The following is a 129,201-nucleotide window of genomic DNA, read 5'->3' on the forward strand; positions in this document are numbered from 1 at the left end:
TCACTTCTAGCCCAAAACTGGGGCAGCTGTTGGGAATCTCCATGGGTCAGCTGGCTGGAGATGAAGCGCATTCCTGTGGCCGGCGCCGGCTTCTCCAGTGAATTGAGCTCCGCTCTGATGGCAATGCGTTGGGGACCGGGGAAGGGGGCTGAGCGGGGAGTGGGTCCATGGACCTGCAAGCCCTGCTGCCCCTGTGCTCCTTGCCCAGGGGAGAGCCTGTGAGGTGGCGAGGGTCCAGGCTCATGCTCCTGGGGAGGTGAGAGGCGGCCCTGCCAGCGCTGGCCCCATGCGTGGCATTGGGGCTGGTGGGGGGAAGAAGCCCTGGACCAGCTGGGGCTTGCCCCAGTGGCCAGGCCATTTTGGCAGGTGGCCGCCCTGGCATTGGGGCTGGGCAGGGCAGGAGCAAGAAGAGATAAGGGACAGCCTATGGCCCCCCCAGAGGACAGGAAACCTCTGTCCCCGTGCTGTCTGCATCCTGTGCTGCTGCCTCTTGAGTAGCTGCTGGACTTCTTCCCCCAAGCTGGGACCCTGCCAACAGGGAGGGACACGCAAAGGGCTTTTGTGGAGCAAGAGCAAAATATTTCCTCGTGGCCAGGCAGCGGCATCCCCACAGGTCAGTGGCACGACATCGCTGTGACCCCATGGGAGAGCATGTGTGCTGCACTCACCCCATGGCCCAGGGGCTGCGAAGTGCTTGGGCCCCAGCAAGGCACAGGGCACATCCCGCTGCCCCGTGCCTTGCTGGGGACACGGTGACACCCAGTGCATGGGGGCAGAGGCACCCTGTGCCCTCACGGCTCCATGGTGCCCACTGCCTCGGGGATGGCAGGCGCTGCGTGTGGCTGAGCAGCAGTGCCTGCGCTGCTTCTAATGGTGGTGGGTTCAAGTTTGTGTAACTGGGCCCTAATAAAACTGGTTTTAAGCTGTTTCTATGGTGATGCCATAGCGGGGCTGGGGGCGGGCGTCCGTCCATCCCACGCACGGGTCCATCCCTGGCACAGGGCGCCGAGTGTCCCACACTGCCACTTTGGCCAGCTGCAGCAGTGCCCCAGCCTGGAGCCACTCAGGGCAGGGCAGAGGGGACTGGGAACAGCTTGTGTCCCCGGCTGGGAGCTGCTGGGGGCGAAGCCGCCTTCCCTGAATTGTATGGAAATGAGGGTTGGCTAAGGAGCCTCCTGCAGCCGCCTCTCGCCAGGCCTTTGCTCGCAGCCTGCAGCTCAGCTGCCTGCGTGAAGGCAGAGCAAACCCCAGTGGGGTGCCCGCTGCCAGCCCCTACCACGCCAAGCACCCCACTCCTCCGGTGAGGATCCCCATCCCGCACCCCCCACCTGCCACACCCCCTGCCCAGGGCTCTCCCTCAGGCGATGGGTGCAAGCAGGGACACTGTCCCTGGCCGCCCTGCCCCACGGACAGCGTGGGCAGCAAAGGGTGGTGCTGGCAGGCCGCCTCACGTGATGCAGGCTGGCGTTCGCCATGCCGGGCTGCCAGCTCCAGATGGGGCCATGGGCTCTGTCCTCTTTTCTTTCCTGGGTTTGCACCATAGCAATGTCCCCACTGGCTGAGCCATGACAGGCTGTGCTGGCCCTGCGGGGTCAGTCTGTCTTTGAAAGGGGAGCAGGGGGGCTCCTCCAGCCCATGGGGCCAGGATCAGCCGCTGCACCCCAGGCAGCCCCTCGCTTTGCAGCTCTTCCCTGGCCTATATGTGTGCAACGGGGAAAAGATGCGATAAGGGTGATGTTGGGCAATGCAGCATTGGCTTGGTTAGAGGCATGAACCCGAGAACTCGTCTCCTTCACCCTGGCAGCTGTGTGACAGGAAGGAAGGCACGAGGAGCCCGGGGCACGGTCCTGCACCCTGCGCTGCACCCTGTGCTCTCGCTACCAAGCACTTTACACTAGGTGCCCCCTCTCTTCTCTCACCATGCAAATGCCTTCTGCCTGCACCCAGGTTTTACAGCGCAGGCGAGGCGCTTGGCTGCTGAGCTGATGGCAGAAAAAGCGGTATTCCCCTGAAAGGGCTGTTCCCACAACGCAGCATTGCAGCTTGCAGAGCTGCCCTGGCAGGGGAGAGCCGGGCAGGGGCTGTCCTGCGGCTGCCGGCAGTGCCAGAAGGCAGAGCACACAGGCCGGCAAGGGGCTCGCCAGGTCAGGATGTGAGCGGAGAGCTTAGCGAAGAACAGAGCACCACTGCATGAAGCCAAAGAGCTTGTTTTCCCCAAGTGGAGCTGCAGTGCAGGCCGAGCTGTGTGTTGCTCGCCGTGCAACCTGCAGCACATCAATCCTTCCCGCAGCATCCCCCCGGTTCCCCCCGCCGCCATCCCTCAACTCACCCGACCTTCTGTCTTCTTCGTTTCCAGGAAGCGCAGCTGTTGGCAGCAACTGGCTGCTCCTTCCTCCCTGCCGCAGGAGGGGCCTGGACCCCTGCCAGCCCCGCTGTGGGCTTTGTGCAACGGGTTGCGCAAGGAGCCCTGCGGACGCCCTGGCCCCGCAGGTCCCAGAGCCACCCACCGCCCCGACGGCTTCGGCTCCTTCGTGCTTCAAGCTGTGTGGGGAGCGGCCGCTGGCAGAGCAGCCCCTCGCTGGTGTTTTTGGGCTTAGCATAGAGCACCATGTCCCAGCGAGAGGCAGCAGCACGGTTTGCTCCTGCCTTGCAGAGCGCCCTTCCCCGCTGCTGGCAGGCAGCGCTGGTTTTGGGGCTTCTCCAGTAAGGGAGCAGATTTAGCTGTGGGGGTGAGATCCCCCATAAGCGATGCCAGTCCGTGCACTGCGCAGGCTGGATATGGGGCTGCACTCCCAGCTGCTCCAGCTTGCTCAGGGCCGTGCACATGGCACAGGGTGCAGAGCTGCCCAAACCTGCCACTGCCTCGTGTGTGTGTGTGCCCAGCTCCAATCTCACTTGGGAGCAGGGATGTGTGTGCATCCTGAGTGCCAGCCGGCCTGGCACAGCCGCCCAAACCTGTGCAGTGCCTGGCTGCAGCATGCGCTGCAGTCCAGGCTGGCCCGGCCATGGGTGAGCAGGCAGAGCGCACTCCGAGCCTCACGCAGCTCGGACTCCTGCTCCACTGTGGATGTGCATCTGGTCCGTGGCAGCCTTGGCAGCTCTTCCACCTGCAAACCTTCCTGAGAGGAGGCGGCTGGACCAGCTTCCAGCAGAGCTGCGGGGGCTGATGGCAGCATCCCTGGAGCAGGTGCACCCTGGGGTGCTGCTTGCGGAGGGGCTGGGGCCGTCCCATCCTGCCAGACGTGCCCTGAGATTGCAGGAGTAGGCAGGGCGCCATCCCCTCCCCGGGTGGCCCTGTGCCCCTCAGCAGGGTGGCCAGGGTCGATGCTGGCAGGGGGGATCTCAAGGCATCTGGTTGGGGGGCGGGTCCCAACTACAGCCTTTTAATGAGGTTTTCCTGGAGAGAGGGTGGCCAGGACATCGGGAAATAAGGGCATGCCCAAGATACATCCCAGTGCCTCCCCATCCCACTCACAGACACCCCCAGTCCCTGTGGGACACACTGGCGGTGTTGTCCCCGGAGCCATGGGCCCGCAGCACCTCCCACCCCGTATGACTTTTCGCCTAGAGAGGGCTGGCGGGAATACAATAATATTTGTATACCTAAAAGTAGAACGATTGATCCCGCTGCTGTTTTGCAACATGTTGACGACCAGGCGGTGCAGAATTGTATAAGTGTACGTGGAGCTGGCAAGTTTGTGTTTCAATCATATGAATGCTGTTGTGCAATGCTTCCCCTCCGCAGCCCCGGAGGAAAGTGGGTGCGTGGGGGCTGCTGGTGCTTCAGCAGAGGCTGCCGTGCATGCACCGAGCCCTTCAAGTCCTTATGGTGATCCTGGTCCCCACGGCTCTGAGGGCAAGGGATGCAAGCGTTATTATCTGAGGTCTCAAGTTCAGCTTTAAAAGTCACCCACAAATGCTGCAGCAGGATCCTTGCTCATTGCCCCTCCCTGTCCAAGGTAAATCACCCAGCGCTTGCAATTTGGAGCCGATTCCTCAGCAGCAGGAAACTGTCCTGGGCTCCCAATGCCCTCGGAGGCTCTTTGCCCCCGGTGCATCGTACCCGGGTGCAGGAGGGTCCACAGGAGCCCTTGCAGAGGAAATCTGGACCCCTTCCCGGCAGCCAGCTGGCAGAGCCGGCACGCTGTGCTGAGCAGAAGGAGAGGCCGGGGTGCCGCCACCGTGTGTGTGGGAGGTGGGTGCCTTCACCCCCCTCGGCTGCTTTCGCCTCCCGGCACAGCCTGTGCTGCTGACTTCATGGAAATAAAGCACCATTATCCCAGTGCAAACAGGAGCTGGGCTCGCGCCAGGGAGCGGCCGGGGCTCACCTGGAACGGGGATGCGGCTGCAAGCGGAGCCCGAGGCAGGGCAAACATTGCAGCCAAAACCATGACGGGCTGAGGTGCTGTGGGCAGGGGACAGGCAGGCAGGGGGCATCCCTGGCCCTGTGGGGTCTGGGTAACACCAAGAGTAATAACCCCACAAGTGGGAAGGTTTGCCCTCCCACAGTGCTGCTCCCCAGCTGCCCCCTCCTTGCCCGCCATCACACTGTGCCCCCACTGGGCATCTGGAAAGGACCATGACCAGGCATGAAGCCCAAACCCCAAAAGGCTCCTGAAGGATTCAGCCCCAGTTGCATCTCACAGTTCCCATTCAAAGCACCCCGTCAGCTTTCCAGCTTGAATGTGCCTGGCTTCAGCTCGCCATTGCGATTGCCAGTACGCTGCTGGCAGCAGGGGAGCCTAGGCAACCACTCGCTCCAGTCCATCCTCCATCCTCACCAGGCTCAGCCAGAATTGCCTCACTGGCAGTGCTGGGAAAACTGGGGGGCTGATGAGGCTGTGCTGGGAGCGGGCAGGGGGCCGTGGTAGCCACAAGCCTGGTTTTTATTTTATAACCACCAGCTGGATTTGATTGGTGGTTTCTGGATGAATTAAAGTCCCCCATGGCTGGAATGGGGGGGTCTGTGGACCAGTTCCACCTCTGCATCCCTTCATCTCCACATCCCAGTGGGATGCAGGGGAGGCCAGGACACGAGCGGGGCATCTCTGTGGTGGGCTCAGCGCAGGAGCATGTGTACCAGTCCCGCCGGGATGCCATAACCCGAGCCCCCCGCCTCGCTGCTGTCAGCCCTGCGCTGGGCTCTCGGTGCTGGCTTTGCCAGGTGGAAAATTCCTCTTGTCCTTAGGGCAGCACAAAGCAAGCCGTGGCTGGGGAAGGGGGAGGGGGGCGACGCACCGCAGGGCTGCCACCCACCTCCCCGGGGCAGCAGGAGGGGCCTGGACCCCCGGCAAGGGCAGCGGGGGCCTGAGGGGAGCTGCTGATGTCTGCAGGGGGGGAGCAGGGGTCTTGGGCTGCTTGGGGCGGTGGCCCAAAGGGGTGTTCTCCTGGATCGGGGCAACAAGGCACAGAGATGCCCAGGGCCGGGAGCGGCTGTGTCCTCTCCGCGAGCACCTGGCCCCACGGGCAGTGCACCCGCAGCCCCACAGCCACGGGCCAGGTCACCGTGTCCGCCGCGGGGCACAGTTTGGGGCCAGGCACCTGCTCTGGCTGTGCCCTGTTTCCGTGCTGGGGGGTGGCGGGGCACGGCCGTTCCCCGCAGGGCGAAGGAACCGGCCCCGGGCGCCTCACCCAGGGCGAAGCCCCCAAATGTGCCGGGAGCAGAGCTTGGTGCCCGGGCCGGGGGCTCGCCGACACACGGGGACTTTGGGGATTTAATGGCACTGGTTGCTGAAACGTGGCACCCCCAGAGGAGGGGGCTTCTCGGGGGGTACCCGGCTGGGCTGGGAGCTGGGCGCGGCAGGGATGGGGGAAGGAGGAGAGGGGGCCGAGTTTGGGGTGGGGAAGCGATGCGCTTGTGGCAAGGGGGGACGTTCAGCCTGGACACGGCGGGCAGACGGGCCGGTGCGAGGGCGGGCGCTGGGCAGGAGGCGGGAGCAGCGACCGGGCTCCGGCCGAGCCCCAGGGGCCGGAGTGACCCAGGCAGAGCCGTGACGGCGGCGGGACACCGGGACAGACACCGGGACACAAACGGGCCGGCGCTGGGGCGGCGTCCGTGCCTGCCGCATCCTGCCGGCGGGGTCCCGTGCCCGGCCTCCGGCCGCCTCCCCCCGCCTCCCCCCGCCGCCGCGGGCCGGGCCTGCGCCGCGCTCCGCCGCTGCCGCCCCGGCGGCGCTCCGCGAGCCGCTGCTGCCCCCTGCCGCGCGGCGCCGCGCGCCCGGCGGGGCGGGGCGGGGCCGCGCAGCCGGGAGGGACGGAGGCGGCGGGAGCGGCGCCGCCGCGCCGCCAGGGGGCGGTACGGTGCGGCGCCGTGCGGGGGCGGGGCGGCGCCGGGGGCGGGGCGGGGCGGGGCGGGGCGGGCCGGGCCGGGCCGGGCCGCGGCGGTCGGAGGTGCCGGTGCCGCCGCCGCCATCGCCATCATCATCATCATCATCATGTACCGGGCCCTGTACAGCTTCCGCTCGGCCGAGCCCAACTCGCTGCCCTTCGCCGCCGGGGAGACGTTCCTGCTGCTGGAGCGCAGCAACCAGCACTGGTGGCTCGTCACCCGCGCCGGCTCCGGCGAGACGGGCTACGCGCCGGCCTCCTACCTCCAGCGGCTGCAGGTGGGCCGGGCCGGGCGGGCCGCGGGGCCTGGGCCCGGCAGGGAGCGGGCAGGCGGGGGAGGCGGCCGTGCCGTGCTCCGCCGGGGGCGGGGGGTCCCGGGGCTGGGCACCGCTTCCCTCCGCCCCCTCACAGGCTGGGGGGCGGCCTGCGGTGCGGGCCGCGGGGCCGCGGGGCGGGCAGCGACCGGCCCCGGCCGGGGTTTGTGCTGGGGCGGGTGGTGGAGGAGCAGCCGGGCAGCGCGGAGCGGCCCAGCGCGCCGCTTTGGCGGCTCACGGTCCCTGCTCTGGCGCTTCTGGGGGCTGCTGGCCTTGGCTGGGAGGCGTGGGGTGCGCGCTTCTGGGGGACGCGGCTGCCCCCCTGCAATGGACTTTGGCACACGGGAACCTTTTGGGACGCAGTGTTCCTGCCGGGGGTGAGAACTGGGAGTTGAAAGGGAGGCGGGAGACATCTGCTGTGGGTGCGATGCTTGGAGGGTGAGGTCTAGGGAGCACCAGCTCTGCAGGTCAGGGACAAAATGAAAGCTCAGCGGTTTCTTCTGGAGTAGGTGGGCTAGCGAAGGGTCCCCTGGGCACCGACTCGCAGGTCAGGAGCCGAGGGGCTGAAGGGCTGGCTCTGCTGCCGCAGAAGTGTGAGAGTAAGACAGAAAAATGCCTCGGTGATGCCCTGGGGAGGTGGTGAGGGGCGTCCTCCTCCCAGGAGCATGCATGATGGCTTGATAACCCTGGCATCTGCCAACTGGCAGCCCCAGTTGGTGGAAGTAAGCAGCGCTTGCGTGGCCATCTCTGTGTTGGCTGTTCAGCCGTGGGGGTTCCTGCTTGCGCAGCACCCCAGCACCGTGGGTAGCGAGGGGGTGACTGTCCTTCTCCTTCCGCCAACACGCCGCGACACCCATAGAAGGCCTGTACCGTCCTGGGGACCAGGAGGAGCCATGGCAGCTGCCTGAGCCTGCAATGGCAGTAATTACAGCCAAGTCGGTGATTCTGGTAATTATAGGAAGTCCAAGCTGGCTGCTGCCGCCCTAACTGGGCTCAGAGGAGGGAGGGCACCTTTCGGCTGCTGCAGCTGCAGGTGTGAGCCCCGTGCCCATGCAGGTGTCTTGGGAGAGAGGTTGCTTATGGCTTGTACAGTGCAGGGGGCTGTTTAGCGGAGGCTTCTGAGGGACAACATGGCTTCTGAAATTAAAATAGGCCTTTCATATAAGGCTGATTCATGGGGGTTTTATACTTCTGGGCCTCAGGGGATAGCTGTGGGAACCACACGCTGAAAACTCTTTGTATCCGTCGATGGGTAACTGCACACAAATGCACATGAATGTTACAAATGGGCCTTTTAATGTCTGGCTGAAAATGGTGACAGACCCCTTTATTTCAGTGTGCTGCTGACGCTCCTTCAGATGCCATTGAATTTCTGATTAGGAGTAACTCAGCCTGTAAGTAAGTGTGGGTGTGTGTTTTGCAGAATACTTTGGTGAGATGAGCGCTACCTGGGGAGCCTGTATGTGTGTTAGGGCAACGCTGGGTCTCTCCGCCACCTGCTTGGTTCAGGAGCTGTCCTCCCTGTGGGGCTGGGGCTCTTCTGCAGCCTGGCAGAATGGCCTGACAGGAGCGGACATCCTGTGTATCAATAAGCCCTTAAGCTATTTACAGGAGCTACTTAGTTACAGAGCACAGACCTTACTAAACTACTAGATTTTAAAACCCCATGGTGGCATAGCTCCAGGCTGCTGCTGCTCATGACTTTCCTCTCTGCAGTCCCCTGCTTCATTTGCTTGTGTGGCATGATGTCTTCTCGCCGCCGTGGGTGCGGGAGCCTTCTCCCAGGCTGCTTTCTGGAGCAGCCTTCCTACATCTCTCCACCTCGCTCATACCAGTTTCAAAATCTTCCAGGAAAAGCATTTCTTCACTGACTTTACATTCATTTCTTGGGTTATATTTTGCTACAGCCTTAAGATAGCTTGCAGCCTGCCAGGCTCACTCCTGATAGTCTGTTAGTAATGCGCTAATATTAAAGTAGCATTGCTGGTGACTTTGTGAGCACTTTCTTCTAGTTCAGATGTAACTTTCGCAAATGCCCTTAGACCTGGTAGCAGGAAACAGAAGAGCCTTCCCTGCATCTGCTCCTCTTTTTTTGGCCCTTAAGTTTCTGGCACCAGAACTTGCCTGATGATGCATGAGGCAGCAGGATCTCATTTGCTGCTCTGCAGTTGCAGTAATGCTCTGTGTCCATGACTTACTTTCTGGTTTTGCATCCTGCCAGCTCTGAATAGCTGATCTGAGGTCAAAACCTGCTTTTGTTCATGGGGAAAAGGCATCTGCTTGCTGAAGGCTTGCTTGCTTGAGACTGTTTGCTGAATATCCAGGATGAGAGTACAAACAATTTGTCACCCAGTTGTGGTTTAATAAAGGCACTGAGACTAATCAGTGATAGTGATTTGGGAGACAGTTAATGCTGCCCCAATTGCAACAGGGAAAAAACCACAGCTAATGATTAGTGTTAGCGTGCTTAGCAGGGAGAGAGAGTGGCCAACAGGAGTCACCATTGTAAAAGTAAGCCTTGGGGTTGGTTAGCAGTGCAGTCAGGTTCCAGGTGAGCAATAGGTTGCACAACAGCCGCAGCCAACAGCAGCAAATCTCCCGAAAGCCCCTCGCAGCAGGCTGCTGAGAAGGTGCTCACGGGAGGGGCTTGGGCTGCTGTTGCTGCTGCCGTCCGCTATTAGGAGCATTATCTTTCTTCCGAGCTCCTCTTGATTTTCGTTGGGGTTTTTTTGCTCAGCTTTCATAGATACAGGCAATTCATGCCTTGGCTTCTCTAGTGGAAAAAGTAATTCCCATTTATTATTTAAAGCTTATTCTTGGCTGATGTCTTTTTGTCGCAAATGCAGCAGTATTTTGTGCTGAAATCCTTGTGTCTCAGTGTTGCTATTAAAAGAGGGCTTGTTGTGGGGCGGGAGGGGAAAACCCAACCAACAAATCCTTCTTAGAAACACATAATGCCTCTAAGAAACAAGTTAGGGCCAAGCCAGGGCACCAGAAGATGCAGATGATGTGAAGTTCATTTGGGTCAATTAGGAAACGCCCAACTTCAGCTGATATTCCTGCTGATTTTGCTCTTCCGTAGTTCCCTTTTAGCTGTGTTGTGGGTTATTAAGAGTCATTTCAAGTCGAGTGTCATTCTGGCGATAGATACTGAAGCCATCAAGCAGCGGGAGGGAAGGATTGGGCCACATGCTGCTGAACGGGGGCAGCTTGTGAACCGCAAACAGAGCGAGCTGTTTGCCGAAACGCCGGCCTCGCGCACGGCTGAACCCTGGCTCTGCACGCCCACGGTGGAGATCTTGAGTGGCAACGCTGGCAGGCGCGGTGGTAGCAAGCAAAGCCGTAACAAAGTCAGGGGCTGACAGGTGCTGCTGCTGAGACAAGTGAAAATGTGTATCCAGCTCTGCGCCGGCCGGTAACAGCACGTACGATAATTGCCTCCAGCTATTGATGGAGCAAGAGACAAATGCTAATACCTAATGCCAGGCAAATACTGCTACAGTGAAGCTGTCGGCATGAGTGCTGTGGCTTCTGATTGAATGGAAAGGTGCCCGTCGGCACGAGATTGGTCTTTTGTCTCCAGCTGCGTGCTGATGCTTAAGCGATGTATGAGTGGCAGAAAAATGTGGAGGTTAAATTGGAGCTTAGGATGTCCTCTGGAGTCAGACAGTTACTGCAGAAGGCAGGCCTTTCAAAGCTTTATATGGAGCTGTAAAAGGTTCAATTTAGAAAGCTTCCTTAGGAGCAGGAGGTTCACTCAGTGCCAGGAAGGGACCAATGCCGAGTCTAGCAAATAATAAGCATCCTTCCTTTGGGTGAAATAGCCCTTATGTTGCTATCATTATGAGTGGACATGTAATTTCATAACAGGAGTCTGGAGTTATTCCAGGTTTGGCTGAAGGTTTCGGGCTGTACTACAGCAGCATGAAGAGTGCAAAGAGCTCTGCTGTCCTTGAGGATGCCAAACTATGGGTGACGCTTGGCCTGCTAGGAAGGCTTATTTGCTCTGCTCCTGGCGGGGCAGGGAGCAGGGCAGGGGCTGACACCAGTGGTCTGCTGCTGGCCGTGGGACCCACGTACGGGAGCAGCAGTCTGCTTCAGCTCTTGCCTTCACCAGGCACCATGACTGGTCTTGCCTCATCTCTTGTCTGGGCTGACCAAGGCTGTATTCCTCATCAATGGAAGTGTTAATATTACACACCGAGGAGGGGAATGTCAGCTGTAAAATCGTGTATCGGTAAATGTCAGGGGTGCAAAAATAAGTGCTAAGTTGCAGGGGGATGTTTCCTGGTAAAGTGGGAATGGTTTAGCATGCTGGCTGCTGCAAATCAGCTGCTCAGCTGTGTTTAAGCTGTTAGGAAATAGCTTTGAAATTACTATTAAGAGTGTTTTCAACATTACTTGAAATTTATTTGGAATAACAGAAAAATTGTTTGTAACGCAGGTTTAGATTCTTTGCTCAGCTCAGACCTTCTGTGGTCGGTCACGCTTTCATGTTGTACCTCTGAAAGAGCAAGAATGGGGCTGTCTGGGTGTGAAGGTGCTTATGCTGATGGCCAAAAAGCTGGGGACCGTCTGGTGAGAAAATGGACCCAGCCGAGTATAACAAGCATTTTGAGGATGCCTTGGATTGCTATTTGCCATATCTTTTTCTACAAGAATAAACAGGCATGTGATAAAAATAAAAGACTGCTTTGTGCAGCCTAGCAACAACTTAAAATTCTCCTGCAGCATGAGCAAGTGCACAGTGGCAGAGTACAGGCGGTCCCGTCCGGGCAGGTGCAGGAATGGTGTTTCACCTCCCCAGCCACAAAGAGAAGAGAAGTTTCTGTGAAGGAGCGAATTCTGAGCTCGCTCTGTTTGCAGGAAACCTCTTTGTCCTGGTTCATGTTGTAGCATTGATGTGGGTTCAGGATTGGAGCATGTTGTGCAGAGTGAGGTAGCGTAGGAGCTGCTTTCCTTGCAGACCGGGGCACGCCAGGGCTCAGAGCATGGGTCTGACAGCTCACGGCCGCTCCTTGAGCCTGCTGCCACATCCTAAGCCTGGCCCTGCTGTCCAGCCTTCCCCTGTGCTGCCTCTGTTCTTGTTGGCCCCACTCTCGTTTCGTTCGGTGCACTGGCTTGCTGCAAAACTCTTTGTTTCCAATCTGGTTGCTTTTCTGCCAGGATAGCGAACGCATTGGTTCGGCGATGGAGCAGCACGTGCTGAGGCTGGTGCCAGTGTGGGACTGCTGGGGAAGCAGCGAGCTGTGGTAGCTCAGGTACTGTCAAACCTTTCATGCTAGCGTGGCGATGGTTGCAGAGCATGGAGTTGGTTCTACAGTGTCAATCGAATGATCGGATGTTCTGATAGCAAATCCTCAGTCTTTGTAAACTGAGCTTTGGCAATTGCGCTTTACTGTAAGAGTTTCTCCCTCCATCTACATAAAATCCAGCTTCAGACTTGGTTGTCCTGACCTGTGGCAGAGTTCCTCTTGTCACTCCTGAACAGAAGGTGACAATCGTGCAGACTGTCGTACAGACCATCTCCTGCGCCGGAGCCTGCATTGTTATTTGTCATCTGCCACAGATTTGACAGAGCTTACAATGGGTGTAAGAGCTTAATCGCAATACTCGCACAGATCCTGAATAAGCGCTTAGGCTAAAAATAAAGTTTTATTTTGGAGAATAAGCAGCTGGTAGCACTTTGCAGCTGAGGCTGTGTTTCTTGACACATGCAAGAAACTGAAAGAATGAAGCATTTTTCTTTGGTCTGTCACAATAACAGAGATGCTATCACGTCAGAGCTGCTAATGCTTTGAGATGAAGTTTTATTCTTGAGACTAAATTACACAGTCGGGAATTATAACCATTTCTAATTACTGTAGCTAAAGACTTGAAATTTTAGCCAGAAGTTCTGCAGTCTTTCACAGTTCAGAATGATTAAAGCAGAAATACACTAGTGATCTTTAGCCTCTATTTTTGCTTGGCTGTGAAGACATGTTCTCCTCACTTCTACTCTGATTAAAAATAATTAGGTTTTTTGGTATCAGATAAAATTTGCCTTTGTGACCTGGCAGCCCATGTACAAGCATTGCTGGCAGTCTGTGCTTATTGCTCCTGCAGCTGTGTAATGGCTAAGCGTGGGTGGAGTGGCACTGGTGGGTGCTTAGGTGGTCCCGGTGGGTTCGCTTTGGGCTGGAAATGTTAAGCCTGTTTGAGGGTTGAACAACATGAAGGCTATCTTGGTCAGAAGTGAGCAAGCAGTAGGGAGATGTCTGAGAGCCCTGAGTCCGCTCCTGGGCGATGTGGCTGTGGCTCTATTTGCCTTGGAGGAAGGGCAAGGTGAGGGGGCAGACTGGGAAGAAGAAATGTGCTTCTTCTTTCTCATGATGCCACTCTTGTGTTTTCTTTCAGGATTTCCAGCATCCCATCAGATGAACTCTTAGTAGAAAAAAAACAGGAGGAGGGATTTGTATTGAAACCAATAAACTGGAAAGTTTATAGAAATTTTTTTTTTTTTTTGGTGATTGTTGCTCTGTGTGAATTACAGAGGGAGCAAGACGCTGAAGAGCAGGGAGGAGGAATTCATATTGCTTGTCCTTGCACAAAAATGTGCTGGTGTTAGTGATGATGGGAAAACAACGTGAAGGACTCTTCTTGCAAGAGAAGAGTAACTTCTGTGCTCGGAGCACGCTGTACACTAGGAAAGGCTTTGACAAAAGCAGATGATATCACGGTCACTGGCTGACCTAAGAAGACCCCTTGCAAGTTCTGGGGCATATTAATGCGTGTGGGGAAAGTAAAATCTGATGGTGTAAAATGGGTATCTACATCTGTCAGTGGCTGAAACATGGGAAACAGCTGAACCTCTTTGTTAAGGTCATTGTTAGGAGAGATCTGGTTCTGGAACAGAGGCAGCTTCCTTTTTTTCTTCTCTTACTTGTATAGCTCAGATGTACATAAAACCAAACAATTTTAAGAGCATCCCAGCTTCACTCCCTCATGAAGGATTTAAACTTTGCCATTTCCAGCCAGGATTATGTATTCAGCATATGAGCTGTCAGTCTGGGTGCTGGAAAAAGGATAAATTCTAGGAGGGGTTTGTAAGGAGGGCAGTACAAGCAGCCCTTGGACTGCTTGTACTTCGCAGTTGGACTTCGCAGATGCTGACATCCTACATGGTCAATGCTATAACCAAAATTTTACAAGCCACAGGTTCTAACAGAGCTCTGTGTGCAGAGATTTTTTTAAAATTAAAATGCATGTGCATTGCATTTGTTCCAGAGAGAAAACCTTAAATTGAGGCTTTCTTCTTGGCCATGACAGTAACAGTTGATTCAATCTATTTCACTAAAGTGGCGCATTTGTATGCAGACCTGCAAGGGCTGTGAGGGCTGGAAGTGTTTGCTGTTGGACCGGGATATCAGCCCTAGTTCACAGGTTCTTGCAGAACTACCCTGTCTTTTCACATCTGATCTCTTTCTAATGGCGTGCTGCCTGGTGCCTTGTCCAGGAGGATGGGGCAGGGCTGCCTGTGCTGTCGCTGACTGCACCGGATGGTGTTCGGTGATGAGTAAACGCGGTGGAAACTGCTGCAGTGCCATTGGGGAGAGGTGCGGGTCCAGCTGGTCTGGTTATACGCTGCTGCTCAGGCTTGCTGTTGCTGCCTTTGCTGAGGCTGTGCTGATGGACGCGAACCTCTGATGGGGAAGAAGGGCTGGCCTGGTGCGTGGAGATGTGATGCAAAGCTGTGTCACAAGGCCCAGGAGAAATAATTGAGCTTGCTGCTGGGGCCGTTTCTGAGTGCTCCTGCTAATGGGGTGCAAGAATCAGTTTGGTCCCTGCGCTGCGGCAGAGAGCCGGCCCTACGGGAGGACCCCAGTTGGTGCTTTCTCTGTGAGCTGGCATCTGGAGCCGCAAAATGCGTGTTGTATTTAGAGGAAAAAAGTCTCATTTGAAATGACAGTCCGTTTAGGTTCATTGGAATTTCTTTCTGTGGACCCTGACCACCCTCGTTGCCTCTGGTCTTGAGTTGCAACGGGAATTTTGGTGAGTCCTGGTCCTGCTTCTGGAGGAGCATCACTTTGCTTTCCTGGCCAGTGGCTCACAAATAAAGTTTTGACCTTTACTTGACAAGCCTAATTTGTCTTGATTTTTATCCCATGGCAAAATGTTGTTTGTTTGTTTGTTTTTTAAAAAAAGTTTTGAAGCTTGTCATGTGAGAAGTGGAACAGAGGACATGATTCATGACTGCATCTGTTTCTCTCCACTCCCCTTCACCTTTCCTGCCACAGGGGTGTTGAGCACTCTTCTGGGCAAAGCTCTGTTGACACTAGGAGAGAAACAGAGTTGTCCCAAAGACAAGAATCACTGCAGCTGGAGAGGAGCGTTAGCTTCATTTCAGCTTTTCTGTGTTTGCACCCTGCGATGCAGAGCTCGCTTGGCAGACCTGTTTGCTTCCCTTGCAAGGAAACAAAGTATTAATACTTGTGTTCTTTTAACATAATGCTTAAGCAAGAAGGGGAAGTAAAATTTTGGCAGTGTGGGCTTTTTAGAATGAGGTAGGAAGTTCATGGGTTTGTTTTTTCCTGGTTATTTGTTTGCCTGTTGAAGTTGTTTAGAAGAAGTTGTCACTCCCTCCTTGGAAGCTGCTTTCTTCTTGATGACCGAGTTGTGAAGCCCATGTCCTTCCTCCTGTCCGTCTGGTACAGCTGAAGGGGCAGCGTCACCCCGCTGTGAGCGTAACGAGCCCATTCCTTGGACTCAGACTGCCTTTTATGCTAGCGAGATGTGCTTTTGAATAGGTGTCTATCTGTGCTGTCCTGCTGATGGGGTCCCATCTACGCTGCTTCATCCTCCTTTCCTGCTCAGACTGCTGAGGCTGGGCTGGTGTGTGTGAAAGCAGTCTGTGAGACGGTGATTTTTGTGCCTGTGATCTGGAAATGCCAGCAGAGGCTGATGTTTTAGTTTGTTCAGCTACTCAAGAGGTTCAGTTTAAAAAAAAAAAAAAAAAAAAAAGTAAATCAAGCTGTTGGACTATGCATGCTAGATATTTCCAGGCTGTGGATCACTTCTTGCTAAATCATTGGTTCGAGGTTTACATTAGATCTCTTCTAAGTAATAGCTATTAATTAGTTCTTGTTTTTTCTAGTACAAGTGGGGACAGTGCCCTGTGGTATGGAAACCTGAGGGCAGGCCCCAGCTCCAAACCTTCTATTATGTTGAATAAAACCAAAGCGATGAGGGAGGAGATGAGGCAAGAGCTGCAAAAATAGATACTCGCCCACAAGGAGGAGGGAATCACCTGGAAGCTGGGATGATGTCTTGATGAAAAGGTCTTGGATTCTCATCCATGGGGTTTGTGCGTGGGGTGATACATCCACAGCTGCTAATGCTGTCGGTTTATCTCCCACTGTTCCTGCTGCCTGCTCTAGCTCCACTGCCCTCGAGCTCCTCTGCCTGTCCTGCCAGTGATGGCTCAGCCTCCAAGTTGCATCCTCTTTCTCTGGAGGTGGGAAGAAAGCCTTGATGGACCATGCAGGCGACTTTCACCCACTCGCACATGGAAGATGGAAATGATGGTGGACAGGTTTTCCGGGTCAAGGGCTCTCCGTCAGTCGAGTTCAGTGTGGTGTCTGTGTACTGTAGCAGTTGTACAGAGAACTGGCAGCTCCTGTAAAAACCAGATGGCTGCCTAAAGAGATCAAGTTGAAGCTCTCCACCAAGCAGACAAATGCAAACCTCCATGGCCTTGCAGTCTGAGGTGGTGACAATTCCTTTTTGGGTAAACTAGGTGAATTCTGTGGTTTTCCAGGCTTCTTGAAGATACCCTTTTTCCCCTCTACTCCCAAGGAAAGGATGTGTGTTTGCAGGGGGATGGAAGGGGTACCATGGTTTGAACATCGAGTGTGCTATGCCCAGGTCATAAATTGCACCTGAGTGACACTCCAGAAGGCCGGTCCATGGTCCCTTCCCCTCTGTGCCTGGGCTTGGCTGTCCCTGAGGAATATGTGGGAAGAAGCTCAAGTATCAGGGAAGCCCATGTTTTTCAGCATGTAAAAAGAATAATTGTGTGAAAACCCAGTACCTCAAGTAAGAATGATGAGCATGCAAATTCATTACCTACTTAATGCAGAAGCTTAGGGATTTCCCTGAGCCTGGCTGAATCAAAGTGTTTGTAGCTGAAGACTTTTTTCATTTGACATCAAAAAACAAGGTCCCTTGAAGTGCTGGGTTCTAAGTAATGACGTTTTTGTCCGCCCCAGAATCACCTTTGACTTAAACTCAAAAGTGCATCCCCTTTAATTTGTTTTTTGAATTGATTTCACGTGTCTGTCTTCCATTAGTTTGATGACAAGAGATAGCAGCAGCATTGAAATAATTGTGCGGTTATTATCAAGGGCCCTGTACAGTATAATTCTTTACATCAGGGATGGAAAGAAACCCCTCCAGCATCCAGTTTTGGGAAGCATCATCTTGTCTGTGGTCTTGAGCTCCCTTAGAAGCATTGCCCAGCGGTATGGGCCAGCATCTGAGACTTTTACATGCATGAACACATGTGAACTGGCTGTATTCTTCAGCTCTCATTCAGAAGCTTAAGATCTCAAAATTATATCAAGCTCTGGTCACTTTAAAAACTTTTAAACACTATTAATATATTATTAATGGCTGAGCAAAAAAGTTCTCCCAACAAAACCACTGTTGGCATTGTTTGGTCTCATGTGATTCTTCAGATGTGGAGGACCACCCACACCTCTCATAGCTGGGCCGTGGGCAGTCGCGAGCAGTGAGGAGTGATCAGTGTTGACCTGGAGGAGTTTGGGGGGGTGGTGGGGCCACCAGCTGGGTTGGGTGGAGGTGAGCTGAGTCCTGGCTGTCTCCCTTCCTATGGGATTTGCCCCACTGGAGATGGGCTGGGAAGATTTCCTGAAATACAGCAATTAGCTCTCGCTGATGCTGCTGAGCGAGGTGGATGCTGACACGGGTGAATGTGGCGTGTGAAGAGGTGGATGCAAGAAATCGATACTGTAATAAGGCATGTGAGCTGGGTGAAAGTTTTGCACATGAGAAGTGAACAGTCCAACAAATGCAGGGCTTTTTTGTTCACTGCCTCGGGAAGTGAGGAAAACAGGATTATGGCTGTTCTGCTGCCTGTAGCACAATGTCCTAAGAGGACATTCCCCTCCTGTTCCCATTTCTTCATGTTTTCTGGGGAGCCTGTGCCACTCTAAGCTGCGAAAGGAGATGGGATTAGAACTTGCAGCTAGAGCAGTAGGGTATTTTTTTCCTGCAGATAGTGTGGGACACTAATGAATTGCTTTTCTTCCGTGACTCAACTCTTACTTCCTTATGGGTGAAATGTCAGCAAATCCAGCTGAACCCTTTAATCTTTTTTTAAGTTAAAAGAGCCCACTAAACAAACCCCAGAATTTGTTCTTGAACTGTATCTGGAGAAAACAGCAAGTTAGCCTCATTCCTCTGATAAACTTAGCTAAACTTGCAATTCTCAAGGTACTTTTGTAGGTCAATGGAAACTGTCAGTCTAAGTTTTGCAGCACAGAAAAATTGTGTGCTGTCCACTCCCACTGTCTGCCAGTCAAAAAGCAACTCGGGAGGCTGCAGGGTCTTTAGTTCACAATTTTCTGCGTTGTTTTTTCTTTGGCTTGTACTCTTCCTTTATGATCACATGTGTAACAGTTGTAAGACTGCTACTGATCTCAGTGGTATCGTTGTTTATTTTTGGGCATGAGTTAGCATTAGCTTTATCATTCTCCCTGCATTTGGTGAGTGTCTGGGCGCTGACTGCTTCAGCGGAAACATCCGCTTTACCAGGAATAAATGTGCTTGCAGGAGCAGCTCTCTGCTAACAAGCACGTTGGCATACTTGAGTATTTTGTCTATGGCCAATTAGCATGATCTACCTCTTGACAGCGCAGCCTACGTGGGGTATTTCAGCCCCTCTGATACCCGCTCCCTTGCTACCCTGCACCTGCACCCTCAACAGTCTTTAAATGGCTTAGCTATAATTAGCTGGCACACAATGAATAGCATCCCCTGTTTGTTAGCAGTACTCTGAACATGTCAAAATATATAGCTACCAAAATCTGTGGTAAGGGAGCGAGGGAGATGCCTGTTTTCTTTCAGAAGGAGGTGTTCCTTCTTGCCTTAGCTTTACAATGGCCCACCTGAAAGCAAGTGAGCATTTGAGGGTTATTTTTTACTGGGAGCCCAGCTGTCATACTTCTTGTTTAAATCCCTTAATGAGTATTTTGTACCCGGGTTAAAGTCATGAAGGCTGCTGGCAGCTGGAGGGACTGAACATGCCATTCTGCTTGGGTGCAAGACTTGTTTGGGATTCCCATGTTGGGAAGTACCTGCCCAGCACAGGGGAGCTGTGTTTCCTCTGCACTGGTGGGAGCTGGTCTGTACAGCCTGAAAATCTTGGGAAGGAGGTGGTTGCGTATCCTGGGGTTTCCTAGTACTGATATTTCAAATACCTGTGCCTGTGACTCGGGGGGGGGGGGGGGGGGGCGGGCTGTGGACAGAAGAGAAATTGCTGGTGAGATCCATATTATGGCCAGATTATGCAGAAATGAGGGGTTTTTTTGGTACCTACTTTGGAGAAGCTTTGTAAGTGTGCTTGCTGTCTTGGGTCCCTGGCCTGAAACACCACTAGTGGGAGAAGTCCTCAAGGATCTTGGTCTACCTGATGTGCTTGGGAGTTGTGTGAAGGGATGATGGTAAAAGGACTGTTTTAAGTGATCCTTCCACCTTGGAATGAGCTTTGCTCCATGGGAATGTGGAGCTGCTCTCTTTGAGCAGAGGGACAACATAAACCCAGCCTTTCTGGTTGCTGTTACTCTGCAGTTGCTTGGAGCAATTCTACTCCTGGTAACAAATACTTGGGTTTTTCCATATAGAATCATAGAATCGTTTTGGTTGGAAAAGACCTTTAAGATCATCTAGTCCAACCATTAACCTACACTACCAAGTCCACACTAAACCAATCAAGGGTAGAATGCTGGTTTTCCATATGGTTATTTTATTTTGGACTAGGTCACAGATATGATCTGATCACATCACTGTGATAAGCTGCGTTTTGGGTAGGATGCACAAGTAATTTGAAGAGAAGTGCTCATTACGGAGGAAAGCACTGGGTTTTCTGTATGAGTTAATGTGGTTTCTGATCCTGCCCTGCTGGCTTTCTTTTTATTTTGGGGCGTGCAGTGGGAGCTGCATCCCTTTATGGCAGAAGAGGCAGTGTTTACTCCATGTGCAGAGTCTAGGACACAGGAAAATTATTTTCTAGCCAGACTGTTAACTGATTCTGCAGCCAGCAAGTTGCCTTTGATCCTTCCGACTGGAATCATCTTTGTTTGGGGAGAACTTTCCAAGGCCTCCCTCAGGTTTGCTTATGGTAATGCAAGGCAGGTTTTCATCTTCGCAGTGACAGCTTTGCAGGAAGGAGCACCGGCTGCGCTGGGCCTGGCAGCTGATCCCGGTGCTGCTAAAAAGATCCTGGGGATTTGTGTCTGGTTTACAGTTTTGTGCAATTTACATCTGTCCAGGAATAAAACTAGCTGATGATTTTCCTGTGTTTGCCCCGTGAGGATGGAAGCTCTTTTCCCTCATTAGTGGCTTTAATAAAGTACATATGGCTGTTCATACAGCAGATACCAGAAAGCTGCACTTGTTCTCTGCGTGGCAGGCTTGTGTCGTTCATGCCCAAGCCCACAGGTTCTGTGCCCCCTCGGGTGGTGACCTGTCCCCCCTCCTTGCCCCTTCTCCTTCAGTTCCTGGGGTGTACGCCTGTGCCTGCTGTCACATCTGCTTTCCCATGCTCAGTGGGGCTGAGACAGCAGGTTGATTTTCTTTTCCAGTCTCCCCTTTCCTGTTACGTCAATAAGAGGCGCTTTGCAATTTGTCCATCGTTTCAGGTTTGGGCAACGCGGTAATTATACCCAAAGAGCATCATAGCTGCAGTTTGCCGCCTTCTGTCCCTTGTCAGAAGGTTGGTCACAGGAGAGGGAGGATTTTGGAAGAAAAAGCTGATAATTCATAAATTCCCTTGCAAGATGAATCACGAGTTATTACCTCTTTCTCAAACATGTAACTGCATGCTGTTAAATCAGTGCCAGTCTGTGGCATGAAGGAGGAAAGTCCCTTATGTGCTCTTCTCTTGCATCTGTCTTTGCACGTCAGTTGAATTGCCAACTTACTTGCAGTTTTTCCTGCTTGACCCCTGGAGACTTTACTTGATCCTCACGTGCTGGAAATGTACTCCAGGGTGGAGGTGAATGGGAAGGGAGAGAGTTCTCTTGAACGTGGCAGAAATCAGAATTTCTTGGTTCTGCCTCTCATATGACTGTCACCTTTCCAGCGTTTTCCTACAATCTCTGCTAGAGAAATAGATTTTGGGGGAAAACTGAACCTTCCTCCTTGAATGCCAGAAGAGGAGCCAGAACTTGCACCGTTTCCTAGGCTCGTTTCTTCCTCCGGACTCTGTCCTTGCCCCTTGTCCTGGCAACGCTTGGCAAACCTGATTAACTGCAAAGAGCATTTCTGTGGCTGAGTCTTCAGCCCACATCCACGTTTTTGCCAATTCAATCAAAACAAAGATGGGCTGAGACTAGCACCTTGTAGTCTGCCCAGCACTCTGGGAAGTTAGAAATTAGTTGCATGTTTGATCATACTTAATATAGGGGCTTTCTTATGCACTTGTGTTAATTGTATGCAAGTGATCTAGGAGCTGTACTGCATCTCAGTGAGAAAAGGGCACCTGTAGCAGTTTTTTGAGCTACCAAACTGAAGACTGTGCAAAGACTGGCACAACCCCTTCTGTTGGGCTTTTTTTGCAACTTTTAATGCTACTATGTCAGAAGTCCTAGAATAACTGCTAGCACTTCACTGCAGCATCTTTCCTTCCACCTTGATATATCCTGGTTCATAATCCTGAGCTTTCATCAAAGTAGAGGCTATCTGCAGTTTTCTTTTTCAGTGTAGATCGTAGCTCTAATATATGTATGTATGTGTATAATTTATATATACATATATATGAGTAGAAACATAAGTTTCCCCTGCACATGTGCAGTGTTGATCATGTCTGATATTGACTTGGCTTGACAATTTTGTGCCAAAAGGATGCTAAAACAGGTAATCCTAAAGAGAGGGGCAGCTCTGTTGTCTGTCAGCTGTTCACCTGGGACAGGTTGAGCCAGAGAAGTCCCCTGAAGCATTGAGAGCAGTAAGAATTAAGGCAGCAGAGAACGGCAAGATATGTAAGTATGGGTTGATTGCTTTATCTTAAAAACTTCTGTCTCTGCTTTTATCCTCTTAGCATGTTTTGGCTTAAGAGACGTCTTCGGGTTATTGGAAGGTGCAGAATTGCGAGGGGAAGGAATCGGTGGCTGATTCCGATCATCGTGGCCAGTAAACAGGGTCTGAGCATGGCTGGAGAGACCCAGGAAGAAGCATTTCCACCTTGGGAAGTACAAGTGTGCAGTGGTGGGTTGCATGTGTTTTGTTTTTCCTCAACATGCCTGCCCCCTTCTCTCTGGCTCCAAAGCTGCCTGCTCCCGGGAGATAAATCGGTTGAAGTTTGGTTGCTGTGCGTCCCTCTGCTGCCTTCAGGGTCTTGTTTATTCCAAATGCCACTTGTGTCTGTACTGTCCCTCGTTAATATATCTCTCTTGCCAGGAACTCTGGCTTTTGCTTTAGCACGATTTGCACAACTTAAGCCCTTTCCCCAGCTATTCTTTCTCTCCATTTCTCATTTGTGCAGGCTGTCCGCTTGAGCGGCTGCTGTCAGCACACAGCGGAAAAAACACCGATCTGTTATAAACCCACTATAGCATATCAGCAGGAATTCCAGATCTGTTTCTGGGCTGCCTCTTTGTCAGAAGAGCTCAGCCATGTCTTTGTTTGCTCACTGGCGAGTCAGAGATGCTGCAGGTTTGTTTGGAGCTTTTCTCATCTTATTTGCTCAGCATCCAGGACAGTTGCCCACTGTTTCACTTGCATTTTTATCATGCATTTATAAGTGCCGCAAGGCAAGATATCTTCGTGCCGACAACAATAAGTTAATGCATATCTCTTAGCCAACAGCTTGGGGACTAAAAATTTCTGAACAGGGCTGCAAAAAGGGGAAGAGAAAAGAGCTAATTCCTCACAGCAATGCAAAAACCAAAACTCAGCCCATTTGTTTGAGCTGTGTCGTTCAGAAGGGGGAACCCATATGTGGTACATCACTCTGCCGCAGACAAAGGCTAGTTGATTTTTGTAAATTGCTGCAGCGATCGTTTAAATCTGGAAGGAATACAGCGTGCAGTCTGGCGGTGACTGGGGATGAATGGCATGTGACCTAAGAGGTGGCGTTCGTCTCTGATTCGAGTTAACAAAGAACCAGCCTGTGCCTGTGTACGCCAGCAGGATAAATATCCTAATTTCAGCAGTGGTCCGTGTCAGTGCAGCTGCATGAAAACTGAGCTGTGATTGGAGACAAAACTTTGTCTGTCTTTTGTTGTCGTGTTGTGAGAGCTGGAGCAATGACATGAGGATGAAAATCAGCAGCCCTGCCTGGGCACCCCTATGGCTGCAAAAGCAGCTGCTGGAATGAGGGCACCGATTCCCATACATGCAGAAGAGCAAATGCCTTTGATCACTAAAAACCGGGGAGACAGGAGGAAAAAAATGCCATGTTTTCTTGGATCAGCCCCTTGCGGAGCCAAAGAAAAGCCTGCCATACGTTAATGGGCCACTTTCATGAATGTGGGAGTCACACACGCAGGGTGGCTCAGCCTGTCTGTGCTGATGCAGCTGTCAGCCTGTTTGTCTAGAAAATGCTTTTCTGAAAGGTATGATTATTCTAGACTGTTGAGCAAGTTCTTCTGTGTGAGTGCATTTAAACAACGCTGGCACTACATGTGGAAGGACTCAAAACGAAGAGGGAGGGGGGTGACATTTTTGATAGCCCCAGGATAGCAGGGGAGGAGGTCGTGCTGCATGCGCAGCCAGGACACTGGTAGTGTTTTCTGAAATGCTTGGGTCTCTCATCAGCCTGTACGTGGGGAAGCAGAGGTGCACAACACATCCTGTGCACGTGTGCTCTTTTTGGGGAGGCTGCTCTTGGGGCAGTGACAATGAAAGCAATGTGGGCCGCGGGGGTGAATGCATTCCTGCCTGTGCACGGCCGTGCCTCGTGTTGGCCGTGCTTAGGTACTCATGAGACACCCTGGAAGGATGCTTCTTAAAAGCCTGGCTTTGGCCATGGGAAAGGCATCCTTCCCTGCCCGCCTTGGGGTGGGGGGTGTGCAGGGCACCCCAGGGCAGTGCTGAGGTCTGGCTCTGTCCCTCGTCAGGTGGGGAGCCCCCTCCTACAGATGGGGGCAGCAGGAAATTGGCAGCGGGCTCTGGGGAAACCCTTTGTTTGCTCGTGTTATTAGCAAGGAGAGAGGAAGTAATGATTTATTGATGCTTCTGTGATTCTCCTGCACTGGGCTATGAAGGAAGAAATTCTGTTTCGCGGCTGATATTCATGGCTCTAATTGAGCTGTAACTTGCTCCTGCAGGGCAGCTCGCCTGCAGGGTGCCGACGGTGCCCCCGGTTCTCTGATGTGGTGCTCCATCAGCCAGTCTAGCCCGTGATCGTCAGGGGTCACTGCTCTGCTCTTTCCCTGCCTCTTGGTGTAGCCAGGCTGGTTGTGACAGGCTGTTTATAGAGTCCGGCGTTTCTCTGCTGCAGCGTTTTATTTGATTATACCAGAAATATCTGATAGAGGGGGTGGTGGCCACTCCTTTCTGGGGAGAGATGCCATGTGAATGTGGATCAATACCTCACCAAAACAGCCCTCTCTTTTTCACAGTACGTTGGGCAGAAGGTGGTGTCCTACCGATGCCTCTTGGCCGCAGCCTGGTAGCTGTGCCACCCCACACCGACCGAGGAGACCCCTGCCCTCACCCCGTAAGGGTGGGCACACACGGCCGGCACCTTCCACCACTGTCATTGCCCTATCCCTGCCACCTTCTCTGCATTTCGTGAGCCACTGGCGTGTCTGTGCCACTGGTGAGCTGGTAGCTGGTGAACGACACAGTTAACAGCTAATGTGCTGCAGTGGTTGCTCGGGGCTCTGCCAGCCCCCGCCCGTGCAGTTACCAGCACAGCTTCAGTAAATCCAGCTGAATTCTTGGGCTTTACTTGGTACGTCTCCTCTGACAGCACGCTGTACGGCGATGCCCTTTTCATGTACTCCCCTGCTTCTGCGTGAGCCTTAGCTTAGCCCGCGATGAGCAGGGTTTCATCTCTGTATCCTGGAGCGTGGGAGGGGGCAGAGGCTGGATCGTACCGCAGGGCCCTGCAGGGGCGAGAGCAGACTTCTGAGCACCAATCTCTCCAGCCTGAGCTCAAAGGCTCTGCTTTGTTACCTTGGTGCCGGTTTGTGACCTCTCTCTTTTGCAGGCTGTAGAGCCGAGCATGGCCAGGATTGCCTGCAAGTGCGTGAGAAGGTGTGGGCGTGCGCTGCCTGGCCGTACCGCTCGGGACCCCTGCCTGCCTGCGCCCCAGCTGCGAGCATCCTCGGGAGCGGGTGCTGGATGCAGGCAGGAATCCCCTGCCAGTGCTGCAGAGGGACTGGTCTCCCTAAACTGCATGGGGAGAATGGCGAGGCATGTGCATTAACCTGAATTGCTGTGAGCAGGTCATCCCTTGAGTCCTAGGGAGAAGGAGATTGTAGGTGAGACATCAGCAAATCTGACTTTTGCCCCCCGCGCAACCCATGCTCGTTTTAACTGCAACGTGCTTTTTTGTCCATCCTCTTCAAACAAAGCCATGCCATTTTGGTTAACCCGAGGAGTGTGCAGATTCCTTCTAATCACGTGATTTATCCAGGATACTGATATCTGTTTTTTAAGTTTATGACTATAGTGCAGGGGATCCCCAATGCTGGGTGTCCTGCAAACCCTGAATGCGAGGCGGCCCCTGTGCTGAAGACCCTGCCCCCGACCAGCTCAGCTGAGCAAGGGAGAAGGAGATGACTTACAAACAGCATCAACAATGTCATAAAGTACAAGTGTCAAATTAATGCTGTTTTTTTTTATTCCAGCCCTTTTGACAAGGCCCTGTTAATAGAGGGTTGGGGAGCGGAAACAAAGGAAAGAGCACAGCAGCTAAAAGCCGGTTGTCACAACGCTGCTGCATTAGTGTGAAAATGTTGTGTTTTCTCAGAAAAGCACCCTCTCCATAACAAATGGCATCGCACAGCAAGTAGCAGCTCCAGCCTGTGGATTCCTGTGGACTGTAGACAATGTCGACAGGCTTTCTGGGAGAGGGCAGAGATGCTGAGCCGTTCAGTAGGATTCAGCGCTCTGTACTGCAATCTTCCCTGGGAAGATCAGACTGAGAAAGGTGGAAACCCATGTGGGTGAAAGCCTGGCAGGCTGAGGAGGGTGAGAGAAGGCAGCACGAATGGGTGCATCTTGTGGAGGGGGTGGCTTTGGAGGGGACAGTGGTAGATGTGGAGGGGACTACAAGCAGGGGATCGGGGAGTGCACCAGGACAGGTTTTTGGAGGCTGTAGCAGGAGCTGTGTTGAATTTTGGGGTGGGAGCTCACGTGGGAGAGGCACAAGGGCGGACAGGCTGCACAGGTGTCTCCGGCACTCGCAGGAGACAACAGCGCTGGAGACTTCTGCGCTGCTCCCCTTTCACAGAGAAAGCGTGCAGCTTGCCATAATTTTCTCTTATTTTCTCAGAAAACAAGATGCATTCTGTGAAGTAACTTGCCTTGCCTTCCAGTGCTCCTTTAAAGGTGTTCAAATGAGCTTTGCTCCATTTCCTTACTTAGATCTGTAGTTAGAGGTGGTGAAATGCTCCCTAGGCCATACGGGGCTGCTTGGAGGCTTCATCCCAAAGTTGGGTTTTGAGTGTTGTTTTGTCCTCGATCTGATACTTTAACGAATTTGGTAGATGTATTTTAACACACTTGGTTTTATTTTTAAAGTTTTCCCCAGTTGCTTTCCTCCCTCTCTCTTTCTTGGGAAAACAAACAAACAAACAAAACCGTCCTAAATTTTCTTTTTCAAAGCTGAGTATTGCAGAGGGGGCCTCTCATCCCCACCTTGTTTGGAGGTTGGGTTTGTGTTTTACCCACACCACTACCCACCCCCCCCCCCCCCCCCCCCAGTCTGCAGTTGCTGTTAATTCACATTTGGTTTAGTAATTCATCAGGATATAAATAATACATAGCATGTTATCAGAAAACTGCATGCCAGTCCTATGGAGGCAGGCACTTTCAGCCCCGGCAGGGAGGGCTTGCCTTCTGCTGCTCTGCAGCCCCCTAAGGCCAATTAATGTGCATCCTTGATGAGATTCTAGCCGCTCCTTAGCTGGATAAATGGTTGCTCTGATGCAGGGAGGGGCCAAAGCAAGTGAAGGTGAAGAGGGTTTTAGTGTTCAAACAGCTGCAATGAGCGCTGGAATCCAAGCACTCCCCTCGTCTCCTGCTCCTCCCCTGCGTGCACGGGCTGAGGCTGCCAGCGGTGGTACCTGATGGATGGTGCGGGCACCAGCGGCAGCTTACGGGAGACCTGTGGGTCTGCTGGATCCAGGGCAAAGACTCGGTAGCATGTCCTTTGCTTTCAGCCTTAGTCCTGTAAAGGTCTTTTCTGAAGGCATATCAACTGTTGATAATCAAAGCCTTGAAGAACGTCTCAAGCGTGGAAACCTGCTTTGCCTTCCTGTGCGCCTTCGCCACAGCTCTCCCAGCCTCCTGTGTAAGCCTGGGGAATGACATCTTTGGTGTTTCCTGCTTCAAGGCTGGTGTTTATTTCAGCTGCAGTAATGAGTGCTAAACTGGCTGGCAGGAGGAATAAACGTTGCTATGACAGTTTGGGTGGAGATTTGGAAAAGGCACTTCAAGTGGGAAAACAAGTATAAAACCCAACAAGAAGAAAGTGAGCAAAAATGCAAACCCAGAGCCAATGGACTCTGAAGGCCACCAGATTTTGACTAGGTCTGTAACACTCACAGCTGTGTATTTGCTCTATAGCAGGGCAGCAAGAGCAGAAAGAATTGAGCTTGGGATAAGCTGGGCTTTGCAGTGGGGTCTCAAAAGCGCCCTGCAGCGGGCTGAATGCTCAGGGTTGCTGCATGCTTCTGAAGCTCTGCCCCTGGCCTTCTTGTAGTGATCGCTGGACTTTGGTGCTTGTAACAGTGACTTTCTTTTCCAACCATAAACCTTGAATGGGCAGGCTCAGTTTGAAGCATGCCTTCAAATATGTTTCCTTTGGAAGAAGGAGGGGAAAGCGAGATGGCGCTGAGATGGGGTTCTAGCTCTGGGAGCTGTTTGTTGGCTGTTTGGCTCGTGCGGTGCCTGCTCTGTGGGTTTCACATACTGCGGTCTCTCCTGCCGTAAGCTCTGGTGCAAAAGAACCACAGCTGAAGCAGCGCAATAACGTGCGGGATGTTGTGTTTCTCAGGTGCTGGAGCAAGATGTGGTTCTCCAGTCTATTGACCGGGCCATTGAGGCTGTGCACAACGCAGCAATGAAGAATGGGGGAAAGTACAACCTGGAGCAGAGAGATGTCCTCCAGTAAGTATGATGGGCATCTGGGAGAGATGGCAGGTGTAGGGTGCTCAGTGTGTGATGCTTGTGTCTTTTCTATCCTTGGGGGTCAAGTTGGATGTCACTGATTTGAGTCCCTGTGCTGCAAAGTGCTGACGCACTCAGAGAGATTCCCAGCATTTGATCTGGTAGCCGGTGCTGCTCCTCCTGTCAACTGTGTCCAGCGAGGTGGTGCTGTGGTCTCCCCACTCTGTCCCTGTGCATGTAAAGAAGAGAAAACTCTCAGCTACACTGTAGGCTTGGAGGAGAAATCCAAAACCTCTATGGATGCATTTTTCTCCCCTCTACCAGCCAGGAATTGTAGAGGTTGTTGGCATGTGGCACAAGGTCCTTAATATGTCCTCAAATAATTGCTTGTGAGGAAAATTTTTGGTTTTCTCTGAAACCTCACACTCTGTGCTGAGGCACGCTGGTTTAATCTCAGTTGAACAGTGATTCTAAAGTGCAGGCAATTTCTGAAGCTTGCAGCGCAATATGTGACTCTTCCCCCGAGGAAGAGGCATTTTTCTCCAGTGAACTGATGAATAAATCATGGGCTCTTGCAAAGCCTCTTCCTTCCTCCCCCAGAAGTGCTTCCTTAGTTGTTAATGAAACTGGAGTTTGTGTTCAGAGTAATGTAACCCATTCTGGTATATATAGCTTAAATACAATAAATCATTTAAAAATATCATTTAAATGTTGCAGCACTGTCGTTCCCTTCCTTGAGCTTTGTTGTTCCTGATGTCGTCATTCCGTTTCAGAAAACTGATCCATCACCGGAAGGAGACTGTGTCCCGCAAAGGTCACTCTCCCACCCCACAGGGGATGGTTATGACGCAGTCCTCCAGCGATCACCATCTGGATGTGGCACGACAGCCCAATGGGGTGTGTCGGACAGGATACGAGCGACACCACAGTCTTCCAAACACCGAGTTTGAGGAGGAGGATGAAGGTCTCTATCAGGTAACAGTGGCTGGATGCTTTCTAGGTTCCTCCTTTGGTGGTATGACATCGCTTGTCCCGTTTAATAAAATGCCTTTGCAGCTGAAGTCACAAATCAAGTGTTTGTGCTGCTTACCGGGGATTACTGCAATGTAAATTGATGCCGTCTCTATGTAAGGAGTCTGGAACAGTCCCTCTGCCATTTACACTTGTGATGCTTTTTGGGATCCTTGAGGGTCCATGGTTTTATGGTGACAAGCGAGATCCACTTTATATTGTGTGACTGTCTCTTGGCAACTTTCTAAAAGAGTTGCGGGCTCCCCAGAGAGTACTTTGAAAAACAGTTTTGATGTGAGCAGCAGAACTCCCTCCTAGTGCTCAGCACTGCTTTGTTTCCCCCTTGTTAAGTCTGCACAACAAGATCTTTGGTCCTTAGGCATTTTATCTGCTGTGGCTGCCTATTTTTACTACTCAAAACTTAAAAAAAAAAAAACCAATGAAGGTCCTCCTTTGTCTGAATGTTGCTTGTCATGATGAATTAAAGGTAAATTGCAGGAAATATGATTTAGAGCAGATTTTTTTTTTTTTTATCTTGGCGGCACACAGTTCCAAGGTTACTGTGCGGCGCCAGCGAGGCTTCAAAGAAGTAGCCCAGGACGGATGCAGCAGTTGTTGGGGATGAATGATGTGGCCGATTACACTGTGTAGGTATAGCTGGATGTTAGGGCTAAAGGCGCCAAGCAAGGATGAGCATGGAGATTTTTTTTTCTCCCATAGATGAACATGTGCACTGTAGTTTTTCTTCATCTATCTGGGATAAGTGTTTGGAGGCAGTGTTTATAAGGTACTGATACACTGTCACTCCTAGCAGATGAGGCTTGTTTTACACTTGAAGAACTGCGAGTCTGCAGTGATGAAAGGTAGCTCTGGCTCATGCAGAACACGGCAATCCCTGCAAACACCATTTTTCTCCGTGGTATTCGTTTTCTTTTCTGGGTAGCCAAAGCAGCTCCATTCTCAAGCCTGTGCATTACAGGCTAAGCAAATGGAGCACCTTACGGCCCATTCTCCATGCTGATTCCCTGCCTTTTTCTGGTCTGTGGTTTGGCTGCTTGCCAAAAAGGAGCAAGACAGATTCCTTGGCTGACAAAGAACTGTTTCTGTCTGGGTGGCACTGAGGATGCAGTCGAAAAGCTTCCAGCTTTGCCCTGTGCTGAAAGGGCTCCTTGAGATTGTAACAGCTCAGTTGAGGGATTTCCTGTGTGCTTTGAAAATACAAAACAGAGGAAGCAGCATTGCTTTCTTCAGCTGGTTATGCAGCTGCCTAAGAGGAGACCCACTGAAATCTAAACTTTCTCACTAGCTCTGGAGAAGCAGAGGTCTTGGGATGTGCTTTTTACTGCTTGGGATTTTTGGGTGCATTCAATGTTTGTATCTGAAAACTTAAGCGAAATTTGAGGTCAAAATTTCCTGTTGGTGGCCTTGCTCCCAGGGCTGAACTGGCTGAAGTACTTGGCGATGGCACCTGTGCTGAGCCTCTCTTCAGCTCCTCTGTAGTTAGCATAAGGTGGGAAGCTGGGGCAGTTACACACCAGCTGCCAAGGGAGGAGGTTGGGATATCAGAGCATTTTAGTCATAGCCTGCTGCGTTTGTTCATGCTCAGTGCATTTGTGATGCTTGTCTCCAGAAGCCTTTGCTGCAGATCAGTGTGTCTGGCTTGGCAGAGTTTGCATAGAGGAGGTGGTGGGCAGGGGACTGTTGGTTTGGTTTTTTGGTGGTTTTGTTTGTTTGTTTAAAGGTTCCTACTATAATAGCATTATTCCCAGGAGTTGAAGGAGTGGTGGTGGTCTCTGCCTGTCTGGCTGGGAAGGGGATGGGAATGTTGTGGTTGTGTCAGCTCTCGACTCAAGCACCACAGGGAGCAGAGCCTCTGCTAGCAGTCCCTGCAAAATGGAAAAGGAGAGGAAGCACGTGTAAAATCCGTAGACTTGGGGAAGTTCACAGCCCCCTGGTAGAGGCCTGGGGAAAGGGAGGCTTTCAACACGTGTGCAGGTGCTTCTCTCTGGACCCTTGGTAAGGTCCCTCCTCTTCTCCCCTCTGGACAGGAGGGATCTGAGCTGCAGGGACTCCTGCATGGTCACCTTCCCCACGGCAGCTGGACAGAGGATGTTTTCTCCCCTCTCCTCCCCTTCCTTTGGGGGTTTCAGTGTTGTACACCCTCCACTTGGCCCCATGCAGCAGAGGGAGGAGATGGCCATCGGTTACCCCTTGCAACTCCTGACCGTGCGGCAGCTCACAGCTCAGGCAGGCACCAGCACAGGGAAATTAATCTGATGCTTCATGTCTAAATGAGGTTGGCAGGGCTCTGAGCTAACATTAGCTGTACATCTATTAATTTAAGCACTAGTCTGTAATAGCTGTGTTAAACTTGCGTGGTAAATTTGGAAGGGCTAATGAAGCCATGGAAATACTCTAGAATGACCCAGCCCTAGCTGTCTCCAAATAATGTCGTGCTGCTGCTCTAAGATCTGAGCCTGCCTGTCTGCTAAATCCCACTGCTTTGGTAATCGTGGCTGTGCCATGCCAAGCAGCTCCAACTCGTGCTGTTAGCTCCATTGCTCTGCAGAGAGGGCTCTGCTTTTAGCACAGCTGAGCTTTCCAGATTTGGGACCAGCCTTCCAGCCACGCAATGCAGAGACCTTTCCTGATCTGTATGGCCTCTCTCAGCTGTGCAGTCTCTTTTTGGACTAACACGGATCATTTTTGAAGCTGTATGCAAGTATCATATAGCGTTTTACCCAGAGAACAATGTGGGATGGATTGACAAGAGCAGAAGAGCTCAGGCTGGGAGTCTGCAGCAGTATCTCGTACTAATCCACCAGCTAAAGGCGCTTGTAAAGAAGCAACTTGTTATGTGACACAGTAAAAGGTTGGACGTACTAGGTGTTGGGTGGGAGACAGGGACTGAGAGATCCCTTTTTAAAAGTCTTTGTAAGCTGTGCAAACTGCTGTGTCTTCACTTGCCGTGAGCACCGTATTGTCAGCTTGTGGCATCGAGTCTTGAACGTTTGAGGTGGCTCCTGAAGGTGTCTTATTTCCAGGAATATCTTTGCTCCCTTTTCAGAGGAAGTTTCTGCCCTTCCTGGATCCAGGGAAAAAAAAGTACATTTTTGCATTCTCCTGGTTCTGAGCTATTAAAATAGAGACCTTTCAGGGGTCTGTCTCAGTTTTTCGCTGCGGGGACTGGCAGTGCCCTGTGCAGCGTTATAATAGGGCTGCTCAGCACTGACAGGTCACAGAAAAACTTCTCTTCCAGGGCTAAAGAAACCTGGAAATTAGCACCATGTGATGGTCTGGATGTGACTGTGGTAGGTAGATTCCAGCTGGCTTCAACCTGGGCTACCTGAGACATTCAGGCCATCACCTCCTTTCCCTCCCCATGCTGTCCTGTGTGGTTTTGCTGCAGGCAGCAATTGCAGCATCCCATAAAAACAGAGGTGCGTTTCAGGCAGCAGGCTCTGAACTGCAGAAGTCCGAAGAGACCTCTAAGAAGTCTCCTGGCCCTGAGCCTCTGGGATGTGAAGATTAGAGGATTGACACAATGTGCTCCCACCTAGCTTGGCCGCTGTGTTCAGCGGCGTCTTACTGATCAGAGGTTAAACCTGAGGTTACGCTGCACTGGCGTCGTTCTGGGTGAAAACGATGTCGGTGATCACGGTGTCTGGATCTGGCAGGAAAACATGAGTGCAGGAATCTGGGTCTGTAGCTCATATGCTGCTGGCTCAGTGTTCCTAGTGGAGGAGACTTACAGGAGACATCCCAGATGTTGGGAGTTAATGCAGCTCCCTGGCAAAAGGTTTTCCCAGCGGATCTTGCTGTAGGTAGCGTAGGATTGCACAGAGGGTCTAGCCCTATTTTCTTCCTCCCTGCATAAGCAGAAATAGCTCTGAAAGCATGGAAAAGGCATTTGCATGTCTCCAGTCCTTGGCTTTGTCTTTCTGCAAGGGTATTTGTAGCTGATGTAATGAATCTCTCCAGAAGAGTGTCTAAATATGCGCTCTGTTTGCAGCCTCTGTGGAGCTATTGAGAGTAATGTGGAGTCACGGTGAGTGTGTGGGATCGCATTTGGAATAAAGGAGGAGTAAATGCTTGACAGGTCTACACGACATGTGTGCTGTGTGCTGCTGAACACAGCAATTAAACAAGGGCTGCTTTGCCTGTCACAGGGAGGGGATGAAGCAGGCTTGAGTCCTGCTTTGTTCTTCTAGGAAGCTGCCTATTAATATCTGTCCTCCTGAGAAAACTTCCCCGAATGATGAGAGAGATGTAAAGACAAATCTACACATGCACGCGAGAAAGAAGGTTTCATAACGGAGAATGTCTTTATTGTCAACCTCCTTTGATTGCTCTGAAATCTTTCCTTATAGATCCCACCACAGCCCCGGCGTGCTGCTCCTATCACCCCCCCACCTCCAGAGAAACGCAAGAACGCGCAGATTGCTGCTCCCGTTAAAAGTAAGGACAAACCACTGTCTAGTTCTCAGGCACAAAATGGACACTGGGCAGTATAAGTCACGGTGCCTGGATGCTTTTGTTTTGTGCTTAAAGGGCATCCATATATATCCTAAATTCCTATAGGTTTTATATCCTTTTTTATATATCTCTAGCTCTCCTAAATTCCTATGGGTTTTAATGCTAATGATCATGAGCTAGAGGCCAGTGCTCCTTCATGTCCTCTCTGATCCGGGAGGGTCTGGGCAGCCTGGCGCCTACGGATGGATGCCAGGTACAGCATCCTCCTGATCCTCCAGTGTCTGTGGCCTCCTGGGAGCAAACTCTCTGCCTGCTCGTGTGGCTGATCTGGCCAGCACACAACCTTGGTGATTCAAGATCCTTGTGGGTGTTTCATTCCCACAGGCACCATGGCCGTCTCCCAGCAAGGCAGAGGGAGTTTTCCCTGGCAGTGCAGAATGCGGTGGCTCACCAGGGGGAGCTCACTGGTAGCACTTTTAGGACAGGCCTAAGTCTGCTTTTGTCTCCCAGTCTGTCAGGTGCTTTCTTTGTACAGTGCTCAGATGGGATTTCCATGAAATCAGTGGCTGGTGTCTGTAAGGAGTAGAAACAATACCAGGGGCACGGCCGCGTATGTGCTGCCCACAGGCCAGGGGAGTTGCTGGTTGTGAGCACTTCAGAGCAGAGCAGGGCCACCGGGCCAAGGCAGGAGCTTCTCCATCTTCAGCGCGGTTGGGCTGGCAGAGGCAGCGGCCATCCTGCTGAGTTGCTGTCAGCTTGCCCAAGTACTCTCCTGTGCTGTGACAGTCACACCATTGGTGACACACACCCCATCTCGAGCCCACTCATCTCACCTTGTGAGGACCAGGGCAGAGCTGTTGACTTGCAGGTAGTTAATTGAAACTTGGGGCTGGCACCAGCTTGCTTAATGGTACTTAGTGGTATTGAGCCATTTTTCACTGCAGTAGCAGGACTTTGCAAAGGTCAGTTTCCTTCAACTCCTATGATTTTGTGAGTGCTGCTCTGTTAGGAGGAGAAGGAAAAAAGAGGGATGCTGAACACCTGTGGGAGGGAGGGGCCTTGTTTTTCTGCCTATGTTGTGCTTGCCTTGGGATGGAGTGGTGAATGGAGTCGTGTAGGGCTCCCAGGACCAATGGGGCAGGAGGGGTTGGAGTTGCCTGCAGAGGTGTTTCACATGTCTGCCCCACTGGTCCTTCCTTTAGTGTGGGGGAAACTGCCTTCCCTGAGAGCTGGGCTCCCCGTGGGGTGCGCTCCTTCTCTTCTAGCACCAACATCAGCTGCTCTTGTGAAGCTCTAGATGAAGGTAGCCCAGTTTGCCCAAGTAACTTGTCATAGTCAGGGAAGGGCTCAGATACATTTCTGCCCCCTAGAAATGAATAAATAAGGTTTACAAAAAATATATATTAGACCTGGTTAAAGGAGAGAAAAATCTTAACACTTCTTTGCTTGTAGTGAATTTGTTTCCTTAGAAGTTGGGCAGCTACCACTGCTAGAGCTAGTCAAAACTAGAGGCAGGGGGAAAAATACAGTAGAGCAGATAACATGGAAGCTTGTGAAAGCGGTGGATGCTAGCAGGGCTGCAAGGTTCATGATCAAATGTTGGAGAGTGCTGAAAAGGAGAGACTAGAGGTGTTGTCAGCCAAATCTTTCCTTCACTGTCAGTGCTAACCATGGTGTGCAGTCAGTGAGGTTCATGCAAGAGGGAGGCGCGGGCTGGCGTGTGAAGCCTTCAGTGTCTTGCAATTCTCAGGCACCGTCATTCAAAAGTGAGGGCTTCGCTCCTGAATGCAGAAAAAGGCCCTCGCTAACCCAGGGGGAAAAGACTTTTCTGTCCCTTAGTCCTGTCACTCCCTTCCCCTGCATAAAACACTAAGCCCTTTGAAGGGTATTCATCTCAATAGAGTAGTTTTCCCCTTTCTAAAGAGGTGATTGTGCGGGAATGCTCCAGAGAGAACTGGTACAATTTTGCTTTGAGATTAGTGAGGCAGGAAGAGGAGTTAAACAGCTCTGGTCGCATGCACAATGAGCCTTTTAATGGACTGCACTGTAGCAATTTGGTTTTTTTCTTTTTCCCTTTGATGCTGTTGCTAAGGCACTTTTAATTGTTCCCTTTCAGACACTATTGAAATTATTCCTGGGTCAGCCTCTAGCACCTCTTCTATAAGCACGACATCCCTGGATACCTTGTACAGTGCTTCTTCTGCGTCAGAGGCTGCTCTCCCGACGGCCACCTCCAGTCCTGCCAACACCCCACCTCCTGTCCCAAGCCGGAGCGTCCACACCACCATAACGCGTAATTTGGACGCCGGCTCTGTGGCCCACTCCCGCTACGGGACTTCCCCAAAGGATGGGGCCAGCAAATCTCCCCAAACCAAGAGGGCTGCCCCGGCACCGCCAGCTGAAGGGGGGACCCAGAGGTCCCACACTGTGGATGGGGAGAAGACTTCTCAGGTGAAGAAAGCTGCCCCGGCCCCCCCTGCAAGCCTGGATGCCTTCAACTCCCTCTGCCTGGAGGATAAGAAGGCGGCTGTGGTGGAGCCGGTGTCACCAGAACCCAGTGGTCTGGTGGCATCGGTGCCCAAGACGATAGGTGCCGAACTGATTGAGCTGGTGCGCAGGAACACCCACCTCAGCTACGAGCTGTCCCGTGTGGCCATCGGTGTGGTCATCGGCCACATCCAGACCTCCATTCCAGCAACCAGCAGCATCATGGAGCAGATTCTCATCTCCGTGGTGGAGAGTAAGGTAACGCATGTGGGGCTGGGCTGGGGGGCTGCTGCAAACCACCTCCTAGCATTGGGCAGGTGGTGTTATGAGTCAATGAGCTCCCCTAATGTTTGGGATGAGAAGTGCAGTGAGATCCTACTGCAAAGGGGAGAGATGCTAGATGGGGTAACTGTCTAGCCAAGGGAACCAGGGGTTTAAATCAGATCTGAGTACTGGTAGCAGGAAAGTAGAAAACAGGTGAGTTTATTCCCCAAGTGAGCTGCAGATGTATGGCATTACCTTGAGTTTGGAGCTGGGGGTGAGAGGCAAAACCAGCTGAGAGGGCCCTTGGTGCTGGGAAGCACTGGTAGGCTGTGGTGGAGGGGGTGGGTGTCTCAGATGAGACTGCGGTTTGGGGAGAGGGTGATGAGATGGGCGGCAGTGAATTGAACCACAGGAGCACATCAGGTGGGAGGTGACAACCTTCCAGGTCCCAAGGACAGCACTGGCGACAAAGAAGTGGTGGGAATGGATTCAGTGAGACTTGAGGCACTGAGAAAGCTCTGACATGAGTTGTTGACCACTGATTGTGAAGGCTCATGGAGAACCATTGTGGCTGCATAGAACCAGAGAAAGAAATGAATAGTGACTTTTTAAAGAGGTATTTTCCATTATGAATGCAACAATAGAAGCTGAGGAAAACAGAGCCTTTGCAGTAAGTGCTTCTTTATAGAAACTTCTTGTAAAATAATGCCTTGTATAAACTTGTTTTCTTCTACAGTGCTGCAGGTCCTCTGTGTAGATTCAGCATGCTTATGCATACTGTGAATCTGCATGGATTCTTGTCTCTTTTGATGATGGAGCACCCAAAACTATATGTCTGGCCTGGTCTTTCATCAAAGCGATGAAAACTAGTTTTCCATAGATGTGAACCTCTCTGTTATTCATAACACATGCCTCAGCCCTGCTTTTTTTAAAAAAAAAATGGAAGAGTGGTTTTTCAGCCACTGGAGGAAGAGCATTATCTTGAGCTTGTTCTAAATAAACCTTATGCCAAAATGATTGTATATTCCTCCTTCCTCTGCTGCAGATATGCAAGGAGGGAAATAAAAGGGTGCTTCTTGCAGCAGTCATTGAAATGGTGAAGTGCACCTGGGCAGCCCTCCACTTTAGTTAGAGGGATAATAAATTTCAGCTCCCATTTGCTGAATACAGCCCCGAGGAGTTCGTTCCATATAAACATCTAAGATTGGAGTTCCATTGCTAATGGCAAGATTATAATGAACTGTTGAGAGGCATTTGAATATGGAAAACTAATGGCATTCGAATTTTAGATCAAATCATAATCTGGTTAACTGCACTGAATAGAAGGTCGTATAAGCAGTCATCAAGCCTCAGTTTGTGGCCATAACCCAATAGTTAATTGCTTCCTACTTCAGTAACAATACCATGTCAATGTGTGATCTAGATTCAGCAAAAAAATTTAGCTGTTTCAGGCAAGTATTCTGGCTCTGACTTGCAGTAAGAAGTGCAGTTTTCTGTTATTTGGACCTTGGATGAGATTTGAATACTATTTTTATCTTTGCCTGTTCTCAGGATACAATAAGCCCAATTCCACAGAAGTCATTTAGTGCCAGGTTTCTGCAGAGGGGATTTGAAAACCTCAATTTCATGGCCATTGCTGCAGACCAGCCTGAAAAAGATGGGAAGAAATTCTGATGCTGGTGCAGGGGCGAGTATGGGTCTACCCATAACTGATACAGTATCTGTCATCTAGGACATCCACAGGACTTAAAAATGCCTGGTACAGTATGGAGACACAGAAGACAGTCCTGCTGCATCTCGTAATACTTCATCATTACCTGTCTGAGCAGTACCGCTTTCGGAAGGAGAGCCTGGGTGGACTTGCACAGTGCTCAGGTGTAAATGTTGTGGTTGTGGCATTCTTCCTGAATGTCCCATACAGATGATGTAGGGCTGCTGATATGTACCTGGTCCCAGATGAAGTTGTTCACCTGGTGTAGAAGAACAGCTCTAACAGTTGAAAGGGCAGTCACCTGTAGTTGTAGGGTGGCTGTACTGCCATAGCTTCACTGGCGTAGTTTAATGGTACAAATTGTTATTGTGTTGACTTTGTGTTATTCATTATACTGAATCGTTCCATGATCTCAGGGGTTTCTGTGTAGAATTGTTGCTGAGTCGTCAGTTCTAGGTCAAGGGCTTTTTTTCTTTAATTTGTAATGAAATCCCTCTACACCCCAGTCCATGCACATACATGGTCAATTCTTCTCTTGCATATTTTTCAAGGTTTTTCGTCCACCCCCTAAAACAGAGTGAGAGATCAGCTTTGATTTAAAGCTTTGTTCTGCTCATAGTAGGTATCATACCTGCTTCAACCTTTTGTATCACATTCTTTAATTACTCATATCCTTTCTATTCCTATTCCAGTCTTAATTTGAAGTCAGATCACCAGTTTACAAAATCAATTCCAGAATCCATTACCTCGCTTCTATCCCCAGTGCCTTCTGAAGATTGAATCGCGGTGGCACTTCCCTCCTATTTACCTTGCTGCTCCTCCAGCATGGAGTCTGCCAAGGCACGTTTTCAAGGGAACAAAAGACCCTTCTCCTGGGACAGCATCATGCTCCTGCTTTTAGAGAGGTAACATAAGGCTACACTGGGGGAACAGCAAAGACAAGGAGGATGCTGAGGTGCTCACACCTTAGGAAAGATGCTTCAGAGGTGCCATACGACTTGGGGAAGCCTGGTCTGCAGGAGAAAACCTGCCGAGTTGGCTTTCCCATGTCAGGATTTGGCCTGGCCTTGGAAATGGCCAGTCTTCTTGTCCTTGAACCAATTCCTGATGAGTGGCATGGTGACTGGGCAAGGTGTGCAAAGGGAAATGAAACCTCTTCTCAAAGGCATTGCTGCAGCAACCATCTAAACTGGAGCTGGCTTTCATGGGGACTCGTTTGACATTTGGACGCAACTAAAGATAATATAGATGCTACCTGGTTTTCAAGCATCTAAAGAATCAGTTGGATTAGTATGTATTGGTGATATGTGATTGTCTTCAGCTCTGTTGAATTATCTCCCGTCTGAGAGGAGGGGGTAGCACCGAAAACATCTTGTCTAGGGAGGTTGATTTGAGGGTTTATTAAACTGAGTGTGAGGCAAGAAAAATTGCCTCATACACAAGCTAGCTACACCTTGAGAGAGAGCACTTAGAAATCGCTTATCTGCTTTTTATTAAATTAGCATTGCTGTGTTCCACTTGTGACTTAGACCCATCTCTATTGCCTTAAATTTAAGCTTGAAAACTGCTGGCCAAGTCTGTAATTCAGTTCAGTCTTACAGATCAGCCTAGGCTGCTGGATGGGGTCAAACAGCTCTTGGATGTGTTGGAGATCGAGGAACAAGTTAGGAAGCTGGTGTGAGAGGTGACTTATTTCTGGTGGGGGTTTCCCTTGTAGTGCTGGGCTGTAACCTGCTCCCAGCTGCCCATCACCAGTGCCTGGTGGCCACCTGTTGTCCCCAACGAGCCCTGACAAATCTCGTAGCTAACGTGGCCAAGCTCCCTCTGCTTCCCCTGAATCCATGTGGGCTGCCTCTCTTGAGCGGGTCCCATTCATTCATTGATTCAGCTTTGCTTAAAGGAGAATTGCTTTGACAAGACACAAATGCTGCTGTGGGGCTTGGCTTTTCCCTTTGGGAGCTTTGTCCCTCTGCTCACCTGAGACAATGGGAAGGTCAACAGGGTGAGTGCTTTCAAGGCTGACTCCTTTGGCTGGGCTGTTGGTTTGCCTATGTAGGTCTTCTTAGTGAAATACTGTAACAAAAGTGAATCTGGAGGGTGGGAGGAATGCATTAATGCTTAGGCAGTCCTTTGCTTGCTAATTGCTTGAGGAACCTTTATGAAGGTCTGTGCCAAAGTTTTCACACACAGCCATCCCAGTGCAGCTGTAGATGGGCCACACTCATCCAGGGAGAGCCGCTGCTGGGTACGTCTGCAGAGCAAATGTGCATTGGGCTGCAGATGGCCGGGACACCTGAAAAGCAAAGGGTGCAGAGACCTTGACTGAAGCATAGCTAATGTGGTGGCTGAAAGCCAAGTGCTCCTCTCTCCCTGTGACACCCCACACGTCAGTGCACAGCAGGCATTGCCTCCCTGCAGAGCTGGCCTGCCCCACGGCAGGGCTGTGTCCCTGGGGTGCCCAGCCAGGAGCAGACCTGCTGCTGCCAAAAGAGTGCATGTGAAAGGCCTGCCCTGGAGAGCTTGGCTCAGCTGAAGTCGGGTGTCTCTCTTGCACCATGTTTCATCTGGTTTAGTGGCTGCTGAGGAGCCCGACAGTCTGCGTGTGTCGAGAGCAGTGTTAGCTGCCTGGTTTCTATAGGTGGTGCTGTAGTGGGAATAGTTTGCTGCCCAGAGAAGGGGGGAATTCCCAGAGCAGTCCTCCCGAAATGTGTGTAAAAAGCTGCTATATGGTTTACCCGAGGCAGATCTGGGCTCATCTGGAGGGAAACTGCTGGTAGGTGTGTGTACCCACAGCACTGGTGATCCACCATGCTTGCCGACATGATGGTGGGGAGGGAGATACAGGAGGAATTGCTCGGTAGGACAGCATCCGGGTTTTCATGGCAGACATGGCCACCTCTGAGCAGTGTGGGTGCGATGAGGTTCTCAAAATGGTTTTGGGCTGCTCAGGAGGAATGAAATCCCTGCAGCAGTTTGCTCTTCTGGGCTGGGAAGAGGGAACATGAAACAGCAAGATAATGCAAAGTGGCATTGTTAGAAATACTGAAGCATCCTCCTGCTTATGGGCTCTTCAGCATATTCCTGGAAGTGACCATACGATGAGGCTGCGGGGTGAAGTAGCTGCCAAGATGTTTAATAAGCAGAGACCTGACCCTGGTGGTGGGAGGGCTGAGAATGGTGCTGAGAGTGCATTGAGATGGTGTGTGGTGTAGTTACACCGGTCGGATTGAAGAGCTTGTTAATGGATTGATCTCATCCAAGCCCATTAGGAGCTTGATGCTCGGTGGAGTTGTAAGTGCTGCAGATGAAGGATTGGAGGAAGCAGATTAGTGATAAGAGGCTGAATAGAGTGATCATTAAAACGAATACTCGTTAAAATGCTCATTCAAAAAGACATCCCAGCGGTGGACTGAGGTAGGGCCAGCCCTGCACTGCTCTGGTGAGGAGGATGTAAGATACATAAATGGAGAACCCTGTCCCAAGTAGCTGGGACATGTGAGGACAGCCAGGCAATGCTGCAGTGTTGTAGGTCCTGCTAAAGAGAGGAGGAGATGGCGAGACCACGCCAGTCTCTTCACTAATGTGATAAATCACTATCAGTGGGAGATTCTCCTGTGTTTGTGCTCAGCTCCTGAAAGCTGCCATCCTCTCTCACAGCTGGTTACCTGGTTTTCTGCTTGGCCATCAACAACTTCCCAAAATTTTAAGAGTGTACAGAGGCTTGTGGTAAACCAGCATGCTCCTTCCTTTGTTACCTGCCTGACAAAGATTATGTAATGAGCAGCAGCAAGAAGAATACTTTTCTATTACATAGTGAAGCACTGAATTGAAGTCCTAATTAGTTCACACCCCAAACACCCCGAAGCAAATTACTAACAATTCTGTCTCTCATAAAGCAGATGAGACGTTACTGTTAAACCTGCAGTGTTTTTCCCAGAAAGGGCTGGAGGGTTGAGGATGTGCAGGGAGGGTGCTTCTGCCCTTGGCAGCCTTGCATGCTGGTGTTGTGGGTGTGCGACTGTGTGCATCACCACTGACACAAAACGTGGGCTTGTGTCTCCGTACAAAATGGTTCTGCTCTGCTTGTAATGTGAAGGTCTGCTTACAGGCTCACTGTCCCCGGCCACACAGCTGGCCTGTTGGAAGGCCACGACGGAACTAGGTCTTCTCTAGGATTCCAGGAGGAGAAGACACTGTGCAGTCGCAGGATGTCCTGGCTGGTAGCGGTAAAGGCCTTTTCACACTGAGCGATCGTGACTTGTCACTGCGCGCTGCAGGACAGCTTCATCCAAAAATCGTTAAGGGCTTGGTCTCTGTGCGGGGGGGGTTCCTTGTTGTTTGAATTTCTCAACTCCGTTGTCTTCCATCTTGCATCTCCTGCTGCTTGTTGTCACTGCTGCCAAACCCTTGTGTATATAATTTAAGTTCTTCTGCAAATTAGTCCTTACCTCTCTTAATGGTGCCTGGGCTCATCACCCGTAATCAGCCTGGTTCCATGTGCTGGTCCTTCCTCTTGCCCTGATCTCAGGAAACCAGGTAGTTTATATGATATACTTAGGTCCTAGAGGGTTATCCTAAATTGCAGACCACAGCAGCTGTTGGGGCAGGTTAACTGTCTGACTACTCCCCTCTCCTCCTCAAAGGAGAGGAAAAGTGTAGGAAAGACAACTGAAGAGTGAAGCCTTCATGGCAAGGGTTACGTATGAAGTGGAAGTGGTGGGGATGCAGATGACAGCAATTTGAGAAAGGAGTATGTGCAGTAAGATTTGCTGAGTTAGTCTGCATCATAGCTACAAGCTTCAGAGCTGCTGTGAATGGTGATTGAGCTCAGCTGTTTGGAAGAAAGCAGAACCAAAGCAGCCCAAGATGAATTGGTTCCCGTCCTTGCTGCAGAAGGTGGCAGACGTAGTATTGAGCAGTTGGCACATAGAGTACCATGCAAGCATTTGCTCCCGAGTCAAGGATTAAAGGGAGATCTGTCCCTTTCAGGCTGGAGGGAGGGGGCAGTGAAGGGAACTTCTCCTTCCTGGATGCAGTTGTGCAGTGTGGGGGCTTTGTGTCCCGGGACACATCTGTTTTACTGGGGGTGAGCCTGGAGCTGTGCTCAGCTGCTGCCTGGCAGCAGTCCTGGCCCATGCCAGCCTGGTTTGGCTTTCCCCATTCTCAGGATGTTTTTCAGGGTTTACAGCCCTCTGAAGGGCTTCTGAACACTTGCCTGATGCCTGCACCCAGAAGGAAACCAGTGTTTTACTTGTTTTCTGGGGAGGTAATAGAGTACCTTCGGGTTCACTGAAGTTGGGTTGCCCCATGCTTTTGGCACACTGAACTGCTTCTATGAAAGACGTGGCGTGTTTGGGTGCCCTGTAGGAAGGACAAATGAGGGTTTAGCTGGCACTGAGCGTAGTACTCTGGCCAAGCATTCTGGGTTTTCCTTTAAGTGTGTTGAAATGTGCAGAGGGCTGTGGTCATCTGAGTTGGCTTCTTGCCTTAAGTTCGTCTCTTATAGGAAATGGGCATTCCCCTTACTGCAGCATTTGCCCTCCCTAGGGCTGGCAGGCAGCTGGTGGTATTCTGCAAACACCCTCTGGTTTGCTGTGAAGCGAAGTGGGGAAGTTTGTAGTGTGCAGGTGTACTAAGAGATTACAATTACGAGATCCAGGAGAGACTTGGGTACAAATTCCCACAGCTTCAGGAACATTGGTTTGCCTGGATTAGCCTTAGGTTACTAAAAGGAGTAAGAAAAAAAGGGGTTGTAGCTTTGAGTGAGGTGTCTTGGGTTCTTCAACATCCTCAGAAGGCAGCTAATGCTCCAGCAGGATTGTGGCAGCTTGGATTTAAAGACTTTCTGATCATGCATCAGTTCTGGCACCTATTTTGATTCATTCACTGCATTAGCTGTGCAAGGAAAGGAGGTGGGTAGAGGCCCCAAAAGTATGAGAGCTGAAATAACATGTGTCTTAAACTTGCTGTCTTCTTGCTGTCAGCTCTTGACTGAATGAGGTCAACTGCCAGTCCCGAGACAAAGATTAGAGGAAACAGGCACCCAAACAACAGCTAGCTGTCAGGATCCCACTAACCAGTGGTTTTGCTATCGTGCAGAATCTGAGTGCGGGGCTGCCCTCGGGACAGATCTGCCACGACGAGCAGCGGCTGGAGGTGATCTTTGCAGATCTGGCCAGGCACAAGGACGATGCTCAGCAGCGCAGCTGGGCACTCTATGAGGATGAGAACGTCATCTGCTGCTACCTGGAAGAGCTGCTTCGCATCCTGGTGAGTAAATTTCTTTCTCAGGCAGAGCAGACAGTCCCAGTGAAGTTCCTTTTTTCTGACTTCCTTCGCCCCTGTGTTGCCATTGGATCTGCTATTTTGGAGGGCATAGGTTTCTTGTGCATCCCTTACCGTCGATGTGAAGCCCTGCCCTCCTGTGTGGGGTCTGCAGTGCTCTTGAACTGCCTTCCGCTCCACCTTACAAAGCTGTTCTGGAAAGAGTTATAGAACTGTTCTTCATAGTAGCTGTGGTATTTACCTATCACAGAAGCATATAAACCCTCACGTCCAAAACTAAAAACGGTTGTCCCACAGCAAACCTAGAAACTTGCTGTGAGTGTTGTTGCACTCTTAGGCCCATATAAAATGTCTTCCATTTAAAACGTCCTCTGTGGGTGGGAAGTACCTGCAGGGTGAGGCCTATTAAATGCGAAGAAAACAATTTGGTTGTGTTGAAAGTGAGCTTCAAAGCTATTTTTGTGAGCAAGTATAAAGTATCTCATCACATATGTGCATATAGGAGAGGTACCTCCCCATAGTGAGTAGCAGTGGGAAATACTGCTGCAATGCTGTCACTAGCACATACAATCCCATACATGTACAGGGAGCGTGGTATGGGAGCTGCCGCTCAACATATGGCCTGTCGCCTCGCTGTGGGCCTGCAGGACAAGGCAGAGGGGGATTTTGTGCAACCATTTCCTCATAGTTTAGGGGTGGGAGGAGATGTACAATACTTCTCAGGGTGGGAATGGCGCTGGAGCTGCTGTGTGCAACTGTATGATGCACTTGTCAAGCTGCTGCTCAGGTCATGGGTTTTTTAGATGTTTCCAGCCCAAGACATGCTATACGGCAGAGACATTTCTCAAGAATTCACTTTGATGCAGAATCTGCAGGGTAGCAGTTCTTGAGCTGTCTTTGTGCTCTTCCTTTAGTTTCTTTGTGAGATGGTTGGGCTGGGGCTACTGAGATGGGAAAGCAGCTGGCCTCCCTCACGGTCCCTGCAGCAGGCACTTTGCTGATTTGATGTGCCACTGGGCTGACCTGTTCATTCCTGCTTCCAGACAGATGCAGACCCAGAAGTTTGCAAGAAAATGTGCAAGAAGAATGAGTTTGAATCCGTCCTGTCCCTTGTGGCATATTATCAGATGGTAAGGATTCAGAATGCATCAAATCTCTCTTCTTTTTGAGGTTTCCATGAAGATGTAAAAGAGCAGGGGTGCTATGATGAATATATGTAAGACTGCTGGATAGGGCAGTTCTGTGAACTAGATACAGTTACAGCACATCCCTTTTGCATGCTGGCTAATGTCAATGTTATGCATGCAAGCTGTACGGAAGAGCAGAGGATGCTATAGACTTCGAAGCGGTAGCTAGCACTGTGAAGGGTAAAGCTGGCTGCTTTTATTAGCTCCATTGAGGGACAGAATTGGCATCGCTAATGTCTAGAGGAAGGATTTCCGAGGATGCCTTGGGAAAGCTGACAGGCTGTGACTGCTCCTCTTTGAATTGATGCATTCCTGTGCATTAGTAAATAGTTCTGCTTAGGAAAGTAGGTTGTGAGTAGAAGCCCTGGGAGTGAGGAAGGAAATCAGTATTCAGAGAAAGAAATGGAAGTTTTGCCTGTGCAGTGTTGCTTTGCCCCTCTCCTTCCTGGAACTTGCTGTTGTAGGAGTCTGTGGGGGTTGGAAACTTGTCCCCATCTTGTCCCTAAGTCCCCAGCTACAGCACATCAAGCCTTGTGGCATTTAGCTCTCATCTGGCACTTGTGTGTCTGAACCCAGAGCTCAGCATCAGGGTGCTGTAGCATATCTGAGAGCAGTGGGAAGGCAGGCTTAATAGAGCCTGCTGGCTTTCACTGCCTGCTCTTCTCTGACCAGCATATCAAGGAAGCCTGGCCAGGTGGAGAGAAGTTGGGTCTCCTGTCCTCGCTGGTCATGCCCAGTGCCAGGGCTCGGCTCACTCCTGCTCTCTGAACCCTGGGGTTGTTGGCTGAGGCTGGAGTATGAAGGTTACCCCAGCACCAGAGTTCCTGCGTGGAAGCTGCAGGTTGAGTGTCGTCTTTGCTGAAATCCCTGCATGTCCCAAAACTTTCTGGTCACACCCTCTGCTTCCAGCAGAAACCCAACAGCTTCACAGTGGAAGAGCTGTTCCCGTCCTGTTCATCAACAATCACATGCTGAAGAGGGTTTGCAAATACTGTGTTGTCAGGAAACATTCTTCAGAGCAGTGTTTGCAAAACCTCAGTGTGCTTGGAGAATCCTGACTACCCAGCAAATTAAGTCTCTGCTGGGGATGGGTATAGGTTGTATGATACATATGATTTGTGGTTTATGATATATATGATATATGGTTTATATGATTTGTATCATATTAAGTGGGGCATTTCACATCTGAGCTCTGGCTGCCACCTGCCATCTGACCACATGTGCTAACAGCCTGTAGCCAGCCCAATTGTGAAGTTATTGTAAAAGGACTCCTACGCTGTTGTTAAAAGCTAGTAGAACTACTGCGTTCACTGTCATCCTGGCAGGGTCTGTAGCTTCCCAACAGCGGGAACTTCTAGCCAGTTATGTTTCTGCCTTAGAGCAAGCCCTCATCTGGGACATCATTTGATCTAATAAATTATTTTTGCAGGAACACAGGGTGCCATTACGGCTGTTGCTGTTGAAGTGCTTTGGAGCCATGTGCAACTTGGATGCTGCAGTCATCTCAACACTTGTAAACTCTGTGCTGCCGATGGAGCTGGCCCGGGACATGCAGACTCACACACAAGGTGAGCCAGAGCTGCTGCACCCAGGTCCCCAGGGACGTGTCTTTCCATTAGATGATTTACAGCAGTGCTGGTGGCCTCTCACTGCCTGACTGCTCTACGTGCCCAGTGCTCTGGGGAGAAGGGTGTCTGTTTTTAAAGTTATTCAGGTCATTACAGCTGTAAGTGGAGAATGCACAGGAGGGAATGTTTCAGTCCAATGTGCAAGGCCTTCTAGCTCTTGAATGTGCCATTAGTGATCCGCATCACTTCTTGTAGTTGTCTTAAAGCACATTTTGAGCTGTTACGGTTTGTTTCATGATGCTGACAGGAGACACCTGCAGATCTCAAGGTCTCTGCAGCCTCTTATAGGCAGTTTTTCCTCAGCACTCTACACCAGATCTTTGCTGTGTTTGTTGCTGGTGAATGAGATGTGTGCTGGTTAAAGGAAAGGACCTTCTCTCCACCACTGTACCAATGGAGATGGTAGTGCTGTTAAAGTTGTGGTCCTGGTCCTCTGCAGGATATTGCCACAGCCCTGCTTCCCCCAGCTCTTTGCTTTCCATACCCAGGCTTTGCCCTCACGTTCCTTCTACTTCATGCTCGTGCTTCCTTTTGTAAGGATGACCTGTCCCTGCTATTAATGGGAACATCCTTCCTGCCCTTTGAGCTCCACATGCTCAAAAGCTCGGTGGTGGTGGTGTGGTCAGATTTTGCTAGTGTTGTCCCCCAGACCTCATGCTTAGCCCAGTGTCCTTTGTCTCCCAGCAGCCAGGGGCAGGTGCTGGGGAAGAACCTAAGAGCAAGGTGAACATGTAGTAATATTCCCCTGATGTGACCTTCCAAGTGCCCATGCATGCCCATGACATGCCCTGGGCAGTCACAGCTTTGCTTCCCATTTTGAAGTCAGCCTGTAGGCCACCAGTGCTGGCAGTGGCGTATGCTACATTTCCCCTTAAAAGGATATTGAAAATCCATTGTTTTGTGCTAATCATAGCCAACAATTAAAGTAGCTGTTGAGTGACCATGTGGATCAAATCCCAATATTTGGAGCCCCATATTTGGAGCCTCACTGCCCTGATTGCAGTCTGTAGCCTGTTGGTTTGCTGTGAGTGTCGTGGAACTGTGGAGAAGCTTAATTTGGTGATAAGATTTTGTAGGGATTGACAAGTCTGTGCAGAACAGGGACCGTCACGTCCATTTCATGTAAGCCAAGTAGATGTCCAAGGTGACAACCTTCGATGTGGCTAATAGATGTCCCTGTCCCCAGTATCCCACCACAGACTGTGCCAGCCCGACTGTGTGGTGGACAGGACTAACAGGGCTAATCTGGTGTCTGGAAGGGGGTGTGAGAGGTGAAAATCAAGCCTGTTGCAGAAGGCTTTGTGCTCACCTTTGCTTAGATGCCTTGAAGCGTGGGCATTTCAAAGGTGGGGAGTGCCTGAAAAATAATGTTTCAGCTCAGGGCAGGGCAAAGCACTGGTGGTGTGGAGAGGGACTGAGATCACTGCGCCTGTGTTGGCTACGCTTTCTCTTTGTGCTACTGCTGCTTATCAATTCCATGCAGTGAACTTACCACGCTGTTGGTATTTCATCTGGCTGTGCATGAGTAGCCTCTTCTCTAGGCTGAGGTTTTACTGCCCAAGAAGCAAATAATACCTGGCTATGGGACTATGACTGTGCTTCTGTGACAACATTACTCCTGATTTTGTGTTGCCAAAAAGAAACTTTATCATGCATCCATCACCAATTCATAAAGATTGTCTTCTGGTGAGCGTTTTCTGCACCGTGTTCAAACAGGCCTCAGTCTCCTGCTCCTTTCCCTGAGCTGCCTTTGTGCAGGCAGGGCGGGCTGGTCCTGAGCTTTTGCAGAGTCCCTTGTCACTCCCTGCCTGTTGCAGTGTTGTTGTCCAGGGCATTTTCCCAGGGGCTGCATTGTCTCAGCACAGCTAACTCAGCCTCTTGCTTGTGGCAGGGCATTGAGCTCTGGCTTAGGTGACTTCAGTCCACCGTTGCAGATCTCCACATAGCGTTTCTGGTTGAAGCAGGCCTATCTCCCAGCAGGTGTTAGCTCTGCTTTGGGGACCTAAAAAGCATCGCAGTAGAAGTGGGTGAAAAGCGGCTCTGCTGCATCCTCTGCAGCTCTGCAGCGTCCCTTCTCTCCCTTGCTTCGTCTCAAGGCTTTTTCCCTCCTTGCTGTAATACATAGGCAGTGCAGTTGAAGGGTGAAAAGCTGCTCTTCCTTTGCTGACAGATTGCTTTTGGTTACTGGAGCCTCCTGAATCTGCGTCCTGATCCCATGCTGCCTTCCTTGTGCTAAGCTTATGGCAGGCGCTTGCGCAAATGTCATCTGTGCAGCATCCAGTCCCCTTGGCCTTTGCAGCGGGGCTGCAGAGAAGTAACCATCCTTGACCCAAACGTGTCTGTCCTTCAGAGGTGTTTTAGGGCATTAGTAGTTCCCTCCTGCCATTCTGGTGCTTACTACTCCGTGTCCTGCCAGCAAATGGCAAGCGGTACCTTGAGTGAAAACACGACCTTGAATCCTAGAATGACTTGAGCTTATTTTAGTACTAGAAACTGGGGAATAGCAGCTGATCCATGACATACCGTGGAATAGCTAATCCCTTCTGCGGATGGCAGGGGCCAGAGCAATCGGTGCCAGCACTAAGCAACTGGGGAGCGTTGAACTGGCTGCAGCAGCTCTGTGGGATCCCTCCTGGCTTGTTACTGAAGAGCAGCCGAGGCGGAAGCCCTGTGCCTGGATGCTGGGCGCCTTTGATGAGAAGGCACTTTACCCTGGGGCTGGTGCAGGCGTGTTGGCTGCTGGCCAGTTCTTCTGCCAGATGCTTGGGTCTTATTGCTTCTGGACAGCCACTTCCCTCTGCTGCGGCTGGCCTGCACATCTATCAGTGTTAGAAGAGCTTATAATAAGCCACGGCGAGGCAGAATTAGCCAGAACAATTCCAAAGAAAACAGACGGGGATAATCCACTCTGTAATCGTGACTTTCTCCCTTGTTGCAGCTCAGTGTACATGCAAGTCAGCTGTTGGGCTCTTTTTACTTGAGTTGTAGACAGTTGTGTCTGCTCCCAGTGCCTGGATTTTGCACTGCTGTGTTTAGAGGTTGGAAGCAAGGTCTTTGAAGGCCTCTGAGAAATACCTTTCACACATAACAGCAGCTTTCTCACCAATACCTCAGCAGGCTTCAGAAATGCAGGCTCGTGAGCAAGCAGCCGCATCTCTCCTGCCCTTCACGTCCATTTGAGTGATGCTTATCAGTCTGTCGTCAGCAGAGTCCCTCTGCTTCAGGAGAGTTGCATTAATGCTATTTTCTTTCTTGCAGCCACTGGTGCTGCTCTGGAAGGAAAAAAAGCTGTGCTTTGACTGGCAATTACTCTGTTACTCAGTATGGTGAGTCCTGGATGAGTCTGGCTGCAGCTGGGACACTCCAAAAACTTGTAGAGTCCATGCTGAGTGAGTGCACTGGGTTAATCCAGATTTTCCTGAGTTCAGCTTTCTGACTGGTTTCAGTATCCTTTGATTTGGCATCCTTAGGCAAATCCAACAAGATTTGTCACCTAGTAGTGGAGTCCGCTGTCAACCAAGATGAACGGACATCAGTTCATGGCAGATGGGCCAAGGATGTGTAAAACTACCCTCCCCCCTCCCATCTCTAATTAATCTCTTCCTCCATATTTGCTACAACCACATGTTTCTCTGGCTTCTGGTTCTCAAACCATTATTTCATTGCTCCTGATGTGATGAGAGAAAATGTTTTGTTCACAAAAGCCTTACTAGGAACACAGGAACAGCAGGTCCCTATGTCTACCTACTGCAGTATCCTGCCTCTGATACCCAACTCCTGAAGCTGTGGAGGAAAGAATGAAGAAATCATGTGGTGAACAGTTTGTCAGATTCTTTTTTTGTTACAGTGAGCTTTGGCATCACTGACACCTTATAGCTGAGAGCTTCTTATATAAGTATGAATTATATTTAAGTCATTGAATATCCTCACTCTTTGTTTACCAAGAGTAAACAGCAGTTTCCAGCCTTCCTTTGCTGCCACGTGGTCTAGAGTACTCTCCTACAAACCCCAAACCTTGTTAATGCTGTAGTATCTCTGGTTAAGCCCCAAATGATTTATTTTTACTCAAAGTATTTGCTGTTTGAAAACTCGGGCATCTTGTGGAGTTCTGACAAAGTCTGCATGTTACTTGTTTATAGAGGCTTTGCTCACAGAGCTGACTGTCCAGGGGCATGAAGCTGGAATGATTCGCTAGCATTTTTCCCCCCATGCTAACAGTAAACCTGAGAGCTGCCAAGTGTTGCAAGTCCTTTGGCCAAGTCCAGGAGTATGCGGTGACAGTGAAGGCATTAGCTTGTGCAGTAAAACCAAACTGCACGATGCAGGTGCTCAGAGATGGATCAATTTGTGCATAGAGAAGTGGAGTGTCTTAAAGGGTTGGAGGGGGAACTAGAACCAGCATGTATTGTCCAGAGAAGCAGTACTGTTGTAAGAAGCATCACACATTGAAGGGACTTTCTCCTCTAATGAAAAGTAGTTTTGATCAGTTTTTTATAAATACACCCTCAGTTTCTTGTAACAGGTGCCCCCAGACTCTTTCTGGCAGATGTAGCTGAACTTTATTTAGACAGTACGTGTGGTAACCTACTTTATAAAAATAATACTCCTTTTCCTATTGTCTTTGGACTTGCTGAACTGGACAGAGGCTACATTTTATTATGACATAGATCCTATTCCATGACTTTTTTTCTTCTGAAAATATCTACTGAGGTGTATCCATTAATTAAAATTCAGGAAAGGCACTGGCTGTGGTGCTGTGGAGTATTCACATATAGCTGCTGCCAGCAAAAATTGTGTGGGACTAGCAGGCTGCGGGACAAATTAATGCCGGAGACATGTGTGGCCTGGGAGGTGGGCAGATGCACAGCCCGAGTCACGAGCAGTGATCTGGTCTCCCCGGAGACCTCTTATCCCTCCAGGCAGAGCTGAGGTAGCAAAACTAGAGCAGTACAGAGACAGTAACAAGCAGCATAACTGTCCGGGGGTGGTGTAGGTTGGAACAGGCGGTATTTCAAGGTGGCCAGATGGATGCTTTTTCTGGGTTCAGTAATTACGTAACTATGGGATGTGTCCTGGGACTCTGCAGGGGAGGCTTTTAATTATTCAGATCAAGTTTGCCCAGATCCTCGTCAGTGGAGGGAAAAAAATTGAGAATTCTTGTGATTATTTTTAAACTGCTTTGGAAACGCATGATGCAGAAGGCGTGTGGTGTGCTTAAACAGGGGGAAAAACACCCTTATAGCTCAGTAAATACAGGAATGAGGAACAGCATAATCAGTGTTAAATATCTGTATTAAATGTGTGACTTCCCAGCTGCCGCTGCAGAACAGTGTTTCACATCCTCAGAAGAACTAATGGCGGGACCTTTATCTTGCAGATCATCAAAAGATGTGCTACTCTGCACTGGTGCTGGCAATGATGTTCTCCATGGGAGAGCCCCTGCCATATCATCACTATGGTAAGAGCAGCTTATGCTTATGGCTTGGTAGGACAGCAGACATGATGGTGGGACACCTGGGGCATCCCGGCAGGTGCAGGGAAGGGACCTTTCTTGGTGGCCAAGGTGGGGACAGCTAGGAGAAAGCCCAGCATGAACAGGGCAAGAGTAGGGTCTGCTCTTTATCAACAGAACCTGGCTGCTGAAACACTGGGCGGAGATGCCAGATTTCCAGAGCGAGCAGCACAAATCTGAGTTAGAGCAGTGGGGGACAGATGCCATGCTGCAGAGAGGTGGATTTGCCCATCACTGTGACTAAGCGATGTTTCGTTTTACCTCTGCCCTGCGTGAAAGCACGCACCTCTTGCCTCGGAGACATTCTGTCTGCTGATGTGGCTGAGAGCCCAAATCACTCCATGAATGCCCACTAAAGCTGTCAGCTGCGTAATGTGGCCTCTTCTTGGTCTCCTTTCTAATGGGATGGTGCAGCCCTGTGTATTTCAAGCTCTTGGGGAAGGCGGAGATGATTAAGGGTACTGCAGTCAATAGGGAAGTGCAAATGTGCCAGACCTGCCTGTTTTATCCTTTGTCCTTTCATTCCAACCTTCAGCCAGAAAGCACTGCCTGCCTGATTCTTCCCCTGGCCATGTTGTGTTCCCCATATTTGGGACACTCTGGGCCCAGTTTTTCTTGAAATGCAGTAGAGATTGTTGTAAGCATCTCCTCAGCAGCTTTACCTTAACACCCTGGTAAACACATACAAGATTTAAGCCAGTGCAGTAGAGACTGTGGAATGAGCCTCCACACCTCCTGCTTTTCTTTCCTCGTGTAACCCTGGCAATTATTTCCTGCAGGTGGACTTATTTGCATGAGCTCCTGAGCTTTCCTAATAGCTAAATTGAAAAATGGGTTATTACTAATGATCTGGATGATTACTTTTTTTTTTAATAGATGGATTGAACCAATGGTCAAGAATACAAATCTCTTCCTACCTGAAGCCTTCATTGGCAGCAGTAGTGTTGGAACAACAGCTAGAGCAGGATTTGGTGTTTTATTTGCTCTGAAAAAATTGCCAGTGGGGAGACCAACTTGCAGTGTTCCCCTGCACTGTGGATAGTTCTCTGAGCTGCTTGACTCTAGCACAAAGACACTTCAGTGGTCTGTCTAATCCACTTGCAGGGTTGTTAATTCCCTGGAGGCTGACACTGGCACTCCACTAATGGTTTTTAAGCATAAAAGCACAGATAAGTGGCTTGCATGGTCCCTTGTTGCTCGGTTTATTTTCACTGTGCTGTAAATGCCTCTCTTTCTCCTTGCGCAGAACATCTCAACTCTCAGTTTGTGCAGTTCCTGCTGGACGTGATTGAGGATGGGCTGCCCTCAGACACCACTGACCAGCTGCCTGACTTATTTGTCAATGTCCTTCTGGCTTTCAATCTCCACATTCCAGGTTGGTTTGGTGCTGCTCTGCCTCGGCAGGATTTCAGTGGTCTGGAGCAGTGAGGACGTGAAGAATGGGGAGGGAGAATCTCACTGGAACTTCATGGTGCTGTGATAACCTCTCCAGCTCCCCTAGCCTCTGGCGATACACTGTGTTTAAATATTGTGCAAAACCCTAAAGGAAAAAACAGTGTGAGAGCCTGTGTCCAACCAACTGACCCTCTGGGACACAGCAGCTCTGTGAAGCCCAGCAGATTTTTCTCTGTAATTCCATGCTGCCTGGATCAAAGCAGTTGCTGGGCTGGACTTGCGGAACACGAGTGGGGTTAACTCGTAGGCACAGCTGATTTGGGAGAGAAAATGCTTTAGCAGGCATTTCTCAGTACCAGTCCAGAATGTAAGTCCTCTGCCTTCTGTAGGTCTTGACAAACCTTCTACTTACCCAGCTGCACCTTTTGAAGCTCATTCAGTGCCTGCATGTTGGGGCCAGGCTCTGCAACGTTGCCCTGAGCTGTGCTCTCTCCTGAGTGCCCTCGTTCTCTGTCCTCCCTCCCCTGCTGAGCTCTATGAGAACAGGCAACACAGCTGGTCCCTAGAGAAGGGCATTTGTCCTCTTGCTGCCTGTGAGTTTTGAAGCCTGTTGTTGGAAGATTGGAGTGTAGTTCCAGGTCCTGCTAAGAGAGGCCACTCCTTAACCCAAAATCTCGTGTTGCTCCAATTGTCTTTAGTTATTACTTCCTCTTGTTCTGCTTCATGGCTTTATCCTTGGCTTCGTGAAGAGAGGGGAGGATAAAGCAGCAAGGACATGACCAGTAATTTACCTGTTATTTTGAGTTGCGCTTCATTAAAATTTATGTGAAAGTTTCTAATTTCATATGAAAGTTGATTGCACAGAGACTGATTAAGTATGGTCTCTGCTGCTTTCATTCATTACCCCTTCTCACAGTTACCCATATACTTCCTGGCTGCAGTAATTAGGCAATAATGCATGACAGGCAGTGTGTTTCTGGGGGATTATTGCCCACCTGGGGTGTAGCCGAGAACAGTGACTTGTTCTCTGATGCTAAGAACACATTAAATGATGGTCAGGTCGCTTATTAGCGGATTGAATTTTTATTCCTCTGCCAGATTTATCTATTGTACAGTTCAGTGATGCAACGTTAGTTCAAAAACTCTCCTAAAAACATACTGTATTGATGCTTTTCAATGTGCAGGATCCTAAAGCACTTCGCAGCCTGTGAAATATTACAGGGTTGCCAACCCTATGCCATAGAAATAGCCACACTGTGCTGTTTGGACGTTTCTGAGCGTGCACACACATGCATAAAGTCTGCTAAGGTGAGCATATTTTAATTACAAGAAATCACCCCCAAAGCAGCTAGAGGACATTTCCTAGAAGAAGCCTTCAGCACCTCCCCTTGCACAGCCCCATGCTGAGTACTGGGAAGAACAACTTCTCCCCTCTGGCATGCTCCTGGGACCTGTTCGTCCCTTCTTCTGAGCAGGTAATAAATTCCAGCAGGGCACTGCCACTATGAAGTATGAAGATACTAGAGAGTGGAGCCCTTGGCTTCAGAGGATTGTGAGCGGAGGTAATGTTTCACAATATAAAGCTTTTGCAAGGTATTTCACACTATTTGGCTGGCTGGACTGGATCCCTCATGTGAATCAGACACACATAGAAAGCATGAAGTCCCAAGTGTTTTGTGCGTTGTTTCCAGATTTATTTCACCCTCCCTGTCCTCTGCCCACCCACTCTGTGAGGCTGAAACTTTTCATAGCCCTCATAGACTGTGGTTCCTCAAAACTCCACAGAGCAGTGATGCAAAATAGGAGCCCTCCACTATTTTTTTAATTTTTTTTTTAATTACTGTGATCTTTGGGAAACAAAGGGATGTGCTGAACAGGTTTCTTCCTTAGTTCCAGAACACAGTGTGATCATGACTACAATAAGCAAGCACTCGAATGTCAAGACTTTCACAGAAAAGCTGCTGCTGCTGCTGAACAGGGGAGGTGAGTGTTTGTGGCACTATTACCTGCCTGGCAGGGGGTGCAGCTAATGGTGACTCAGGGAGTTAAGGAGTGGGATGTGTCGGGGATGCAGGTAGCTGAGGAGCTGTCAGCTTAGGCAGAACGTGCTGCTTCCTGGTGAGTTTGTGAGGGTGACGGGCTGCATTGCTGAGGAGGGAGCTGCACAAAGAATAAAGTGATGCTGGTGGTATCTAGGAAGAGAGAAGGGGCTTCTGGGTTGGCTTTTCCATGCAAACTGGTCCCCTTGTACTTCTGGGTCAGATCAGCCCCATCTCATGGTGTGGACGGCTGCGATGTAGGCAAGCTCTTGTCTGGGAGGAAAGCTGGTCCTGGGCCACTTCTGTCCTTGGACAGACAGGGCTCCATCCATGCTGGCACACAAACCTCAGCCTGTGCTGGCAATCATCTGCCCTAGGGGACAGATCTGGAGGGAGGTCTTGCCTTCTGAAATGCTGCTTAGAGTGGAACTTCCCATTTCAGAATTGCCGACAGAGGGTTAGCTTTGTGTCTGCTCCAGGAGTAGACTGAAATCCACTGTACGTGTAGAGCTTTTGCAAAGCAGATTGCTAGAAAGCTGGAGATCTCTGCAGGAAGAGCAGTGCCAGGTATTTCTGCCTGTGCTGCATGCCACTATTATGCTTTCTAATACCTTCTGGAGCACAGGGGCTTTGCTGCCTGAGATTAATTTTGTTGATTTGCTGGTAAATAACTCATCCTGTGATGCTTGCAGCTCATCTTACTCTGGCTTTAGTTCTCTTTGGGGTTGCAAATCACTCTCTCCACACTATATCAGCTTGAGGGCAGCCGGCATCTCAGTGCTCTTCTGTCTGGCCTCCTCCCAAAGCCTTTGTTTAGCCCTTTCCCTGCCAGATTCCCTGTAGGGATCACCTTACTGTGAGGGGCTGGGGGAAGAAAGAGGGGGGCCACAGCCTAATGAAGATGCTTCTCTTTTGCCCGCCTTCCTGACAGCTGCTGGGGGGGGGGGGAACGACTGCAGTGTCCCAGAGCCCCTCTTGGGGTCTGCAGGGACATGCTTTGTAAAAGAAGAGAATGTGATGGCTCATTTAAACTTGGAGGTGTTTCTTTTCTTGCTTCTGGGATGGTACTAGCCTGGTCTCTGGTGAAAGCTTGTTTCTGGTACAGGCTCTGGTGGGCTTTTCAGAGGGGTTATTGGACCTGACTTAATAAACCAGGGAGAAAATGAGTGGTAGCTGTTGAGCAAAAAGGGGAGGCACTGAGAGGTGATGTGCTAATGAGCTCTCACCTGGGATGGTAGGTGAAACATAAACAATGATTAATGCTAATGCGTTTGGTCTCTGCTTGGTACCCTGCAGAGCTGCCATCCTGATTGCACAGCTTTGTGCAAGGCACTAAGGTCTGTTGGCACAAAAGCTAGGCACAGGCAGGGAGTGGCTGGCCGAGGCCAGGGGCAGCCTCCTCTCCGAAGCCTGTAGGGTCTAATGAAGGGATGTGTGCTGAAGATGGAGGAGGTGGGCAACAGGGAGCGTGTGACTTAGCATGGTCTCTCTGCCTCGCTCCCCCAGATGATCCAGTTTGTATCTTCAAGCATCAGCCTCAGCCGCCGCACTCAGTGCTGAAGTTTCTACAAGACATCTTTGCCAGCAAGGATACGGCCAGCATCTTCTACCACACGGACATGATGGTCCTGATAGACATCCTGGTGCGGCAGATTGCCGATCTCTCCCCAGGAGATAAGGTGCTCACAGTAACCCATAGGCACTGGGGAAGGGAGCACAGTCCCAAAGCAATGGTGTTTCTCCTAGCCCTCCGTGGGGCCCGCTGGTGCAGGCAAGAGCGGAGTCCTGGGGTGGGCATGACATTTCTGGGTGCCGAAATCAACCTTGGGGGCTGAGGAGGGAGCGGGGGGATTTATCTTGCCCAGCACACAGCAGTAGAAAGGCATGTTTGAAGAAAGGTCTGCCAGACTTCTGGTGGTTTGCACCCTTCTGTCCAGGGACTTTTGGAAACAGGGACCCTCTGCAAGTAGTAGAAGCAGGAGAGATCTTCCTGTTTTGGTATTGCAAGAGTCAGGGGATGTGCACATGTTTGAGAGTGGGTGAAGAGCAGCACTGGGTTGCTGTGGGAAAGCAGAGTTTTCCATAGCTACTAATGAGCCTTAAGGAAAAGCAGGTGCCTCTGGAGTCGCTCTCTGGCTGGTGGTGCAGCAGCAGCAGCTGTTCCTGTGCTCATGCTGTAATGGAGGCTGGCATGCTTGTTTATCTCACTTTAAATCTTTCATTGTGCTCTGTGTTTTGTCTCCCCTCCCACTTGGCAGCTGAGGATGGAGTATCTATCTCTGATGCACGCCATCATCCGCTCCACACCCTATCTGCAGCACCAGCACCGCCTCTCCGACCTGCAGGGCATCTTGCAGCGCATCCTGGGGGAGGAGGAGGAGGGCCAGCAGTGCCAGATGGACAAACTGATCATCTTGGAGATTTATAAGGAGTTCCCAGAAATCTCTCCCGGTACCAGCTAACCACCCCTTGGCTTGGACTGGAGCTTGAACCACTTGGATCGACGACGTCTCTTGTTGACACTTTCTCCCCATTCCCTTCCAGTACAGCTCATACCTTATATCCCTCCGTGCGAGGCCTAAGGTTGGGACAGCGTTCACCAGCCCTTTAGAGACACCAGTGGCAGAAAGGGCAGGGGGTGCCCCCGGGGCCTGGTGCTCGGGGGAAATCGGAGCAGGGTGGGTGCTGGTGTGTGGGTTGCCTGCAAGACTCGGGCAGGGGGTATTTAGGCAGCTGGTGTTAGCGGGAAGGGCAGAGAGCTTGCGAGGGACTTAGCAGCTGGAGTGGGGGGGGTGTTTAGCTGTGCTGGTGTCCCGAGGTCCCGAAGCGAAAGGCCTTGGCCTTAGAGTATCACTTCTTTTCCATGTGCATCTCTCCCTGCAGTGATCAAGTGGAGTCCGCTGGTGCTTGGAAGAAGCTTTTGTAACATCTGTTTTGTTTTCTGCCGCTAGTGCCAATGTGCTGCAGCCCTGCCAAGGGTAGGTAGGTCGCCCGCTGTCTAACGCCTCGTCTAGTGAGCCTTTCACTCTCTCCTGGCCCTCAGCTTTACCTCTGGGTAGCAGCCCACCTGGGGTCATAGAGGTCTTATCCCAACAGCTGCTTTTTTCAATCTGCTTTCTATAGTGACGTTTAAATCTGAATTTCTTGCACACTGTGGCAGCCTAGAAGTAATGACCGTGTGGGTGACGCTGCCCTTAGAAAGCCTTTGGCCCGGACACAGCGCAAAGATGTGTCCTGCCAAGCGAAAGCTGCCGCTTGCCACCTCTCTCACAGCGTTGCCCCAGTGCCCCGAGCCGGGGGGCTGCAGGTGGGCAGGCGTGCTCTGTTCGTGAAGCGTGTGGATTTCTTGCCTTGAGCTTCATAGTAGCTCTGCCTTGCTGCCCTCCCTCTCCACGTGGCAGCGCTCGGAGGCAGCGTGAGCCTGGTGTCCAGTAGCTGTTTGTGACTATGCACGAGTGTGGGGAGCCCTTATTTATATTTCCTCTAGGTTTCTAGCAAATGGGATTAACCTGTTTCCCTGTTACAGATAGTCACACACACTAACGTGGGTCTCTTAAATATTCGTGTGCGCAGTCTGGTCACTCCCTGTCCTCAGCTCTTCCTTTGCAGTATCCAGTGTAGGAGCTATTGGAAAGTGGAACTGGAAATACTGGGCACTGTTTTGTTTTTGTTTTTGTTTTTTTTAGTTTGAGGTGATGACACGAGCTCTGTTCTGCAGGCCTGGACTCTGGGCACTGGGGCAGTGATGCTCGGGAATGGAGGGGGTTGGGCCTGGCAGCCAAAAGGGGTGAGGACCCCCTGAAGTCATCCAAAGCTGCTTAACCACCCTCATAGAGAAACCTATTTTTCCCCTGTAAAAATGTATGAATGTCAAAAGGGATCCTGTATTTTCTTAAACACTAAGTGTAACATGCAGAGGAATAAAAATGTCTTAAACTGGATTTCTGTGAACATAGCCCTGCCTGCCCTGTCCTGTTGTGGGGGGAACAAAGGGGTGGGGGTGGCTCAGGTGCCTGCTGCCCACGAAGGCAAAGCACTGGGTGCTGACCCTCGAATGGGATCAGCGCAGCACTTTTCCCACACTCAGCTTCTTGCGTTATGTTTTCCTACCACGTTGCTGGCAGACAAGGAGTGATGGAGGGCAGCAGCCCCGGCAAGGGGCACAGTCATCACCCCCGTGGGCCTGCCTAGCATCGCTGCTCCGGATTAAGGGTTTGGCAGAGCCGGACTCAGCAGTTTGCTTCCCGCAAGGCACGTGCAGCCTCAGCTGACTCCCAGCAGAGCTGTCCAGGCAGCAAGCCCCACGGCAAGGGTCTGTATCGAGTGCTAATGAATCACGCTTTGGCTGCGGGTGTCTGTTCCCAAACCTCGGCCCCGCACATGCTGCTTTGGGGGTTGCCTTGGATGGTGGGGGGTGCTTGTGGTGGGAGGGCAGCGGGCGCTTGGTAAAGCACCAAGTCAGCAGCAGGGAAGTCTGTGTGCCAGGGGGGTGGGGGGGCCCAGCCGGGCAGTTGGGTACAGCCCTGGCCAAGAGTAGGGGTGTAAATGCCAGGCACAGGCTGTGCCCGCCCCCCGCCCCTGACATGGGGGCTTCATCAAGCACAGTTGCCAGCAGAAATGGGGCCAGGGCTGTGTCCCAGCTCTTGCCTCTTTGGCCGGTGTGTCCCAGGGGCCGGGCTTGTGGCCTTGCAGTGTGTCAAGCTGCACACCTTGGGGGGGGAATTGCAATAAGTGAGGGCTGCCAGCACTCACGGGTGCCCACCCTGTGGTGGCTCTCCTGTGCCCCCTTGCTCTGTGCAGCGTATGGTTATGCATCCCCCCTGAGCCAACCTCGGTTTGCCTCTGCGTGCTGCTTGGGCTTGTTTTCAGCTTGTTCCCCACTGCAGTGGTGGGATGTTCCTCCAGCACTTGCCCTCAGTGAAGCAGCCCAGGCTTCGCTGTGCCAGGCTGGGGCAAGTGGGCAGGACCTGTGGCTCTGCTAGCCAGGAGCAAAGCCTTTCGTGACAGCACCCTGCCTGCCACGGGGGCATGGCAGAGCCCTGGCTGGGCTGAACCTGAACAGGCAGGGCTGGCGGCTCCCATTAGCATCCCTGCGCCATTCTGTCCCTGGGGGTTGCTCACCCCATGTCCCAGCTACACAGCGAGCATCACCCTGTCTGCACCACCACCGTGCTGTCACCGCAGCCAGGGCTGGAAGAGCTGGGGGGGCAGCCTGCTGTGGGGGGTGCTGGGGGAGAGCTGCACCCGCTGCCCAGGAAAGGCCTTCGCATATCGCAGGGAATCAAACTGCAGCGTGTGAACTCATTATCCCCAAGCCTGCTCAGCGGTTCCTGCTCTGCGCACGGGTGACAGGCGCAGATAACATGTTTGCGTTGCGGTTAGCTGTAATAGACCGCTATTAGAGCAGTATATGCCTGTATCAGTGTGTTTTTATTGCGGTGCAGCAGCGAGGGGTGTTGGGGGGCTGGCACAGGGGGAGCGATGCACTGCCTGTGACCTGCTCCTCTGCTTTATTGTCTGGAATGATTCAATTACAACTATTTTGTGGCAGTAATACCCCGATGATTTTCTCCTTTTCCTCTGAGCTGTCAGCTGGGTAATTGGAACAAATAAACTTGAAAGCCTTCATAATTTTTTAAAAGCATCGTCTCTCTCCTGATTGGGTTTCTTAATGGCAAATCCCCAGTTTGAGGAGGTGCGATGTATGATCCAGCTCGTGTGAAGCTGGCACATTCCTGTCACACGCGGGTGCTGCTCTGCCCTTTATTAGATGAGGTTTCTTGGGTGAGCTGCGTGTGGGGCTGGGGCTGCTCTGCCCATTGGCGTTGGCCTAATGGTACTGGGAGGGCTCAGGTGGGTGCATGAGGGACTGGAGGGGGAGAACGTAAATCCCTGCAGGGCACGGCTGGCATGGCCACAGCCCCATCAGCACTGGCGCTGGACTGGCCAAGCTGGAGGCATTTTGTGGTGGCTGAGGAGTTAATCATAGCAGATTATCGATGTTCAGGAATCCTACAGAGTTTATAAATTAACATGCCAGCTTCTCCGGAGGCTTAGAAATCCACACCCACCAGGTGTCAGCCCTCAGCATTGTGTAAGCACCATGGGAACTCCTCTCCAGCACGTGCCGAGCTGCGCTTTAGGGCCCGCTTGGTATTTCCCGTGGTAGTCCTGAGATCTGTGCTCTGCCCGGGCACCGGGGCAAGGATGAGCCCTGCCTGCTCTGCCCACCCTGACACTGCCCAGGTGGTGACCAGGCTTCAGCTCCTGTGCAGGTGACGGTGGTGGAAGGGAGGCACCAGGTGTGGGGATGGTGCACGGTGGTTTGGGTACCCATCGGGTGCATTTGCACACCCTGCACTTGGACTCAGTGTTTGCCTAGTTTCCATGGGAGTGGGAGCTTGCTTGCAGTCAAACCCCAAATCAGCGGGCAGCATGGACTCTCCCCACCTGCTTGTTTACACTAACGATAATTGATAGGGCACCATCTGTCACCATTGGTGGAACCAAAGCTGGGTGAGAGCTGGTGGTGGTCATGGTTGGCAGTGGAGCACAGGAGCACAGGGCACTGGGCAGAGCCAAAGCGCTGGTGATGCCAGGATTCAGCGCTGCAGCAGCAGCATGTGGGATGCCATGGCCCCGTCTACAGCTGGTGCAGGGAGCACCACCACAGCAGCGGCAGCTGGACCCCCTCGAGGTCCCCAGACCTGCTGTGCCCAGGGGTCAACACATCTCCGCTGACCTCCTCCTTGCTGTGCAGATAGCCTGTGCTGTACAAAGCAGTGTGCAGCTCCAAAGCAGCAACTCAAGTTTCTGCTGAGGGACCGCAGGACCTTGCACAGCCTCATTAGGTTTCCTGTGGGGTAGGAGATGTTCAGCTCCCCAGGAACATCAGAGATGCATGTGCGGCTCCTGCAATGCTGGGTGCGAGGGCTGAGTGAGCAGAGGAGCCCCATCTCCAGTGTGAATCCATCCCGCTGTTAACACATGTGTCTTTTTGGGAGCTACACAGGGGCTGCACAAGGGGTGCCAGCAGTGCCCAGCCTGGCTGCAGTGTTGGCACAGGGGTCCCCCTGCTCCCCAGCCTACCCACCCTGAACCGCAGCCCCTCCAGCACAGCGGCACAGGGGGCTCTTGCAGCCCCCTTGGAGGCACTGTGCGTCCTGTGTACTCCCTGCCCTTCCCTACCCCATCCTAAGTTCCCCCATCTCCCAAATTTACCCTGTTTTCCTCCCCGACACAGCTCTTTCTTCCCTAGCGTGCGCCCCAGCCGCTGTGCCTCAGGCTACCCTCTTCTTCAACAGGACATGGGCGAGGATGTTCTCCCTGCCGCAGCGCACTGAACGGTAATGAGGACGTAAACCCCTGTTATTCCTAAGCCTATTACAAGCTTCAGTGGATTAGGCTGCAATATTAGTTGATCGAGATCAAACCAACAGCTAAGTTGCAAGGCTGATGCGCTAATGAATCATCCCAATGCACAGGCCCCAAACTGATTTTTCCTTTTTTCATGGATGCTGGAAGAAAAACCTGCAACTTTCTCCCCAGTGTTGATGCCTCAGCTGGTGGGTGGGGTTGGCTGAGGTCTGCACTGGGGCACGGGAGCAGGCCAGCTAAATCCGTGCCATGCACTCGGGTGCCTGTGCGTGGCGGAGCAGAGGGGCAGGGGCTGTGACGCTGCTGCAGGTGCCTGGGCACCGCCTGGGAGAGCTACCGCCCTGCGGTGTGGGGTGAGGGAAGCCCTTTCTCGTGCACACGGTAAAAAAACCATCCCTGAAGACGCCGAACTTGGCGCCGCTTGCAGATGGACACAAGCGGGCAGAGGGAGCTGTTAGGGCTACAAAGCATCGGCAGTGCCTCTTGCCAAAACGCTGGCCCTCTCCTGCCTCGCCCTTTCTGCTAGCAGCAGGGCGGCTAACCCCACAGTCTCGTTGGTGCCCTGGGGAAGCAGCCTGGCCCTGGGATGGTAGCGGTGGCACAAGGATGCTGCTTGCCACCTGGCACGCCGGCGGTGCCACAGCAGGGGTGTCGGTGGGCGTAAGCGGAGGTGTGCGCCGAGGACCGGCGTCCAGAGGCCGCGGGACCCCCGGCTGAGGCGTGGGCAAGCGTCCCCATGGCACTAGGCAGGGCTAGGGGCTGGCTGGCGTGCAGCCCTCATCACTTCCCGGTGGCCAAGCGCCAGCCTGCACCATGAGTGCCACAGCGAGGGGAGGCTGGGCCGTACCACCGGCAGCCATCACCAGAGCTGGCACCGCAGGGCTCCGCGTGCCCGGAGGGACGCCATGGAGGGGGTTCATGAGCCGGCTGGAGGAGGCGGGTTGTGCCAGCAGGCGGCTTGCCTGCTGCCGCTCCGACGTGGGCTGTCGCGCCCTGCCTGGCAGCACCTGCGCCTCACGCGATGGCTGGGCGTGCTTCCCGCAAGGGCCAGGCGCTCTGCACAACGGGGGTGGGCACACCTCGCACCAGGGCAGGTGCGCCGCACATGGCGGCGGCAACCCCACGCGGTGCGTGGCAGGGCTGATACGTCCCTCACACGGGGACGGGCACGTCCCTCACACGAGGGGACACGTCCCTCACAGGGGGACGGGCAGGTCCCTCACATGAGGGGACACGTCCCTCACACAGGGGGACAAGTCCCTCACATGGGGACGGGCACGTCCCTCACACGAGGGGGCACGTCCCTCACATGGGGACGGGCAGGTCCCTCACACGAGGGGACACGTCCCTCACACGGGGACGGGCAGGTCCCTCACACGAGGGGGCACGTCCCTCACACGAGGGGACCTGACCCTCACACGGGGACAGGTACGTCCCTCACACGAGGGGACACGTCCCTCACACGAGGGGACCTGACCCTCACACGGGGACAGGTACGTCCCTCACAAGAGGGGACCCGACCCTCACATGGGGACGGGCACGTCCCTCACACGAGGGGACACGTCCCTCACACGGGGACTGGCACATCCCTCACACGAGAGGACCTGACCCTCACACAGGGACGGGCCAGTTCCTCACGGCAGGGCACACGCCGCTCACCCGGGGCCGGGCATGTCGCTCACATGGCGCCCGTTGCCGCTCTCACCGGGGCTGCCCCTCCGCGCTGCGCGGACAGTCCGGCCGGCAGCCGCCGGCGCCCGGGGAGGCGGCACCGCCACGGCCGGGCAGGAGCGCGGGGCGGCCGGCGGGGGCCCGCCCGTCCTCAAGATGGCGGCGGCGGGGCGGGCGGGGGCGCGGGCGGGGGCGGAGCGGGGCGGGGCGGCGGGAGCCATGTTGGGGCTGCGGGAGGAGCTGCCGCCGCCGCCGCCACTCCCGGCCGCAGCGGCAGCGGCGCGGCGCGGCGCGGGGGGCGGCCATCGCCGCCGCTAGGCGGGGGCGGCGCCGAGCCCAGCCGCCGAGCGCCCGGGTCGGGCGGCGGCCGCCGAGGCACCATGGCGGCGGAGGAGCCGGTGGCCGCCCCGAGCCCCGGTCGCCGCCGCCGCTGCTGCTGCCGCCACCACCACCACCACCACCGGGGGCCGCCGCCGCTGCTGCTGCCGCTGCTGCTGCTGCTCCCTTTGTTTCCCCCCGGGCTGGGGGTCGCCGCGCCGCCGCCGCCGGGCTGGGGGCCGCCGGCCCGCGGGGGCTGCCCCGCCGCCGTGCCGTGCTGGGCGGCGGCGGTGCCCCCGGGGCTGCCCGCGGTGCCGCGCCGCCGGTCCCCGTCGCGCTGCCCGCCCCGCGCCGCCCCGCCGCGCCCGCTCCCGCTCCCCTCCCCGTCTCCGTCCCCCGGGCGGCGGGGTCGGCGCGCAGCCCCCAACCGGCACCCGCTGTTCCCCCAGTACAACTACCAGGCGGAGGTGGCGGAGAACCAGCCGGCGGGGACGGCGGTGGTGGCGGTGGCGGCCCAGGACCCCGACGGGGGCGAGGCAGGGCGGCTGGTGTACTCCATGGATGCCCTGATGAACAGCCGCTCGCGGGAGCTCTTCAGCATCGACCCGCGGGCCGGGCTCATCACCACCACGCAGGCCCTCGACCGCGAGAGCATGGAGCTGCACTACTTCCGCGTGACGGCCGCCGACCACGGGGCGCCCCGGCTCTCCGCCACCACCATGGTGGCCATCACCGTGGCCGACCGCAACGACCACGACCCCGTCTTTGAGCAGGGCGAGTACCGGGAGACCATCCGGGAGAACGTGGAGGAGGGGTACCCCATCCTGCAGCTGCGGGCCACCGACGTCGACTCCCCGCCCAACGCCAACATCCGCTACCGCTTCGTCAACGAGCGGGCCGCCCACGCCGTCTTCGAGATTGACCCCCGCTCTGGCCTCATCACCACCAGCGGGCCGGTGGACAGGGAGAAGATGGAGAAGTACTCCTTGGTGGTGGAGGCCAACGACCAGGGGAGGGAGCCGGGGCCCCGCTCCGCCACGGTCAAGGTCTACATCACGGTCCTTGACGAGAACGACAACACCCCTCAGTTCAGCGAGAAGCGCTACATCGTCCAGGTGAGGGAGGACATACGGCCCCACACCGAGATCCTGCGCGTCACCGCCACGGACCTTGACAAGGACAACAATGCGCTGGTCCACTACAACATCATCAGCGGGAACAGCCGGGGCCAGTTCTCCATTGACAGCGTCACTGGGGAGATACAGGTGGTGGCCCCGCTGGATTTTGAGGTGGAGCGGGAGTACGCCCTGAGGATCCGGGCTCAGGACGCGGGGCGCCCTCCCCTCTCTAACAACACCGGCATGGCCAGCATCCAGGTGGTGGACATCAACGACCATGCCCCCATCTTTGTCAGCACCCCTTTCCAAATCTCTGTCCTGGAGAATGCTCCCCTCGGCCACTCTGTCATCCACATCCAGGCTGTGGACGCGGACTACGGCGAGAACTCGCGCCTGGAGTACAAACTGACGGGGGTCTCGGCTGACACACCCTTCGTGGTGAACAGTGCCACAGGGTGGATCACGGTTAGTGGGCCCTTGGACCGGGAGTCAGTCGAGCACTATTTTTTTGGGGTAGAGGCTCGGGACCATGGCTCTCCATCTTTATCCGCCTCTGCCAGCGTCACCATTACTGTCATGGATGTCAATGACAACCGTCCCGAGTTCACCCAGAAGGAGTACTTCATCCGCCTGAATGAGGATGCAGCCGTGGGGACCAGCGTCCTCAGCGTCACAGCAATTGACCGGGATGTAAACAGTGCCATCACCTACCAGATCACGGGAGGTAACACGCGGAACCGCTTTTCCATCAGCACGCAAGGCGGGATGGGGCTCATCACTCTGTCTCTGCCGCTGGACTACAAGCAGGAGAGGCGCTACGTGCTCACTGTGACGGCCTCTGACCGCACCCTGCGTGACAACTGCCACGTTCACATCAACATCACCGATGCCAACACGCACCGGCCCGTGTTCCAGAGTGCCCACTACTCTGTGAGCATCAATGAGGACCGGCCTGTGGGCAGCACCGTGGTGGTGATCAGCGCCACAGATGACGACGTGGGGGAAAACGCCCGCATCACGTACTACCTAGAAGACAACGTCCCTCAGTTTCGCATCGATCCAGATTCCGGGGCCATCACGCTGCAGGCAGAACTGGACTATGAGGACCAGGTCACCTACACATTGGCTATCACTGCCAAGGACAACGGGATCCCCCAGAAAGCAGACACCACCTATGTTGAAATCATGGTGAATGATGTTAATGATAACGCCCCGCAGTTTGTCAGCCCTCATTACCAGGGCATGATCTCTGAGGACGCACCTCCCTTCACCAGTGTGCTCCAGATCTCTGCCACTGACCGGGATGCCCACACCAATGGGCGAGTGCAGTACACCTTCCAGAACGGGGAGGATGGGGATGGAGACTTCACCATAGAGCCCACCTCGGGGATCATTCGCACTGTCCGCAGGCTGGACCGTGAGAACGTTCCCGTCTACGAGCTGACTGCGTACGCTGTGGACAGGGGCATCCCTCCTCAGCGAACTCCTGTCCATATCCAGGTTACCATTCAGGATGTGAACGACAACGCCCCTGTCTTTCCTGCTGAAGAGTTTGAGGTCATGGTAAAGGAGAACAGCATTGTAGGCTCTGTCGTGGCCCAAATCACAGCTGTCGACCCAGATGAGGGACCCAATGCTCAGATCATGTACCAAATTGTGGAAGGCAACATCCCCGAGATATTCCAGATGGACATCTTTTCTGGGGAGCTCACAGCCTTGATAGACCTGGATTATGAGACAAAACCCGAGTACGTGATTGTAGTGCAGGCCACCTCTGCCCCTCTGGTCAGCAGAGCCACGGTCCACATCAAACTCATTGACCAGAATGACAACAGCCCTGTTCTCAAGAACTTCCAGATCCTGTTCAATAACTACGTGTCCAATAAGTCCAACACCTTCCCCTCAGGGGTCATAGGGAAGGTCCCAGCTTATGACCCAGATGTGTCCGACCGCCTCTTCTACACCTTTGAGCGGGGAAATGAACTGCACTTGTTGATTGTAAATCAATCGAGCGGGGAGCTGAGGCTGAGCCGTAAGCTGGACAACAACCGTCCACTTGTGGCCTCCATGCTGGTGACCGTCACAGGTAGGGTGTGAAAATCATGAAATCGTTAAACCTTTAGTGCAGTACCTTCGGGGGGCTCTGCGTGGTCCCCCCAGGGGAGCCCATTACGCATCAGAGGGCCAGGTTGGGGACTGGCAACAAGATTTGGATTGGGAGTCCCTTCCAATGGGGGAATAGTGGAGGGGCTGGGAAGGGTGGCAGTGGCAGCATGCTGCAGGGGAGCGCTCTGTAAGGGGGCTGAGGCCAGAGGTGGTCTGCAAGAACAAAGCATCGTTACTCAGCTGTGAGGATTGCTTGTAGCTGCTATCGAGATACCTTTGGAGGTGCTGCCACCAGTGAGGCTGTGATGTGCACTGTAGGGTGCTGGCCGGACAAGGAGCTGGTTCCCAGGGTGGCCAAGCTGCTGGTCCAGGGGCTGGCACGCCGCTTCCCTGCCGGGACCGAGCGCTTCCCCGGCTGTGCTCAGGAGGGAGGGATTGAACTCGGCACAGAAAGAACCCTCTTAAAAATACCCATCTGCTGGTAGCAAACGGTTCAGTCTGGATTCTGGCTGTGGCACCTACCAACACCTGCGCTTTCTGGTGCGGCTTCTAAAACCTGGTACCACCTTTCTGCAGCCAACTTACTGTTGCAGGGGACAGCTATGACACACGTTAGAGCGTGGTGCTTAAAACTCTCACATCGTGTGTGTTGCTGGAGTATCCAAATGCAGATGCTAGCAGTAGCTGCTGGGGTGGCTTTGGGGAGTGTTGGGGTCCCCTCTGGCCCAGCTGAGGGCAGGGCAGAGATGGACCTAGGGGCTTGTCTGTGAGCAAGTGGGGTTTGGAGCTGGAGCTCCCCACTGCCTGAGCTTTGCCTTCACCATCAGCCTTTCTTTGCTTGCGGATGCATGATCTGAAATGGAGGCATCCATCCATTGCTGAACTGAGAAGCAGCTCTGGGGGAGGGAGGGCAAGAGCCGTCTTTGGAGGGGCCAAGTGCTGAATTACAGAGAGTGCCTGGGGAGCCATATGTTAAATCATGATGCTCCCCTGACCCTCGGCTACCAGCTGCCCTCCCTTTTCACCTTCTCCCTCTCTCTATCTGGCTTATTCAGGGAGGGGAGTATTTCTTTCAGATGGAGCGAGAGCTTTAAGAGGAGACCTGTTCAAGGCAATCCTGCATGGCCAGCACCAGCCCGTCGGTGGATTGGGGCTCTTTGGGCATTAATCGTAACTGCAGGGCTGGCTGAGAGCGAGTGCTGGCACACACATGTCCATTGCTGGAGATGGGGGGTGGTTTTGACCTTTTCGGCTTCTGCCCAAGTGTGTTTATGCAAGCCCTGCCTCTTCACACACTTAACCCTGCACAAAGGCAGGAGACAATCACATCCCGAAGTCCTGCGTCGTCGAGCCGCCTCGCGGCGAGGGGGCCCTTGCAATTAGAGTGTCGTCATCTTCCAGCAGGAAGGGAGACTGGGAGAGGTGCGCTCGCAAAGGAGGGGAGAAGATGGAAGGGGAAGAGCTGTACTGGGGAGGGAAGTGAGACACTGGAAAACGGGCCTTTTGTTGGCTTTGATGTTAGCTGCGGAGGTGGAGGTCTGGTTTGGTTTTTTTCCTTCGTTATTGTTTGTAGCCCTCCACCCAGCTGGCAGCCCCGTCAGCCCCATGCTGTCGCTGTGTGCAGGGGGAGGGTGGGCGGGTGGGTTTGCAGAGCCGGCAGCCAGGACATTCAGACCCGGCTGCATTGTTTGCCCGGGCACAGTGCCGTGCCAGAGCATCTTCCTCCTGCAGGAAGGCAACAATAGCACCTAGGTGGGTGCCCCAAGAGTCAGCCTCCAGGGAGGGAGCGGCTTCCCTGCCTGCCTGTGAGCTTTATGGTCCCTTTTAGGGAGGCTGGATCCCCCTAAGTCACAGGGCAAGGGGCCCTTCTGCCTGCATACGAGCTGTGTGTGTTCTCAGCTCAGCCCCTTGTAGGAGGCAGGGAAGACTTGGGCCATCACAAACCAGTGCCTCTCCAGGGGGACTGACAGCTTCAAAACTGACCCCAGCTCTTCGCAGACGTGTGGGCACCTATGGCTGCTAGAAATGGCTCTTGGCTGCCGAGGGTGCAAGACAGTGGGGTGGTGGGGCTGCGTACGGCTGTGTGTGCCAGCAGCACAGTGTGAGATCAGGGCATTGTAGGAGACTGACATCGTGTTGACTTTAAACCGTTCCAGACTGGTTTCACTGGGCCAGGCTGCTGGGCTGGTAGCAAGGGTGGAGGCTCAGCCACACTGAGCTGTGTCTGCTGCGTTTCCCCTATTCCTCTTGAGCTCTTTGTACACATCTTCCCTTGGCCTGCAGACCAGGAGCTTGCGCTGGTGAGGGGATGCATTTGTCCAAGATGTCTCACCTAAAATCCTAGCCTGGCAGGGAAGACCCCCCTGGAGTGCATTTGTCCTGACTACTATGTCTGAACACATCGGAGCCATGTTTTCAAGCCCGGTAAGGGTCCCAGGGCTGACCTGGCCTTTCACAACTTGCATGCTTCTCCTCTCCTGAGGAGCCCACTGTCAGGAGCTTCCTCCCCTGTTAGGTCCATCACAGCTGGAGGTGCTGACCACAGAGTTAGGGTGGGAGACTTAGGATTTCTGTTCCTGGTTAGGGAAGGGTTTTGGAGTCTTCCTGGTTACTATATTTTAGTCCCTGTCTTTAGAGCTACCGGGAGAGTGACATTCATACTCGGTGGTGGATGAGGGGAGTCTGATTTACTTCCAAGATCTCTTAACCTGTCAAGTATCATCAAAATCTTGAGAGGTCTGCCAAAGCCCTTCAGAAGTGGTGAGGAATGTTCATCTTACCCATACCTCTCTCCTCCTTTCCTGGCTTCTCTGTCTGGAGGTGTTTTACTGCTCCTCAGCTGCAAACTTGAAAGCTACCCCTGTGTGTTGCCAGACCACCCTCTCTGTCTCTGGGGTGGCTGCTCAGGGTGTGGCAGTCAGAGTGGTGGCTTATGCTTTCTCAGACACTGGCTCTGCCGCTCAGAAGAGGACAGGTGGTGATGCACCAGAGCCTGTTTCTGAGCTCCTGGTCCCCCCAAGTGAGGGACAAGGGTGTATCCCCTCCTGGGTCAGGGTGCTGTTTGAGCTGAGCTGCTTTCTTCCCAATCCCTGGAGCTCCCTGGGAGGTTGAAGGCCAAAATGTTTGCTGTATGGGAAGGGGAACCTTTGCTAGTGACTCCAAGGTTCCTGGGGTGGGAGCATTGGCTGGAGCCCATGCCTCGTGCTGCCTGGGGATCCGGAGAGCCTCTGGCAGCGTGGGGGGACAGGAGAGATGGGCTCTTGTCCTTGCAGACCCAGGAGACCATTGGGCAGCAGTTGGCAGCCCTGCTCCCCTCAAGAGGTTTCCAGCGCAGGCCTGGAGCTCCATTCCCAGGCTGACAGCACAGCCCCTCCAGGGGAGTCTGCTGCCCATCCCGCTCTCCTGCTGGAGCTCTTCTTTCTGTAGCTTTGCTGCTTTTGAAGCTTGTAATTGTCAGTCTTGGAAGTGCAAACATGATGACCCCGTGCTGCCCAGCATGGGGGTTAGAACCCCTCCTGTCCCTTCTCCCTGCTCCTTTCCCTGTAGGCATGTTTCCAGGGTTCCTTGCTCTGCTGCATGAATATTCACCAGGCACCAGCTCTCCAGCCACGGGATTTAATCAGAAAGGCTGAGCATTTGTGATTAAAATGCCTCCCAGGGGGGTCAGTGCCTCCAGCCAGCTTTGGGCTTTCTTTTGGTAGGTTCCCCCCCATTTGCAGCGGGTCATTCTCTTAACCATCTGCTTCCCCTTGCACGGAGCCAAGGGGGGAGGCAGCCCTGGGTGTGATGCGGAGGTGGGACAGCGTGTTATGGGGGAGCTTACCAAGGAGGGCTGTGGGGCTGGGGCTGGCTCCGCATTGCTGCGGGGAACCGCAAAAGGAGTGCTTGGGCTTTCCTGCTGTGGGCTGGGCAATGTCAAAGGTGTCAGGCACCCTGCAGCCCCCCTTATTCCCCAGCCACAGCTTCCTTGCTCCTGGGAGTTGTTGCTGGCCTCCGGCCTGCCCCAGGACTCAGCATCACGTCAGCCAAGGCCTAATAACAGCCATAAATCAGGCGGATGTCTGCCTGCCTGCTGCTGGGTGCTGAGCAACCCTTGGGGAGAGCGAGAGCTGTCCCCTGGGCCTCATGGCTGCTTCTGGGCAAACCGTGAGCTGGAGAGAGGAGAGCAGGAGGCAGCTGGGCTTGAACTGAGCTCACACTTGCCTGGGCCAGAGAAGCAAACGGCGAGGAGGGGACAAAGGGAGAGGAGAGGGACACGGTGTGGTGATGGGCTGGGGCCACCCTGCCTTATTCCCACTGAGAAGGGAGCTGGTGTCAAAGCGGTGGCTTCCCAGGGTACTGCCTCACCAGGTGGTCCCTCGGGGAGGGATGCTGGACTGCCGGTGGCTCGGGGAGCATCTTATGCCAAGCACAGCTGAACTACTCTTGTGGCTTTCGCCTCATTCCTGCCTCCCCAGGGCCGGGTGCACTCTGCACCCGTGAGCCTCTTGCAGAGAGAAGGTGCCTTGGGGGATGCAAGTGATGATGCCAGTTCCTTGTGCTGAGCCCAGACAGGTCTAAATCCCCTGGCACATCCAGCCAGGTGCTGGATGGAGCTGTCTGGTAACCACTGCTCATGCTGCCCTCCATGTCAGAGCCGGCAGGGTGTTGCACAGGAGTGGTTTCTCATCTTGCTTACATATGGGGTAGGAGCAACTTGATTTCAGAGAAAAGCAACCCTGCTTCCTCCAGGAGATTAGCCCCTGGGTGGCTGTACTGGTACTGCTGCTCCCCCAGCCCCATGCGAGCCTTATCTCTAGAGCACCAGCCCCAGCGTGCAGGCTGGTGCTTGTGCAGGAATTTGCAGGGTTGCCAGAAAGCTTTCACCTTCTGAAGAGTAGAAGAGAGAGAGAGGGAAAAAAGGGAGGCATTTCAATCTTTAAATCCTCCTGCACTGCAAACTTCAAATGGGGCTGAGGGAAATCAAAAGGCTTTGCAGCACGGCAGCCGCAGGGAGAGAGGAACAGTAAAGGCAGCTGTGCATGTGAGCCTTGGACCTGGGGCATGGGCAGGGGATGGGGGGCTGGCATTTACACCCCCTGGCCCTTGGCAGGGCTGGGGCTGACAAGGGTGCCAGGAAGCCTGCTGCTCCTCCTGCCACATTGCACTGGGTTGCAGGAGATGGAGCAGTGCTGAGCAGGGTCTGGCTGAGTTTGCTAGGCTCGTTTCACGTGTGGCCTCAGCATGGTCTGGCCAGGGCTGCATGGAGGTGACAGCCTGGTCTGTTAGTCTGTCCTACATGTCCTGGTAGTGGCGCTTATTTGAGCCCGGGTTACATCTGTGCACAGGAGATGTTGCCACATAGTTATGTCCCGCTTGGAAGGGTGGGCAGGGGACACGGTGGCACGGGGCTGCACTGCGCCTTCGCACGGCTGAGGATGGGATGACCGTGAAGATTGTGGGTCCCCTCCCGGCTCTGCACAATACAAGGTGGTGTCACACCTGGGCTGAGAGAGGGATAGCGATTGCAACGTGAGCAAACGAGCAGCTCTCCTGTGTTCACGAGACGGAACTGTGGCACCTTTGGTGCAGGGTCCTGCTAATGGGATGGTCACCATTGTGCTTGGTTATAACCTGCATGGCTGCCCCTTGGGCTGTGAACAGCCAGAGCTGCTGAGGGCTCATCCTTCAGCTTTCTGGCTGCGAGGTGAAGGGGCAGAGCATGAGCAGTCCAGCACCATGGCCTGGTTTGCCCACGCCAGTGTGTACTGGGGGACGGGTGAGGGCTGGGGCAAGGCAGAAGTGGGGCTGCCCTCGGCGGTGCTGGAGGATTTTTGCTTTAGCTGCTCTTCCCCTGAAGCGAGCTCAGCCCTCCTGCCTACCTTTTCACAAGCCCATCTCCTATGACAGCATTTAAACTGGAGGCCAGTGTTGAACCTGACGCAGATGCCCAGGAGAGGATGCACAAGGCTGTCTCTGTGGAGCCGATTTACCTGCCAAGGGTCAGTGTGGCAGACAGGGAAAGCGGAACGTCCCAGAAAACCCCTTGTTCATCACTCAGGTGGCCTTGCCTGTGGGGGTGCATGGGCAGCCAAACTCACTGTCCCCAGGGGAAAGGGGTGGCTTGTGTTTGCCACTCATCAATCATATGCAAGAGATGTTGCAGCACGGCTTGGTGCCCAGGGATAGTCCTGGGAGTCACCACTGGGATGTGCTGATGTAAACGTTGTCTCGGGATAATGATGGAGAGCCAGGTTTCCAAGGAAATGCAGGGGTTTGGGGCGCTCTGGTGGATGTGGGGTGGGAGATGGAAACAGCAGGCTACAGCCATGTGCTGCTGACACCCATGGGGCATTGGGGTGCTGGCAATGGTCTGGAAGATGGATCACCCCATTTCACCAGGAGCAGTGAGGCTCTCGATGAGCCTTGTCAAGTGTTTCCAGGGCCACAGATGTAGGCACAGTCCTTGCCTTGTGATGCTGAAGGCTGGCTTTGCCTGCCTGGGGCGGAGGGCCCAGAAGAAGGGGGGACCGGGGAGAGAGGAGGTGTCCTGGAGCAGCAGGCAGCCTTCTCCCCTTCAGCAGCCAGAGCTGCTAGCAAAGGTGTCCGGGGTGGCCTAAGTGAGGGGGACCTTGGCAGGCTGCTTTGTGGGATACCTCTGCAAAGCCACTGACTAGGGTCACATAAAAAGGAGGGTTAATAACTGAAAAATAAAGCCACTACCCAAACTTCTGCCTGGGCAGAGAGGGGGAAGAGCGACAGGCCCAGCAAAGGGCCAGGCAGCTTGCATTTGGGCAGTGTAAAGTGGTGAGGCTGGGGAATGGGCTGGGGCACTTGTGCTCTGGAAGGGACCAGTGGGAGTTTTATCTGAGCAAGGTACAGAGCTCGCTGCCTGGCAGGTCCCCAGCTGGGGTAATTTACAGTCTGTGTCCCACTGGGAGGGGTGCTGTGTGCCTGCCTGTGCTTGTAGCAGGGTTTCCTGGAGGAATTAGGAACATGGTCACATCTGTCTGTCTGTCCAGCTCCCATCTTGGCCAGTATTGCCTAATTTGCAGTAGGGTATGACCTTCCAAAGTAGCGGGACTTGTTGCGTTTCTAGGAGCTGGGTAGGTGGGGTGCGGCAGGGGGCCCCAAGTCACACAGCTGCTGGGGTGGGTGCTGTGGTGGGAGCTGCGGCATTGCCTGGCCAGACTGATGCTGCACCCCTGCAGCCTGACCTGCTGGCACGTGAGTGTGCCTGACATGGGGGTGAGATGCTGCTAATGGCCAGGGTCCTGGGAGTGAGCCAGGAGCATGCTGGCATGCTCTGAGTGTGCGTGCATGCTGTTGTGTTCACGCCTGGGAGATTGCTCATGTGGTGTGGGGTCCCAAGGGGAGGGAGTTTGTTTCCAAGGAAAATAAAGATTAAAGAGAATTAAACAAACCGGAGATGGGCCGAGGGAGGAAGAGATGCGGAGCAGATGGTGAGAAGGGGGGAAGCAGGGAGACCGGCACAAAAGCCTTGGAGACCCTGGAGGAGAGATGAAGGAAACTGCAGGAGGAGAGCACAGGGAAAGGCAGCGGCGGGGATGCAGACAGGGTGCAGCAGGGAAGCGAAACACCCCAGGCCCTGGCATCGGCTCCTGTGTTTGCCCAACCTTCTGCTGGGACTTCCTTCTGCCCGAATCTCACCAGCATCTTTGCTCCTGAGAGCTCAGTTTGCTGCCAAGATCCAGGACAGGGAGGAAACCTGAGAGTTATCTCAGTGGAGAGCCTGAGGGGAGGGGAGAAAGGTACAGCCACACCAACAGCTCCCCCTCTAGCCCAGGTGGCACCGTGCTAGCCCCCGGGGCTGTGGCTCCAACCTTTCTTAGCCAAGGCCTTTTGGGGGCTGCACTGAGGTGCAGGGCTCTGCCCCAGGGTGGGAGGGGACTCTCCAAACAGCAGGCAAGGACCTGCAGTGTGTCCCTGTTCCCTCCCACAGATGGGATCCACAGCGTGACAGCCCAGTGCGTCCTGCGGGTGATCATCATCACAGAGGACATGTTGGCTAACAGCATCACGGTGCGGCTGGAGAACATGTGGCAGGAGCGCTTCCTCTCCCCGCTGCTGTCCACCTTCCTGGAAGGGGTGGCCACCGTGCTTGCAACGCCCAAGGAGGACATCTTCATCTTCAACATCCAGAACGACACGGACGTGGGCGGCACGGTGCTCAACGTCAGCTTCTCGGCCCTGGTGCCGCGGGGCGGGCGCTACTTCAGCTCAGAGGAGCTGCAGGAGCAGCTGTACATGAAGCGCATGGCGCTGACGGGTGCCTCCATGCTGGAGGTGCTGCCCTTCGATGACAACGTCTGCCTGCGGGAGCCCTGCCAGAACTATATGAAGTGCATCTCCGTCCTCAAGTTCGACAGCTCGGCCCCCTTCATTGCCTCCCCCTCCACCCTCTTTCGGCCCATCCACCCCATCACTGGCCTGCGGTGTCGCTGCCCGCAGGGCTTCACCGGGGACTACTGCGAAATGGAGATCAACCTCTGCTACTCCAACCCCTGCCTGAATGGCGGGATCTGCACCCGCAAGGAGGGGGGATACACGTGCATTTGCCGCCAGCACTATAGCGGTGAGTGCCTGGAGCTGGGGGCCATGGGGAGAACGGTGAGCAGGTCCCTTGGCATTGCTGTCACCATGGTGGGGTGCTCTTTTCAGCAGGGTGGCGGGTGGCAGAGCCCTTCTTTGCCTGCAGAGGTCCAGCTCTGCTCCCGGCTCTCTGTGTTTCCATGGTGCTGGATGCGCAGGGCTGAGGTTGCCATAGAAATCTGTCTTCTAGGGAGGTGGCATGGAGGGCTCTTGGGGACCCTGGCCACCACCTTCCAGCCTTTTTCACACAGCAGGAAGACCAGGTTGGACTGTGCCAGGCTGGGGCACAGGAGGCTGCTCGGCCCTGCCCCATGCCAGTGGGGCAATGGACTCTGGGACTGTTGGAGGTGCTGGTTTCAGCCCGTACCAGTCTTCAGCTGGTCTGGCAGAGGTGTGGAGCCCATGTGCAGTGGGTGAGCTGCTGCCCACTGAAAATGGAAGGGGAGGCTGGGCCTAGCTGCCCCACTGGGCAGATGCGATCCAGGCAGATCTGGTCCTAGCCATGGGGCGAATTCCTGGGCTTGCCAGTATCTTGTTGCCCCAAGTCCTCGACAGGCTGTGGAGACCTGTGCCCATGGGCAACCTGGCGGTGAGGGAAGGTGGACTTTGGCTCCTGGGGAGGGAGCCCCTGCTTTGCCCTCCCCACCGGGAGGAAGCGCGGCAGCAGATGGCTGCCTTGGAGCCAGTCTCCTATCAGTGGCTCCTGGTGAGATAAGCAGAGTCAGTGGTAATTAACCCCCAGCATTTGAAGCGTGAACAGCCATTAGCAGAAGGGTTAATGAGCTCATTTCCCTGTCACTTCATGCTGTCTCCTCATCCTCCTTGCGTGCCACGGAGCCAGTAATGGGAGCAGGGCCCGGGCTGTGGGACTGCAGCTGAGCAGTTCCCTGTGCTGCGGGGACAGCACGGGAAAAGGGGCTGGCCAGACCCTCTGCACTGCTCTGCTGAGCTGGCTTGTGGCATCCCTGTTAGCAGTGCCAACAAGGTGCAAGGGTGGTTGGGGTCCCTCATTTGGCTGGTTTCCACCTGGCTTTTGCTCCTACGTCAGAGCCTGCCCACAGGGTTAGGAGGCTTCTGGTGCTGTGGGTAAGACTTTCATAGCTATTGGCAGGGGAGCTCAGCAGTGCTGGGCTGTCCCCACACCCCAGAGCCAGGACTGCAATGCCTGTCCCAGGCTTGTGCAGTGGCTGTGCCCAAGGAGGCACTCTCAGCATCGCCAGGACTTCCCTGGCTTGTCCTTGCCTCTCCATCCTTAGGACCATGCCGCCCAGCTGTGACCAGTCCCCTCCTGTCCCATTCCCATGCTATTCTGGGTCCAAACTTGCCCCTTCAGATGGAGCTGGCATCCCATCCAGCCCAGGGGCTTGGGCTGCAGGGCTGGCAGTAGTAGCTGGCTTGCTGGCTACTGTGGGGAACACCTGGGTGACATCTGGGTTGTCACATCCTTTGCCTGCTCCCAGTTGCTCCACAAACTCCTGCCTCTTGGCTGCCCTGCCCCAAACCCAGGCCGAGGTCTGCACGCCCAGGGCAAGGAGCGGATGTGCGGCTGCTTGCATGCGTGCCCCCCAGCCAGGGCATGTCCCAAGCCTCCCGTCTCGCTTCCCTCAGGCGAGAACTGCGAAGTGGACAGCCGCTCAGGGCGCTGCATGCCCGGCGTGTGCCGCAACGGCGGCACCTGCACCAACGGTGTTGATGGGGGCTTTCGCTGCCAGTGCCCAGCAGGCAGCTTCGAGACGCCCTTCTGCGAGGTGTCCACACGCTCCTTCCCACCGCGATCCTTCGTCATGTTCCGGGGCCTGCGCCAGCGCTTCCACCTCACCCTCGCCCTCTCGTGAGTCCTCTCCCTCCTCCACTGGACACCGGCACCCAGGCCCCACTCTGGTGGCTCTTGTGCGCCCTGGGCCTGTCTAGGGACTCGCTGGTGCTCTGCAGACCCCTGCGTTACTGGCATTGCCTCACCACGGGGCTGCCCTGGTGCCTTTAGCCAAAGGGCTCTGCATCTGCACTAGCATCAGCTGGCATCAGCTCGTCCCTTCCTTCAGTACCTCTGCCCTTCCCTGCTGCCAGCTCTCTGCCTCCTTTGCCAGGCCCTCCCATGCCCCCAAAGCATCCGCTGGATCAAACTCCCAGCCCCTTCCTGGCTGGGTTTGCACCCAGGGCCAGGGCCAGGTCTCACCATGCCCCTGTGCCAGGATGCTGGCGCGTGCCATGGGAGAGCAGGGATCTCCGCATGCTTCTTGCACACACCCTGCCCTCCCGCTTCCTCCCTTGCCCCAGGTTCAGCACCGTGGAGCCCAGCGGCCTCCTGCTCTACAATGGGCGCCTGAACGAGAGGCACGACTTCCTGGCAGTGGAGATCATCCAGGGGCAGGTCCAGCTGAAATACTCCACAGGTAGGCTCGGCCCTGTCTGTCGCGGGATTTGTGCCATGGGAGCTGCAAGAAGGCCTGCGCTGAGCGGGGAGAGCGGGGTGCTGCCGTGGATGGAGCCCACGCTAAGGGAGACGGGGTTGAGAGAGGTGTTGGTGAGCGTCAGTGGATGGCACAGAGGACGGGTGTGTGTCTCAGGACCCTCCCTAGGCTTAGGAGTGCAAGTGCAGCAGGGGGGTTGTGAGCACAAACCAGGACAAACACTTTTGAGGTCTCCCCTGCCGTTCTGCCCCATTATGTCATCAGGAGCTTCATCTCCTGCCTTGCCGTGAGCCAGTCTGGAGAGGAGGAGCCTTTTGGGAGGGAGTTTGCTATCCTGTCGGTCTCATCCCTGCTGCCTCGTGCCATTGCTGTGCCCATCCTGCGCCCATCCTGCCTGCCCCGAGGGGTGTCAGGATCAGCTGCCAGGAGCACTGGGCCCTCGTGTTAACAACTGGGGCTTCCCTCCCATCCCGTGTCCAGTGCTCCTCCCCTCTCCCCTGCATGCAGTGCCTGGTGGCCATCCTGCTGCTGCTCTGGCTGCGCTGGTCTCCTCAGGGCAAGGCCCAGCAGCGATTGCTGGCAAGGGGCAGCCGCACGGTGCCAGGGAAGCCCGGCAGTCACCCTGGATGGAGGAGCCATCCCAGGGTGCTGGCTGCTGGTCCCAGGGCTGTGATTCCCTTGTCTTGCTTCTGCCACAAGGCCGCAGCAGGCGGGGGCTGGTGTGCTGAGCTTGTCTCTCTGAAGCCCTTCTGCATCCCTGCATGAGGCTGTTGGCAGCGTGGAGGGCTTAGTGCCTGCAGGGGGGGTGGGCGCATCCAAGGGCTGTCCAGCTTCCCTCAGCATGCTGTCATCCCTGTCTCCACAGGAGAGTCCAGCACGGTGGTGAGCCCCTACCTGCCGGGGGGTGTGAGCGATGGGCAGTGGCACACGCTGCAGCTCCACTACTACAACAAGGTACGTGCACCCTGGCTGTCCCCCCGTGGGTGTGGGTGTCTCTCCCCATGAAGCGTGAGCGAGCAGCTCTGGTTTTCCGGTTCTCCAGCTCTGCCCAATGAGGGAGGCTGTGGAGAGAAGGTAGAGGTGGTTTTCAGCCCCTGGGGATGGGTGCAGTGGAGCAGACAGCCAGGTGCAGGGGGAGATTGACCCTCAGGACCACACTTGGAGGCAGCAGAAATGTGGCCCGTGCAGTGTCCTTGCCTATGTCCATCTCTGGTGCTGTTTGCTGGGTTCGGCCGGTGATGTCCCTCCTGCTTTGCTCACGCTCCAGCAGCGCAGCGGTGCCTGGGCCATGCTCAGGCCCTTTCCTTGCTGTTGTGCGAGCCCTTGGGTGCTTGGGTCTGGGGGCATGTGTGCTGCTAACGCCCTGTGTTTGGTTTCAGCCCAAGGTCAGCGCCCTGGGGGTGGTGCAGGGCCCCTCCAAGGACAAGGTGGCCATCTTGACAGTGGATGAATGTGACGCCTCAGTGGCCCTGCAGTTTGGCAGTGAAATCGGGAACTACTCCTGTGCTGCAGAGGGTATACAGACCAGCTCGAAGAAGTGAGTTCCTCAGGGACTGTGCGGGGAGAGGAGCAGGGCACCTGGGTCCCCTGCAGAGTCAGCCCTTCACATCTGGGACAGCTGTGGTTCCAGGGGCCTGGGCTGTGTGTGCCTGTCCCTGGGAATTTCTGCTTCCCAGCCCCGTGCACTGGGGAGCCAGCTGTCTGGCCTGAGGTCGCTGTGGCTCTTAAAGCCCTGGGCTTCTGTCCTTGCAGGTCCCTGGACCTCACAGGTCCCTTGCTCCTTGGAGGGGTTCCCAACCTGCCGGAAAACTTCCCCGTCACTCACCGGGACTTTGTGGGATGCATGAGAGACCTGTACATTGACAGCAAACGCATTGACCTGGCCTCCTACATTGCCAACAACGGAACCACTGCAGGTACCGGTGCCTCTGCTCCTGCCAGCCCCTGCCCTGGGAATTGCCCCTCCTGCTCACCCAGCAGCACTGCCAGGCTGTAACAGTGGTGTGGCAGCACAGCTGGAGCTGAACAGCTTTCCATCAGGGAAGGGGGCCTCCAGATCCCCCTAAATGAGCCAGTCCCCATCCCAGCTAATGTTCTGGGAATGTCCCCTGATCCCAAGGGCAGAGCCTGCAGAGCTGGCCTGTCTGGGAGTTGCTAGGTAGCCAGTCCAGCTCCACAGTGTCTTTCTTCTGGCATAAGGAGCAGCGACAGCCTTGATCCTCATCCCTGAGCAGGCAGGGTCTGTGCTGAGAGGTTGGGTGGCTGAGCTTGCCCCTCTGGCAGCCAGGGAAAGGGCTGGGCGACAGTGGTGTCTCCCCGTGTGGGCTGGAGGGAGGTGGTGAGCGGGTCAAGGCTGATGCGGGTGACTTTGATACCTCCAGGCTGCCATGCCAAGCACACGTTCTGTGACTCCAGCCCCTGCAAGAACGGCGGCACCTGCTCTGTCAGCTGGGGGACCTACTCCTGCCTCTGTCCTGTTGGCTTCGGGGGCAAAGACTGCCGCCACCGTGAGTGAGCGGGTGCTGCTGGGCGTGGGCAGGGTGGGTGCAGGTCAGACTGTGCTGGGTTTGCTGTGGAAACAGGGTAAGAGGTCTGTGTGAGATGACCTAGCTCTGTTGTCCCTGCATCTCGAGCTCCCTGTGTAGTGCCCATCCCTTCTCACCTCCACTTTCCTTTCCAGCTATGCACCATGCCCACTATTTCCAGGGCAACAGTGTCCTGACCTGGGACTTCAAGACAGACGTGAAGATCTCGGTGCCATGGTACCTGGGGCTGGCATTTCGGACGCGGCAGCCAGATGGGGTGCTTCTGCAGGCCCATGCCGGCCAGTATACCACCCTGCTCTGCCAGGTAGGGCCACAGCCTCAGCCGCAGCACTGTGCCCCAGCCTCTGCTGCTGTCCACCCCAGGAGAGCAGGAGGACCCTGTCCTCCACATTGACTCCAGCCCAAGCAAAGGGTGGTTGCAGGGAGAGGTGTTCAGCAGGACTGGGTTTCCCTCCCCATGCTCAGAGCTCAGAGGGAGGGTAGGCTGGAGGCAGACAGAGTTGGTAAGGCCTTCACTCACTGCTGCCATTGCTGGTTCCCTCTCTGCAGCTGGCTGGGGGCCTGCTTTCCTTCATGGTGAGCAGGGGTTCCGGCCGCAGCACCAGCCTCCTCCTGGACCAGCTGCGGCTCAGCGATGGGAGATGGCACGACCTCCAGCTGGAGCTGCGGGATGTCCGCAGTGGGCGAGACTCGCGCTACGTCATCACCCTCACCCTGGACTTTGGGCTCTACCAGGTAAGTGCTGCTTGAGACCGCAGCACCAAGACAGGAACCATGGGAGATGCTTGGCATACATGGGCTGGGCTGGGCCTCTGCACCCTCAAAGAGGGCTGGGGCAGGAGAGGGACAGGGCTGGTGCAGGGCTGATGCCAGTTGCCCCATGTTACTCCCTGTCCTTCTACAGGACACGGTGGTTGTTGGAAATGAACTGCATGGCCTGAAGGTGAAACACCTACACGTGGGGGGAGTCCTGGGATCTGGCGAGGTGCAGAATGGGCTGAGGGGCTGCATACAGGTGAGTCCATTGCTCTGAGCCTTCCCTTTCCAGCAGGGTCTGCTACATGGAGGGGTGGAGCCACAGGCCTGGCAGCTGCTGCCAGCATCCATCCTGCTGGTGATGCTCTCCCTCTGAGCATTCAGGGCTCCGAGGTGCCATGGGGCAGCCATAAATCAGTGCAGCAGGGGTGATGGGGGGTGGTTGCCCCTGGGGGTTTGCGGAGGGCAGGAGGACTGGAGCCTCAAACGTGTGTCCTGGCTTCACTGTGAATTTGTCACCTGCATTGCAGGGTGTGCGACTGGGTGACAGCATCACCGGGACCGCGTTGCCCAAGCCCAGCCATGCCCTGCGGGTGGAGGCTGGCTGCAGTGTGCCAAGCCCCTGCGACTCCAGCCCCTGCCCAGCCAACAGCGTCTGCAAGGACGAGTGGCAGAGCTACTCCTGCGTCTGCCAGCCAGGTAGGGCCTGCAGCGCCCTGCCACCCCTTTGCTCTCCACGCCTGTCTGTCTCCTGCTCTCCCTCTGTGGCTCCCTCCTGGCCTGTGACTGCTCTCCTTCCCATCCCTTGGGCAAGTCCTGGGCCCAGAAATCCCCACCAGACACTCATTAGTTTTTGTGGGTGTCGTGGTTTAGCCCCAGCCAGCAACTAAGCACCACGCAGCCGCTTGCTCACTCCCCCTACCCCGATGGGATGGGGGAGAGAATCGCAGGAGTAAGAGTGATAAACACTCCTGGGTTGAGATAAGAACAGTTTAATAATTGAAATAAAATAAAGTAAAATAATAATAATAACAATATAATAATAATAGTAATAATAATATACAAAGCAAGTGATGCACAATGAAATTGCTCACCACCCGCCGACTGATAGCCAGACAGTTCCTGAGCAGCGATCGCTGCTCCCCGGCCAACCCCCCCCCCCAGTTTATATACTGAGCACGACATCATATGGTATGGAATGGCCCTTTGGTCAGTTTGGATCAACTATTCTGGCTGTGCCCCCTCCCAGTTTCTTGTGCACCTGGCAGAGCATGGGAAGCTGAAAAGTCCTTGACTAGCATAAGCACTACTTAGCAACAACTAAAAAAATCAGTGTGTTATCAACATTCTTCTACTAAATCCAAAACACAGCACTATGCCTGCTACTAGGAAGAAAATTAACTCTATCCCAGCCGAAACCAGGACAGTGGGGAACAAAATCCCTCCTGAGCCCCCTGAATCCTTGGTGCTCTGGCCCATCTCAGGGGGAAGGTGCTTGCTTTACACAGTGCTCTCTGTCCACACCTCAGGGTACTATGGAGGGGACTGCGTGGATGTCTGTCACCTCAACCCCTGCAAGAACAAGTCGGTGTGTCGCCGCAAGCCAGGCTCACCCCTGGGCTACGTGTGCGAGTGCGGAGGGAACTTTTTTGGGCAGTACTGCGAGCACAGGTGAGATGTGGAGTGCAGGGCAGGGCCACGGCCTCCGTGCCTGGCTCTGTGCTGCCCTCTCATCCTGGCTACGTGGCCAGGGACCTCTCAGTGCCACCCAGCTCCTTGGTGCTGCTGAGCAGCTGGGCTGGTGGGAGGAGAAGGCCCAGTTGGTTGTATAACAGCGGATGTATTTCTCTCCCTAGGATGGACCAGCAGTGTCCGAAGGGCTGGTGGGGGAACCCCACCTGCGGGCCCTGCAACTGTGATGTGAACAAGGGCTTTGACCCTGACTGCAACAAAACCAACGGGCAGTGCCACTGCAAGGTGAGGGGCAGCTGCCCATGGGGACATGGCCCATGGCTTGCCTGGATCCCTGCTTGTCCTTGATGCTGTTCCTTGTCCACTCCAAAGGCCTGGCAGCTGCCCAGGCCCTGCTTTGTGTGCCTACCTCTGGGCTGGATCCCTGCTCAGCCCTTCTGTGCGGCCCTCCTGCCCCAGCACAGTGATGATGGGGGCAGTGGGGGTGCTTGCAAATCAGGAGAGCCTGGCTCTTCTCTGCCTCGGCTCCAGCAGTTCCCCAGGTGCTGGCCTTGGCTGCTGTCCCGATGAGCTGTCTGATGGCCATCCCTGTCTCCCCCCAGGACTTCCACTACCACCCCAAAGGCAGCGACACCTGCCTGCCTTGCGACTGCTACCCCGTGGGCTCCACCTCACGCTCCTGCGACAAGGAGACGGGCCGGTGCCACTGCCGGCCTGGGGTCATCGGCCGCCAGTGCAATAGCTGTGACAGCCCTTTTGCCGAGGTGACACCCAGCGGCTGCGAGGGTGAGTGTGGGCACGGCGGGGAGCTCGTGCTGTGGGGCCTGGCATCAGTGGCCTTCACCTGTGACTGGCCCCTTGGGGTGCATGTCTCCACAGTGCTCTACGACGGCTGCCCCAAAAGCCTGAAGGCAGGTGTGTGGTGGCCCCAGACCAAGTTTGGCTTCTCGGCTGCAGTGCTGTGTCCCAAAGGCTCCTTGGGTGAGTGGAGGATGCAATGGGGAGGGGAGGGGGAAGCCTGGCTGTCCTGCCGGGGGCTGCAGCAGCTCTGCTCTTGTGCTGTCCCAGTCCCGTTTAGCTGGGCTTGAGGGCTGGGTGAAGGAAGTTGGAGGAGAAAATGCCACAGCCTGGGGGAGAGCAGAGGGGTCTGGCTGTGGGGCTGGGGCTGGGAACAGGCTGTACGGTCTAGGCCCATCACCCAGCCCTGGGGCTGTGCTGTTCCCTCGGCCTCAGTTCCCACCTTCTCCCTGCTGCTTTTTGGTTTCAGCGGGCTTGAGGCTGGGGTCAGGCCTGGCACAGCAGCTTGGCACCCACGGCACCCTGCTGCAGCTCTGCCAGCCCATCCTCGGTGTGAGCTGCAAGGGGAGCAGGGCACAGCGTGCCGTTAGGTGGGTGTCTCTGGTAGGAGTCACATCCCGAGATGGAGGAGGCTGTTCTCGGTGACGGCAAAGGTGCGAGCAGGGTGTCTGGGACTGTAGGGCAGCGTGAGCTCCAGGGGACAACACAAACCCTGTCCTTCTCCAGCTGTTCTCCCCAGGAGGAGGCAGGTTCGGCTCCTAACTGTTGTCGCTTCTCTCCCTGATTCTCTCGCCCTCCTTGCTCAGGCTTGAGGGGTGCAGGTAAGGTTGCTCCCGCCTCCTTCCCCCTGTGCTGTAAGGGCTGTGCCATGCAGCTTTCCCTCGCTACTTCCTGCCTGGCACCCTGCACACCCCTGCACTTTCCCTGCTGCTTCTGGAGCTGCCAAGTGTCTTCCCAACGCTTTGCCTGGCCTCACCACTCCTACACGCCGCTTCCCTGCTCCCAGCACACTAATCAGCACAAACCTGGCTGCAGCCGCATGCAGCCCCCGCCACCCACTGTCCTGAGCCTGCAGCTTTGGCTCTGGGCAGGTCTGCGCTCTGCTCCCTGTCTGGGATGGATGCTGGCTCTCCTGGGCTGGTCCCTGCTTGCTTAGGCTGGGAGGGAAAGGAGCTGGTGATGAGCAATGGGTAGTGAGGCCAGGGAGGCCATGGAGGAATGGCTGTGGGGTGGAGGAAGGGGGAGCTGTTTGAACAGAGGGCAGAAGGATGGGGGCAGGAACTGATGGGCATGCTCAGCACAAGGTCCTGTTCCCTCTGCCCGGTTGGCAGGGGGAGGCAGAGGGACCTGGAGGTCAGATACAGCCCAGATCTGCAGCTGAGCCGATCTCTGTTCTCTGCCGGGGGAAGGCCAGTAGTGTGGAGGTTTCTTTGTTCTCCCTGCTCCCAGCTGCAATGGCACTGGTCCCTGTGCTTCTGCAGCTTGGGGAAAGGTGGTTGGGGAGGACAGCTGGGAGCTAGAGATGGTGGGAGGGGGCATGCTAGTCACTGGGGCTTTTCTGAGCAGCAACTGGCGTCTGCTCCAGGCTCCATCTCCCTGCCCTGGACACGCTGCTGCCCTCTCCCAGCCACGGGCGCCTGGGTGGGCTCCTGTGCCCTGGTGCCTTCCCCAGGAGGGCCTGGTCCACAGTGCTGCCAGGTACACTGGGGTCTCCTGGGTTCCTTTTGCTCAAAGGGTGCGTGGTGATGCTCCCAGCCCCAGGACACTGCTCTCCACGCTGGCTTCAGCAGTGCTTTTGGTGGGTGTTAACAGCTGATCCCATTCATTGCTGGTATCTCCGTTGCTGTGCAGTAGTACTTGGGCCCCAGCCAGGGACTGGGGTCTTGCGCTGGGTACTGAACCCACACTGCTGGATGGGTCCTCCTCCATCCCACTCCTCCATCCCATTCAGCTGCAGGGGCTCATCTCTGGGGTGGGTTTGCCAGCCCCACAGCAGGGGTGTCGTCCTTCTGGGGTGACTTTGAGAGAGGCAGGACCTCAGCGGGCATTGCAGGCTGTCAGCCAGGGGATGCCTAGAGCTGCATGGGCTTCAGTAGTTTGGGGTCAGATGAGCCCTGAGGGGACAGACACATCCCCACCAGGAACCAAGGGCTTCTCCAGCCTGAGCCCTGCCAAGTCATTTATTCCTCTTTGCAATTCTGTGTGATGGCACCTGGTGTGATGCAGCCCAGATGCGCACACACAGGAACCCAGTTCCCGGAGGGAGGGGATGGCAGCAGCTTGCCAAGGTGATGCAGACCAAGGGTGGAATGGGTTGCACTGGTGCAAAGCAGGAGAACGGCCCTGGGGTGTTACAGGCCCTCCCCATCACTTGCTGTTGTTGCTCTTTGGGGTTAGCTGGTGCAGCAGGTCCCTGCTGGGGGGAGGCAGTGTGGGAACCATGTATCCTGTGCTGAATTTCAGATGTGCCCTTCCTCCCGGTTTTAGGTGCAGCCATCAGACACTGTGATGAGGAGAAGGGCTGGCTGGAGCCAGATCTCTTCAACTGCACTTCACCTGCCTTCAAGGAGCTCTCCATGCTGGTAATCTCCCCTCGGCTCTGCAGCCCTGACAGGGCAGGAGCCATACGAGCATGGGCTCACAGCCAGGTTTCAAAAAGCTCAGCTTTCTGTGGGCACCTAGAGTAGGAGTGGGCCTTAGCACAGTGCTTAAGCACCTTTTTCTTCCGATCTCCTGCCCCCAAACCCATCCCGTGGGAGCATTGGTCTGAACTGAAGTTCACTTCGGTTTCCTCTCATCTCTTGAGTGTCCCCATGAGAAATGACCTGTGTCCTGCCCCAGTATTTGAGAGGAAAACAAGTAATCCTGGGCAGGGCTGAACTGTTTGAATCTGGCAGGATGTCTGCCCCATGGGACACCTGTAGCCCCCAGACCCTTCAGTGGCAAATCCTTCTGAAGTATGCAGGCAAGTTTTTATTAAATGCTTGCATCCCACCAAGGCTGAACTGTAACTGAAGCCAGGAGAGTTTCCAGGGAAGTATCGCTAGATGCTTGCCCTGTCCTTTCATTTTCTTGGCTTCGGTCATGTATGATACTGGGTTAGCTGGGCTTGGCCCAGTGCAGCTCCTGATGTGTTGCTGGAGGCTGTTTGTCTGCCAGAGATGCTCCCTGTTCTAGTGACCACCACTGCGAGCGTCCCTGGCTTGTGCCATGGTTTCAGAAATCATCTCAGGGCCTGCAGCATCCCAGTTTCCCAGGGAGGAACTGCTTAATTTTTTAATCCCCTCCTTTCTCCCCACTGGCAGCTAGAGGGCTTGGAGAGGAACGAGACTGAGCTCAACACAATTGAAGCCAAGAAGCTGGCCCACCGGCTCCGGGCTGTGACAGACCGCATGGACCACTACTTTGGCAATGACGTGCACATCGCTTTCCGCCTGCTATCCCGCCTCATGGCCTTTGAGAGCCGGCAGCGTGGCTTTGGCCTGACAGCCACACAGGATGCCCACTTCAATGAGGTGAGTCCTTCCCCCAGATCAGGGTGGCTTCTGATGCTGCTTCTCTTTATCAGCCACCCTGAGTCCCTGAGGGGATCGAGGATGTTGTGAGACCACATCAGGAGCACTGGGCTCCCCAGTGCCACACAGACATTGATCCACAGGAGTGAGACCTGTCAAGGCTGCCTGCGTGGTCAGGGCTGGAGCTCAGGGTGGATGAGGAGAGGCAGAGAGCTGGGTTTGCTCAGCCTGGGGGAGGGAAGACAAAGAGAGCTCTTATTGCTGCCTGCCATTCCCTCATGGCAGGGGTGCAGGGAATATGTCTATGCAGGACGCTGACTGATGAGCATTGAGGGTGGGGGCCTGTTGTAGCAAAAAGTACCCCTCTTCCCCAAACACTTGTGCAGCAACTGGGCACAGAGCACAATGCTGCAGCCTTGGGGTGGTCAGGACGGGGCCCAAAGGCAGTGCTTCCCTCACCCCCTGCCCTCATGTCTCTCCCATGCAGAACCTTCTGCGCGCAGGCAGCTCCGTGCTGGCACCCGAGAACCGGGAGCACTGGGCCATGTTGCCACACAGTGAGCACGGCAGTGCCAGCCTCATGGAGCAGCTGCGGGACTACTCGGGCACGCTGGCCAGCAACATGAAACTTACCTACCTCAACCCCGTTGGTGTCGTCACCCCCAACATCAGTGAGTAGGAGCTGGCTGGTGGTGGGGCCTGGCTGCGGTGGTGCAGAGCCACTCCTCCATCACACCCTGTCCTGTTCTGCTCATCTCACTTCACCTCAGCGAGGATGCTGATAATGTTCTTGGTGGCTCTCAAACATTGGGAGGTGTTTGTGAGAGACATCCTGGTCCCATCCCTGCCTGGAGATGACACGCAGCCAAGAGCCAGCAGAGCCAGGAGTGTGCTGCCCGCTCCCAGTTACCTCCCAGTCTCTAGTGGGAAAGCTGCTGGCCTCAGTGGCAGGAGTAGTTTGCCCTATGGCAGAGCAAGGATCTGGGCTGGGAAGGAGCACTGTGGGTGCTGGATCTCATGTCATGCCCAAACACAGGACATATCCGCAACCAAGCCTGCCTGTGGCTCGTATGGTCCCTTTGCCAGTGACTTCAAACCTGGGGTGCCCTGGAGCATGGTTGCTCTCCAGGTGGCCATCCTAGAGCTGACTTTCACTCCCTTGGTTCTCCGCAGTGCTGAGCATCGATCGCATGGAGAACCACTCCCATATCCGCCGGCGCTACCCTCGCTACCACAGCAGCCTCTTTCGGGGCCAGCCTGCCTGGGACCCCCACACCCATGTTGTGCTGCCACTGTCGGTGCTGAGCCCCCCAAAAGCTGAAGGTGAGCATGTGAGCATCACTTGGGGAACAGCGTGGGTGGGTGTGGAAAGGAAGATGTGTCCTTGCTGAGACTTGACTCTCTGAGAGGTCCACAAGTCACCACTGAGAGCTCAGAGCTTCTGATTTCACGATATCCCAAAGGCTCCTGGTGGGCTCACAGGCTGCCTTCAGAGCAGCGTGTGTGTTCTCACCATGCTGTTGTGTGCCTCAGCTGCCCCCACGGTGGTGCCTACACCGGCTGGAGGCGAAGGGAACTACACTGTGGAGAACTCCCCGAGGCAGGTGCTGCCAGAGCCCGAGCCCGCTCTCACTGTGATCATCCTCATCATGTACCGCACCCTGGGAGGGCTGCTGCCTGCACGCTACCAGGTGGATCGCCGCAGCGTCAGGTACGTCCTCCTTCCCTTTGCCCTCCACAAGCACCAGTGGAGAGAGGCTGGCTGGACTCCGCTCTGCCCCCTCCGGCAGTTGCTGAGTCTGTCAGCAACACCTTGGGTTTGGTTCCCAGCCAGGTGGTCCTGCGGTGCTCTGCCTGTTCCCCACCTTGGCATTGCTCTGCCCCATGTTTCCTGACCCCATGGTGCTGGCTGGGCAGAGCCGTTCCTTCTGAGATGTCAGTGCAGGGCATCCAGGAAGTCCCCAGAGGGCTGCAGCTGCCAGGCACGGTGATGGCAGAGCTCTGTTGCTCCTTGCAGGCTCCCCAAGAACCCCGTGATGAACTCCCCCATCGTGAGCGTGTCTGTGTTCAGCAATCACACCTTCCTGCGGGGGCCCCTGGACACCCCTCTTGTGCTGGAATTTCACCTGCTGGAGACAGCCAACAGGAGCAAACCTCTCTGTGTCCAGTGGAACCACTCCAACCTGTGAGTCAAGCACAGCTGGACTACTCGCTTTGAGCTGCTTTCCCCAGGCACCTCCTCGTTCCCTGAGTCTCTCTGGCCATGACTGGCTGTGTGCTTGGGCAGCACTGGGATGTGGGGGTTTCTGCCCTCTCCCAGGGGGTTTGTTCCTGCTGGGAGGGCACAGCAGGGTCCCTGCAGGGCTCTGGCTCCAGTGCTCCAGCTGTAGGAGTGCAGTTGTATCTGCTGGTAGAAAAGCCTTGCTGATCACCCCCTCTTCTCTGTGGTTCCTTCCCCACACACCACACTCATCTGTCTTCTCTCCTAAGTGCGCTCTGCTTTTTGGTGGCTGCAGGACCAACCCCTCCGGCTTCTGGACAGCCAGGGACTGCGAGCTTGTGTACCGAAACACCACACACGTCCACTGCCAGTGCTCCCAGTTTGGCACCTTTGGGGTTCTAATGGACAGCTCGCACCGAGAGGTAACCTCAGCCTGCGGGGCTGTGGATGGTGTGGGGCGGGCTGTTAGCCACTGGGTCCCAGAATAAGCAGTCACAGGCAGAAAATTCCCTGTGGGACACAAGCAGAGTTTGAGACCTCAGCAGGCTTCCTGCATCTCCCCCTAACACCACTGTTTGCCTTTGGTTCTCTGCTGCTGCAGCAACTGGAAGGTGACCTGGAGACATTGGCAATTGTCACCTATTCCTTGGTGTCTCTCTCCTTGCTGGCTTTGCTGCTGACCTTCTCCTTCCTGACCTGCCTCAAAGGCCTCAAGTCCAACACACGTAGCATCCACTCCAACATATCAGTCACCCTCTTCTTCTCTGAGCTGCTCTTTCTCCTGGGCATCAACCACACCGAGAACCAGGTCTGTGGGCTTGAACAAGCACACCTTGCGGGTGGGGCCAAGGCATGGATGATGCAGTTAGAGTTGGCACAGTGGGACCATCTCTGAGTGGCTTTTGTCTCCCCAGTTTCTTTGCACTGTGATTGCCATCCTTCTCCACTGCTTCTTCCTCTCCACCTTCGCCTGGCTCTTTGTCCAGGGCCTCCACATCTACCGCATGCAGACCGAAGCCCGCAATGTCAACTTTGGGGCCATGCGTTTCTACTATGCCATTGGCTGGGGAGTGCCCGCCATCATCACTGGTAAGAGCTGCTTGTCCTACAGCTATGCCAAAAGTGCTGGTTCTCAGCAGCCTCCTGATCCCCTGGTGTTGCCTGGCTCACTTACTCAATGGGGAGAGCTGAGGGTGGGCTTGCCACGGCCAGTAGTGCCGGCAGTGAGCAGTGCTGTGGTGGTCAGCTGGGAACCACGTATCAAGGGCTGTCGTCCTGCCTCCTGGAGAGAAGTAATTCCTCAGCGCATCTCCCCATGGCTTGTTTGATGGGCACAGGACTCCTGCTGTCCCAGGGCTGGGGTCTCCTGGTTTCCCAAGCCTGCACACTTGGGTGATCTGTTACTGGCAGTGAATACCTGCTGGGCTGAGCTGTGTCAGGGATGCCTGGATAAAAGGAAATAAAGTCCCTGATGCTGGGGCTCGCAGTCCTGGCTCTTTCCCCTGTGGCAGGGAAGCCTGTGCACAGGGCAAGGAGCAGTGAGAGAGCCCCTTCATGGCCTTCAGTGCTGGGATGAGATCAACATGGCTTGGGCAAGTCCAAGGCTGCTGGGTCTGGACCTGACCTCTCCCTTCCTCCTGCAGGGCTGGCCGTTGGCCTGGATCCTGAGGGCTACGGGAACCCCGACTTCTGCTGGATTTCCATTCATGATAAGCTGGTCTGGAGCTTTGCAGGCCCCATTACTGTCGTCATTGTGGTAAAACCCTGTCCTGTTTCACCCACAGCCCTCTCCTGCCTCCCTTCTCCGCACCATGGGCACTTGCCCCTTCCTCGGCTGTGCACTGCCTGCCCCCTTCTCTGTATTCTCCTTCCTCAGTTAGAGGCCCTCTCTCTGTTCCTCCTTGCTCCAGCCAAACTTGGGGGAGGCCATGGCTTGGGCATGAAGGGGAAAGGAGGGGACGTTCGCATGGGCCTGGTGGACCTGGAGTCTGCCCACGTTCTGCGATGGGGTTGTCAGGTCAGAGCCAGCCTTTGGCACAGCTTCTAATCAGTGCCAACACTTTCAGATGAATGGGGTCATGTTCCTGCTTGTGGCCAAGATGTCCTGTTCCCCAGGCCAAAAGGAGACCAAGAAGAAATCGGTTCTGTGAGTATTAGTGGCCAAACTCCCAGCAGAGCTCCTGTGGCTCGTGGTCTCTAGTATTTTCAGTGATCATCTTCCCTCTTCCACCATCGCAGAGTGTCCATCTGTGCATCAGTGTCAGCCTTGCAGCCGCTCTTCTCTCCCACACCTGCCAGCCACATTAACCCTTCCTAAACTTTGTCCTTTCCTCTTGTTCCTACGTTCCCATCTCCACACTGTCCCACCAGCCTGTCCCACTTCACCACCTGCCCTCACAGCCACCCCTTGTGCCTCCTTAGGTTCAACATTCTGCCCTTGTTGACTCTCAGCACCTGCTTTTTCTTCTCCTACATGCTCCTTCTGAGACCTTTCCCTGCTCCATGCTGGGCCAGCCCTGGAGCTTGGCTCGGCTCTCTGTGGCTCCAAATGACCTGTGTTGTTTGGGCCCATGTGTTTGCTCTGTGTGATCCAGAAGGGAAGGCCCCGGGAGTCGGGAGGAACCAAACCGCTGCACAGAGATGAGCCCGCAGTGCTGGGTGCGGCAGGGAGGGCTGGGCAGGAGCAGGCTTCCCCCTCTGGATCACTGTCTGTGAGCACTAGCCTGTAGATTAACAACACGCACTAACCTCTTGGTGTGTGTCTGTGTGCCTGTCTGTCTGTCTCTCTCTCTCTCTCCAGCATGACGTTACGGAGCTCCTTTGTTCTGCTTCTAGTTATTAGCACTACCTGGCTTTTTGGCCTCTTGGCTGTCAACAACAGTGTCCTGGCTTTCCACTACCTCTACACTGTCCTCTGCAGCCTCCAGGTAACTGCCCGGCCTCTGCCAGGGGAGGGCACAGGTCAGCCCAGGAGAGCATCGCTGTGGTCCCCACAGCCGTCTGTGGAGAGTGGGCACCCCACACTGAGCCCCCAGCATCCCACTGGGCTCCTTGTCCCTTCCACTGTCACCGCTGTGGCAGTGAGTGGCTCCTACCAGTCCTTGCTGCTGTGCCCGTGGTGAGCGGTGGCACAGAGCAGGAGATGGCTGCAAGGTGCTTGGTTCAGAGGTGATGTCCAAGGGGCAGCAAGGACCGTCTTTGGAGGGAAGGGGCCTCCCTGCTCTCGGAGAGCAGAGGAAGAGAGTAGCCTGCAACAGAGGTGTTGGACACCCCAAATGTGACCCATGGCAGCACCCTGCAGACCTTCTGCCACCACCATGGCTGGTGTTGCTACAGGGGACCGTGCCAGCCGCTCGTTGGCTGCTACCAGCCAGGGGACACCCCACCCTTTCCTCCCTCACCCATGGCCACCATGGGGGTTAGCACTGATCAGTGTCGAGGGGCTCTTTGGTGCGTCCCTGTCCTGGTGGCCACCAGGGCCAACACGCTGGGCTCTGGAGGAGCCAGGAAGTGGCCGGGATCTGATGCTGCAGGTGAGCAGGTTGACCAGCAGCAAGGGGCCGTCTCATGGCGTCTCTCCCTGCAGGGCTTGGCTGTGCTGGTCCTGTTCTGCATGCTGAACGAGGAGGTGCGGGAGGCCTGGAAGCTGGCCTGCCTCGGCAAGAAGGGGCAGAGCGAGGAGGCCACGAGGAGCACGCAGGTGGGTGAGAGCAGGAGCAGCCCAGGGGTCTGGGGACAGGCTGCCTACCTTGGGACAGGAGCTGACGGGGACGTCCCTGCTTCCCCAGAGGGAAGGCAGATGCAGGTGGGAAGGCTATCCCCTGGGCTGCTGCCGTGCCTCTTTAACAGGGCATGTGCCTTTCTCCCCACCTTGCCAGGGCCCCAGCGCCTACAACAACACAGCGCTGTTTGAGGAGAGCGGGCTCATCCGCATCACCCTGGGGGCCTCCACCATCTCGTCAGTAAGCAGCGTGCGCTCTGCCCGCACCCACTCCAGCCAGCGGGCTTACCTCAGGTAGGGAGCAGTGCGGGGCTCCGGGGTGCCGGGAGCACCCATGCAGAGCCGAGGGCTCCTGCCACTGTCACCGCTGGGGCCTCCTGTCTTTCAGAGACAATGTGACGGCGCGTCAGGGCTCGGCCCTGGATCACAGCCTGCTGGCTCACGCCGGCCCCACGGACATCGATGTTGCCATGTTCCACCGTGATGCCGGGGGAGGTAAGGCTCAGCCCAGTGCCCGGGTTTGGGGCTGACCCAGCGCATCCTGAATTATGGCTTGAGGAAATCCTTCCTGGTGCAGGCTCTGGCTGTACGGTTACATCCTCCACCCCGTGTTCGGCTGTGACTCCCAAACACACTGTGGGTATGAAGGAGAGGCAACAGCTGTGTTGCATAGCGCAGCCTCCTCCTGGACAGACAGCAAAGGGCATAGCCAGTCTCCAAGGAGCTAGAAATGGAGGAGGCAAGGCGGGGGGCATAGGCTGTCACGGGGTCTGTGGGGACACTGGGCTCCCCAGTACAGCACAGGCACTGACCCACTGGTGGGGGGGCCACACTCGTGGCTGGGGCTGGGGCTGGGGCATGGGACAGGCAAGCAGAGGCTGAGGGAGGTGGGTTTGCTCAGCCTGGAGGAAGAGGAGGCAGAGGGGATCTTGCAGCCTTACAGGGAGGTGCAGCGAGATGGAGCCAGGCTCCTCTCACAGGCACCTGGTGAAAGGGCAGGAGGAGCAGGTACAGGCTGCTGCCAAGGGAAGGGCAGTGAGGGGTAAGGCAGGCTGTTGTCCTCATGAGGGTGGTCAGCCCTGGGGTGGTTCTGCCTTCCGGAGGCAGTCAGAGCCCAGCTGGCCCTGCCCTGGGCAGGGGTCAGAGCAGAGACCACTGGGTCCCTCCCTGCCTCTGTTATTTGGTGCTTTGGTCATTTAACTGGCACATGCTCGCAGGCATGAGTCTGTCCTTCCTCATTTGGGCTGAAAAGCCTCACCCACCTTCATTCTAAATGTCTCCCCGACACACACTGTGTCCCTCCAGACCAGGACTCGGACTCAGACAGTGACCTGTCTCTGGACGAAGAGCGCAGCCTCTCCATTCCGTCTTCAGAGAGCGAGGAGAACGTGCGCCTGCGGGGCCGCTTCCAGCGCCAGTTCAAGCGGGCAGCACACAGTGAACGCCTCCTCACTAACCCCGCCAACACCACTCCCAAAGGCAAGTCCCAGGGGCTCTGGCAGGGGACAGGGTGAGCTCAGGTCCCTGGGGGACAGGCTGTGTCTTGTGATGGCTGCAATTGCTGCTCACAGAAATACTCTCTTCCTCTTCCCCGGGGCCTGTTTTGCTGTGTCCTTCGCCAGATGTGGATGGCAATGACCTCATGTCATACTGGCCAGCTCTGGGTGAGTGCGAGGTTCACCCCTGCTCCCTGCAGAAGTGGGGCTCCGAGCGGAAGCTGGGATTTGACATCAACAAGGATGCGGCCAACAATAATCAGCCAGACCTGGCCTTGACCAGTGGGGACGAGAACTCCCTCACCCAGACCCAGCGGCAAAGAAAAGGTAATGGCCTGGACCAAGCAGGCGAGGGTAGCCTGGCCTGTCTCGGGTTGACGTGGCCTTGAGGGCTCAGCATCAGTTCCATCTTCTTGTGTCCTTGGGGAGGTATGGCTTACCTCTCCCAGCTTTCATGCTCTTTTCACTCTTACGGAAAAATTTGACTTCTCTTTCTGTCCGGTGCAGGGATTTTGAAGAACCGCCTCCAGTACCCTCCGACTCTCCAAGGCTTGCCATCTGTTGGCAGGATGACCAATGAGCTGACATGGTACAAGACCTCCACGCTGGGTCACAGGGCTGTCCCCGCCGCCTCCTACGGCAGGATCTACTCTGGAGCGGGCAGTCTGTCGCAACCAGCCAGCCGGTACTCGTCACGGGAACAGCTTGACATGCTGATGAGGAGACAGATGTCCCGGGAGCAGCTGAGCAGACACAACTCAGGAGAGTGCTTGGAAGCCGTGCCCAGCCGGCACGGGTCCAGGGAGGAGCTGGACACTATCCCCAGCAGGCATGGGTCAACCGAACACCTGGAAAGTATCCCGAGCAGACACGGGTCTAGGGAAAACTTGGATCTACTGGTTCCTAGGCCCAGTCAGAGAGATCATGGGAACACACTGCCCCGGAGGCAGGGTTCCAGAGACCACCTTGACACTTTACCCTGCAGATTTGGGTCAAGAGAACAGCTAGACTGTGGGCCAGTAAGAGAGGCCTCTAGGGAGTGGCTAAATACATTGCCAAGTAGGCAAGTGTCCAGAGACCGAATAGGCACGTTGCCAAGTCGAGATACTTCTCGAGAACAATTGAATTTGCTTTCTAGAAGACAGCCTTCAAGGGACCAGCTAGCATCGGCTAGACAAACTTCAAGGGAGCAGCTGGAATTTCTCTCCAGAAGATCTAATTCCAGAGAGCCTCTGGACACAGTGCCTAGCAGGCATCCGTCGCAGGACAACCTGGGGACACTCTCTAGGAGGCAGCTGTCTAGGGAAAGCCTAGAGCCGCTGTCAAGGAGACAGCCTTCTAGAGAGAACCTGGAGGCCGTTCCCAGCCGACATCCTTCCACTGAACAGTTAGATATCCTTTCTTCCATCCTTGCTTCTTTTAACTCCTCTGTCCTGTCCTCGGTGCAATCGTCCAGCACGCCTTCAGGCCCCCAGACCACCACCACCCCCTCTGCCGTGCAGACCTCCTCGACGCCCTCCGCAATGTGCCCCTCAACACCTCGCTCTGCCACCTCCCACAGCATTTCGGAGCTGTCGCCAGACTCAGAGTAAGTGTGCCCCTTCCTCAGCCAGGCCTTGTTCAGCTGGTCTTGTGCATCGTCCGCCTGCCTGGCCTCTTCCCGAAGGGGGTTTGGTTTGGGGGGAGAGGGCTGTGTAAGGGTGAGCCCCTGGGGTGAGAGGTGGGTGTCTCCTGGTCTTGAGTAAGTGACCAGGGAGGGAGAACCCTTGGATGCGACAGGTCCAGATGCTTGCAGTGCAGCACAAGCAGAAACATCAGTGTAGCTGAGTCTGCTCGCTCTGCCAGAAGTGATGGCCCTCACTTGTGGCCTGTGGGGGCTCAGGGAAGATGCTTTGTGCAGCCAGGCTGACCTCATGGCTGGTCCCCTTGCTCAGTGCTGGCTGTAAGTCCCAACGAGCAGATGTGTGCGAGGGCCAGGCTGGCTGGAGAGGAGGAGGGGGCCCAAGTCCTACAGGAGCCCTGCCTGCCCCAGCCACGTTTCTCCCCAGACTGTCCCAGTCTGTCACTTCTGCTCCAACTCTGCTCCCTGCTGATGCTGCTCCCATCCCTCCCTTCCTCTTCCCTGAACTCAGGGACTTGGAGGCAGTTGTTCCTGCCCTGAGACACGAGTGGGTTTCTGCCCTGTCCCCATCTGGCGTAGCTGGGAGAGGCAGCTGGAGCCCAGGGGAGATGCCACGGCTTAACGCTGTTTTTCTTTCTTTCGAGAAGGATAATGAGAAACGAGGGCCATTCCTGAGGGTCCGAAGCTGTCCACAAGAGACACAGAAGAAGCAGGGCCCTTCGCCTAGCCAGGCGCTGCCAGCTGAGGTTTGGTGTCCCCAGGGGGCAGCGGCCAGAACTGATGGTGGTCAGAGGCCCAAAACCAACCCTACCTTCCCCTGCCCTCTGGGCTGAGGGGCCGGCAGCGCGCTCCACCCGCTGCCAGGAGCCTCCAGGCTCTCGGCTGCCACCGTGCTCCACGTCGCCAGCCCGGTGTGACAGGTACAGCAGGAGCCTGCTCGGGGAAGGGTGGCTCCTCCAACCCCCCGGGGCCGAGCTCTTCCTCTGCGACCCGTTCGTATGCAGGGTGTGCGTGTGTGTGCGCGGAGGGTGGGCAGGGGCAGGGGGATGGAAACGGAGCCCAGGACGTGGGAGCAGGGGAGGGTTTTCTACCTTTTTGTATCTTTGTAATCAGAGAGAAGAGAAATTTCTATGGTTATTTTTACGGATGGTCTGTTCCCAGGACCTGGAGCATTTTTCTCACCAACAGCCCTTTGTTGGCTTCCCTGGAGGTACCGGGAACCATGATCCTGGTGGGCCAGAGGGACACTGCCAGGCAGCCCTCATGGCTTTGTCAGCACCGCTCTGTCCCATCCCCATTGCAGGGCAGCTGGCCCCACTGCCCCTCTTGCCCTCCCACCGTGCAGCTCCACACGTGTCTCGGTGCCGTCCTCCTGCCTGGCGTCCCTCAGTCCCCTGCAGCCGTGCTGGCCCTGTGCAGCCAGGCCCTCCTCTGCCCTCCCATTGGACCCACTTCGGGGCTGCCCCCGGTCCATGAGCTGGGGCTGTGTGCCAGTGAGAGCACAAACGAGTCGGGCAGCAAATTTGGCACTAGGGACCCGCTCGGGGAGGAAACAAGCTTTGCTGTTCAGTCCTGTGCTGTACCAGCATGGTCCCACTCCTGTAAGCGCTGGTTTCCTCTGCTCAGCAAATGAGCGCTATGTTTTTACCCACTGTATGTTGTGCTCTTTAACCTGCGTGTTCCAGAGCAAACCTCTGTTGCTTTGTGGGTCCAAGCAAGGAGCTGGATGACCCTAACCCTGCTCAGCAGCAGGCTGGGCCGTTCCCAGAGCCAGCGCTCGCCCTGCGGAGGATTAGCATCTGCAGGAACATGATGTGGCTCCAGTCTCAGGGTCCAGCACTGCCCACAAAAGTTGTATCTAGCTGGTTCCCTGCAGGTTCTGTGTACATAGGCACGCATCCCTGTGCTCTCTGGCTGGCACAGGACCCCAGCTCAGAGTGGCCTGGATTTTGGGAGATGGGGATAAACAGCACTTTGCTCTCTCTGGAAATTCAGGCCGCCCTGATGGTTTCCCTGCTCAGCCAGGGGCCTGGCCCTGGGCTCCCACTGGCCCTGCCATGAGGCAACACTCCTCTGTGCCTACCCCAGCCTCGGGCCAGGGGCAGCTGGCTCGGGGGGCCGGCACGCTCCCTTTCACCTGCAGAGCACAGTGCCTCTGCTCGGCTGCCCCTGTGATGCTCTCGGGGCTGCGTGACAGCACGCTCCTTACTGCCTTACTACCACGCTGCTGTAGCCTCTTACTGCAGCCCAGCCTGACGTGTTTACAGGAGAGGACTTGTGCCGCTGTCCTCCAGGCCTCTGGGGAGGCCAAGGCCTCTCAGCTACATCCCCAAGTCAGCGTAGAGGACATGGAGGGGACAGAGGGGCTGGGTGACGGGGGTGCTGTGGGAGTGGTGAGGGCTGCCTGCCCCCAGCGCAGCCCTGACAAGGCAGGCTCGCTGCTGCCCTTCTCCCAGGGATGGGGAGGGAAGGGCCTGCTGACATGTTTACATGCCGTTTGGCCAGCATTCTGCTGGCCCCATGTGCAGGGAACAGCTGGGTCCCTCCATGCTGCCCGTCTTCGCCTTTGCGAACAAACTCGTTTACATGTTTCTCTCTGGCTGCACAGCACCAGAGCCCTGGGCTGTGCCTCAGCCAGCACCGTGTTACCTGTTTGGCACCCCGGTGGGTACCCATGTCCTGTCCCTGCTGTGCTGTAGGGCCCGCTTTTCCACCAGGTTGGGCACAAGGGTGCTTTGTGTTGATGCCAAACGGAGAGCAAGTGACAAGTGCCAAAAAAGAAGAGAAAAACGGAGCTAGCGGCTGTCCCCACAGAGCTGGGCCAGTCAAGGAGCAGGAGTCAGTTTGTGGCTTGGTCCCTGATTGCAGTGCTGTGGCCTGGGCTCTGGGGAGCATCCTCCTTGGATTTGGGTTTGTTTCTTTGGGGGGTTTGGTTGTTTCTTTTTTGGGTTTTTTTTTTCCCCCTCTCCATCTCCCGATTCTGTGGGCAGGGAGCAGGGAGATGCCCGCGCACCCCCCTCCCCACCCCGGCTGTGTAAAAGTGTATCATGGAAGCGCTGGGTTTGGAAATAAAAGTCTATAAAGTGGTACTGGCCTCTCTGCTGTCTCTCCCTGCGCTTGGGATCCATGGCTGGGGCTGTGGGCGCAGTGCGTGGGCTCGAGGCGATGCTGGGAGGGGGCTTGGGTGGGAGCTCACAGCCGGCTCCTGGGCTGGAGGGGAGTTGCTGTGGCCTGGGGTGAGGTGAGCAGGTGACAGGGACTTAGGTGCTGCCAGTCCAAGTTGCTCGAACTTGGCTGCGTCCAGGCCGGTTCACTCAGAGCTGGGGTCGGCTGCAGTGGTGCCCAATGGCCCCTGGCTGCAAGGTCTGCGGCACTGTGGTGGCTGTGGTTAGCTCTGAGGCTGTGCCTGGCAGCAGCCGGCGACCTCAGCCAGCAGCCCAGGCAAGGCCAAGGGGAGAACATCCACCGTCCAAAGGCAGCATGACCTCCGTGGGGCCGATCCGGGCTGCGGGGAAGGAGAGGGAAGCAGGAGGAGGAGAGGCTGACCATGATCCCCATGCCCTCCGTCCCTCCCTTCCCTGCTGTTGGAGGGGAAAGAGCAGGTGAACAAAGGGCAGTACTGATCCATGGCACTCTGAGCAAGGGTTGCCATCGATGAGTGCGGACCCTTGGTCCCTGAGAAGCTCCCTCCTTAGCGCTGGCCTGAGCCTGACCCAGCCCAGGGCGGCCCCTGAGCACCGGGGGCTGGGCTCACCGCGGCTGCCGGGGAGTCCCGTGTTCGTGTGCCGAAAGCTGGGGTCCCATCGTGCGGCCCTTCACGAGGCTGGCCTGGGCGTGAGGGGCCGGGGAGGGCTGGTGGGGGGCTGGGGTGGCTGAGGGGGAGCCATGGGCAGAGCAGCCAGCCCAAGGTGAGGGGCGGGGGCTGGAGGCTGGGGTGCAGGAAGCAGCTGCGCAGGGTGGGGGCCAGGAGCAGCGATAAGGAGGCAGTAAATGGCACCCAGCGCTATCAGCTGCTACCAAGCAGGAGCCCTGTGATGGCCGCTGTTTCCGTGCCAGGTGAGCAGATAAATGATGGGGAGGTGGCGGCTGCGTGCGGGTGCCTGTGCCATTGGTGTACCGCTACCTGGCCACAGTGGGTCTGATGGGCATGGGGGTGGGAGATGGCGTGGAGCTGGGCATGTAACGGAGCCTGAGGGGAGCAGGCTCAACCCCACTGCTGAAAGGCCGCCGAGGGGTCCGCGTGTTGCTGCTGTGCAACCCACGTCATGCCAACCATGGGGAGAGCCAGGGTGGCCATGGGCCAGCCGGGATGGGATGAGTCTCTCTGACCCCAGAGAGCACAGTTCGGGGTGTCACCACTCGTGCCACACACCAGCCCCGTACCACCACCCAGGGCACCTGGGACCCCCTGGCACCTGCCCTGTCCAACCCATGGGTGCCTGGTTCCCACTGCTGTTTCCCTGTGGGCCCAGGCCAAGCGTGACTCAGAAATGCTCTGAAACTACTGGTGGTACCAGGTCATGGTGGGGCCCGGGAAGGTGTGATGGTTTCAGCAGGGCTCCAGTGCCCATTGGGGACCTTTGGAACACGATAACGGCTGGATCTGCGTGCTGGAGTAGAGGAGCGGGGCAGTGCACAGGGCACAGCGCACCTGTTTCCAGCAGGTAAGCAGGGGATGTGGAATGGGATGTGGAAAATACCCCAGATGCCACAGCTGGAGGCTGCGGGTTACGCTTCTTGCTCCGGGCACAGCCCCTTCCCTGGGACGTGGGGCAGTGGGGGCACACCTGTGGGAGCCCTGGGGGTGCAGGAGGGTGATGGCGGGGGCACAGGAGGGTGATGGCGGGACCCCGAGCAGTGCCCCAGGGACGTGAGCGCTGGCAGGCCTTGGCAGGAGGTTGGCACCAGGGTGTGCCCAGCGGCAAGAAGACCCTTGCCCTGCGTCTGGCATGAGCGATGAGGCACAGCGGCACCCCAGGCACGGCTGTGGGCCAGTGGCTGAGGCTGGCCGGGACAGTCCCCAGGGTGGGGTGGCCCTGGGGACAGCAGTGACAGCCCTGTGCCTGCCATAGCCGGGGCACCCAGCACAACAGGGCACTGGGGGAGCGTGGTGGGTGCCGCACAGCAGCGGGGCTCGGAAGCAGGCAGCTCCTTGGCAGAGCAGGAGGGAGGGCAGGAGGCAGGGAGCGGTGTCTCAAAGATCATGGGCAGGTATTAATAAGAGGGAACAGAGCGTGCACCCAGCTGGCGGCACCTGACCGGCTAGGGCACAGCAGGTAGGAGGGCTGGGAGCAAAGTGGAGACTTGGGCTGGCACAGCCCCGGGCACCCCACGAGCGGCTCGTGGGTCTGGTCACAAGTGGGTGAGCATCTCAGGACCGGCTGCGGCCACCAGCCGGGTGAGCCTGGTGGGACGGTGGCACCTCTTAGCTTGACCCCTGAGCAAGGCCAGGCTGCAGATCTGTACGGAGACGCCGCGATCCCACCATCCTGGCCCCGCAAAGGGAGACACCCCATCCCAGCCCCGCTCCTCCCTGCCCGTGGGCTCAGCACACTCTGCAGCGCAGGGGGCTGGGGAGGGCGCCGGCAGAGAGATGGTGAGCCCGTGACGCTCGCCAGGGATTGACATTCCTGCTCCCCTCATGTGTAAAGGGACAAAGTCTGCCGCCGGGGCTGTGGGGTGGCTGGGGCTTTGCTCGGTGGCTGTGGTAGCCCGCTGCCCTGGCTGCGCCACGGTACGTGGAGGAGAAGGGTGGTTGGCACTGAGGGGGGTTCTGCGTGGGCAGGCAGAGGGGGACCACCCCTGGGGCAGCCTCCACCCGTGCACCCCCGCGGGGCAGATGAGGGTGGTGCGGGGCAGAAGCAGGCAGTGCTGATTGCCGAGGCCTCGGCTCCCTCCCTGCCCACACGCCATCCGCCTGCAGCTCTCTGGTGCGAGCTGCTGCTGCTGCTTCAGGACTCCCAAAACTTGGCTCATCCCTGGCCTCAGGGCCGATCCTGCATGCCTGGCTGGGATGGGATGGCTCTGTGGGGCGAGTGGGGCTGCAGGAGGGGCTGCAGGGTGGATAGGGTGCTGGGTGCCCCCAGCTGTGGGGACGTGGTTGAGCTGTCCCTCATCTCCCCGCAGTGGGCTGGCACGCGGGAGGGCCTGGTGGCCATGGCAGCGGAGATGGCACTGAGCCACCGGACATCCCACAAGGTGCTGAGCGAGGCTGACCTGGAGGAAGTGGGGCAGCGGAAACCTCCCACTAAGCCCTCGCTGCATAGCTGTCTCCACAAGACCAGGTAGGACTGTGCCGTTCGGAGGGGTGTGCCTGGACCCCACCGGGCACTGCGCATCCCAGCCCCACTGCCACGGGGAACCTGGCTCTGGCTGTCCCAGTCCCTGCAGTAGACATGGTGCAGACGTGGGGGTTGGTTCCCCCAAGCCCAAACACCCATGTCCTCACTCTGTCCTCTTGCCTGGACAGACACCTAGCTCCAGTGGCTGGAGCTGGGGGTCCCACAGGACACATTGCTTTTCATGGGGCCCCGTCCACCCCTGCTGATGTCCCCAAGCCCCCGCGCTTGTGCTCAGCCCCGGCTCCTGCTCCTTCCCCGCCAGATGCTCGGCCTCCACCGCCAAGTCCCTGCTCTTCCAATTCCTGCCCTTCCTGCGCTGGCTGCCCCGCTACCCAGTCAAGGAGTGGCTCCTGGGGGACATCACCTCGGGCTTCAGTGTGGGCATCATGCACCTGCCCCAAGGTGAGCGATGCCGTGCCCAGGCTGCCAGTGGCTCCCCGCAGGCAGGGGGGCCAGGGATTGGCCATCCGTGACGTTTCTCCCTGCTCCCCCATGTCCAGGCCTCGCCTACGCACTGCTGGCCGGGCTGCCACCCGTCACCGGTCTCTATACCTCCTTTTACCCCGTCTTCCTCTACTTCTTCTTCGGGACATCCAGGCACAACTCCGTGGGTGAGCTGAGGGACCACGTGCTCCCATGGGGATGGTGGGGAGAGAGCAAGGATGAGGGGGATCCATGGCACAGCATTGCCACATCAACAGTTTGGGGGGAACCTTTCTTGCCTTTAATTTGCCCCACAAAGAAGGTGGTTGGCCATACCAGAGCCAAAGCACAGTGGGTGCACTTGGAGCCCGGTCCGAGGGGACAGGTGCCTGTGGACCTCAGAGGGGTCCCAGTGCTGACCTTGGGCTCCCTGCCCACACCCTTCCTGTCCCCAGGCCCCTTTGCCGTCATCTCCGTCATGATCGGGAGTGTGACAGAATCCCTGGTGCCCAGCGAGAAGTTCCTGGAGTTTGTCAATGGCACCAACATCACCATGGTCAATGAGGAACGTCGCGATGCTGCCAGGGTGGAGCTGGTGGCCACCATCACTGTCCTGACAGGCATCTTCCAGGTAAGGGGGCCCCAGCCCAGCCTGGCAGGGAATGGGGGGCCATGGTGCCCCATGGCTACAAGCTGTGGGGCACTCCTCCTGCCACCTCTCCTTCCAGGTGGCCCTGGGCCTCCTGCAGTTCGGCTTCGTGGTGACCTACCTCTCAGACCCGCTGGTGCGTGGCTACACGACCGCTGCCTCTGTGCATGTCCTCGTCTCCCAGCTCAAGAACGTCTTTGGGATCTCCCTGGGCGAGCACTCAGGGCCGCTCTCACTGTTCATGGTGAGTGGAAGTTTACCACTGCCCTGAGACCCCTGGACGCTCACCTGCAGGGCACACAGAGGCCCCCCCAAAACCTGCTGGGGAGACATCTGCTTTCCTGAGCCTGTTCCCACCTCCTGTGTCCTCTAGACCTTCATTGAGATCTGCCAGAAGCTGCCACAGACCAACGTGGGCACCCTGGTGACAGCAATCATTGCCATGGTTGTCATCTTCATCGTGAAAGAGCTCAACCACAAGTTCGCCGCCAAGTTGCCTATGCCCATCCCCATCGAACTTATCACGGTACCCAGAGCTGCCCCAGCTCCCTGTGGGGACGCAGCCATGGCTGGCCCTATCCCCTCCAGGGTGGGATGGGGTGCCTTGGCGAGTGCAGCTCCAGGGCATGCGTCCCCTCCTCCTCCTCCTCATCCATCATGGTCGCTGCACAGGCAGGCCATGCCTCACTCCAGCCATCCTCCCCCAGATCATCATCTCCACTGGTATCTCCTACGGTGTCAACCTGAATGACAAGTTTGGCATCTCCGTGGTGGGCAAAATCCCTAGCGGGTGAGCAGGGCCAGGCGGTGAGGGTGGCTGTGCCAGGGCACCGCACCGCCCACGGGACCCCCCTTTTGAGCCCCGTCTCCCTGTCTTGGCTGTAGGTTGAAGCCGCCTGTGGTCCCTAACTTCAGCTACTTTGGGCAGGTGGTGGGCAACGCCTTCGCCATTGCCGTGGTGGGATATGCCATCTGCATCTCCCTGGGCAAGATCTTTGCCCTGAAGCATGGCTACAAAGTGGACAGCAACCAGGTGATGCTCCAACGTGCAGGGCCCCTTCCCTGAGTGAAAACCAAGCTTGTACTTCTTGCAGCTGGGGAAGGCATGGTGCTCCCCAACCGCTGCTCTGTCCCTGCAGGAGCTGATCGCACTGGGCTTCTGCAACTTCCTGGGGGGCTTCTTCCAGTGTTTTGCCATCAGCTGCTCCATGTCACGGAGTCTGGTGCAGGAGAGCACAGGGGGAAACAGCCAGGTGGGTCTGGGCAGTGCTGCCTCTCTCCATGGGGCTGGACCAGGGGCAAGGAGCACCGTGAGCCGTGGGGGGACTCACCTCTTACCTCCTGCCCTCCTTCCCCTCAGGTAGCCAGTGTCATTGCATCCCTGGTCATCCTGGTGACCATCCTGAAGATTGGAGAGCTCTTCCAGGACCTGCCCAAGGTACATCTGGTCCCACAGTCTCCGTGCTACATCCCACCCCTGTGCCTGTCCCATGGCAAGGTGTTGTGGCAGAGGAACAGTCTCGGCTGCCCTCAGCATCCTCATAGCTGCAGGGACCTCTCTCCTAGGCCATCTTGGCTGCCATCATCATCATCAACCTCAAGGGCATGTTCAAGCAGTTTGTTGACCTCCGCACGCTCTGGAAGTCCAACCGGGTGGACCTGGTAAGGCACTGACTGGCCCCAGGGCTTTGCTCTTGTCCCTGGAGAGGGTTTCTCCCCACTCCCCAAGGCTCGCAGGTGCTGGTGGGGAGGCTGTGCTGCAGCTGACCATGTACCCCCTCCAGATGGTCTGGATTGTGACATTCGTGGCCACCCTCATGCTGAACTTGGACATTGGCCTGGGGGCCTCGGTGGCCTTTGGGCTGCTCACTGTCATCTTCCGCACGCAGCTGTGAGTACCCTGGGGCTGGGGCCGGTGTCACGTCCCAAGGGCAGTGGACGCCTGTGGTCACCTCAGCCCCTTCTTTGCTCCCCACAGCCCCCACTACTCCATCCTGGGGCGCATCTCTGACACTGATGTCTACAGGGACGTGACTGAATACCAGATGGTAACAGCACCAGGGGGTGGCAGAAGAGCCACTTGCAATGGGGGGAGGCAGTTCAAAGCACCCCCAGGGGCTGTTTGCTGGGGAAAGATGCAGGGGGGGCATTTTGGGGGAGGGAGGGAGGGAAGAGGAGCAGGGGGCTCGGTCCCTGGGGCAGCACCCTCCCCATCTGCCCCCAGGCACAGGAGGTCCCTGGTGTGAAGATCTTCCGCTCCTCCTCCACCCTCTATTTTGCCAACGTGGAGCTGTACGCTGAGGCCCTGAAGAAGAAGGTAGGAGAGCCGCCAGCCCCCCGGTGCTCCCCATGCCCCCCGCCTGCCAGCACCAGGGGACACAGGGCTGCATTCTTTTGCAGAGCGGCATCAACGTGGATCGCCTGATCGAGAAGAAGAAGAAGGCCCTCAAGAAGCTGAAGAAACAGCAGAAAAAAGCAGAAAAGGAGAAGGCAAAGAGGGAAAAGGTGCTTCCCTGCCACGGGGAACCCCTCCGGTGCCACCCTGCACCACCTCCCTGCCTGATCCTTGCCCTCCTGCCTGTGTGTTTGCCGGGCTCAGTGGCTGGTGTGGCCCCCCCATTCAGTCTGGGGCCACTGGGTGAGAAGAGGCACCGGGGCAGAGCAGGGCCATGGCGTCACACCCAAGGTCGGCAGGAAAAGCCAGGCCGTTAATGATTAGGTGGTGGAGCCACTGAGTCATTAGCCATTTGGTGAGTTAATCAGAACTAAGTGCGAGAGCAAAGGCCGACCTGGCGCCAGCTAATGAGCCTGGTCTGGAGAGGATCGCTGGGGAGACAGGTGGGTCCCAGCGCATATGGAAAGAGCCCAAAAGTGGGTGAAGGTGCGAGAGAGGCACCCACTCCCGGGGCCACCCACTGCCTGTGCCCTAACGCAGCCAAAGAGCCTCACCAGGCCCCCCTGCGCTGTAGGGCAGGGCAAGCCCAGGGGGTGTACGCTGCCTGGGCAGCGGGGTCGGGGGTGCCGCCAGCCCCTGTGCAGTGAGGCCAGGTGTCCTTCGCTCCCCCAGGCTGCAGAGGACAGGCTTAATGGTCCCGGCGTGGCGGTGATCGAGCTGAGCGGGGAGGAGAGCAGCGCACGCCCCGAGCCCACCCTGCGCAGCCTGGGGCTGCCCCAGCCCAGCTTCCACACTGTTGTCTTGGACTTCAGCCCCGTCAGCTTCATGGACACCGTCTCCACCAAGATCGTGAAGAATGTAAGGGCCCAGGGGAGCAGGCAGGCCAGCAGCCTCTCCAAGGGTGTCCCCAAGGCCCTGTGGGGTGGCCTGATGGCCACTGCCCAACCCTCTTCCCAGACGACATGTTTTCTGCCAATTGCAGATCTTCAGGGATTTCCATGAGATCGAAGTGGATGTCTTCGTTGCCGGCTGCGCGGGTGAGGAGGCTCTGCAGAGCCATCAGCCCCTGCCGCTCATGCCCACCCCTTTGGGACACAGCTGCTGGCTTGGGGCTCCCTCCGTGGTGTCCTCATCCCCAGGGTTTCTCCAGGGCATAGGTGCTGCAGGCTGTCCCAGGGATCCAGTCTGAGCCTCGCAGCCCCCAGCAAGGCAGCTGGATCCCTGGTGATGGCCCCAGTGCCCCTGCAACGCAGGGGGAGGAAGGCTGCTCTGGGTGGGGGCCCCTGGGCTCAGCTGGGTGCCATAGCTTCGGATGTTTCTCCCTCCACACAGCGCCCGTGCTCGCCCAGCTGGAGAGGGGCAACTTCTTCAGCTCAGGCATCACCAAGCACTGCTTCTTCCCCTCGGTGCACGACGCCATAGTCCACATTAGTGAGGAGCGGCGCCAGGCCTCAGTAAGCACCCAGCCTCACCCATCCTGTCACCGTGATGGAGCGGGGGCAGCCAAGCCAACCCCTCCCTGTGTCTCCCTTAGGTGGACCTCAGCACCAGAATGTAGTCCCATGAGAGGAAGATGTCTCCCCAAGGAGCTGGGGAGGCAAGGGGGGCTTCGCCACCCCAATGGCACCAACTCACTTGCCCTGGGGCCCGAAGGCCTTGTACCCCCACCAGCCCCTCCAGACTCCAACAAGCAGGGCCCTGCCCTGGCCATGAGCTCCCCCTGCGATGGAGCTGCTGCCAGCCGAGGGCCCAGCGCCCCGCTCCAACACGGGGACATCACCCAGACGCTCAGCCCCAGCATGGGCCTGTCCTGCCGGGCCGGGCCGTGGTCTGGGGGGCAGCGGAGGGGTCCCTGGCCGAGGCGGGGCCTGCTCCCGGCAGCGGGTTGGCGTCGCAGATAAACCCGTGCAGCGTTTCTCCGGCTCCCTTTTAATGCACTTTCCTCAATAAAGATGACCTCAGGCTGGGCCGCCTGGCTGCACCCTGGCACTCCCTGAAGGCAGGCTGGTCCGCCGCCCTGCTCCCTCTGGCCTCTTTCTGCCACTTTTCCCCCTGACCCGCTCCGGGCCCGTCGGGCTGCGGTCGAGGGAGCGGTACGGGCGGGGACCCCCCCACCCCGGACCCCTCCCATCCCCTGGGACGGCGCGGCCCCGGCCGGCCCCTGCCCGCACACGCCATCGCACCCTCCCGCCACCAGGGGGCGACGCCGCGCGCCGGCACACCTTTGCGCATGCGCGTCCTCTCCCTGCGCGGATGTCCCGTTGTGCGCATGCGCACTGCTGCCAGCCTCTCGGCCTCATGCGCATGCGCCCCCGGCCACAAGTGCCCTCCTCCCTGCGCAGGCGCGCTGCGGCCCCCTCGGTCGGGACAAGATGGCGGCTTCCTCTGTGTGCCGGGCGGGGTGTGTGGCCGGACGGGCTCTGCTGCGGGGCCCTCGTCCCTCCGTGAGTCACTGCGGCCGGCGGCGGGGGAAGCGGCGAGGTGGGCCGGGGGGAGGCCGGCAAAGGCAGCGGGAGGCCTCGCGGTGTGGTGGGGCTGCCGGGCCCAGGCTGCCGGCTGACAGGGAAGGTCACGGGGACGCGGCGGCCGGTGCGGGGCGGGCGGCGGTCGCCGTGGAAAGCCCCTGCGTCCTGAGTGGGGCCGGGCCTGGCGGGGGGCAGCGGTGGCCTTCACCTTTTGCGGAGCTAGACTAGGGGGGGCCTGCTGTCCGCTCCCCTTCTCCGCCCCAGTACCGGGTTTTGGCCGGTTCATGGGACTCTTCGCTGAGGTTTTCGACCTGCTTGAAACCTCTGTCGCTGCGGGGGGTGTCCAGTTCTCTGGTTAAGGAACGCTGCGTAGCGGGAGCTCTTCAATATAAATGTGAAAGGGCTTGTCGGGCCTAGCTTTGATCAGCTGTGTCGAGCAGTCTGTGTTCTGGAGATCTGCCCTGCAGAGGTGAGCTGCTGGTTAGGGGCGATGATAGCGGTTTTTTTTTTTTAGGGAGCTTTGTTGACTTTGACAAGGAACCGAGGTGCTGCCACCTATGCCCAGACACTCCATAATATCCCTGAGACCCAAGTCACCACTCTGGACAATGGTCTCCGTGTAGCTTCAGAGGAGTCCAATCAGCCAACATGTACGGTAAGTTTAAGATAGGTTAAGGGCATACTTGAAACAGTCAGCCTTGCCTAGTGCGTAGCTGGTCTTCCAAAAGTGACAAACCCCTATTTGAAATGAATCTTTTGGCAGAGACCCTACCACTTTTCTTTGTTAACTGCTGGGATTAATGTAGCAGTAGAAGACTTAGCCGGGCTGGTCTGTAGTCAAGCTTTTGCCCTCTACGAGTTTTCTCAGCTTTACAGTTTTTGTGTAAACAGTAAGTGGCCAGTAGTAGTTACCTCTCTGGCAAAGGCTTTTGTGAAGCTGCTAGATAAAAAGCCAAAATGTGTATGGGGAAACAGTTGCTGGTGCTTGTTCTTATTTTGGTGCTACTAGTGCAATATCTGTGGAGATTTCTTGTTCCTGCTGTTAGATTTGTGGCATGAGGCTTGAGCATGCTGCTTGTTTTCTTTTCTAATATGTTTCCTTGATGCTTTTCCCATTAGGTGGGTGTGTGGATTGGGGTGGGGAGCCGCCATGAAGACGAGAAGAACAATGGGGCTGGTTACTTCCTGGAACACCTGGCCTTTAAGGTAAGGAGGTGTGCCTGGTCTGGCACAGGACTGTGTGGAAAGCTGTTCTAAATATTTGCTTATATACTGTGTTTTTGCTTTGGAGGCTGTAGCTGTTAAAAGAGAGTGCAAATCAGGTCATCTGAGTCCCAGAGGCTTTGCACATAATGCAAAAATAAACTTCAAAAGGCACATGTCCTATATGGTGCTCTTTGTTTTAATATGCAGCAACTTGCAAGCATGCATGAATTAGGGCAACTCTTATTTACTAGTTGGTATTTCCCCTCTTAAAGGAAAAGAAGTTGTAAGTAACGGGTGAGGCTGAGTCTCTGATGCTGTGGTTCCAATCCTTGACTATTCCAGCCACTGTGTAGCGCCCATATAGGACTGTGTTATGAAGCATGTTTCTTCAGGTTAGCAGGCAGAGCTCAAAGCAGCATTTCCTGTAGCCGTTTATTTTCCTTTGGCTTTCTTAGTGAACCAGCAAAGTTTAGAGGCTACGGCTCTTACTTTTGTAATAATGTAGGTGTTTGGTGAACAGCCCTAGGGCAGAAGGCATCTAAGCCTGGGGCTTGCTGACTCAAGTTCAGCATGTGCCATCATAGGCAACTGCAGCATCTGGCTTGTTCCTTAAGAGATGAGCTCTGTATTAGAAGTAGTTTTCTGTTCCTATTCTGGCTTCTTCTGAATATTGCTGCTTGGATAGCTGGAAACCTGCTTATTTTTTGTTTAGATTTGTTCTTGGTTTACTTCTACTGATGTGATCTTCAGCCACTGCTGGCCCTTAGTGTAGATCTTCTCCTTCCCTGCTGGGTTTTTACTGGTCTTTCAAAACACACCTCAACCATCCTTTAGCCAGAGTAAATAAGCCAGGTTTTAAATCTCTTGGTTTCTGCAGTTGCTCTTGGCTTTTGAGTCACGTGACAGGTTTTACTGGTTTAGGTCTTTATTGCTCTTTTCCTTGCTTTAGTTCTGCCCAAGAGGGAAATCTGTTCATTTCATAATTGTGTTTATCTGTTTTCTTTAGGGCACAAAGAAGCGTCCTGGCACTGCCTTTGAGAAAGAGGTGGAGAGTATGGGTGCTCACCTGAACGGGTACACCTCGCGGGAGCAGACTGCCTATTACATAAAAGCCTTGTCCAAGGACATGCCCAAAGGTAGGATGGCCAGTGGGCAAAGTATGATTCGGAGGTTAAGGATGAAGCAAGCGCATGTGCTTGTGTTTCTCTCCCACCAGCATCCGTCCTAACAACAGACCAATTTACTCCTCAGCTATAACTTCATTCCCTGGAGGTTCTAGTTAGTTGTTGATGAGAGCACTGCCATCACATGGTGCTTCAAGGCTGCGACTTTATGTGTTCCTAAAACCAGTTTTGCAAAACTTTTGTTATGTCAGGCTGCACTATATTGCCAGGAGGGAGAGGCAGGTTTCAGTAGCCTGTGGTTGTCTTACAGACCTGAGAAACTGAGGTCAGCAACAGCTACTGTGTCAGGAATGTTTAGTGTAGCTCTTACGGGTGTTGCTTCTGCTCCGTACTACTATGTGCAGACTCCTCTTGGGTCCATTTTGTCCAGAGGTGGTGATTTGAGTCAGAGCTATGGGCCCTACTGTAGATATAGGCTACACTGTAGATGGCACAAGCTCTCTGTAAGGAATCGGCCTGTTTCTGCAACAGTACCCTGCTTCTGACATGCTTCACCTTCTGCAGTTGTTGCCTGCTTTCCACTGGCAGTGATGAACTGCCAGTGATGCTTGGCAAGCTGATTTAGAGACTTCATGCTAAAACAGTGTTGTTTATCCCTCTCTGATGCCGTGGGAAGGGGTAGTACTCATCTTTATTATGTTGCATCCCCTCCCCAGCATGGTTTGCTTCTCACTCCTCTTGCAGTGCCCATGCTGCCTGTGTGTCTTTTCTCCTTTCAGCAGCAATGGGTAGCAGGCAGCAGGATTGCTAACATAGGACATGTGTTGCAGTTGTAGAACTTCTGGCTGACATTGTGCAGAACTGTGCACTGGAAGAGTCTCAGATCGAGAAGGAACGTGGGGTCATCCTTCAGGAGTTGAAAGAAATTGACAGCAACTTGACGGATGTTACTTTTGATTACCTTCATGCCACTGCTTTCCAGGGAACTGCACTGGCCCGCACTGTCGAAGGGACCACGGACAATGTCAAGTGAGCAACAGGCTGGATGCAGTACACAGCCCGTGGGTTCAGTCCTTGGGGTGCACAACTGCTGCTTCTCAGTAGGGTTACTGCACGAGGAAATAGTCTGTATACAGACGTGATCTGTGCCCGTGGGCACAGCCCATGGGTTCAGTCCTTGGGGTGCACAACTGCTGCTTCTCAGTAGGGTGACTGCACGAGGAAATAGTCTGTATACAGATGTGATCTGTGCCCGTGGGCTTCTCATTGTGTCTTGACTGTGTTTTCCCCGTTGGCACTAGTGAAAGCATAATGCTGCACACATTCTTTTCTAGAATCTCCCTCATGCAAGACGTGAGGTTGGTAGGGTCAGGTTGAACCTTCTCCCACACTTGTCAGTTTGACACTATTACAGAAATTAAGAGCTAGGGGTTCTCATTAAAACAGTGGCCTTGAGCTTACACACCTGTTAGGGTACTGGTAGCTCAGTGACCAGGGTCAGTACTCTCTAGTCTGTATTGAAGTCTATCCTTAACTGTCCATCTTGGCCACTGTTTTCCATTCTCTGTGTTCCGGAATTAGAGCACAGGGAAAACACAAGACAGTGTAGTCTTGCTTCTAAAAAGTATTGTTACCCTACAACTAAGAGAATCAACACCACCACTGCTGTCTCTGCACTGTGAACTTCCCTCCAACTCAGAGATGCTGATATACTGGGTCTCTGTGTTCTTTCTAGGCGTCTGACTCGAGCAGATCTAGCTTCATATGTTGATCTTCACTTCAAGGCACCTCGTATGGTCCTGGCAGCTGCTGGAGGTAAGTTCTAGATCCTTGTGACTCTGGGAAGCATGGCTGTTTTCAAGCTGGTGATCAAACCCCTGTCTCACATCTCTAATGTAAAATCAGATATTTTGTTAAGTGAAGTTGTTTGAGACTGCAAATCTCTCTCTTTCCCATTGCTAGGTATTTCCCACAAAGAGCTGGTAGATGTAGCTAGGCAACACTTCAGTGGAGTACCTTTTGCATACAAAGAGGATGCTGTGCCTGTCCTCCCACGCTGTCGCTTCACAGGGAGTGAGGTAAAGTTGTTCTGATCCCAAACAAAACAAGCAGCTGTTGCCAAACTGTTCAATGAATGTGAAACCAGTTATAGCTGCTGCTGAGAGAAAAAAAAAGTCTGTTCGTATATCTCAGAGAAATTGATGATGCAGCATCTTGGTAGTGCCCCTGTGTTCTGTTCTTGGGGCTTATTGCCACAGCATGTTGGGTTTTAGATAGGACCCAAATCTATTAGGAAAGTGAGGCTGATGCTCACATCATCTGCTGGAAAACTCTCATCGGAGCAGCTGGTTTCTGCTCAGTAGTGCCTGAGATGATTTCGTTTCACTGGGATAATACTAATTCCTCCAGTTTGTCAACCTGGCATTGCGGCAGGCTGTAGAGAAAGCCACAGCGTTCATGCAGTTCTTCCCTGCTCCTTGATTTTCTAGATCCGTGCCAGAGATGATGCTCTGCCTGTTGCCCATATTGCTCTTGCTGTGGAGGGGCCAGGGTGGACCGATCCAGATAACGTTGTCCTCAATGTGGCTAATGCTATCATTGGGCGCTACGACCGCACGTTTGGAGGTGGTAAGGTAAGAGGCTTGTGGGTGTGACAAGGAGAGCCTGGAGCCTTCTAATATGGAATACTATGGAGACGCTGGGTGAATGTGCTGTATGGGAGGCTGTTGTGATTAATTTCCAACTGTGAAGCGGTCAGGAGTCTGGAAAGTAGGATAGAAGTGTAATCGAGGCTAATCCAGGACGCTTCTTGAGAGGTGGTGCTGGGAGATGAACTGAGCTTTCTCTGCTAAGTTTGGAAGAGGTTTAGCTGATGAATTCTCAGCAGCTTATTCCTACCCTCACAAACTAACCGCTTAGTGGGGGCGGTGATGGAAGCAGGACAGAGCAGTCTGTAGTCTCATGATGCAAGCTTGTCTTACAACTGCAAAGCAGGTGGAACTTGTTTAAAACCCCAGTGTTACATCCATTCTCATCTGAAATCTGTCTGGCCTGCATAACTGTGCTAACCTCTGCTATGGGGAGACCTTGTACTCCCCATTTTCTCCCATTCCTACAGTGGTATGCATACCAGCTCCTCATCTGTGGCTGGGAAAGGAAATGGTTTTGCTGGATGGACTCTTAAGCCATTGTCTGTGGCTTTTCCACCAGTGAATCTCATCTGTTGACCACATGAAGGGCCTAAATTAAGCTCTCCTTCAGCAAAGTGTTCCGCTCTGTCTTGTCTGTGGTTTTTGTGAAAGCAGCTCAGTTGGAAAGAATTTGAGCTGTGAGGAAGCTGTAAGACTGAAATGGCCGATGGTATCTCCTTATTTACAGAATCAGTCCAGCAGGCTGGCTACGCTTGCTGTGGAGCATAATCTCTGCCACAGTTTCCAGACGTTCAACACCTCTTACTCTGATACCGGCCTCTTCGGTTTCCATTTTGTTTCCGATCCTCTGTCCATAGACGATATGCTGTATTGTGCTCAGGGAGAGTGGTAAGTACAACTTCAGCAAAAGTTCCTGTTTAAGATCTGACCCTCTTGTGGGAGACTGAGCTGGTGGGCAGCGTATTCATTCTTCAGAGAGCTGTGTCTCTGTGTGAATTCTCAGTAACTCACATTCTGGTTAAGAGATCCTGTAAGTGGTTTCTGTAAATGTCTTAGGATATGGCTTTTGAGGAGCTATTTTAATCCGTTAGGGCTCTTTGGGTCTTCGTTCATGCTTCCAAGTATTAGCACTGAGGCTTTCGGTTTTCTGTATGCACGTGAGATCATTCCTTAGAGAGAAGGCTTTCCCAGGTGCCCAGGAGACCTATCTCCGTTGTCTTGTTAAACTTGAGCAAAACAGGCAGAGTTCCTGCCTGTTGTGTTGTGGCTGATAAATGCCCTGCTGCTGGAGTCAGTCCAGTGCTTGGAGGCCTTCTGTCTTACCATCTTATTGTATACATGTATATCCCGGTAATGGTTCGAGGCTACATCTGAGATTCAGAGCCGAGCCGTGCTGTGTATGGAGCAGATGGAGTTAGCCCTTGCCCTAGAGATGTTGCAGCTGGCAGGGGAGGAAGAGATTTAGCAGCTGAAGTCCAAACAGACTCTCTGTAGAACTGTCTTGTTCTTTCAGCATCAGTTTCCATAGCAGCTTGCCATGCGTGGGAATAGTGGACATGCCTTCCTTCTCTTGTGATAGCATACCACAGACCGCTTGCCACTGTGCCTGATGGGCAAGCTAGAGCTGGCACCAGGGCTGCTTAGACCTTTGTGAGTGTAACTCAGCGTGTAACCTGCTGGCTGATATCCCCTGCCTGTAAGCTTGAGCTCTTTCTCTCGCCTGCTGCTGTTCAGTGCTCCCCAGTTCTTAGCTGCTCTGCAGCAATCAAGAATGAATCTCAAGCCTGCAAGACAAGTGATGTTGATAATAGCTTATTTCTGCATAGGCTTGGGAAAGGGAGGAAATCACTTTCTGTTGGAGCAGACAAACATCTTTAAGAGCTTTAGTGGTCTTTCCCTCTCCTCTCCAGGATGCGTCTGTGCACTAGTACCACAGAATCGGAGGTGAAGAGAGCCAAGAACTATCTCCGAAATGCCATGGTGGCTCAACTGGATGGTACGTTCTGGTTTATGGATTGACCACTACACAGCTTTCAGAGGGTTACCACTTAAGACTCTCCTGGGGAGAAAGAGCACTGCTAGACATTGCAGTACTGCTGACAGGCACTGGGCAAAACTTCCTTTCCCCTGCTCTGTGTTCCTTCTGCCATGTTGTCAAAGCAGCTGACCCCAGCCTGCTGTGCTCCAGGCTAGCTCTGACTCTGTAAACTTCTAGTCATTCTGTTGCTGAGAGTGAATAACGTGCTGCCTGGTGAAGTTAAAATTGAGACCCTCAAACTGGTCTGCTTTGGCTGTAACACTTTGGAGACCAGCGAAGCAATCTTTGTATTGCTTAACTCCTTCCAGAGCTGCTTAGAGTGGTAGCTGTGACTGGTGCTTCATTAGAAGCTGATTTAATGACTAGAGTTGCTTCTATCTGCTTTGACTGATGGTCAGGATGTGGAGTTCTGGAAGCCTTTCTGCTGTGCTGACCATGTGATATCTTCAACATCTAGGTACTACACCAGTGTGTGAGAATATTGGAAGCCATCTCTTAAACTATGGACGCCGTATCCCTCTGGAGGAATGGGATGCCAGGATTGCTGTAGGTATCTGTTTGTTTTGGTTGGGGTACCTGACATGGCTGGTGTCAGCATTTTCTGGCCTTAGTTTGCTGCAGTAATGTGAGACTTACTTATCCCTTAGTCAAGCTGCCTGGCATCCAGGCGGTCAGCTCACTGACACGGATATAAGTATGTCAGAATCTCTGGCATAGACTCAATGTATCCTGTGTCCCTGTGGCTGGATTCAGCCCAGCCCAGAAAGAGGGTATATGCCTGTGTTAAGCAGCACAACTTGAAATTCCTTTAACAGTTTCCCTAGAGGTGGCCAGCTTCTAGTTTGTGTAATTCTGTATCCACTGTATCCCTTGGAAGGCTTCAGATTTTGGACTGCCATGTCTTCTGTACTCTCGAAAAATGTGCCATGTAGAACATTAGCCATCCTTGCAGGCAAGAGCTATACAGTTGGTGCAGATGGCCCCCAAGGGTCTTGACAATATCTTTCTAATGATCTTTATGTGTAATGCCAACAGTTACTTCCAGTTTTGAGAAATGCAGGTCTGCTAGAAGGGTCGTTAATTGCTCGTTTGATATTTATTAGGCTGTTGATGCAAGAATGGTGAGAGAGGTCTGCAGTAAATACATTTATGACAAATGCCCGGCAATTGCAGCAGTCGGTAAGTAGTATGTGGCAATTAGTACATGGTGGCTCAAAACATAGGAAGGGATCAAGAGCTGAGTGGAAGTGAGCTGCAGGCACTTTTCACGTGTCTGTTCTGGCCTCCTAACCACTCTGGTTCTTTGCTGGTATCCTCCTACCTCTGCACATTAGCTGTGCCAAGGCACATTTGCCAGGAGATCAAACCTGCAGGTGATGGAGATGCAGTGGCAGCAAGCTGCTGGCTGTCCTCCCACTTCTCTGCTTGCTGTGGAGCCGTGACTAAGACTGGGAGTCCCATAGCTGGGTGCGGGCCCAGCAGCGTCTGCCAGGTGTCCTTACCCTGGGGTCATGGTGGTTTATGTAAGGGAAGTGAAGGGACCTGATTCTCTTGTGCTGCTCTGGCATGTCTGTCTGGCCAAGGACAAATTCCTCTCGGAAAACCTGCCTGAGCAGCTCAGCTCCGCTCTGCTGCCTCCTTCCTGTGTGTTGTGGATTCCCCTCCTCCATGCAGCTGTTTCCTCTGGTCTTCAAAGTGGAGCAGACTGTTTTTGAACAGGAAGTTGGAATGAACTAGCCAAAATCTCTGTGACGTGGTGGATCCTTGTGTTTCATACCTGTATGTGGAGCTGTACTGAGCACTGTGGAGCAGTGCGAGAAAACAACTTATTCTGAGGAAACAAGTAACGGTTTCTCTGTCAGGAGGTGGTATCTGCTGGTTTTGCTGATGCTGGTTTGAGCTGTAGTTGCCTGGTTTTGTGCATAGCTGCTGTGGACTGTGAGCAGAGTTTGCTCTGCCACCATCTGCTTTAAGACCATGGGAGACTGCACAGGGATTTTAACTATGTCTCCAGTGACTAACGCTTGTTCTGTTCACTCAGGTCCCATTGAACAGCTTTTGGACTACAACCGTATCCGCAGTGCCATGTACTGGATCCGTTTCTAGGACGTGTCCCTGCAGTTTGGAAATAGTGAAGCTGTGGACTGTGACAGGTTCCCTCTGGCTCTGAATGTCTTGTGTACCAGGGGCAAGATGAGTCCCGTCAAAACGGCTGTCTTCTCGGTGTTAAATGTATAAAAATAAATATACCCTATATGGAGTTGGTTCTGCTGGGAGTTGACCGTGTCTTGCTGGGTCATGTATGTAGACATTGTTAATCTTGCCAAATTGGTGAGGTATTATAGAATCATAGAATCATATTGGACCAATCAGTCTTGATTTGTCAGGGCTCATGCCAAAATCTTGTCTGTGTGTCTGTCTGCAGCCCCACCTCGTCTGTCCTGAGCTGGCAGTGTCCTGGTTCAGAGGTCTTGTCTTTAGGCTGGTTGAAGGAAGTCTTTCCACTGGTACAAGGCTGCCAGGGTAGCTCTAGCTATTTCCACTGTGTCCTTCTGTGCAGGCAGCAGGATGGTCAAACTGCGGCTGTAGTGTTGCTGCTTGTGCAGACCTAAGAACAAAGGGCCCTCGTCCGAGGGGACCTCTGTGCTCTCCTGCGCATTAAGGAGATCAAAATGTATCTATGGAAAGTTGGTCCTCTTCTGTCCCTGTGTGGTGTTAGTGTTTCTGGCCTGGCTGTTTCTGACCGTTTTGTGGGAATGACCACCTCCATGGCAGGGGCAGTTTGTGCAACCCCTCTCTCCCTAATCAGTTATAGACAGAACTGGTCGGCTGAGTGCCCACCACCCGTTGAAGCCGGTGGAGGTGATCAGCCTGGCCTTGCCTGATGCTGCCTCAGTACAGCTGAGGCAGTTGTCTCTTGCAGAGTTGGGGTGGTGTGAGGAGCTGGAGCTGTTGCCAGACAAACATCTTTCCAGAGCCTATATGAGGATATGTTACCTCTCATCTTAAGTTTCCTGGTTATCTGTAAACCAACTTAATAATGAGCAGAGATTGTTGTGGAGTATGCTGGTGTTGGTCTACACATTCCTCTTGCAGATGAGCCTCCATCTGTCCAGTTAGTCTCAGCTATGCAATAGCTGAGAAGCTGCTGACTGAAGTATAGGGTGACCTGGCCTATACCTGGAAGATAATCTCTAGGTCTGAATAGTTGAAAGAGCTACCCAGCTCTTTCTGCTTTTTCTGGTGTTAATCTGGTTGTTGCTCCCTTGTCTTGCCTCCTGGAAGCTGGAACATGGAACAGAAAGGATGAAACTGAGCAAGGGGGATGGAGAAAAGCTTCCCACCAGGTGGCACTAGCCTGTCACAGCTACCCTTGGGAGCTGCAAGGTACTCCTGTTTAATTTTTGTCTTTGGGATAAATATCCCTGGGATTCTCGTTTAATTTCCAGGTGCTGCCCTGACAAGCGGGATTTAAAAATAGTGTAAAAGTTTCGAGGAGTTAGTCATTACACTTGAGACTAATCCAGTGTACTAAATCATTTGTGCTGAATCTGGATTCTTGATGAGAGAGTCAGTGTGTCTGAACTCATTGTGTATACTAGGCAAGTTTGAAACTGTTAAATAATCTTGATGCAATTTGGGTTTAACTATCGTCGCAAGCTCTGGCTCGTTACAAGTGCACTGAGGGCTGAAAAACTAAAGAAGCTCACTTACGCCTCAAGCCTTGTGGAACCAGTAAATGATTCTGTCTTGGTTTTGTGACTGCAATCAGACTGCAGTCCTCTTGTCTTCTATTGCTATGTATTTTCCCTCCCCAGGTGAGCTTCCAGGGTGTTTTGCAGTTGGTGGGAAATACAGGGAAAGGGAGATGTACATCCTTGCTTTTTAGCATTTCCTACAAGTTTTCTTCTCTGGAGGGATCTGCTTGGGAATGGTTGTTTTCCTTGAGTAATTCCCCAGGTCCTCCTGCACCACTTTGTGCTAGGAACAGATTCAAACCCCTCTGCAACTGCTGCTTTCCAAAATGCTCTGTTTGTAAAAGCAGCAGGCTGGCTGTGCTGAGCAGCATGCTCCCAGTGCTTCAGCAAGGACTAACGCCTGCTCCCTCCTGACCAACAGGCTGCAGCTCTGCGAGGGTGGCTGGCTTATGCAGCATTAAGAAGGTATTTTGTAGATGCTTTTATCCATGTAGAAATCTGAGTATCTGGGCTAGGAACCGTGCCCTGGTGAGCGGTGTTGGATGCAGAGTGCTGTTGGGGGCTTGCTAGCAGCTTGGAGTGAAGGCTGAGCTGTGCCCAAGATGTTGGCATCTTCTGGCTGCAGTTCCAATGGCACTCTGCCTTGTAGCGCCTGTCATGTTTGGATGCTGTGGCAGTCCATGCTTCCAGAAGCACGGGCGTCTCACCGGCTCTAAGGGTTGCGAGGTTTGCAATACCATTTTTCCTTGGTAAACAATGAGCAGCCAGACTGGGGATCTAAAAGGTGGGGAGGGGAAACCCATTCAGACATCGAGAGCATTATTGCTTGGCAAAGACACCCATACTCTGAGCCGTAGTGAGGGGCTTGGGAAGCGTACCTGGGAATTGGTGCAGAGTCGTCAGGCATTTGGCAGCCGAATCCCTCAGTGCTGGAGGAACCGAAGCTCTAATCTTGTTGGCAGCTCTTGCTGTTTGAGCCGTAGGGGTGTGTTTCTGTTCCTCCATTGGAGGAGCCTCAGTCCAAGGGAATCCAAACTGGGAAATGTCTGGCACGACGGAAGTGTCCTACATCAGTGCTTTTCCCGAACTTTGAAAAAGTGAGATCTTTCTCTGGACCTCTCCCCTCCCCTTCCTGCTGTTTCTGCTGCACAGTGAAGGACAGTGGCAGTGCCAGAGGAGGGAGTTGGAACCATCCCTAGAACAGGGCAATTTCACTGAAACTGGAGATGGCCTGGGTGACCTAATAAATCTGTTTCCTGGCTCCCTGGACAATGTGAGATTGTTCAGCAGGGCTCTTTGACCAGTCTAGTTCTCAATGGCTTAAGTGTTTTATTTTGCTACATCCCTTGGAAGGTTACTTGGGATCCCATTAGACTGTGCTGATAAACTTAGTCTGGTGTATGAATTGGCCTTTGCTCCCTCCCCTTCTGCACAGTGCTAACTGTCTTATCCTCTCCTGGTAAAGTTCTCTTTTTGAAGCTCACGCCCTCCACCTACCTCTAGGCAATTGCTTTCCCTCCCTGACACCTTGGCACTCTGTCTCTTGGCTGGAAGAGAGGATGCTGTGCATCGTTGTGTGCACCCTGTGCGAGGCTCTGTAATGCCACCTGTATGGCGCTTCAGTGACTTTTTTTCCACCATACAGAGCTATTCTGGGTACACAAAATCTAGCAGTGAAAACGGGGAGCGCTTGCTAGTGACCTGTGCTGAGCGCTCCAGGTTTCCCTGGTGTCTAGCAGGAGAAGCTGTTGGTACCCCCAGCGTGGGGCTGCGGGGCCGGGGCAGATGTACGGGGTGGATCTGCCTGTGGAGCAGGCAGCCCCTTTGATATGTGAGCTGCTTGTTTGGGATTCGGGTGCTTGCCAAGAGAGGGGCCACAGCAGCCAACTGTCAGTAGTTGCCTCACCTGAACTAATTACCCCCCCTGGAAAGTACAGTTGATACTAATCATAGGTGCTGAGCCAAGCCTGCCCTCAGGGAAGCAGGGAGTTGCAGAGAGGCTTTCACAGAAATGAGAGGCTTGGAGCTGTGCCGCTTTTCGATGCCAGAGAGCTTTTGGGAGGAGAGCCCACAGCCCTCCAGGCCTACTTCTCTACCCACTCTCCTGCCGAGCCTAGTGAAAAATGGCAGTGGGAGCAATAGGTGAGCAGGGTTTAGAAGACGGGGCAGGAGAAGCGCAGCTCTGCTGGTGTCTCATGTTGGTGGAGCCTTGCACTGCTCGGACCCCTTGGTGCAGGGTGGCCGAAGCATTGGCATGGCTGTGACCAGGGGTCTTTTCCCCCAGCCAGCCCCTATGTAGTGTGGTTTGCTCAGAGGAGGGCTGAGTTCTCCCTCTGATGAAGTGTCACCCAGCGGGGCTGCAGGATTGCTAGGGTGAGGGTGGTACCCGATGCTTGGCAGACTCACAGGCCTGCCCTGCCCAGGCCTCCTGCACTTCACGTTGCCCTTCTGTGCACTGTGGGGACTTTGTACACCAGGAGAGGGGAACGGTGAGCAGCCAGTATCCGGATGCATATCCAGAACTCATGTTTCCTATTTGGAAAAGGAAATGGCTCATCTAAAGCTTTAGTGTATTCATTGCATGGAAAAGTAATGGACAAAGGGCCCACCCAGGCCTGACTGCCAGCTACAGCCATCCTGGGCTGCTGTGAGACACAAGGCTGAGCAGGGCACGGCAGCAGAGCTGCTTGTCTTTGTCTTGGCTCTTTCTTCAGTGGCATGGCTGGAAGGGGATGAGTCTGAGCCCTGAACACCCTCATTAAAAGCTGCTTTACCCCACATGCCATCCAAAGAGAATCAGTGTTTTTTGCTTTTCCATGCAAGTCTCTTCTTTCCAGCTCCTTCCCCTTACACATTTTCCTTCCTCAGGGCTCTGAGGCTTTTAAGTGGGGCTGCCAGGCTGAGGTTCGGCTTTGCTGCCCATTGATCCCATTGCTGAGGTTGCTCAGGAAAGCTACCAGAAACATGGTGCCTGCAGGGAGATCTGCCCAGCTGTGGAAAATGGAGCCCAGCACTGGGCTGCTGGGGGTGGCAGCTTGGGGAGGTCCCAGCTCTGGTCTGTGAGAGCAGGAGGGATTTTTTTGTACGAGGAGATGTCAATGGGAGTAGTACCTGTGCTGGATCACCCACCAGGTACTCTGGAGACACTGCTCCTGCTCGGTGTTCCGCCATCCCTCACTGAGCCTCTGCTGCACTTGGGGATTATTTAAGGCGCTGTACGCTGCCTTGGTGTGAGAACTGCATAGCACAGACAGCACGAGGATGGCGAAGGAAGCTGGATCAAATGCCACATGACCTGATTTGAGCGAGGCTAATTATGTAATTAAGGTATTGAAACAGGAGCTTGAATATCTGAGTACTCTTCCTAGTTTTGCCAAGAGCCTGCAATGGGACATTGAACATTTAGCTTTTCTGGGCACTGTGTTGCTCTGCTGTCAATGTAGGTACTGACACTTGGTGCAATACGCAGAATAAAGCCGCTCTGCGTGCACATGGCAACTCGGGTGTGCGAAGTGTTTTGTAAAATAGCCCCAGTACTATGCACTATTTTCTACTTTGTGTGTAACTTGGACAAAGCTGTAAAAAGGAACATGCTGCTTATCTCTTGTTTGTTATATTTAGGGAAGAGCGAGCTGACTCTTCGGAGGGGGGATTTTTCTTCTTTATTGGAATGTCTAATCTAGGAAATTAAAGTTGTGTTACTTTGAGATTTAGGATTTGATGTATATTCAGCTTCAGAACACTGTATTCTGAGCTTCTCCGGGTACAGTTTAGCATTGTACAGACTCACATATACCAAAGCCATGACCTCTCCATTGAGACTGCATCGCTCTTGAGTAGTGCTCATAGCAACCAAGAAACGGATTTGGTGCTACCGATGAAACTTGGAGGATGTGATTTCCAGGTAGGGATCTGTGAAGCGGTATTTGCCCACGGACACGGCGAGTGGGGCTGGGGCCTCTCACGGGAGGCTTGGTGAGCAGTGGCTCAAGGAGCCAGAGCAGCGGGCAGTATGTCCGTGGCAAGTTCCTGCCGCCGCTCACCTGGCGCAGAGGATGCCCTGGCATGCCAAGGGGCTTCCAAGAAGAGGCGGCGGGTGGACGTGCTTGAGCCCAGGGTGTCTGGGCTCCATGTGGTGGTTCTGCATTTATTTCCACCCCTTCCCCCCACCCGTCTGCAGCGAGGCTGGAGGTCCCCACTGCCCCCGGCTGCTCCCTGCTGTGCCTCTCTGGCTTCCCCTGCTTTGTTTACAGCTGTTCCAGATGTGCAGCCCTTTGTGGGAGCCCCTATGACATGGGAACGCAAGTATCTCCTGTTTCTGCCTCGCACGCGCAGCGGTGACTCACAGGTGACCTTGCCCCCAGCCTTGCTGAGGGAGGATGGAGAGGGATGAGGTCCCCATGGTCCCAGGCTGGTGACTCCCAAAGGTGGGGGGGGGGCAGAGACAGGATTCTGCACTCCTCCCTCCTCGATGGCAATGAGGAGGGGTGCAGAGGTGCTGCAGACATGTTTTCTGCAAGGAGCTGGAGCTCTGAGAGCCCCCTGTCATCATTCCTCTGGGCATACGCTGTGTGGGTGCAGACCGTACCCCCGTCCTCTGCGGAACCCTCACCTGGGCTGCTCAGCCTTCCCCTGGAGCTCTGCAGCATCATGCCCTGTGTCTGCCGCCACAGCTGCGGAAGTCCTTGCGTGAGAGGTACGTGGCCACCCGCCCCGTGCCATCCCAGTGACGCAGCCCTTCTGCTCGATGGAGATATGAAGTCATCCTGGGGGGGCCTGGGGAGGGAGGAGTTCCCATGGTGACAGACGGCGATTCACCCGATGGGGCAGGGCGGGTGCTTCGTCCTTTTTATTCTTTTCTTCTGGAGTTGGGCACCCAGCCAAAGAGCTGAAGGAGCAATGGTACAGCCTCATGCGGGAGAGCCGTGAGGACAAGTCTGGTCTCGTGAACTGCACAAATCCCTCTGGAGCAGAGTACCCCTTGCACCCTGGCTGCTGCCCCACAGGTAGGGGTGCTCCTGGTCCCTCTTGCAGCCTTGGTCCCCTGGGTGCTGGGCCCCCCCCAGCTTCCTCACCACCCCAGCAGACTGAGGGCCAAACCTTTATCATCCTTCCCATGGACCATGGCTGGTGTGTGAAACACTCAGGGCAGTATCCTACAGCTGCTGGAGACCCAGCGCTGTTAGCTGGCATACCCCTGGTAGGAGAAGGCACAACGGCATCCTGCAGGTAAAGGAGCTTGTGCCATCCACGTGCCTCTACCAGCACCCAAGACTTGCAAAAGCCCCTTCCCTGGAGGGTGCAGCGCGGCCCCGGCTCTCCAGCGGTACGTACCCCCTTCAGTGCCCCTGCCTGTCCCGGGCAGGGCCCCTGCCGCGCCTCGGTGCAGGCTGTGCCGTCCCCTCCCCGGCGGAGCACGTGCCAGCGGCTGCCTGCTGGGCTGCAGTGCCGCCCCGCACGTCTCCCACCAGCCCTTGAGCTGTGGGCGATGCTCCCCACGGCTCTGTCGGGCGCCCTTGTGCAAGGAGCGGCCAAGCCCCATGAAGAGCGGGACGGGGGCTCTTTCATGAGCTCTGCCAGAAATTTATATGGAGCTGCTGGTAGTTTTTAGGGGGTGTTGGTGCAGATTGTGAAACACTTGAACAGAGGCAGAGAGGAAAGATTGAGCAACCACCCTGTCCTCCCAGCTGCCAGAGCCGCATCCCAGATGCAAAAGTGGAGAAGTGGGAGCAGGACTGACTGCAAGGGGAGTGAGCAAGGGGCAGCCTTTCCCTGGCACGGGGGCTGTGGAAGAGCTGGATTTGGAGAGCTGAGGTGGGCAAACTCCCTCTTGTGCAGCTCTAGAGTGGGTCTCTCTTGCTGGTCCCTGTGAGCACAGGCCAGCGAGCTGCTCTGCCGGGGCTGGCTGTGGCTGTGCCTCTGCCTTCAGCTCGGCAGCAGGAGGGCTTGTGCACAAGCTGTTGGTGACTTGTTATTTCCATCTCCTGGGAAGGCAATGACCATCCACAGCAAGCCCTGGTGCAGCAGCAGGGTCCTAGGACAGTGGTCCAACGTGTCCTCGCTCCACTCCTCCAGGGCTGGGATAGGGGCCCCCAACAGCCAGCTCCTCCGAGTCACAGCTATTCCTCCTGGCAATGCTCCTCCCCTGGGAATATAGCTGCCCTGAGCTGCTACAGCCAGGGAGGCATCTGCTGTTGCCATTGGAGGGAGGAACAAATACTCCCAGCCCCATCAAGCTGTGTGAACTGCCCCCTGCGAAGAGCAGCTTCTTGCAGCACAGCTGGCAGCATCCCGGGAACTGTTCCAGCTTCCCAGGCCCGCACACTGCCTGCCTGCCATTCCTCCTCCCTGCCTGGCGAGCGGATGCTGTGTGCCCCTGCCCCTATGCTGCTTCCCCCAACACCCTTTGCCACCCGGCTGCCTGCTCCTGCAGGGTCTCCCGTCATGGGTGTCCGGGGTCCATGGGGGCTCCCATGGCTGAGTTAGCCTGCAGCTGGCCTCATGGCCCTGGGTGCAATGCTGGGAGCCAGGCAGCTGCCCTTCTCTGGCCCTGGGAGGGGGGAAAAGCTTGATGTTGGGCACTAGAGCAGCTCCCATGCACAGGGAAGGTGGCAGTGCCTTGCCCATCTGCCCCTGCACAGGCTGCTCCCAGCCCTGGGGCTGGGGGAGGAGGGAGGGGGCAGCCACAGCTTCACGGTGCTCATCCCCCTCTGATGGGGTGCAGAGGTGCTGCGGTGTTTGGGAGCTGGCGGGCAGCTTGCCCCCTGCATGTGGCAAGGTCTGCTGTGCTGCTGGCAAATGCCCCAGCTCTGCAGCATTGGGCTCTGTGTCCCGGGCTCCTGCAGATGCCCCTGCTCAGCTGCTCCCCAGGTCAGTCTGATTTGAAGCAGAGAGTGGTGGTACCATCCTGCCCGGGGCAGGTCCTGTGAAGTCCCTGGGAGCAGTGCTGGGATCCTGCGTGCCACGCCGGTCCCCTGAAGCTGCTGTGCCCCTCCTGCCCTGCCCCTGGGAGCCGGGTTTGGTGCAGAGCGGCAGGCACCGTGCAAGGCCAGGAGCAGCCCCTGCCCTGGTGACGGCCCCCCCAGCACCCAGTGGGGGCTGAGCTGCCCCATCTGCCTGCAACACCTTCCCAGAAGGATGCTGATGAGGGCTCGAGGCAGCCAGAGAAGTGGCACCTTGGCGTTTGCAGGTAAGACAACCTCCTTGCCTCCCCTGGCGCTGCAGGGAAGCACTGGTGACCTGGCCTCGCCCTGAACCGCTCTCCCAGGGGACGGCCGCAGGAATGCCATCTTTCACCTCTGCACCCCGCCGCCAGGCCCAAGGCGCTGTGCCGCCGGCGATGCCGGTTCCCGGGGACCCCCGCAGCTGCGTGGGGTTGGGCAGGCAGGCTGGGCGGCACCGGCGGGTGCAGGCGGGCACGGGCTGGCTCAGCCGCCCGGCGTGTCGAGTCACGCTCTGCGCACCGTGGACGCAGCCCGCACATGCCCTGAGCGCGCGCGCGCCGCGAGCTGGCGGCTCTCCCTTGGCTTCCCTTCATCTTCTCCTTCCTGCAGGTATCTGAGGGGAAACCGCTCCCTCTGCTCTGCCAGCCCCTGCTCTTGCACCACGATGGTCCCTGGGTCCGCCTTCCTGCACCCGCGCCCAGCTGTGTCCCTGGTGCTGCCTGCTGCTGCCTGCATACCCTGCAGCAAGGGCTGGGCTGGGAGCACCTTAATCCACCGTGCCCCCAAGGCAGACAATTTGTCTGCCCCTACAAAGAAGCAGGAGTTGCAGTTCCCTAGCGGCGTGCGCTGGGCTGGCTGGGGCATCTCTAGGGTATGTGTACCCCATGGGGCTGCCAGTATGGGGAAAAAGCAGCACTGGCCCCATGCGGAAGTGCTGGGGAAGCTTTGCTGCACCCGGTCCCTGTGTTTCCACCCTCTCCTGCATCCCCACCCTTGGGGGCAAGCCAGGCTTATTTTACAGAGCCTGGTCCCCACTGTGGGTGGGGGCCACAGGGCCAGGAGCGAAGTTGAGAAGCTGGATTCCTGTAGGATGAGCCAGGCTGCGTGG

General features: G+C 55.0%; 4 protein-coding genes across 6 annotated transcripts; all 4 read left to right on the forward strand.

Annotated features, from left to right (window-relative positions):
• The first annotated feature begins 6,434 nt into the window (after positions 1–6,434).
• On the forward strand, positions 6,435–60,135 carry NCKIPSD (NCK interacting protein with SH3 domain). 2 transcript variants are annotated; one of them, XM_075713611.1, is made up of 13 exons: positions 6,435–6,605; positions 28,093–28,205; positions 28,979–29,180; positions 33,587–33,695; positions 35,836–36,437; positions 44,254–44,424; positions 45,483–45,569; positions 47,056–47,194; positions 52,632–52,712; positions 54,013–54,141; positions 56,052–56,144; positions 57,707–57,879; positions 58,459–60,135. In XM_075713611.1, exons 1-13 carry the CDS (start codon positions 6,435–6,437, stop codon positions 58,660–58,662), a joined length of 2,274 nt encoding a protein of 757 aa, XP_075569726.1. In that variant the 3' UTR covers positions 58,663–60,135. The 2 variants fall into 2 exon arrangements, with proteins under 2 accessions (XP_075569726.1, XP_075569725.1); XM_075713610.1 differs by having other exon boundaries at positions 33,587–33,674; positions 35,809–36,437.
• A 5,973-nt stretch (positions 60,136–66,108) lies between these two features.
• CELSR3 (cadherin EGF LAG seven-pass G-type receptor 3) lies at positions 66,109–98,834 on the forward strand. Its single transcript, XM_075714558.1, has 36 exons — positions 66,109–68,770; positions 76,733–77,365; positions 78,991–79,213; positions 79,660–79,775; positions 80,659–80,747; positions 81,173–81,330; positions 81,546–81,709; positions 82,175–82,300; positions 82,474–82,643; positions 82,889–83,074; positions 83,244–83,354; positions 83,626–83,794; positions 84,625–84,766; positions 84,952–85,072; positions 85,390–85,573; positions 85,667–85,768; positions 88,073–88,167; positions 88,891–89,100; positions 89,588–89,771; positions 90,274–90,423; positions 90,634–90,811; positions 91,118–91,285; positions 91,617–91,743; positions 91,923–92,129; positions 92,236–92,410; positions 92,965–93,077; positions 93,388–93,467; positions 94,122–94,248; positions 94,908–95,048; positions 95,200–95,336; positions 95,431–95,537; positions 96,348–96,521; positions 96,665–96,865; positions 97,046–97,334; positions 97,452–98,126; positions 98,807–98,834. The coding sequence occupies exons 1-36, from the start codon at positions 66,124–66,126 to the stop codon at positions 98,832–98,834; spliced, it is 8,907 nt and encodes a 2,968-aa protein (XP_075570673.1). The 5' UTR covers positions 66,109–66,123.
• Positions 98,835–103,783: 4,949 nt separating this feature from the next.
• On the forward strand, positions 103,784–109,525 carry SLC26A6 (solute carrier family 26 member 6). The gene is made up of 20 exons (XM_075714597.1): positions 103,784–103,910; positions 104,286–104,443; positions 104,763–104,902; positions 105,001–105,111; positions 105,379–105,554; positions 105,652–105,816; positions 105,946–106,098; positions 106,280–106,362; positions 106,458–106,605; positions 106,712–106,825; positions 106,933–107,010; positions 107,139–107,234; positions 107,357–107,463; positions 107,551–107,620; positions 107,797–107,889; positions 107,973–108,077; positions 108,640–108,825; positions 108,950–109,004; positions 109,300–109,421; positions 109,502–109,525. The coding sequence occupies exons 2-20, from the start codon at positions 104,316–104,318 to the stop codon at positions 109,523–109,525; spliced, it is 2,154 nt and encodes a 717-aa protein (XP_075570712.1). The 5' UTR covers positions 103,784–103,910; positions 104,286–104,315.
• An 814-nt stretch (positions 109,526–110,339) lies between these two features.
• On the forward strand, positions 110,340–119,687 carry UQCRC1 (ubiquinol-cytochrome c reductase core protein 1). 2 transcript variants are annotated; one of them, XM_075713734.1, is made up of 13 exons: positions 110,340–110,448; positions 110,951–111,087; positions 111,552–111,638; positions 112,645–112,774; positions 113,593–113,791; positions 114,498–114,577; positions 114,725–114,840; positions 115,252–115,395; positions 116,141–116,301; positions 117,324–117,409; positions 117,909–117,997; positions 118,555–118,630; positions 119,493–119,687. In XM_075713734.1, exons 1-13 carry the CDS (start codon positions 110,340–110,342, stop codon positions 119,555–119,557), a joined length of 1,479 nt encoding a protein of 492 aa, XP_075569849.1. In that variant the 3' UTR covers positions 119,558–119,687. The 2 variants fall into 2 exon arrangements, with proteins under 2 accessions (XP_075569849.1, XP_075569850.1); XM_075713735.1 differs by having other exon boundaries at positions 110,340–110,411; positions 110,947–111,087.
• Positions 119,688–129,201: the final 9,514 nt, after the last annotated feature.

This window comes from Pelecanus crispus, chromosome 7, assembly GCF_030463565.1.
Source record: "Pelecanus crispus isolate bPelCri1 chromosome 7, bPelCri1.pri, whole genome shotgun sequence".
Classification (NCBI taxonomy): Eukaryota; Metazoa; Chordata; class Aves; order Pelecaniformes; family Pelecanidae; genus Pelecanus; species Pelecanus crispus.

Bases quoted from the DNA above. Each gene is read 5' to 3' on its own strand.
- CELSR3 (XM_075714558.1), top strand. From the start codon at position 66,124: ATGGATGCCCTGATGAACAGCCGCTCGCGGGAGCTCTTCAGCATCGAC. The intron at 85,073-85,389 runs GTGAGGGGCAGC...GTCTCCCCCCAG, and splicing joins ACGGGCAGTGCCACTGCAAG to GACTTCCACTACCACCCCAA. The intron at 93,468-94,121 runs GTGAGTATTAGT...CTCTCTCTCCAG, and splicing joins ACCAAGAAGAAATCGGTTCT to CATGACGTTACGGAGCTCCT.
- SLC26A6 (XM_075714597.1), top strand. From the start codon at position 104,316: ATGGCAGCGGAGATGGCACTGAGCCACCGGACATCCCACAAGGTGCTG. The intron at 107,464-107,550 runs GTGAGTACCCTG...TGCTCCCCACAG, and splicing joins GTCATCTTCCGCACGCAGCT to CCCCCACTACTCCATCCTGG. The intron at 108,826-108,949 runs GTAAGGGCCCAG...TGCCAATTGCAG, and splicing joins CCACCAAGATCGTGAAGAAT to ATCTTCAGGGATTTCCATGA.
- UQCRC1 (XM_075713734.1), top strand. From the start codon at position 110,340: ATGGCGGCTTCCTCTGTGTGCCGGGCGGGGTGTGTGGCCGGACGGGCT. The intron at 111,088-111,551 runs GTAAGTTTAAGA...TTTTCCCATTAG, and splicing joins CCAATCAGCCAACATGTACG to GTGGGTGTGTGGATTGGGGT. The intron at 115,396-116,140 runs GTAAGAGGCTTG...CCTTATTTACAG, and splicing joins GCACGTTTGGAGGTGGTAAG to AATCAGTCCAGCAGGCTGGC.
- NCKIPSD (XM_075713610.1), top strand. From the start codon at position 6,435: ATGTACCGGGCCCTGTACAGCTTCCGCTCGGCCGAGCCCAACTCGCTG. The intron at 6,606-28,092 runs GTGGGCCGGGCC...TGTGTTTCTCAG, and splicing joins CCTACCTCCAGCGGCTGCAG to GTGCTGGAGCAAGATGTGGT. The intron at 45,570-47,055 runs GTAAGGATTCAG...TTATTTTTGCAG, and splicing joins TTGTGGCATATTATCAGATG to GAACACAGGGTGCCATTACG.